Genomic DNA, 142,979 nt, shown 5'->3' with positions numbered 1-142,979 from the left:
ATTATTTCACCAACTGGCACGGGACCAGTGAGAGCGAGCCCTCGGTGTGGAGACACTCCCCGAGGAAGGCCAAGGCCTATGACAAGAAGCTGGCCCCAGAGGGAACCCCCATCCTGGATGCCAATTCCCTGGAATACATCTTTGCACAGGTTGGAGTTGTCTCTGATGCTGTATTCCCACAAAAAGATGGGATTCTGCTTTAAAAACCGCTTCTCAAACTCTTAAAATACACATAATGTATCCTGTGAGTATTGAAAGGGTTTTATTGGTGCCTCTGCCTGGTGGAGAGAAGAGAATTTGCTACATGAAGAAAAATGACTGATAGAAGGTGTAAAGGAACTCTCACAGTCCAAAAAGGGATGTATTTTTATAGATGGTTAATTATATTATGTTTTATTATAGAATTATTATTATTTATAATTATTAATTAATTATTATTATTTATAATTATAGAAGTGAATTATTTGTGTTTATAAACGCTGTCAGTCACCTTTTGTGAGACATTTTGTGAGCTGTGACATTCAGGGCTGGAGAGGAGCAGCAGCACAGGGAGATCTGGCAGGGCTGGGTCCTCTGAATGAGGTTTCTTTACTGGGTCATGTTAAAACATTGATAACCACTTACTGATAACCCCGTGGTGATAAAGATTGATAACCCCACTGCCTGCTCAGCTCCAGGTTTGCTCTCCTCTTGCACCTTCCAAAGGATTTTTCAAAGCAGAAGCTGCCTGGTTTCACAAAAAAAAAGGGAAAATTCAGGTTGATGAAAGAGCAAATTGAGTGTCCTGAGAAAAACTCACTTTTTGTTCATTCTGAGTAGAATTCCTGCAGGATTTTCACACTTGGAAATAGGACTTTGCCCTTCAGAAAAAGAGACAACATGCAGCTGCTCCAGCAAATCCTTGTTTAGTTGGGAAACCACAATGAAAGAGAATTCCAGGGAAACATTAAAGCAATGAGGCACAGAAATGTCTTTGCTCTTTGGTAGCCAAACACTTTTCAGGCTGTCCCAGAGCAGGACTTGGCTTAGGGATGAGTCCATGAGATTCATGGAGACTTGGATGGGAAGGGCAGAGATAAAGCAGAGACACAAAATTGTTTTGGTGGACCAGAAAAAAACCATTGAAGGTACTAAAAGGGGCCAGGGCTGGTGATTTCTGTAAGTAATTAAAAAAAAAGTGAATTTTTGGTGGGCTGATGTATAAAAGAAGGGGATGAGGTTCCAGCTTCTCTTTGCCCAAGGAGAGCCAAGGGATGAATTCCTGCTCAAAAACAAACTCTGGGAAAGACCAAATGGGTAATTTGGAGTTTTTTGTTCCTGTTAAGGGCCAGTATGACTTAGTGAAGGGCCTGGCACCCATCCGTGACCCCAAAAACGAGCAGGAGGTCCATGAGATTGAGAATGAGTGTCTGGGAATGGCTGTCCTGGCAATCTCCCACGATGCCATCAAGAAAAACGTGAAGCTGCCAGAGCTTCCCAAGGACATCAGGTGAGCTGGGCTAAATCCTCTGTCCCTACTGGCTCTGCTCCTCTCCCAGAGGAGGAATCGAATCCACAGCCTTGTTTTTCCTTCTAGTTACAAGCATTATATCCCTGAAACTTTGAACAAGACCATCAGGCAGAGGAATTTCTTAACCAGGATTCGGATCAATAACGTTTTCAAGCATTTCCTGAAGGAGTTCAACAACAAAACCATCTGCAACAACAGCGTCTCCCCACGGGATCTGAAGGTTAAATATTTATCCACCATGGAGATCCTGACCAAATATTACGGGGCAGAGATTTTTGAGACTTCGTTTTTGCTGATTTCTGCTGAGAATGAGATAAATAAATTTAATTGTGGAGACAATGAGAAGTATGAAGTGATGGTGACAGGAAACAATGGGATTCAGTGGAGGCTCAAGCCAAGTGTAAGTAGCCTATGAGAAATGGGAATTAGAGGATTTTTTGGGACATAACAGCTGTTAAAAAATAGTTGTGGTCTTCAGGCAGCTTTTTATTGGAGGGGCTTTTATGGGATTACAGGATTATCCAGGTTGGAAGAACCCCAGGAAGTTCCAGCCCTTTTTAGGCTTAGCTTTGAGATCAGACCAGGTTGCTCAGGGCTTTTATCTTGAAAGGTTCCAAGGATGGACACTGGACAGCCTGTGTGGGCAAGCCTTTTACCAGGAAAATGAAAGACTCTGCAAAAAACATTCCAGAATTCAGTAGCTTTATTCTGTATATTGCACTGCATTATATTCTATATTTTATATTATTATTCTGTAGTTACAGAATGGATTTTTGGTTTAGAGTAAAAACACTGTGCTAAAAATGTTTTAATTAAAGCTTTTGTCCCAAATACATTTGCAGCCTGTACAGACAGAGAAAGAGAAGAAGAAAAAATCCGATGGCAAAGCCAAAAAGGAGGAGGAAAAACACAAACTTCGGGAGACGTGGAACAACTTTTCCTATTTCCCTGAAATCACCCACATTGTCATCAAGGAGTCCACAGTCAGCATCAACAAGCAGGATAACAAAAGGATGGTGAGAACCAAACCTGGGATCATTTCCCTTCCATGGGGACCTGGGGTGGGCTTGGACAGAAGGTGACAACCTCCTGAGGGACATTTTGAGTGTAAAGAACACAAAATGTGCTGCCCTTGACACTGGGCAGAACAGAAATGGCTGTTAAAAGTGGGTGAGTGCAGTTGTGCCCACACTGGCACTAAAGTTTCCCTCACAGATCCCACGTGGAGTTGCAGACCTTGCGATGTTGGAGAACGGAGTGTGCAGCCAGGACAGAGGAGGGCAGGAATGGCCACTGCTGGCTCATCAAACACCAACATCCTGTAGCCAGAAGTAGCTGGATGTTCCAGCATTCCCAAGGTGTCGTGGCAGAGCTGTAAGGGCTCTTCCCTGTGTTTCGTGGCAGGAGTTGAAGCTGAGCTCCCACGCCGAGGCCCTGTCCTTCACCTCGCTGGTCGATGGCTACTTCAGGCTCACAGCAGATGCCCACCACTACCTGTGCACTGATGTGGCTCCTCCCCTCATCCAGCACAACATCAAGAACGGCTGCCACGGGCCCATCTGGTCAGTCACTTCTGCCTTTGGAGGGGTTTTTTGGATAATTCCTCTCATAGTGAATCTGCTGAGGAAATCCGGAGTTTGGATGGGTGGTTACCAAAGGGTTGGAAAAAACTTAATTTTGCTAAGGAAAAAATCAGTGTTTGTCTCTTTACTCATCTATAAACCCAGTGTTTCTGCAGTGAAGGAGTGTTTCAAGAGTTTCCTCCATGGACACATGGGAATATTTTAGGTAGAGAGTTGTCTCTACACTCACCCCAGGAGTCCTTGGATGGATGAACAGAGCCTTGGGTTTTTAAACCCTGAAGGAATTCTCTTCCCTCCACCCACCTTTGTGGTTTTTCCCTTTTATGTTTAAGCTGCAAACTGTAGAAATCCCAGATTTCACCTGCACAGTGCTGGATGCAGAATTCCCTTTAACAAATCCTTCCTCCCTTGCTCTGGGCAGCCCAAGGTGCACAGTGCACCCTTAAATCCTGTTTTAATAATAATATACATATTTCTAAGTTGCTGTTACACCCCAAATAGAGGCTTGCTCTCGTGTTCCTTCCCAAGAACAGATTTTTGGATGCTCCCTTGTTGGTTTTGTTCACTGTCCATTCCCTTCCAGCACGGAATATGCCATCAACAAGCTGAGGCAGGAGGGGAACGAGGTGGGGATGTACGTGCTGAGGTGGAGCTGCACAAACTTCAACCACATCCTCATGACTGTGACGTGTTTGGAAGGCTCAGAGGTACAGCCAGCTGTGGCATTCCCAGCAGGAATCTGCTCCCTGGAATCCCTGGGGATGTGATTTTGTCCTTAGGGCAGTCACCCTGATCTCTGTTGGAGGGAATTGGCTTTTTTCTCCACACCTTTGTGCTGTCTCTCCAAATAGGATTAATTAGATCCAGAACATTTCCATTCCTCCCAATCAAACTATGCAGGAATGTGATAAAAATTAAGTATTTTAAACTCATGACACGGAGAATTTGTCACTTCACCTTCCCTTGAGCCTTTTTGAGCGTGGATTTAATTCCCTGGATGGATTTTACTGCCACACTGGCCTCAGCTGGAAGCCTGCAGCTGACTTGGTGGTTTGGGAGAATATTTAAAGTGTTCATACAAGAATAATAATAAATTAATACTAATAATAATACTAATAATAAAATTATTATCTTAGGAAGAAATGGTCATGGAATCAGTGGTGAGTCAGGAAGGGATATTTGATCCTGGGGTTATCTCCTGTAGATATTTGCCAAAAAAAAAAGATGATCAGCTCTGTCTTTTAACAGTGAAACAAGAAAGGAATTTTCTCTTGGAAAAGAGGGAAGGGAGAGGTGACCCAAAACTGCAGAGGGGAGACCCTGAGAGCTCTTGAGATGGGGAAGTTCAGAAGTTCAGCCCTTCCCCAACACCTCTGAGCGAAACTGGAAGGTCTCAACACCAGCCTGAGATTTCGTTTCAGTGCTTGAACCATCTGGGGTTGCGAAGGGAGTTTCACTATTTTTAAGTTGAGATTTCAAAACCCTGCTCCAGATTCTGCAATTCTTGACCAAAGGAAGAAAAAATTCCTCCAGAAGAGGCAAAACTTCTGCATATTCTCAGGCTCTGCAAAAAGCCGTAATTTGGGCTTGTTGGGTGACTGCATCATCTTCATGATGCTGCTCTTCTGCTCTTTGAGCCTCCTGGGAGTGAAAATTCCAGGAATTTTAGGGTTTTTTCTGCTTTGTTGCAGTTTGATTAGAGGACCTTGGCTTAGGAGCAGGTGATGAGCTGGTCCTACGGGTGATGCCAAGGTTTTGAGAGGCTTTGATGGCTTTGCAAACATTCTTTCACTCCAATGATTCTGTTTGCTTTCTTTTTTTCCCTCTCCCCCCAATACCAGGTGATGAATAACTCAGGCCCCTACAAGAACTTCCAGATTGAGGTGAAGAAAGGGGGGTACTTCCTCCATGGCTCCAACAAATCCTTTGCATCCCTGAAGGACCTCATGGATCACTTGAAGGGACAAATCCTTCGGACAGACAACATCAGCTTCACCCTGAAGAGGTGCTGCCAGCCCAGACCCAGAGGTAGCCTGGCCCTGCAGGGCTTTGTTGTTGCAAGGGAGCAAACTCCAGGAACAGGAGGCTTCTTTAGGGTGTTTTTAGTGCTGTATCCTGCAGTGAAGCTCTTTAAAAAGAAGTAGTTTAAAGTTTTTTCCTTCTCTGGGGAGGAGGAGTTTTGTCAGAAGCAAAACAGGTGCCAGGAACAGGTTTGAGGAGGGGAAAGGAGAGTTGGAAGCTGCTGTGTTTGCTCTCACTGTGAGCTGGTGCTCAATAATTCATCTGCACGAGGCAGCAGGGAAGGGTTTTGGTCCCAGCTGATGTCCTGAAGAGGCTGGTGGCAGGAAATCGTCTGTGAGGTCCCATCTGAGGGACAATGGGGCAGTTGTTGAGTGATGGCAGCACTCTCTGGAGCTGTTTGCTATGAACTGCGAGCGTCTTGCAGCTGAATTTTGTGCGAGAGAGGAAGCACAGTGGGGTGGTTGTGCTGAGCTGATAATGGTTTCCTGTTAGAAGCAGGGGAATAACTGAGCCACATCAATTACCTGCTGCTCTGAGGCCTTGGGAGAGTCCCTGAGCTTCTCACACTCTGCACAAAGAACGTGGGTAATGGTCTGGAGCAGGAGGACATTGCACATTTGACGTTTTGGTTACGTTTTGATGGCTGGATTTGGGATAAAATAAAACAAAATGGGTCAGGGAGTTGATTGCCCACTTCAGCTTCTCCCCTGGCTTTAGTTCCAGCAGGATTCAGTGCATGTTCCCTGTTCTGTCTCTTTCCTGGTGGGTTTTTTTCCTTTTCTGAATATTTAATAGGTATTCAGGAAGAAGTTCAGGGGATGCAGGACTAAAGCAGTTTGGAGGGTGTGGTTATTCCTGGTGCTTTCCAGAGTTCCACCTTCTGCTCCCAGCAGGAGGAAGCCCAGATGGCCACACACATCCCAATCCATCCTCTCCCAATAAATAATGCCTGGAAGGCAGAATTCCTGTGCAAAACTTCTGGCTCTACCCCGCAGCAGTGGGGAGGAAGCTCTGGATTTTTGAGTCTTTTCCTTCTGCGCATTCCTCACTCCCCAGTTTCATTCCAGTGCCCTGGGAACACTGGTGGTGTTTCCCAGAGTACAGGGAATTTGGAAGGAGGTGAGGAGGAAATGAGACTCCCCCTTGCACACTGGAAAGGAGATGGATCTGCTGGCGGGAGGGAATGTGGGATATTTTATTCCATTTTATTCCGTGTACAGCAGGGGTATTTTCTCTTTCAAGCTTTGTGCAGAAAACTCTGTTCAGTTGCTCAGTATCACCCTGATCTGGCTGATGATAACTCTACTTAAAATACAAATATGAAACTGTGCTTTAGTGATTCTCCTGTTGAATGAGGAGCAGAGGTCAAGTCCAAGTTTCTTTTTTCCTCCCGATTTTTGGGGATTTAAAGGCAGGAGCATTTACATCCATGTTATTACTGGGAAGGGGGAGTGCAGTTTCTTTGGAAAGCTTTAAGGATATTTTCTTCCCCTGCCTTGCAGAAATCTCCAACTTGCTGGTGGCCACCAAGAAGGCCCAGGAATGGCAGCCAGTGTATCCCATGGGACAGCTGAGCTTCCATCGGATCCGCAAGGAGGAGATCGTGCAGGTGGGTGCTGAGCTGCCCTGCAGCCCACGAGTGTGGCTGTCCCTGCTCCCGGCCAGGGGACACCAATCACCCCCTGCTGGCTGCTCCTGCTGCTCCCACTTCCCCTCAGCAAACCTAACTTGGAGCTTTATTTGCATTTAAGCCTCTGATTCCAGAACCCCAATGTTTGTATGGCCTTGTGTGGATAAAGGAGAGCTGAGGAGAGGGATGCCTTTCACTGGAAATCAAATTGATTTTTAAGCAGTTTTCTAAAGGAAAAGAGGGGGTTTAAGGTCATTTCTGGGGAGCTGGTTTGTTGTGGTGTATTTTTTAAAGCCTGACTTATCAGAGAAACAGAGGTTTAAGACAATATCCTACAGTGAAAAAGGTGAAGTATTCAAAAGCTCTGAGCAGTCAGAATTCTGTGTTCGGAACCTCCCTAAATTTTCAAATTTCCCCATGTCTGTGTAGTTATTTATTCAGGTCACCTGAATAAACCTTAGCAAACACACAGGGGTTGGAATGCACTTAAATCAGATTTAATGTTTCTAAAAAGAGCTCTTAAATCAGGCACGTGGCTTCTTCTGTGGAATAAAAAGGTTTGGGGGGTTTTTAGTTGCATCACTGCAGACAGAGATTGGGTTTGGGTTGGTGTGTTTACAGTCAGCATCCAGGCTTCCTGCAAAAATATCCCAAGGCAGAATCCTCTGTTATTTTGGAGGAAATTGCTTCCCCAAACAAAGCCTTGCAGTAAATATTACTTCCTCTCACTTTTGGAAACACACTAAAGATCACCTCAGGAGCAGCTTCTTGTGAATAAGAGCCCAGCTGTTTATTCATTTGTTTAGTCTGGGAATGCTCAATCCCAGGGAACCTGCTGGATGTTAGTGGAGGTGTAATATCCAAGGAATTCACGTGGGGAGGATGCTCAGAGCTCACTGAAGCAAAAATAACTCCCTGTCACTGGGTTCTCGCTGGAATAAATTTAAATCTGCAACCACATCAACCAGAGACAGAAAAAAGCACAGATTCCAATAAATATTGGTGTAAACCTTGTGTTCTTCCTGTCTGACAAATCCCTGCTGTTGTGTCTCAGGGAGAACACCTGGGAAGAGGGACCAGGACCCAGATTTACTCAGGGATACTCAGCCTCAAGGATGATGAGAACGAAGGATATCAGAATGAAAAAGAGATCCGAGTCCTGCTCAAAGTCCTGGACCCCAGCCACAGAGACATTTCCTTGGCAAGTGTTTTCCTTGTGTGTGTTGTACACGGATAACTTTTAAAAAAGGGCTGGGAGTGGGGAAATGCTGAAGATGCAGCTCATCCCAGCTTTAGGCACCCCATGGGACACATCCCTCCCCTGCTGACCCTTCGTGTGACTAAACCCAGGGATTTTGATGTGTTGCTGTTCCGTGGTGCTCTGGATGTGGGAAACTCTTGGAATGCTGCCCCGGGAGCAGCAGTTGGATGTGATTTCTCTCCCTTTCCCCAGGCATTCTTTGAGACAGCCAGCATGATGAGGCAGGTGTCCCACAAGCACATCGTGCTCCTGCACGGCGTCTGCGTCCGGGACGTGGAGAGTGAGTCCAGGGAATGGCAGCTGGGAGGGACATGGGCAGCCTTGGAGCAGGGACAGGGCTGGCAGCTGCTGCCTCTGCAGCTTTCCAGGATGGAACTGGGACACCAAAGCAGCTGTAAAGGCCTTTCTCCCAATAAATTTCCCCTTCCAATGCTGTGTTTGAGTAAGAGTCTTCCAGGGTGAATGCCGGAAGGGCTGGGGCAATGTGGATACAAACCACCCGGTGGCAGCATTCCCTTGAAATGCTTCCAGCTTTAATGTTCATTTGCCACATGAAGCCCCTCAGCATTTTAATCTGGACTCTGAGCACTGAAATAAACCTTGGGCAAGGTGAAATAAAGACATTTTCCAACCATCTCGGCTGGGGGCACAGGGGGAGGTGGGAACACAAATTAAATGACTCCAAACAATTTCTTGCAGCACTGACTTTCTGCACCTGCCTTTGTAGATATCATGGTTGAAGAGTTTGTTGAATGTGGGCCTCTGGATCTGTTCATGCATAAGAAAAGTGAAGTTCTCACAACCCCATGGAAATTCAAAGTGGCCAAACAACTTGCAAGTGCCCTGAGCTACCTGGTAAGAGGCACCTTGGCCAAGGCACCTTGGCCTAGTGGGGAACCCATTCCCCCCCAGGAAGAGTGAAGTGGGAACACTCTGTTTCCCTACTCCTCCTTTTTCTCCAATTTCTTCCCAGCTGTAATTTTGGATTTCAGCTTGGAGTATTTTAGAGATCCCCTGTGGTGTGGATACCCTGGAGCACTTGCAGAGCATCCCACTCACTGTTCTTTCCCTGTTTATCTGTAGGAGGACAAGGATTTGGTGCATGGGAATGTGTGCACCAAGAACATCCTGCTGGCCAGAGAGGGAATTGATACTGAATATGGGCCTTTCATAAAGCTGAGTGACCCAGGAATCCCCATAACGGTGCTGTCCAGGCAAGGTATGTCCAGGGATCACATTCCCAGGGAAGGGGAAAGGGATGAATGTCATTTATAGCAGCCAGAACTGGCTCTGGAATAGAAGTAATCAGCTTTCACGGATCTGCAAATGCACAGTGGGTGTTCAGAGCATTCATTTCTCTTACAAAATGTTGTGTCCAGTGAGATAACACAGAAGGAATCTCAGTTTGTGGATGGCTCCAGGCACGAGCCTGTAAAAGCCACAGGAACATCCTTATGAAAACAGGGATTTGAGAATCAAGACTTCCCTGAAAGTGGACAGATTCTGCAGCTCCAGTTTATTTCAGACAAGAAACCAGCTAAAGGCTGGTTTTCCCTCCTGTGATATTCAGTGCCAATGTGTTTTATCCCAGAGCGCGTTGAGAGGATCCCCTGGATTGCACCTGAGTGTGTTGAGGATTCCAAAAACCTCAGCATTGCAGCAGACAAGTGGAGCTTTGGTACAACCCTGTGGGAAATCTGCTATAATGGAGAAATTCCACTGAAAGACAAGACCTTAGCAGAGGTAAAACTGTTACACAAACTTCACCTTGGATCCATCCTCTTGGGCCCTTCAGTTTTCCCCCTTCTCCCAAGTCCCCTGGAGCCCCTTTAGGCACTGGAAGAGGCTCTGAAGTCTCTTTGGAGCTTTCTCTTCTCCAGGCTGGACAATCCCAGTTCTCCCAGCCTTTTCTAACCCCTGTGTCCAGTTAGAAGCTGAGTGAGGTTCTCCCAAACAGCTCAGTGATTCTACTCTTGGGGTTTTTGGATTCCAAAGGGTCTCCCATGGACACTGCTGCTGCTCACTGCAATCTAAAGCATTGGAGTCAGTCTTCTTGTGCCCTTCCTGCCTGTGGCCACAGCTGGGACAGCCCTGCAGGGTTGGGAATGCCCATCCCAGCCTTGTCCCACCTGCCCCGGAGCTGTCAGGGCTGTGAGGAGCTCCAGGTGTGTCCTTGGCAAACATTTCCTGGTGCATAAATAACTGGGGAAACCTGGCAGGGAATGACTTCTGAAAGGGGAAACATTCAGCACCTTTTGAAAACTTGATGGGTATAAAGTGGCTGCTCCAGATTCAGCACAAAAGGAATTCTCTGTTGGTAGGAGATCAGAGTTCCAGCTGAAAAGGATTTCCTTGGCAAGGCTCACACTGAGATAAGGATTTAATGGTCACATCCTTTCATGTAGAATCACTGAATTGCTCAGGTTGGAAAAGACCTCAGGAGCTCCTCAAGTCCAGCCATTGCCCCAGTTCAGAACTGTGAGTCACAGAGTTAAAATCCCTGGAATTTCCATTTGTTCCCACAGAAGGAGAGGTTCTACGAGGGGCACTTTGTGCTGGCCACACCGTCCTGCAAGGAACTGGCAGATCTGATGAAGCAGTGCATGAACTACGACCCCCACCAGAGACCCTTCTTCAGGGCCATCATGAGGGACATCAACAAACTGGAGGAGCAGAGTAAGGCACAGGGGGCACCTGGAGGGAGGGATCATGGAATCCTGGGGTGGGAGGGCTTGGGAGGGACCTTGAAGAGCTTCTTGTTCCAACCTCATGGAAGCTGAGGAACTGCTATGGAGTGGGAAGTTCACCAAATCTGGGAGTGGGTCTGAAAGCAGATCCAGGCTGCAGGTGTGGATGGAGGATTCCCTGTCAGAAAGCAGGTGGGATCTAAGGAAGGAAAGATGTGACAGTGGGAATTGAGCAGGGATGCCTTGGAGTGTCGAGACCATACAGGAATCTGACCTGGGATGTTTTTCCCCTCCTAGATCCCGATATTGTCTCGGAGAAGAAACCCGTCACCGAGGTGGATCCCACTCTCTTTGAGAAGAGGTTCTTGAAAAGAATCCGGGATTTGGGTGAGGTAAGAGAAACGTCACCTACAGAACACAGAACACAGCCAGTGCTCCTGGCTGTCCCCACAGCCCGTGCTGTGCCACACAAACACCCAGATCAGTGCCTGGCTGTCCCCACAGCCCGTGCTGTGGCACACAAACACCCAGATCAGTGCCTGGCTGTCCCCACAGCCCGTGCTGTGGCACACAAACACCCAGATCAGTGCCTGGCTGTCCCCACAGCCCGTGCTGTGCCACACAAACACCCAGATCAGTGCCTGGCTGTCCCCACAGCCCGTGCTGTGGCACACAAACACCCAGATCAGTGCCTGGCTGTCCCCACAGCCCGTGCTGTGCCACACAAACACCCAGATCAGTGCCTGGGTGTCACTGTCAGAGCGTTATCCTCACGGATGCTCCTTTCTCTCCCACCCAGGGCCACTTTGGCAAGGTGGAGCTGTGCAGATATGACCCAGAAGGTGACAACACCGGGGAGCAGGTGGCAGTGAAATCCCTGAAGCCGGAGAGCGGAGGGAATCACATCGCTGACCTCAAGAAGGAAATCGAAATCCTGAGGAATCTTTATCATGACAACATCGTCAAATACAAGGGCATTTGCACAGAAGATGGTAAATCTTGCAGAATATAAAAAAGTCTATGGGTTTTCCTTTAGAATGTATAAATGTCCTGCCTGGAGCAGGTTTTCCTGTGGATTGGCTCAGGGGTGGATGATGGGAATGAGCCACGTGATGTTTAAAATGCTGCAGGTGCTCTGGGCTTGTACAAAAGCTGTTGGTGTTCCTGATGTGAGAAGGGTCTGCAAACTAAACATGCTCTGGTTTTTAGGAGGAAGTGGGATTAAACTCATCATGGAATTCCTTCCCTCTGGGAGCCTGAAGGAGTATCTCCCACGGAACAAGAACAAGATCAATCTCAAGCAGCTGCTCAGATACGCAGTTCAGATCTGCAAGGTGAGCTGGCCCCTGAGCCTGCAGCTCCTCTGTTCCAGCAGCAGGGTGAGGGGGCGTGGAAAACATCAGGAACAAGCCCGTTCTCCTTCTCTATCCCCATAAAGCAATCTCTCCCGTACTTTGGGTGCTACTGGCACAAAGAGCAGCAGGGGAATAATGAGGAGGTTCCCTTGCTGGAAAGTTGGCTGTGAAAAGTTGTTCCTGTGGGAGGATTTGGAGCTTTAGGAGGGATAGCAGCACTTGGAATGTGTGCTGGCAAGAGGGAAGGAGCAAGGTGCAGCTGTAAAGGGAGGAAGGGATGAAAGGGCAGAGCGTGGTCAGGCCATTGGAAGCATGAACTGGAGAAAAAGGCATTAAAGTATAGGAGAAATAAAAGGCTTCTTTTCTCCTCTCCTAGGGCATGGACTACCTGGGCTCCTGTCAGTACGTGCACCGTGACCTGGCAGCGAGAAATGTCCTTGTGGAGAGCGAGAACAGGGTGAAGATTGGGGACTTTGGGCTCACCAAGGCCATCGAGACGGACAAGGAGTATTACACCGTCAAGGACGACCGCGACAGCCCCGTCTTCTGGTACGGCCCCGGCACCAGGCTGCAGCCCAGGGACCTGGTGCTCCTGTACTCCCCAGGATTTTTTCTGTTTTTGTAAGAGGCCTAAGTAAAGATACACCATGACAGCAAGGAAAAGGCACCTGGTGGACTGTACTCCCCTCTTGTGCTGTTTATCTCTTCCTGAACTTGATCCATTTTCCCAGTTTTGGGTTCGATCTCCTTAGTTTCACAGTGCCTTGCTGTGGAACACACACTTTATTACTTTTTGCTCTTTACTTGGCATCCCACATTAATTTACCTGCAAGGACTCTATAAAGAGAGCGTGGGTCTCGAGTTGCAGGGCTGTGAGCTCTGGGTGTGACGCTGTCCCCTCGTGTCCCCAGGTACGCCCCGGAGTGTTTACTGCAGAGCAAGTTCTACATCGCCTCCGACGTGTGGTCCTTTGGGGTGACACTCTATGAACTCCTCACCTACTGTGACTCCGAGTCCAGCCCCATGGCAGTAAGTGGCTGGGAGAGAAACGGCTGCCAGAGCTCCTTAAATCCATCATTTTAAACATTTGGGGCAACAAGAAGAGCAATCAGAGAACCCCAGACTCACTTGGGGTGGGAGGGACCCTAATGCTCATCTGGTTCCACCCCTTCCATGGGGAGCACTTTCCTCCAGCCCCCTGGGTTTATCCTGGGAAACACCCTGGTGGTTGTCCTTGCAGTGGGGGGGAGGGATTCCCAGCTGATCCTGCTGTCCCCACAGGAATTCCTGAAGATGATCGGCCCCACACAGGGACAGATGACGGTGGCACGGCTCGTGCGGGTCCTGCAGGACGACAAGCGGCTGCCACGGCCACCCACCTGCCCCGAGGAGGTGAGGGAGGGATGGATGGATGGATGGGAGGGAGGGATGGATGGAGGGAGGGAGGGAGGGATAGGTAGATAGATGGAAGGAAGGAAGGATGGATGGATGGACAGATGGAAGGATGGGAGGGAGGGATGGATGGATAGGTAGGTAGATAGATAGATGGATGGATGGATGGATGGACAGATGGAAGGATGGGAGGGAGGGAGGGAGGGATGGATGGATGGATGGATGGATGGATGCTCCCTGTTTGGACACTGATTCAGCCCCAGAAGGGTCACACCTCCCTGGTTCCACAGGCCTGGCCACTCAGGTAGGAAAACCTTCAGGAGTGCTGGGAAAAGGCATTTCCAAGGTTTTCAAGCATTGTTTTAAGATGTTTTTTGATATTAACATTCCCAAGTCCGTAGTGTCCCTTCAGCTGGGTCAAGGACTTGCTGTAGCACCTGGATCCATGAAAATTCCTTGGGAATCCCTCTGATCTTGGCAGTTCTGGGCTGCAGCTCCCCAGGTGGAACTGCTGTGTTGGTTTAAACCTGAACTGCCACAATGGCCCTTGCCCAGCACCTGAGGTGTTTCTGTTCATTCAGGGAGACTCTGCTCCATCACCTTCACTGGAAAACCCAATGAAATGTTTCATTCCTTTAAAAACTCCCTGTTTCTGCTGGCAGGTGGATCAGCTGATGAGGAAGTGCTGGATCTACAAACACGATGAACGTACCACCTTCCACAACCTGATCCAAGGGTTTGAAACAATTATGAGTAAAATGTAATGAATTCTTTTTATACTGTCAGGACTTTAAATGCCTAGCAAACTATCTATGCCCAAGGCTATTCCTTTTTTTTTTTTTTACTCCTGTAATTTGTACTCTGGCTGGGCTGATGTGGTTATAAAGGATTCTTTTGCCAACAGATTGAAGAGTTGGATTAAAGGAATTTAAAGGTTTGGGCAAAATGAGCTTCAGCTCCCTTTGCTGCTGTTCTTGCAGGGCAGTTTTATCCTGCTCTGATTCTGGTTGTGCCACAATTGGAATTGCCCTGATGGATAATGTGAGCTGGGAAAATCCACTGCACTTCTCAGCTCAAAGCTGAGCCAGTGGATAGAAGAGGGCTCCATTAATAATTTTAAAGTTGGCTGACAAGATATCCTTCACATGCACTTAAATTCTAGTAACAAACGAAACAACTCTGGCATAAAAATACAGGGAAGGCAAAATTATCAACTCTTTTTAACCCACCAGGCCCCAGTCCTGAGCTCTTACAGGTATTTAAAAAGAAAGTGTTCAAAAATACCACCCCCAGAAGCGTGGAGGGGTGGTGGGCACAGAGAACCCCAGTTTTGGGATAAATAATTTGCTTTTCCTAACTCCACTCCCACATTCTACCCCCTGGAGCTCCCAGAGTGGATGTAGCCCTGGAGGGGGTGAATGTGCATCCCTGGTGCCGAGGGATGTGCAGGGAAGGAATGAATGGAGATGGAAAAGAACTCAATCCATGGCCAGAATCTGAGGGGATTATCCAAAAGGAAAGAGAGGCCTGAGCACCCAGGGGTGTCCCAGGGAATAGGAACTTTAAAGAACGTTTTGACTCACAGGCTCAGCCCATGAGTGGTTTTAACTGGAAGCTCCTGCTGCCCCAGCTCCTAAACTTGGGCCATCATTTTTCCTCCCACACCGGGAAGTTGGAAAATGCTCTCAAGAGATACTCAAGTTTTGGCAATAATAGGAAGAGGTCTATATATATATATATATATATATATATATATATAAAAATATATATAAAAAATTGTAATTATGAGCTCCAAGGAGGTCAGATTTATTTTTACAGTGTTACTGTTTCTGTATGTCACGTAGGAAGCTGAATTCAATCTGTAAGCACTTTGTTACTCTTTATACAAACAAATCTAATAAAGAAATTTTTTTTTTTTCTCCACGTGCCTCCCTTTTTAATCAGAAATTAAACAGAGGTTTTAAAATGGAACTTCCAAAACCTTTTCCTACCTTACCTGATTTAAGGAGTCCAGGGCTGTTTTCCTCCCACAAAAATCCACTTGAACTAAGTACCAACAATTTATTTTCATTGAAAAGTGTAACAAGTTGAGAAAGTTGCATATACAAACAGTTGAAACAAAATATTACAAGTGAATTTATCAATACATACAGGCAGAATCCCAGAAAAGCTCCTGGCTCCTGTTTGTGAAGCAGTTCCAGCAGCTGAGGAAGGAGGGATTTTGATTGGGATTTTTTAAGCTTTGTAAATGTGGATCCTGGTCACATCCCAAAGCTTGAAAGGCAAAGTTTAAGACTTTAATTTAAAAAAAAAAATCAGTATTGAAAAATGGCTTCAGGGTTCTCTAGCAAGGAAAAGGGAGGAGGTGGCTCCTGGCCTCGGTGAACCCAATCCAAATGGATTTGCAGCAGGATTCCAAGGGGGAAAGCCTTGGAATGAGGGCTGGCTCCTCATTTACCTGTCATAACAGTGATGGCAAAAGGAAGGACTGCTGATCTCCAGCTCCAAGGACTGATGGCAGAAGAGAACAACTTGAGCCAGAGCTGATAATAAGCTAAAAATACAAAAAGTCTTAAAAAAAAAAAAAGGGGAAAATACACTCAAAACTGGGAAATTATGTGGGGTGGCCCAGGAAGAGCTGTCCCACACCTGTGGAAGGAGGATGCTGCCTCACACTGCTGCAGCCACACACTGGGAATTGTGTCCTCCATGGAAAAGCTGTGGATTCTCAGCCTAAAAACAGACAAAGTTATTCCACTGTCCAAGGATCAGCTCTCCAGATCCCAGGGAATATTCCAAGGCAGCACAGGATAGCATCTCCCTTTGAACAGCCATTTATTGAGAACATCACCGAGGCTCTGGGAATACATTTGGTATCCCTCCATTCCAGGATTAAGAAGAAATACTAAAAATTGAAAGGCTGTAAATGCAGAACTCTTAATCCTGGAAAAAGGAAAGCTGGAAAAAAACCACCCACATTCTGAGTTAAAAAAATACAAAATAATTACTATCAAGACTTCCTCTTTTAACTTCCTCAGGCTGAGGACTGGAGAAAGGATCAGCTTTCCTTCCTCCGGGTTTTTATTGCTTTCAGCTGGAGCTGCCCCAGCTCCCCAAGTCCCTGTGCTCTGTCCCTCAGCCCACAGGTGACAAAGCCAACACTGTCCCCTCCTCTCCAAATCAAAGCAGCCACCACCTTCATCACACACGTCCTGTGTCCTTGGATGTGCTGGGACAGAGCTGGCTCCTCTTGGGACACTCACCCCACACAGAAAGAATTCCTTGTCTGAAGTTAAGGCAGCAATAAATACAGAGGGATTCCCACCTGCCTTCCCTCCCCTGGGCAGGGCTGGGAATGGAGCAATCCGTGGGAATGGATCAATACACGCGCTTCTTCTTGAGGGAGGATTCCGAGTAGCGCACGGCCCCGCCGGGAGCCGGGAATTCCACGGGGCCGGGCTCGGGGGAGGACATGAGGTACGAGGAGCTGCGCTTCGGGGCCACCTGCGGGCAGGACAGGACAAGTGACACTCCATCCACAACCACCACTGCCAATGAACAGCGCTCCAGCCTGGGAATTCCCACACCAGGAGCTGGAAGTGAGGCCAAAGGCCCGACTCCTTCGGCTTTGAGGTCCAGCTCACGAGTCCCAGCTCACGAGTCAGGGTTTGTGCCCTTTCCCTAAAAAAAAACCCCCCTGATAAAAGCAGCAGTGCCCCAGCACACGTGAGGTGCCTGGGCCACGCCGCCTCATTCCACAGCACGTGGATAAAATCCAGTGGGATAATGGCCACGGTGTCCTGCAGCTGCTCCAGATATCTCCAGCCTTTAGGATGAGGCACTTTTCATACCTCCTGGAGAGCTGAAGGGGTTGAACAGTCCTGGCCCAGCTCCGTGCCAAGCCAGGGGTGAAGGATGTGCTTTCCAGCCATGCCACGTCTGTGCAGGATCTCAGGCCCTGGCCCTGCCTTCACACAGGAGTGAGGGATGGAGGGAGCAGCAGTGGATCTCTAATCTGAATTTCAACTCCAAGGCCTCACTGTGACACACAGGCAGCCCTGAGGGGCACAGCTGCTCTAACGCTGCACCAAGGGCTCCCTGGCTTCACTTTCCCTTTGGAAAAACCTTTCCTAGCAGCTCTCCAAGCACCCTGTGCTAGGTCACAGTCACAAACTGCTCCTGCTCAGTCTGATTTCATCCTGGGGGGCACCTTCAGCAGAAACAGAAAATTGTTTTAGGAAAGACTTCAGTTTTCCCCCATCCTCTCTACTGCAGTTCTAAAAGCCACGGGGATGTCACCCATGTCCTGTAAGCCTCCACCACGTTCTGGCTCACTGATGCTTCACACAAACCCCCCTGACCCTGCTCCTCCTGAAACAGCAGGATTAAAAAAAGGCCAAAAAAAGCAGGATCCAAACAAGCTGCAGGGTCCCTGCAAGCACAGACACACGAGCACGCTCTGAACTGACCGAGCCTCCTGGGGAGCAGCCTCTTCACTGAGGTTTATCTGCAATTCCAGCAGTTTGGAAGCAAACTGTGCTGCTGTGTCTGTGCCAAGGGACTGACCCTGCTCCTCCTGCCTTTTATGGTTTCTGGCACTAACACCATCATCCCAGGGAGCTGTTCTTCATCACCCCAGGAACCTCTCTGGAGATAAACTGAGAGGTACTGCTTGGCTCAAACCCCACACTGTCTCCTGTTGCCATTCCATCATTTCCAGCCACATCAGAGCTGTTGGGAATCCAAAAACTCCATTTTTTGATGTCCCAGCCCACAGCCAGCTCTACCCTGGAGTCAGGAACTGCTGGAGTTAGAAGGAATGCACTGCCTTCTAAATCACCAAAAAAAAAAAGGGAATCTCATGCCCAGTCTAATGCCAGAACTGAACCCAAGGGATTTAATGCTGGGATGGAAGGGCCAGGCCCCTCAGCTCTCCCATCCACGAAAACAGGAGCAATGGGATTTACCTACAGCACAGGGACAGGAACTCCTCAGGAGTTCTAAATCCTAACCAGGCTCCATAAACTGGCCCTCACTCTCCCCAAAGCATTCCCACTCCTTTTACTGATGAAATTTAAGTGTCCACTGGAGCACCAGCCAAGGCAGCTTTGCTCAGTGAGTGTGGCTGAAGAAAGCTGCAGCTGACATCAGCTGTAAATCCAAACACAAGCCATTTTAAAATGGTTTTCCCCCAGGATCCAGTCAAGGGGCTGTTGTAACCTGGATGTTGCCCTGAGCTGCTCTCCCCTTCAGAGGTTCTATCCCAGTGCAACCCATCTGCAGCCCAGGCAAACACCCATTTAAATCCAGTGGGAACCTCCTCCTCCTCTCTTCACTCCCTACTTTATTTGCCTCCTTCCAGGCATTTCTGCACACTCACACCTCTCCAAGAAGCTCCCGAACAGCCAGCCTTGCTCTGCCTGTGGGTTTTGGGGCACTGATGGAGCTGATCCCCAGGGACTGGAGGGCTCTGCAGCACTCTGGGGCTGGCCCAACCGCTTCTCACATTCCTAGGAACCGTCTGGAGGCAGGGAGGCACTGGGAAAGCTCCACTCGGGGGCAGCACCAGACAGGGAAGCAGCGTCTGCAGCCACTGCTCCTTCTCTCCTCTCACCTTCTTTAAGGCGTTTGCTGCAGGAGGCTGCAAGCCCGGCTGGGATCCCTGGGCTCCACTCAAAAGGGCAGGTACCACCTGCAGGCAGGTGCTGTAGTCTGGGAAAGATCCACCTGGAGATTCCTGAATGGGATCCATGAAGTGGAAGGAAAAAAAGGTTTTAATAATGCCTTTTTTTTTCTATTGTGATGAGCTCTCAACAGGTATGGAAATACCTGAGTCACACTCAGTTGGTTACAAGAGGTGCAATTCACAGCAGCTCGGGCATGCAGCAATTCCTGGAGCAAAATGTGGGCTTTGGATGGTGGTTTAATTTGTGTAATTCCATTAAAAAGTGCCTTTCTCCTTAGCCACAGAAACCTCAGCTTGGGCACAGCACAGCCCTTCAATCCTGGGAAATTCAGCACTGGGAAATGCCATTAATGGTGTGCTGCTTCCTGGTGGGAATATTTTAATACACTCCTGAGCTTTCCAGGTGATTTTGGATGGTGGGATTTCAGACAGGGATATTTTGGGTACGAATCCCAGCAGCAGTGACCATGCAGTGCCCTCACCCCACGCTCTCCAGCCCCTCATTCCTGTGCCAACACACAAAGCAGGTGTCCTAAAGCTGATGGGAGGAACAGCCAGTGGAGACAGCAAGCAAATGAAATTCTTTCTCACCTCAGAGGCTTCATTTTCAAAGCCATCCACTCTGGCCTGGGTAGAGTGATGTGCCTGAGCATAATGTTGGTACCACTGCTGGACAGCCTCCTACAGAGGAGCAGAAATCCTCTCCCATGTCTGCCTACAGTTCTTAACAACCCAAAGCTCTCCAGGAAGCACCAGAACACCTTTAGCACCAATGACGAAGCTCAAATCAAACATTTACAATTATGATAAGTGCTAAAAAATACAGGAGGCACCACTGCCCTGGCAGTGAGGCTGGGACAACAATTCCTGTTATGGGAACACCTTCAGGGATGGGGCAGCCACAGCTGCTCTGGCCTCCCCACCCTCCCAGCCAGGAATTCCTTCCCAAGATCCCATCCAGCCCTGCCCTCTGGCACTGGGAAGCCATTCCCTGGGTCCTGTCCCTCCATGCCTTGTCCCCACAGTCCCTCTCCAGCTCTCCTGGAGCCCCTTTAGGCACCAGATCTGATCCAAGAGGTGTCAGGCCTCTGGCACAGCTCCCTGCTCTGTGCAGTGACCCTGTTCACCCCACCCCTCTGGCCAGGCTGGGACTCTCCCAATCCAAACCCTCTGCATCCTCCAGAGCCACCCGACTCCAGAGCTCAGAGATCTCCCTGGCAGCAGCCCAGCAGAGTCTCTGTCTCCCCACTGACAACCTGGGGAGGAGGCAGTTGTCAGATTTGATCTGTACACAGTTACAGTTTTATACAGACTCAGAATGGTTAATGAAAATATGTGAATGTTCTTTCTCAGTGTCCTGTGGAACTGGCTCTGAGCACTGCAACACTCTCCAGACCCTCCACCTCATGGCCACGCTCTGATCACCACATGGGGCAGATGGGGAGCACATCCTGTGCACTGAAACCAGCTGGCAAACATCCCCCAAGCTGTGCAGGAACTGGGAGGCAGAGCTGTCTTCCCTGGGATCCAGCCAAAGTTCAAGCCTTAAAAACTTCGGGGGAAGGCAAAGAGGAAAAACTGCCTAGTTCTGAAGGCAGACAAAAGCCAAGGCAGAGGTTGGGAGAAGGCATTTTTTAGCGAGTGCCCCAAGTTCAGGCTCTCAAGAAGCAATTTTTCAAGGGTTGTGATTTCAGCAGGGAATGTTCTTTGTGCTACATCTACTCTGAACACTGAAAGAGAGAAAGTGTCAGTGGAGAGGCTCAGCCCCAAGAGGAGGCAGGAGGAGCACCCAGAAAAAACAAGGAGCTCTGGGAGAATCCCAGAGGCTCCAAGGGACACCAGGCTGTGGAACTCCTACCTGTGGGTATTCCCCAGGCTGCTGAGAGTAACTGAAATAATTTTCCATTGCATGTTGTGATGCAGTTCCCTGAGACACAGCAGCATCCATGACATTGTTTGGAAGGCTGGTCTGCTGTGGAGGACTGGAGGCTTTGCTGGCAATTGCTGCTGGGAACACAAAGAACGCAGTTTGAATAAAACCTGGCTTGTAAAAAACATATAAATTAGGTTCTATTCCAGGATTAAAACTGAATTTTGCCTCTTCAGATTAGGCTGTGCCCCAAATTAATCAGTGCTACTAATAACTGAAAGGTTTCTAGAAGTTTGTGAGCTCATTACTTCTGAAAATGTACCCCTGTTTAACCATCAGGATAAATTACTTTGCAATTTCAAGACACACTACAAGATTTCCTTGAGGATTAATGCTGTGGTCACTGGATTTACCAGGCAAACAGAATAAATATTTGCCACACTGTGGCTGTGGAAATTTGCACTGAAATCCACGAAATGTTTGCTTACCTGGCAGACAGATGCCAGGCAAAACACTTGCCAAATTCAAGTAGGGGTTGGTGCTCAGCCGAATTTCTTTTGGGGGTTCCCCAAGCAGAGAAGTCTGTTTCTTCAAGGGAGTCTGAAAAATGGACAGGGCAGTTTGCATTAAATTCATATAAAATTGATCAGAAATAACCTTAAGTGGCCCAGCAGGGTCTTGGAAAAAGCTTAGTCCTATGAAAAAAAAAAACCTTTTGAAATAAAATGAAGCTTTTGAAGTCAATCCCAATCTGGACACATTGCCTGCACTTTTTTTTCTTCCAAATAGTTTTTGTAGGAATGTTTCTCTCCAGACTGAAAGTTCCTAAAGGGTATTACAAGACAAACAAACAAAAGAAAACCTTTTATATGCAAGTGAAGGAATAATAATCACTCTAACAATTCCAGATGCAGGGAGTGAAAACATTAAGTACATGGCCAAAGCAAAATCAACTCTTTTCACTTGGAGACACAAGGAAATAAAGGCCAAATGTTAGGAAAATAATGAATTAAGCACATGTTTCCCCATAAATGTCAAAGTATTTATCTATATTAAAAAAAAGGTAACTTTTTTTAATGGCAGAAAAAAACTCTGAAAGAATGAGACCACTTAAATCCCATCCCATCATTCTCTCACACCTCACCTTCAAGGGAATAAATAATATTTTAAAGAACTGATAATTTAAGAGTGGAAAATTTATATAGACACACACACAACCACCTGGAAACCCAAAGGCCTCCCCACACCAGCAGAACTGCTCCTGATTAATCATGAAATTCAACCACGAGTTCAATTTTCGGCCTTTAAAAGAGACATTGCCCCTGAGATTAATTTCATCATCAAACACTGTGAGGGCAAACACATGGAAAAAAGCCCTCCAGCACTGTGGAGATTCCTTTGTTCACTCAGCTGGACCACCAAAGAGCAGCATTGTTTTCTCCCTATTATTCATAGCTGCAATGACCTTAAGAAGTCTCAAGGATGCTCCTGGGATGCAGCAAATTTTACAGCGAAGACGCAGTCGAAGTTAAAATAACGAAGAGAAAGAAGAAGAAGAAAGAAGGCAAAGGCAGTATTTGTGCTGCATGCTCCTTACCCCCAGGTTTGAGTCGGAGTTTTTGAGCTGGCTGGGTGGTTTGGAGTGGCCAGCCCGCAGAGCTCCGGCGGGAAGGCTGGGCAGGGCCTGAGGGAAGGGCTGCGCTCCCGGCACGGCCTCGGCTGCGGCTTTGTCTGGAGCATTGTTTGGCCCGGGAAGAGCTTGTCCAACAATGTGCTGATTTGGGAAGAATGGCAGCATGCCCATCCCTGCTGCTGCTGCTGGAATGGGAGCTGGGTTAGATGCTGCAGCCAGCCATAAATGGAGAAACTTTGCTGTTAGATGGGATTTATCACAAAGGGTTTGCTTGTGGGGTTTACTGAGGGAGGAGGAAAACACTCCCAGAGCTACTTCACTGGTTTTTGTTCTTTTACCATCCCACAGGCAAACACCTCCATTTCAAGCTGATACAATAAAACTCTGACTTTTCTAAACATTCCCTGTGATAACTTAGTGCTTCCTGTCATTTTCAAAAAAACTGGGAACAACATCCTAGAGGATGCTGGATGGGACGCAGGGGGAAACCCCACCTCAACTGGCATTAGGAAGAATTCCTGAAACTGAAGAGCTGGAAAGTGTTCTCCAAAATGAAAATCTGGATATTCAGAGGAGCTTTCTGCCCTCCCCTGGCAACCCTTTCCTTGCTCCTGGTCACTGCCATGACTCAGAGGATTGCAGAACACAGGGATCAGTGGAAGAAACAAGATCAGAAAATCCTGGAATGGTCTGAGTTGCGAGGGATCTTAAAGATCATGCAGTCCCACCCCTGCCATGACACCTCCCACTGTCCCAGGCTGCTCCAAGCCCCATCCAACCTGGCCTTGGGCACCGCCAGGGATCCAGGGGCAGCCCCAGCTGCTCTGGGCACCCTGTGCCAGGGCCTGCCCACCCTCCCAGGGAACAATTCCTTCCCAATCTCCCATCCATCCCTGCCCTCTGGCAGTGGGAAGCCATTCCCTGGGTCCTGTCCTTCCATGCCTTGTCCCCAGTCCCTCTCCAGCTCTCCTGGAGCCCCTTTAGGCACTGGGAGGGCTCTAAGTTGTCTGTGGAGCCACCTCCTCTCCAGGCTGAAGCCCCAGTATCCAACTGATCTTTCCTCATAAATACTGAGGGCATCAGTGGCACAGAAATTTGCATTCTAACTGACATCTGTCACAAACTGGTTGTTAAAACAAAATGAAGGCAAAAAACCTATTTGTGGTGCCTCTCAAGCAACTCACATTTACCTGCTTTGAAAAACCCCACAAAACGTCACCCCTAACTAAAAGCATATTCCAAGTGTACGAAAAGAGGCAGTAACTGAGCAAGCAGAGTATTGAACCATCTGCTTTTGTTACACAGGGACAAAGTCAGGTGCATAATGTGAAGCTGGGCATTTCTACTCATTTGGGATGAAATAAAAAGTCATTTACACTTGAGAGCTTCTCCTCGTGTTGCCAGGCCTGAGCTCACTGCTGGCATCACCCCTATCCCCAGTACTGTCTGCAGGAGCATTGTTGGAGGTTCTCCCAGCAAACCTGGTTTCTAAAAGGAAGAAGAGAAAACTGTGTAAATGATTAAAATAATCTGTTCATAGCTATTCTTTATAACTTCCACGTTCTCAACCTTTTCAGCTCCACTCAACTGTTCAATTAGCACAGAAGCACAGAATGGCTGGGTTGGAAGGGACCTTAAAGATCATGGGCAGGGTTACCTGATGATAAAAATTACTTATTTTAGGAGTTGTAAGACTGTTCAAAGAGAGTCAAAGCTGTGGGGGTGGCCTTACACTGTTTGCCTGCATGTTTTCCATCTTCAGGAGCTGCTGCTGGGGCAGGGGCAGGTGAGCAGGGCTCTGCAGCAGCAGGTTGGAGGTGCTCCCCAGAATTGAGCTCTGAGAAAGGATTAAAACAAGGGTTAGTTGGCAGTCACAGAGAACAGAACATCCTTGAAACATTTTCACACGGTACTGCTTGATGAAATTTAAGATTCTGAGTTAAGACAGCAAGGGAAAATAACAATTTCCTCCACAGAACTAATTTTGCTTCAGAAAAATATCCCAATATGTTTCCCCCCACAACAATCAACATGAAATCCTACTCCAGAGCCATTAAAAGCTGACAAATCACAGTGCCTGCAGATTGGCAAGTCTATAAAATATCCACACTGTTCATTCAAAATATTCTGGATCAGTTTGCCACCAGAACTGAGCCACTTAATTAATAACTTGGGGGCACCACCTTCAGACTCTGTCACTGGTATATTCAGCATTATGAGCTCAGGCCAGCACTGAGGCTTAAAGTAAACTTTAAAAGACATCAAGGTTTATGCTACAGGCCTGGAACTGTCTGGCAGCATCATCTGCCAGGTAAAATAGAGGTTGTTCTATAGGTTGTTGTACAAATATAAATATACAGGACACTGTGATCATGCCAAGTACAGCCTTCATAATTTGGTGGGTTTTTTTGAGATCTCCTACATAGGAAAGACCACCTAAACCAGGGAATGAAGACTGCAAAGCACCTCCCAAATATTTCCAAGCCTAGGCTGTGTCTCTGGGTGGCACGGTTAAATTCCCTGGGGAAAAATTCCCTCTATGCCTAAAATATGATCTTCTGGACTCAAAAATGTGCCTTTTCAAATAAAGATGTGCCATATCTAGATTAGTTATGCATCTATTTTAATTGTCTCAGTGATTTCCAGGAGAAATTATCCAGGGCTGTTTATTGTCACCAGTGCCAGGGGCTGTTCCTTCCAAACTTGGCTACAGCAACAAAGCAAAGTGGTCCAGTTGCAAAACTTTCAGAAATAAAGAGAGTGGAAAAATCAGTTTGGTCAGAATTCTCAGAGGAAAGGCTCTGGATTTATAAAGACTTAATAAATCGCTGGATGACTGAGAAAAACATCCCTGAGAAAGCTGAAAATGCATTATTTTGGCACAGGATAATTTGTAACTAAGAGAAATTAAAAGCAACAAGTTGAAAATCAGGCTACCTCGAGTTGAAAGATTACTGGGTGAATAACCTTCAGATCCCCTCTGCTGAATCCCTTTTTAATAATTATTTTAAAATGTTTCATCTCATTATGTCACTTTACAAATCCCCAAATACAAAATACAAACCCAAGACATGCAGGGAGGTGAATCAGTGTGACTGGGGAGGTGTTTCAGTGACAACACCGAATTTCAAGACAATAAAAATAAAACAGAGAACCTGGTTCTCTGGCTTTAGAGAATGCTCCAAAATAAATCATCCAAGAAGAAAAAAATGTGCCTTATAGAAGAAACTGGGATCATCAAAGCCTTATAAAATTCAGGTTTGGAGCTCATTAAATGACAGAAAGCTCCCAGGAAGAGAATTTTAAGTCTCTGGACAGAGAAAACACTGAGTTGTTTGGCTGCAACTCTCCCAAGGCAAAAACCACTGGAAAAACCTTTGAATCATCATCAGTCCCACTGTTAATTGTGTAAAACATCCCTGGCTCCAGCTGTGAGCACCAAACACTCACACTGCCTTCCAAGGAAGCACAGGCTGAAGAGACAGCGGCAGGAACTTAAACAGACCAATTGAAAATGTCATTTAAATTAAAAAAAACAAAACAAAACAAAACAAAACAAAAACCAAAAAACGAAGAATGATGTATTTTTTTTATATGGACAAAAGTAACCCATTGGATGGGGCAAAATGAAGCAGCATTTATTCAAAATGAATATATTCACCTACCAGTTTTTAGAGAAAAACCAGAAAAGCTCAATATACTTAACAAAAGGAGTATTTCTGCATTTTAGTCGGGTCTTTTCTAAGATCTCTAAGTCTGTCTTTGCCAAAAGAACAGGAGAAATAACTGATGCTGAAGGAGATTTTATTTTTTACATGGAATTTCTGAAATAGCAGAAATAGTAAGGCCAAGTGATTGACCCCAGTCCCTTGCAGGTATTAGTGCAAATCCCTACCATGAATATTAAATTCAATTTTTGGCTCCTGGCAGAGCTGGAGGAATCCTTGAGAGAAGCTCAGCTCAAGGCACAAGGTTGTGGGTACATATTCTCATTCTCAATTTCCAGCACAAACTCATCCCAAAGATCCTTCCCATTATCTTTCAGGAATTCTGGTGTCCATTTGGAATTACAGGAGAACCCTGGGGGGTTTATGAGTAAGAAGCAACATCTGCAAGCCACTATTTTTTATGGCACATGCAGTACATTTGGGTCCCTGCAAGCTTTAAAATGAAGATAAAGGTGCTGAAATTGTTGGTTTGAACCAGATAAACCCATAAAGTCTCTGCAGGAGTGCGGATGAGCTGTTCCAAGAGAAAGGGACGTGGCAGGCTCCTTGAGAGCTCATTTGAAGAGGAGTTTTTCTGCCAGTAATGACAAGTTTTGTCTACAGTGGCAGGTTCTAAGTCAAAAGCTCAGTCTAGATAAAATAACTCGATTTTGGACAGTAAGCACTGCCTGCTCCCTCATCTCCTAACTTTCCTGACAGCTTTAACAAGAACACTTGATTTTAGCTGCAAATCCTTAAAACTTCAGGATTTCTCATGTTAAGATCTCCCCAAATACCTCTTTTGATGACAGTTCTTTTGTCACATACCTGATGAACTTTATTCAGCTGCAAAAAAGGTGAGCCCACTGCTGAATTTATGAGGTGAGGTAAACCTGCAGATGCTCCAAGAACTGTTATAGAAACACACAAAAAAATTACACGTTTTACAAACTAGGCAAGTAAAAATCTTTGGAATGATCCTAGGTTTTTAAATTTGCTTTCCAGGAAATGTTCAAGTGTACAAAGGTCAGTATGAGGGAATGACAGACTCCTTTAGCTTGGGAGAGGTTATGAAACATCTTAATACATCCAGCTTTGATATAAAATGACCAGCACAGGAGAGCTCAAAGGTCCCTCCAGGTGCTCCTCCACACCTGAGAGCTTCACTCCAAGATGCAGCAGCGCCTGAGCTGATTCCAGGCCACAGCTTTATCTGAAGTGCTTTAAATTCAGATAAAGCTCAAGTGTTTCTTCCCTGAAGTGGCCACTTCACACTCCATTTCTGTGTGTTTTTGTCACCACACTCTCAGCTCTCCCCCACTCCATCTCCTTATTACCTGGCTCCTGTTCTGAGCACTTTCACCATCTGAAACGGGATTTTTGGGATTTATGTTCATTCACATCCTAATGAGAGCAAGGAAATGTTTCTGGCTAATGCTGTGGCAGCAGCCAAGAGAATAAAGATTTACACTGGGCACAGGAGAAAGACTCAGGCTGCAAAATTCAGATCTAGAATCAGATCTAAACTTACCAAAGTCTTGCAAAAGACATTTCTTTCTAACCCCATTTCTTATATAAACATTCAGAGCCCACAGAGGGTATCTGTAGGAAACACTGAATTTTACCCAAACACAAGAGTGTAGCAGAGCACCTCTTGCTTTCGCCTTCGTAAAATGTAAATTTGTCTCCACAAACACACTGAAACAGTGCCTGCATGGACTGGAAAACTGTATTTCTACTTAATTACTTTGCAAAAGCCTTGCAGCACTAAGGACAGGGTTTAATTCTGAATTGTTTTAAAACAGCTTACCAGGTTTAACAGTGTGGCCACGCAACTGGGGCTGCAGCAGCATCTGCAGCATTGCTGGATTATTGAAACTCTTCATGATCTGCACTGGATTTGGCTCTGGAAGCAAGCCCTTCCTATTGTTCCTCATCTCCAATGAAGAGATACAAAGGTGTTAGAAGCAGGAGAAAACAAAGAATACATTTCAATCCCTCAAACTTGTGTGATGCCAAGGTACACATTGCATCTGACACAGAAAAGACCATTTCCTTCCCTGTTTCCTGCTCTTTTTCCCCTCAAATGAAACACCTAACAAACTATTCCAACAAAATTTCAAGCACGTTTCTTTTTTTTTCCCTTAAAGCCAGAGTTATCATTACAGGAGCATAAGAAAGGCACTGTTGCCATGAGCACTGCATCTTGTAATAGACTTCTTATCTCTTTTATAATGATGTGGTTTGAGCTGGCTGAAGTGAGGGAACTCTTCTACCTCTCCATTTAAAGCAGCTCCATGTAACACTTATCACATCCAATTTTCTAGGAAATAATTTGATAAGACGTGGGTGTAAAAAGCTTTCTTCTACCTCGAGCATGAAATGAAACTATTTCTCCTGCCTTGAAATTGATCTTAAAGCTGACAAATTCTTGCCTCTCTGTTTTAAACCAAGTCTTAGCTCATCAAATGACTCATTCCCAGTCACTTTTCTTTTGAGCTGGAATGATTTCTCTCACAGAAGATTACATTTACTAAAATCCAAGAGCTATGTGGGTGTAACTTTGTGGTATATTATGGATGTATTTTATCTTCTTCCTGGCCATCTTCACCTAGGAAGGAGCCTGAACTGGACTGATTATAGAGAATTCCAGAATGGTTTGGGTTGGTTAAAGCCCATCCAGTTCCACCCTTCGCCATGGGCAAGGAATCTTCCACTACCCCAGGTTGCTCCAAGCCCTGTCCAACCTGGCCTTGATAAACCCAAAATGCTTCCAGAAACTTGGCTCCTTTTCCTCACACAAAGCCCTAACTCAGGCGTATCAAGCTCATCCCTAAGAGGTTTCCAGGGATCTTACCATCCTTTGTGCTGCTATCAGAGCTGCCAAGGTGCTCCTGCCTGGTGCTCCAGGGGCACAGAAGGACACCTGCACCCTCTTGCCGTTGATGGTCACCCCATCCATGGCCCCTCGCACGCTCTCCGCCTGCTCCGCGGTCTCGTACTCCACCACGGCGAAGTCCCCGCTGCCGCCGTCCTCATCCTGGGCAAACTGCAACAACAACAGTTCCCAGCACTCCACAGAAACCTGGCAATGCCAGGAGCTGCCCTACAATGTTTTCACCTGTCCCTTGCAAGATCTTGCACAGCTGACACAACCCAAGGTTAGTATTTCCCCAAACCATGAGGTTTCTTTCTCGAAGTGCTGGAAAGAAGTTGGATATCACATCTTCATGTATTTGGCATTCATGCTTATCTATTCATGCTTATCTCTTCATTATTATCTACTCATTCCTCCTATTATCTCTTCCATTCCCACCTTCACTTCCACCTCACCTCATGGAGAACCTCAGCTGTGAAACACATTTAACACAAATTAAACAACAAAGGAGGAGTGAGAAGCAAACTGCAAATACAGCTGGATCTTACAAGCATTTTTATTTTGCAAGATAATTATAAAATCATTATTCTTCATGTTTTCAGCCTGCAATAATCAAAATGTCATTCATCAGGGTGCATGAGAGCTGCTGAAACATGCAACAATGCAAATTCCACCAGTATCTGGTGCCTTTTGGGAGCATGTGAAGTCTGTGGTCGTGTGGAATGCCAAGAGAAGATGCCAGACTGATCAATCAAGCAGACTGGAAAAGGGCTTACGTGGCAAACGCTGCTCTGGCCTTTGTGTGCAGAGTTTGAGAGAGAATGAGCAGATTTAAATCAAACAAAAAAACGGGGTGAGAAGGGAGGGATGAAGCTTAGGCAAAAATCTCCAGTCCTCAAATGAATGGGAATGATAAACTGATACCAGCTCTGGTGTGCAAGAGACAAAACCTCCTCCAGACTTCACTGGATAAAAACAACCTCAGCCCCACAAACTTACCCTGACAACTGAAATATAAATGTCAAAGAGTTGGAACAAAAGGAGCGTGGTCAGATCTTTAAAGGCACTGTTACAGCCTGGCCTCTGGGCAGAGCTCTGGAGAACACATATTTTCATATATAAATACACACATAGATGTGTATATGTCTATATTTTATATTTATTTTTTATTCTGATACCAGTTTAGGTGCACTGGTAAAGACCTGAGGGACTTGTAAAAAGAAGGGTTTGAAGCTATGGAACATCTGTATTTTAGTTTCAGCTAAACTGAAACACAATTAAAATCTCCCTTAACGTGTTCAAGTGCAGCTACCAATACTCTTGCAAAGGATTTAGGAATTTTTAAACTTCCCAAGTAAACAGGTACTGAAAAAAAGCTCTTTATCCCTATCCAAATTAGGCTGGAGTCCTTCTAGTGACAATTTCAAGTGACAGAAGAAAAGAATGAGGTTTTCTGGTCCATTTTGTTGAAATAAAGGACAAAACACGTTTTTCCTAATATCCATGGGTAAGTATCTGGCTTCAGCTCCTCCTGACAGAACATTTCTGTTGTCAGTAGAGGAGAAATCAAATTGACTTTCTAAAAAAAGGTAATTTTGGAACAAGATGAAATAACCCAGAGTTCATTTCATGAGTTCAGGTAAGAATTTTGGGCAAAGATTGTATTTACTGGATTAAATACTGCAGGAGCTCCAAGCAGAACTAAGCCATAGAAGCACCACAAGAGCTACACTGAAATTTTCCAGACACAAAACATTTCTCCCAGTCATTCTCTATTGAAATTCCCTCCACACTGAGGTTTCTGTTACCCTGACCTCTCCCAGTTTTTGTCTCTACCCACCCCATCACATCCCTCCTCTTCGCTTTTTACACCTTTTCTTGAGTCTTCCTCCTCCTTTCTTTGTCCTCAATTTTCAGGTCATCTCACTCATAAACCCATAATTAATTAGCACTGTTGTGATGAGAATTCATCCATTTTCTTCCCTTTCTCACCTCTCAAATCTGAACTATTTGTTTTCCTACCTCCACCCTCCCGTATTTTATAGGAACAGGCATATTTACTGACCTAATGCAGACACTCTCCTCACCCACACCAAGTGTGACCTAAGTTTTATTATTATTTTAAAAGGTAAAAGTCAATTTTTAAGTGCCTCTAACTGCACAGCAGACCCCTGTTAGTGAAACCCATCCTTCTCCAAGAAGTCTGTTATTCTTTGAAGCTCGGAGTTTTTAAAGGACGTTGAAAAATTGTTGGGAGAGCTGATAAGAGCCCCCAGATTACCCGACATCTGGAAAAAAAGCCCTGAAGGAAAAGACTTAAAAGGATCAATCTGTTTAGCTAATTAAACAAAGATTGAGCAGGAGACTTGATTACAGCATTTAATACCATCTTACAGGAAGAAAATAATGGGGAGCAAGATCTCCTTAATTTAGGCATGAGTGAGGTGAGGCTGAAGCCAGACACATTCCCAGGCACGAGTTCAAAATAGCAAGGAATGGGCATTTTCTGGGAAGAGTTCATTCCAATCTATTAATCTCCTGATATATTTGGATCAAGGATGTCTAAGGATTTACTCTGGCCAACTAGAAATTCCTGGGGCTGGAAAACAGCACTAGGGAGGATGAGAAGGCCTGCAGGTGGTCAGGCTGCACAGCCTGATGGACCTTCTGCTCCCCATGCTGGGAATCTCCGGGTGCTTATCCCTGGGGCTGATCCCTGAGCAGCCTTCCAAGAGACTTAAGGGAAAAAAAAACCAACACAAAAACAACCCTGCAACTGAAATCTGTGTGACTACAAGGAAAGCTTTCCTTCTACTGCCTGTTTATGGTGACCTGTCTGTGCCACAGCATTTATTTGTGGTCTCTTAGCTCACAGGCCACGAGGATGAGAAGGAAACCTTCGCACCACAAAGGCAAGGATCTACCTCTTCTGTACTTCCAAGCTTTCCAAAAGATGTGTCACTTCTATCCCTGGCAACACCCAAGAACCCAAGCCTGCATCTTCCTCTATTAGGGAAAAAACATGTTAAATATTAATATATGAGTTATATGAGGTATTTTACATGCTCTGAACTGTTGCACTTGTGGTATTCATAAACTCTGCCTTTCTTTACCAAGCAATGAAGCCATCAGCAATACTTCCTTTAAAAGCTCTCAAAAATACAATTATTTTCAGTAAATGACATAAGGGGATGTCTTACAAACATTTTGCTGGCATTTCACTGGAGTGGTATCCTGCAGAATTCCCAGACACCACGGACCAAGCACTGCACGCCCAGAGCAGTTAAGCATCACTACCCACATCACTGAGCAGATGCACAGCTGAGTGATTATAGGAAAAACAGAAGTGGAAGACAGCAAGAGTGAAGTGAGCCAATACTGCAATCCCAACCTTGGTTTTCCATAAGACAGAAATCCAACCTACCTGGCAGAAGACAGGTTTGTACTTCAGGGAGAAAGCCTGGATCAGTTCTTTCGAATCAGCGCAGTCTTTTTGTAATTTATCCACACAAAGGCACTTGGAGTGAATAAGGTTTGTGGTCAGCTGGTTCACATCCATCCACTGTGCAAACAGAGTGCTCTCCTCCAGCTGCTTGCCCAGGAGTTCCAGCCTGGCCTTGGCAGCAGAGTCCTTCTTCATGTATTCCACGAATCCATAGCCCTTGGAATGGCCGGTGAGCTCGCTGTAGACCAGGAAACACCTCTCCACGTTGCCATAGGCACGCACCAGTTCCTCAAACTCCTCTATCCTGAGGGAAAGGGGCAGGTTGGTGATGCACAGCAGAGCATCCGTTGGCTGGAGCTGCACGGAGATCTCCTTCCCACGGAGGGAATACTGGTGGAACTTCCGGATAGCGCTCTGGGCCTGCTCCCCGTTTAACAGGGTGACAAAAGCTGCAAGAGACCAGCAGTGGGGACATCACCTACCCTGGCTTACCTGCAGCCACACCTCTCCCTCCCCCTGAAACCACAGGTGAGAGCTGCAGGTTTACCCCAAAGATAAAACAGAGGAAGATATCTATTGTATATATAATATATATAATGTCTAGAATCTGGGATTATCAACTGAACACCATGAGCAATTAACTCAAAAAGTGACTGTGTTGTGATGCACACAACTTTACTCCTTGTAACCCAACCAAATTTTATATATGGGGAACTAAATTAATATTTATTTAAACTTATTAAATATTTAAACTAAATATTTAATTATTTACTAAATTAAATAGTCCACTGAAGTCAACACGTTATGGATTCTACCGAATCTCTTTGATGACAACATCCACAAGTTCTCACTTCGGGGTCAACAGAAAGTCTTTCTTTTCTGGGTTTTCACACAATCACACAGTCCCAGACTGAGTGAGGGTGGCAGGGACCTCCTGAGGGCCTCTTGTCTGACCTGCCCCTCAAGCAAGGTCACCCAGATGGGTTCCCTAGTATCCCAAGCAATGGAGATTCCACAACTTCTCTGGACAACCTGCAACAGTGCTGGGTGACCCTCACAGGGCAGAAGTGTTTCCTGACGTGAGCAAACTGCAAATGCATCTGAACTGGGTAGGATTTCCTCTCAGGCACGTGTGGTTTGTCCCAAGAGAGGCCTCAGGACCAGTTTTCCAAAGGGATTCAGCCAGCTGAGGTCTGCCTTGTCCCAGAGGGACACTCACTAAGGAATAGTCCTGAGAGAGAGCAGAAGGAACCAAAAAACTTCTGGTCAACACCAGAAAGTTTCCAACTTCCACTGGCTTCAGCAGAAGGTGACCGAAAAGGCACTGAGGGACACCAGACAAGCTGTGACAGTCCATGACTTCACACACAGCACATGATGTTCCTTACAGAATTGAAATATATGGAAGTTTTTAAGTTCTCACCTGTTCTTTTATTCCTGTCCACGTAACAATATTTGATTTCATAATCTTTAAACAAGTCGTGGATTTCCTGCAAGTGAAAAGTACAAGTCACATCACATTAAAAAGTCATCAAACCAAGCAAGTGTATAAATTCATCCTCTTTTCAAACAAAACCAAAAACTTCCCCAACAAACAGAAAATTTCACCATAGAAACACTATCAAATATTTGTTTTGAAAGGAGTTGGTTATACTGCTGCAGCAATGCTTTTCTCTCACATAAAAAACTGGCTTGCTGAATTTGATTAATGTACTTTTCATTCTCTGAGGTCACATAAACACAAAAGGGCGTCCTGTAACTGTCTTTTGATAAAGACAACATCACAGCTCATTAAATAGCAAAACCCTCTCCATTTCTCTGAAGTACAACTGGCAGAGCTAAAATACCACATGGACAAGGAATACTGGCAGCATCACATCACCAAACTTACTGAGGGCAGCAATGCTGCCCCAAAACCCAACAGTTGCTTCAGTTTCCTGCTCAAGTTCACTTTAATAGATTTTCACTCTTAAAAATGGCTATTCTTTCACCCAGCAGATAACTGCGGCCAGAGTACCCCCTGGAAAGTATCCTCTCTCAATTACTGCACAGATGCTCAACAGAGAATCAATCCCAAGAGTGTTATTTGCTCCTACTAATTAATGGGAAGAGAGGAGGGGTGGGTAAGAGCAAGTCTTAGAGGAGTTTGCTACAGCTATTCCCAGAAAACCAAGGTGCACATGCCCCAAAAAAACCCACAAATTATTGTTTTATGTGCTGAGAAAGGAGATGAACATTCATCACCCCAAGGAGAAACCAGGAGCAGTAACTTGGATATTTATATTATTTTAGCTGAATAAATCCCATACACAAGAGTGCAAAGTGATTTCAGCAAACAAAATAATCAACCAGCTTTGTCTGAAAGTTTAATTGCAGCCAATTTCCAGCAGCTGAGTGGAGTTGCCGGTTTGGTAATTCAATATATGGAGCCTAAAGGTTAATTGGGTTCTCTGTGAGTGGTATCAGGTGCACACCTTTTAGTCAAGAGAGCACCAATCTCTGGTTTCACTATTTAACAGCTGTCAAATACTGCATCAATAAAATATGGCAGCATTTCTCCAGCTCCCACACGTCCTCTAATAAGGTGTGATAAGGATGGGGTTTCTGAAATGCAAGATACGCCCAAAATTCAAGCCAGGAAGGGGATTTGAGTGTGGACACCTCTCAAACAAGAATTAGACGTTTCATTCTCAGACATGAGAGACTGAGAAAGAAACTTTCTGCACAGTTTTGGCATTTCACTTGTACTGTACCACTGAAGACGCCAAAGAAATTATACTCTGAAATAGTCTGAAATAATACTCTGAAAAAGAGGGACCTATCTGCCCTTTTGATTTCCTGTATTATTTTACAAGAGCAACACTGAAAGTTTTATATGATGATTAGGTAGCAGGAAATATTTTTTCAAACAGCTCTGAAGCCTCTTTTGAAAGTCATCTGTGTATCAGGTGATTCCACATGATTTCCCAGTAACAGTCTGAAACTTTGAGAGGAAAAACAGCCCCTAGTAAACAACTCTTTGGGGGATAATGATGTAAAATATGATGAACACATAAGGGAGATTTAAAATGAAAGCTTAATTTAAGCACAGAAATTCTGGTAAAGATTTTAACACCAGCTTCCACAGGTGGTTGCAAACACTGCCAGGTTTGTGCAAAGGGCTCTGCCAGGAAGGTTCTGGTTCTTGTGCTCTCCTGGGCTCTTGGCAGGGCTGAGGCCTTCACCTGTGGAACTGGGGTTGTGCAGTGTTTCAGTGAAAGCATTTCTCACATAAACACCGTTTGTGAGGATTTACAAAGATAAAACACACCCTGCCAACGCTAGGAAAATGTGTACTCCTTCAATTAAACAGCTGTAAATATCTGCGTGTTACACTGAGATTTCTCTGCTTGCTAAGCCAGCTTTAACTCAGGCACTTCTCTAAACTTCACCTCCAACATCTCCCAGCACTCAGGTCTGGTATAAAAGAGGGAACAGTGCTCCCATTGTGATGCCGTTTCCAGTTCCTACTCCCCACAGCTCAGGGCAGAAGTGTCAGCGACAGCAACGGGAACGACTCAGCACTGATCCCTGTGGTCCAAGCAGTTCCCCAGGATCGGGCCAGGAGGGAATGTTTACTCTGGGAGAAGAAGGGGGTCAGCCAAGTCAGGTATATCCTCTGCTGCGACCCTCTTAACTTGCAAGGAATGTAAGCAGAGGGATGTTTCCCTGAGAACGGCAGAAACAAACAGCCGCCGCTCGTTCCCAGTCCCGGCGTTCTCCCGGCTCTGCTCCACGGAGCTCCTGCACCCTCAGCCCGGCAGGCAGGGAGCAAACCCCGAGCATTGCCCTTAACTCTGAGGTGTAGCAAAGCAGGAGTAGTAAACTCAGTGTGGCACCACACCTGAGCAGCGGCGGCCAGCCCAGGTGCCACCCCCTTGTCCATGCTCCGATATCCGCATCCCAACATTCCGGTGACAAAACTGCTCCTCCTAAAGGGCTTTTTTCCCCTTTAATAAAGGAATTAATCTGCTAAACTACAAAACCTGGCTGACAACTACCACAGTAATCCTCATTTAACTGCATCCTACTAAGTCTAAACAACAGCAACATCTACCAACACGCTGAAGGCCCACACTGGACAAACTGTGTTTTGACAACAAAAATGTTCAGCAGTTCTTAAGCTTTCCGGTCCCTTCCAACCCAAATCATTCCAGGATTTTTTTATCTTGGAACAAAAATATAACCAATAATCCTTAGCTACTCTACAGCCCCTTAAACCCTTAAAAGCAGATAATCTTATCATCAATAAAAATTAAAATTGTAACTAAGAAATAATCAGTCATACATGGAAATTAGCAGAAAAAGCAACATCAAATGTAATAAAGGGAGTTTAAGAGAAATCATTCTTTTTCCTTTAAAAATTGGATTGTTTACTACTGTAAATGCGGTCTTGAAATACCTCAGTTCTTGCCCTGTCCTGTCTTGTCCTGGGTAGAAAAACAGGCAACCTGAGTTTTCAGCACTTATTACTGGTTTGAGACTTGCACCTCCGAGTCAGAAAGAATTCCTTAGAAAGAATCTTTGTGTTTAGTACCTGCATTGTTTGAAACATAAATGAGAAAGGGAGCCATTCACAGGGACATCTGCCCTGTTTATCAAATTAGTAAAGCTCAGTGGTTTATTTCTAATAAAAGCAGCTTTTCCTACCCAGGATCTCAGTGCAAGGGAAAAAATATCCAAGAAATTCTCAGTGCTCACCTGGAACAATACATAAAATATATACAATAATGTACATAGAGCCTACAGCACACCAAACCCAAGCACTTTTCTCTCTCTAGATGTAAAACAAGACTTCATATTAGATGCAGAAATTGTGCTATTCTGGCAACAAAATATTTAACAATTCTAAGGGTGCCCAGCCAGATTTCTGCAGTGAGTTTTAGGGAAGTTTCCAATATAAACACTCTCCAAGCCTGGTCTATAACTTGGCTCTCACTGAGCAGCTGAAGGCCTCAACTTCACATGCATATTCTGGAAATGGGAATCAATTAAGTTTAAAGTAGTTACTTGGCTAACCAAGACGTTTTAAATCATCTCACAGCTGAAAAAGGCTTTGTTTCCAGTTGTGCAGGCAGGGCAGGAAAAAGAGAACTCAGAAAAAAAGCTTCACATCTACAAATGATATAATGTGGTGTTCATTTAATTCAAATTTTAGACTGCTAAATACTTGAGTTCATGACATGACACATGGATTTCACTGCACATATTACATAAATAATAAGTAGTAAACAAGAGAATATTGACACAGTTTAAAGTAATAGAATGTAACTAAGGGGAAAACCCAGAGGCTCTGTCAGAGAACAAGTGGAGCACTCAGCAGCAACAAGAGGGTTAACAGAAAACCCAAAAGGACTGATGCAAAGTGCAATTTTAACCATCTCCTGACCACAGACGTAGGAGGGCCTCAAAATTTCATCAACTGCTGGATAAATCCCCCTGTGCTCCTAAGAAGCAACATTTCAGGCAAAGACTGAGCTCACCACACCTCTTCCTTCACAATTTCCAAGTGGTTTTCAGTGCTGGGATAAAGGAAGTTCTCAGAGGAGCAAAGGTGGAGGATCAAGTGGGAGATGTGGCAGATGCTGACCTGCCCAGGAACAGCGAGCACTGAGGTGTGTCCCAAGGCTCCTGCTCAGCACATTCCCTCTTCATTTCCACAGCCCAAACTAGGAAACCTGAAATGGATTCAAGCCTGTCACTCCAGGCCATAAACTGCTTTTGGGGCAAACCTTTGTGTTTGAGAACTGATTCTCACTTTTTTAAGATCATAGCCCTCAAAGATCTTTAGGGAAGTAATGTAAGAACAAGTGATGACAGCAAAACAGGAGTTTTTCAATGAAATGGAAAACCTTTTCCTCTGATCTTCCAGAGACTTTTGAGAGTGTTGGTAAGAGGATCTCTATGGGACTGGAAATTAATTCCACCATCCTGGGCATACTGGGCAGTGTGAGAGCTAAATAAAAGAGGGAAAAGACATAGAAAGAGGTAACTTGAGAGAGCAAGAGCTCAAAGCAAGAGAAAAGTAATAAAGAAAAATGTTAAATGTACATCTTAAGGCACGAGAGCTGCTCCCTCTCCACAATGTGCCTTTCATGTTCAGGCAGTGTGACAGAGGAGTAATGAAAACACAAAGGCCCTTCTACTTAAAGGTCTGGCATCCAACAGATTGGAGAGAACACTCCCTCAAATCATCACACCTCATTAAAGGCTCTCCATCAAAAAGGAACAAGGAAAAACTCTGGCTAATCCAGAGAGAAAGGGAAAGAAATGCTACAACCCCACCAGAGCAGCACCATGCTAAGCAGTGATTTGGCTTTTGATCAGGAACAGACACCAGTGAAAAGAACTGAATGGGTCCACCAGGTCCCAGACCAGCAAATGAATCCCTATCCCAGGTGCACTGTACCAGTTTTGTACCAACACCTCAGTGTTTCACTGTTCTCTGGATTCTGCATGCCTCAGGAGAACCACGGGGTGTTAAAATAATTAACCAGCCCTACTTTGCTGCGTGCCCTACATTAAAGCAGAGCGTCCCCTCCATCGGATTTGTTCTGTAGAACTGTAACATGGTGGCATTTAGGGATAATCAACCCTAAAATGGTTGGGAGCGAGTGCATCTCCCACAGCATCTTATCTTATCTGTACAGAGGGGAAGCAAAAAGCCAACAGCCCTCGCTGGGCAGCTGATCTTGGCACAGAACACTGTAGATTTGGCTACAAATCTCAGTAATGATGAGCAAAAAAAATAAATAACCCAAGATCTAATCTTCCCAGCAGGAACCCCATGGGATAGGAACTGGTATCCCATATCAGAGTCTGCTGATTGTGTCCCAGTGATGAGCCACTGTCCCTATGGAAGTTCATCAGCCATAAATATGGAGCCACTAACAGTGAAAAAACAATAAATTGGGGGAAACCAAAATCAATTATTGTAATCCATTGGGGTAATTACAGAAAAAATCCAAAAGAAACAGAAGTTGACACCAATGTCCTGGTTTGGGATGGGACAGAATTAATTTTGTTCTTACTGGTTCAGTGCTGTGGTTTGACTTTAGGATGAGACTAATGTTCATAACAGGAGGATGTTTCAGTTGTTGCTAAGCGGAGCTTACTCTGAGCCAAAGACTCTCCAGTTTCCCATGCACAGGTGCATGGAATGCCAGGAGGGAGCAGAGCCAGGATAGCCAAAGGGATATTCCACACCACAGAATGTCAGTATATAAACTGGGAGCAGCTGGCATCAGTCAATGGGTGCTGAGCAACTCTGCTGGGCATCACTTGTTCCTCTTGGGTTTAATTCCTCTCTTGCTCCTTTTTATTACAATTAATATTAGTATTATTAGTCATATTAATTTTAGAAATGTTTTATTTTGCTTCAATAATTAAACTATTCTTAACTCCCAAGCTTTACTTTTCCCCTGATTCTCCTCAGCACCAGAGCAGTGAAGAAATGAAAAAGTGGCTGTGTGGTGCTTATTTGCTGACTGGGGTAAAATCAATACAAACTCCTTTTTAGTGAGGTACAACTTCACTTCCATTCTGCTCATCCCGAAGTTCCCGGCATCTCTTTATCAGAAAAGGAGAGAGGAAGGTGTTATTTCCTTCCCTCCCTCTGCTCAGAGCAGTCCTCCTGCCTCCAGAGCACTGGGAGCAGTTTTAGGATAGTTCCAAGGCCCTTCTGGTTGCAATTTCTGCTCTTACAGCATCCCATGGGACCATGTTCCTTGTGCTGGAATGGATGATTGATCAGGGCTGGTGGCTCAGGGAGATGCACACACAACAAGGCAATGCAAGAGACCTCCAGCCATGAGATCCCTGATCCATTGCCAAGCACTGATTACAATAAAAGGCATCACTACAACCACGCTCACTTTTAAGTCTCTTGGCAAAGATTCTTCCTCCAAACATCAGTCTTACCACAACACCACATCAGAGGCCATTCATGCTAACAAGAACAGACTCGCTATCTGATATTCTTCAAAAGGACTGACACCAAGGGGACAATCTTACTGCAGAATATCCCATATCACTGCCCTGCCCTAACGAAGCCACAAAATGACTGCTCTGCTAAGAGCACACAGCACTTCCCCACTCCTGCAAGAAGAACTGGAACTGGAGGAGTGTGATCTGGCAAGGCTGCAGGAGGAGAGTGGATCACTGCTCTGAGCACGCATCCCAGAGAAGCTCCATGGAGAAACAGGGAAGCCTCTTGTGACCCTCCACACAGCCTGCTCCACTCTCAGCACTGAATTCTGCTTTTTAATACACAGTCACTGCTACAGATGTCAAAGATCTGAAGATTTGGAGAGATCAGCAATAGCCCATGGCCATTTCTAGGTCATTATCACACCACACATTTGATACTGTGTTGGAGGAATCCCATGAGGATGAATTTGGGGAATTACCTGGCAACTCTGGAAGAGTTCAACATTGATCAACTTGCCAACTGAGCAGCAAATGGAGACTCTGCCTTCAAGAACAGTGAAGATGTAAAGATGTTTACCACAGATCTGCCACAACAACCCCTTTCTCCATGGCTGTAGTGAGAGAATTGCCTGAAAAAACATCGACCCTGCAGGTTTCTATTTGTAGGTTGAGCTCTGTTTGGTTTCTAAGACTGCAAACCTGTTTCTGGTTCAGAAACCTCATGGCTAAGAGACATTTCTTCTGTGGCCTCAAGAGTAATTTATTTTTTTAATTTAACACAGGTGGGGCTCCAAAGGTAATCGAAGATTACAAGTACAGTAATAAAGTTAATATGTAGCTACAACTGGCAGAGGAATTATATTCGTTATATAACTTCATATTAAAAAAAAAGGTTTTTTCTTACTTTTCTGACAAAACTGAGTATCTCCACCAAACTCTATCAGCAGAACAGTCGTTTTTCACTTCAAAACTATTTTGGTAAATCTTGGCCTCACTCTTCACTTAACAACAAATGGCAGCAAAGCCAACACCCCAACGCTCAGAGATGAACAGTTACATTTATGAAAACCTATTCTGGGAGACTTGGCTGCATTTCAGTGATGTTCATCTCCCTCTTGACAGAGAATAAACTGGCCAGGTCAGAAATAGTTTATCTGATTTTACTCGGCTCACCCATTACTTCAAGGAGAAAACAGAAGACAGACCCGTGTTTGCCACGGGTGTTAACTGGCAACAAGAAATGTTAAATTCCACAGTAATTTTGGAAATATACAACAGCCAAATACAAAGGTAAGATTTAACATGCCTGACCACAAACACACTTCTTTCCAAAACTGCTCCAGGACAGAAACTTTCTATAGCACAATTCTTCTGCCTTTATTACCAACACCAGTAGCTCAACAACGTTAAAAACTAAAATGACAACTTGTGCATTTCAGGATCTGTACATGGTATACAGAGCAACATTAGAACCTGACATATAAAAAAAAGGCATCTAAGTGCTGCCTTTAAGCCATCAAAACAAAAAGGCAAACTTCCAGAAAACTCCATGGCTGCCGAATTTGACCTTAATGTTGGTATTTCCCTGTAGCACACTCCGGCTGAGCAAGCAACGCCAAACTCAACAGGTTCCATACAGGTGAATTCCCACCTGGGAATTCATGGAGGACCTGCAGTGGGATCAAGGGACACAACTGGAGTGCCAGGGAGTGCTCCTGTCCTGGCCATCCACAGCAAGCATCTGGCGACACACCAGCAAAGCCCTCTCTGTCAACACTGTCACTTCATGAAGAGACGCCGAAGATTAGCAGCGTTCACCAAGCTGTGAGTTTGCTATTGATCAGCTCATCAGGCTCCTATAAATAGAGGTGCCTAAAGCACCCTAACAAAGCTGTCATCTCTAAACTTTTAACCATCCCCGACCCCACTAGGGCAGGGCCAGACACACGGCGAGGCACGGCGTATGCGAGAACAAAACAGCCAGAAGTGCGGCGGCCAGCTGGGTGCTGCGGGTCGGATTACAGCGAGCGCTGAAAGAGCCTCTCCAAAATGAATAGTCCCTTTTTCTGCCGGAGTTATGCAGAAACTGAGAGTCTGCACGTGCTGCTCTTACCCGCAGGTAGTAAAACCACCTGTGCTTTACAGAGGGGGGAGGCAGACGAGGAGCAGAGCAGAACAAAAGCCGCAGTCACTTTTTTTTTTTTTAATATACTTGTGCATCAAGTTGTGTGTTTGGAGCTGGTGAAGTGACTGTGCAGCTAAATCACCTCAGCATCTGACTCACAGTACTCGGTTGAAGAGTTCAGCGATCATCTCCTACCAAGAGCAGCAATTTGAGCGGAATTTTCCTAAACCACCGTCAGACTGCGGAAAACCGCTTTCCCTCGCTACGTCTGGCTCACCTCACAATAAAAGAAAAGCCAGTCTGGAAGCTTTTTAGCTCCGACTTCGCACCGAAAGCGGCTGTGCTGCAGTGCCCTACCTGTGCGCACACAGGTGCCGCCTCGCCGGCGGCGCTCCCGTTACCCGTTCACCCACACCGAGCCCCCGCCGAGCTCCCTCACGCCCCGGGCCGCGACCCCGGCTCCCCCCGGCGAGTGGTGCCCGGCCAGCCCGGCGTGGCCCCCGGTGAGGGCGCGGACGGGCGAGCCGGAGCCGCTCTCCGCAGGTAACAAAGCCGCCCCACGCAACCGATGCCGTGCGGGGCAGCGCTTGGGGGGAGGCAGCGCCCCGCGGCCGCCGAGCCTCGCGGGGGACCCGGGGCTGCCCCGCGCCTCCCTCCCCACCGCCGGCCCCTGCCTGAGGCGCGGGCGGGAGCGCGCCACGCCGCCGGGCGGCTGCGGGCAGCGCTGGCGGCCCTACCTGGCTGCTGCTCTCGGCCGGCAGGTTCCGCAGCAGGATCTTGCGGCGGTTGCCCAGCTCGCGGCGGGTGCTCGCCAGCCGCCTCGCCACCTCCTCGGCGCTCAGCGGCGGCGGCTCCGCGGGCAGCGCCGCGCCGCGCTCGGCTCCCGCCGCCATCTTGCAGCGCGCCGGGGACCGCGGGGGGAGCGCGACGCTGGGGCCGCCCCCGCCCTGCCCCGCCCGGGGGCAGCCTGAGGGAGCCCCCGGGCCCGGCCCCTCGCGGCCGCCAGACCCCGGCCCCCGGAGCCTCGGAGGGATGGGGGGCAGCGGAGCAGGCTCGGCGCTGCTCGTAACGGAGCTCCAGGGGGTGTGTGGGATGAACGGGAACGCAGCGGCAATTTCACAAAACGGGCTAGGTTGGAAGGGACCACAGAGGGGCATCTGGTCCAAGGTCTCTGCTCCTGCAGGGTCATCCCAGAGCACATGGCACAGGATTGAGTCCAGACGGGGCTGGGATATCCCTGGTGAGGAGACTACACCCTCCCTGGACAATCTATCACCCGCACGGTGAAGAAGTTCTGCCTCCTGTGCAGGGCAATTCCTGGGCTCAGGCCCTGCCCGTGGCTCTGGGGCCGCTGCCGGGCCCCGGAGCAGAGCCCGGGCCCTGCCCTGAGCCCTCCCTGCAGCCAGGGACACCCAGGGCTGAGGGCCCCTCTCAGCTGGGGCTCCTCTCGAGGCTGAGCAGCCCCGGCTCCCTCAGCCTGTGCTGGGCACGGGGATGCTCCAGGCCCTTCCTCAGCTGCGCAGCCTCCGCCGGCCCCGCTCCAGGAGCTCCCTGGCCCTGCTGGGCTGAGGAGCCAGAGCTGGGCACGGCACCCCAGAGGTGCCCCCAGGGCTGGGCACAGGGGCAGGATCCCTCCCTGCCCTGCTGGGAATGCTCTTCTGAAGATCCCGTTGGCCTCTTGTCCCCCAGGACACTGTTCTGGCTCAGGGACAGCTTGTTGTCCACGAGCACTCTCAAGCCCTTCTCACTTCATCCCCACAGTAATGCATCTCCAGAGAGATTTTTGGGAAGGATTTGAGTGCTCTGGAGGAGAGCTGTGGCTCTGTTGTGAGGGGAATTGCCCCAGGATCCACCCTGACGGAGGCCATGGCCAGGGCACGGTCCCTCTCCCTCACTGGGAGAGGGTCACCTCCCGCAGCAGGAATCATTCCCCAAATCCCCATCATTGCCACCTTCCCTGGATACAGATCCACCCGGAGAGACCGAAATACAGAACAGCAACAAAATAAAGCAAATTCCACAGATTGAATTAGGCTGGAAAAGACCTCTGAGATCAAGTCCAACTTTAGCCCCAAGTGGACCCAAGAACTCCACTGGAGGTCAGCAGGCACAATGCCCCAGGATGATCTTGTCCTAATTTTATTCCTCATCAGAAATGTGGCAAACTAATCAAAATCCATGAAAATAGGTAAAACAGCACCTGGGTGCTGCACTGGTGACATGGGGGATGGGCACAGGGCTGTGACCTGCCATAAAAAAGAGCCCAACCTCACAACAGAAGGACAATATTCCAGGGGATCAATATAAAATACATTTCCACTTCCATGAAGCCTCTGTCCATAAAAACATTTCACTCTGTTAGTCAGCACCCACTTTAAAAAATAAAATAGGTTGTCCTCTCGGAAAATCCATTTCTCCTCTAGCATAGTTCCTTGCAATGTCATTTACAACACAGTAAATTTAGCTCTTAACGTTGTCATCATTGCTATAAATGAGTGAAGAATAATTTAAATATTTGTAGCCATTTTTAGACACAAGGCCAACCACAAAGAACAGGCAAAAGAAAACCCAGACGTGAAACATAATAATCTTTAAAAGGAAATTCGAAGAACGCTTGGAGTTAAATTGGGTGTATGTGATTAAATTCTTATCAGGAAAATCTAATTCTGATGGATAATTCTTGACTAGGTTTAAGGTACCTTTTTAATTATCAGTTACAGATTAAAAAACTCCACCAAATAAATGATTTTAGATATTGCTTTAGCCCAAACTAAAACAAGTTAAGAGTACAAAGTATCTTGGACTTTCGTTACTTCTAAAATTAATTTTAAAACTACAATAATCAAAGTACTTTGTCATTTATTATTTTAAAAATTGACAGCTGACAAGCTTCTGTTCAAGGGCTTCCTTTTCCCTAATGTTTTATCAAAGAGGTAACGTTCCTCCTTTTTCAATATTTGCACTATTTTTAATAAATAAAATAATTGGAAATGAGAGGTGTGAAGGGTTCATCGACTATGGGATGTAAATTATTCTGGGATCATGAAAAAGGAACACTTTTCTCCTAGGAATACTGAACACATAATATCTCCTCAAAAATAATCACCAGATTAAGCAATTACAGATGACATTATGGATCTGCTCAAACATCATAAAATTTAGTGATGCTCATGAAGGAATTCAAGCAGAGTAATTAACTTTACCATTAATTTTCCAGTCTGAAGGTGGACACTACTTCACCTGTAACCACTGCTCATTAATCCTACCTACTGCCCTTACCTCCTCAAAAATTGCCTTTTTTGGGTCTTTTCTGATGGGCTGCAGGTGTCCTGAATTTAAGTCATTTAAATTTAAAGTGCACTGCTGAAAGAATTAGTTCAGAAAGGAGCAGTTTGATATTAATGGCACAAACAAAATTCCTGCAGTAAATAGTTCCAGAGAAGCTCCAGAAAATAGGAATATATTTAGAGAAAATATAAAATATCAGAGAAATAGGAAGTTTTTTCTTGGTTAGGGATAGATATTTAAAAGATTGTATTTTGTAGGTCAAAGTGTTCATCTTTTCCCCCCTCAGTGTTCATGTCCAGGTGCTAACAGTCTCCCAAAAAAAGAGCTGTCCTAGGAGGAAGAGGATGCTGAGGCAAGGCATAAAGGTATTTCCTTAAGGAATTTCCTCCTGTTGAGTGCAGTCCATCTTTCTTCATGAAATATTTGTATGACTTTACCCAGACTCCTTTTCTGGAGCTTCCAAACCAAACCCCTCCACGTTTATGCTTTGATCTAAGCATTCTCCAGTTTTCTAAAACACTTTCACTGGGTTTCAATATTCCTGCAAAAGCAAAAAGCATTATTAAAAAAATAATAGAAAAATAATAGAACAGTCCAGTGTAACCTCAAGTGGAACTTCAGTTGTGCTGCTGCCCTGATGCTGCTACACTGATAAACCACCTTGTACTAATTTAATTTAGTTCACTGAACTCCTTGCTAATTAAAGAGTAATGTACCCAACCACAGCAGTTGCATTTGCAGCTCTCCTAAAAAGATTAATTTCCCTGTGCTTCTGCAGCTTTGAAGTCATACCAGCAATATATATTTTATAATTTTTATGGAATGAGTGTGAATTAGAATTGTGTCACAAACATTCTTTTGGAATTACAGGTGCAGTCAGGTGTAATTGTCCCGGCTGGGAGGGTGGAGGGTGTCAAAACTCCCTTCCAACCCAAACCAGTCCAGGATTCTGGGATTTCCTGTGATTCTACATTCAAAAGTACAAACAAGTTCGGGTCTGTGCAGATAAAATGAAAGCCAAGAACTGAGAACATCTGCTGGATGCAAGACCCACCTGATATTCCCAGGTATTTGAGACATTGGGAATGTATCTGTGAGCTCTTTAGGTAAGTGATTGCTTAATGAAAGAGAAATTAAACAAATGCTTCCTGCAGGGGGGATGTGGAACCCATCAGCTGCTGCATATTCCATAAAATCACAGATTCCCATCACCACTCTATGTCAACACATAAACAGTACCATTCCCTTTTGTCCCTGCTGTTCTCACTGTTCCTGCTCCAGCTGCTCCTTTTGTTTCATCAAGACACTGAGGTTTTGAATCCAAAAGATGCAGATTTAGTTTTCAACACCAATAATTAGTTTGGTGATGATCACCTCACAAATACACATTGCATCCAAAATACACCACAGGTGCCAAAAGGAGTTCCTTTATCCTGTTTTTTCCTACAAATTCCTATCCTTTTGGCATTCTCCATGCACCATTCCATGACATGCCCAAACCTGGGATGTTTCTTTACTCCTGTTCTTCCACCCAGGCACAAAAACTCTTCGCCAAACATTTTAAGTGGAACCTGCTGGCTGTGAATTTGCTGTAACCCTGCTCCTGAGTTTAGGAATGATGGATTATCTCAGGATCAGCCTGGTTAGCAGCTTCTCCCTGGTTCCACTCTTTAACTCAGTGGCCTGCAAATAAATAGCAAAAAGGTGGGAGAGTTCAGAGCTATAACTTCCACAGTGAGTAACTCCTCCAAGGAAATCGTTACTGGGCTGTGCTGTAATGGGCTATTTTGGGACCTGTGGTCTCTGCAGTAGAATTTAAAACCTTTGTTGCCCCATGCATCATTAGATCTGTGTGGTTGTGTTTAAAAGCAGTAAAAAAAAAAGGAGTAAATATTAAAACACCACAAAGCAAAGCCAAGTTCTTGAATAATAACTGAGAACAAAGGGAAATAAGATCAAGCAACTACAATTCTCCTCAATAAATGGCCCAGATATTCACAGGGGAACCCCTGCAACACCTCCTGAATCAATGCCCTCCCTGCTTTAAATCACCATTCTTCCCACACAGGCTTTAGTTTTCCTCATTCAGCTTCAAATTTAGTCATTACTTATTGGCACCAAGTGCATTTTGGCAATTTTAGTATTAAAAAACATCCAAATGTTCCTTGGATTCCTGGCAAAAGCAGATCCAGCCCCACATTCCTACCAGGAGTATTTTTATTGGCCAGCCCATGAATGTGCTGCAAATGGGAATTCCAAATCATTCTGTCTCAAGATTCCCTAAAAAGACCAATTTTCTAGGAAGTGGAAACTGATAGTGATAATTCACAGGGAATTATAAAATCATTTCCCACCAAAAAATAGGGAAATCATAATGCTGGGTATAAAAGCATTCCATAGGGTAAATCCATACATCTCCATTACTGCTCCTTGGATCCCACGAATTATAAACCAGGAGGAAATCTGCTGGGATTAACTGAGGAGCTGGGATGTTCTGGGAGGGTGCAGGCATGGGACCAGCAATTTGTTTGGATAAGATAAACCAGTCCATGATTTCTCCCTGCCAGCAGAGGCTGGAATTTCCAACACTCGCACAATATTTTGTTCTTAAAAACGCTGTAACTTGTTACACATGGAAAAAACTTGTTCAATATGGAAAAGTGGCCTAAAGGAGGGAAGGCAAGAGAAACATTCCCAAGAAGTTTATGAGGCTTTCAAATGTTCTGCCATTCAGTTATAAAGAGGTTTCCATAGGAACTGTCACCCAACGTGCTGTGCCTGACTTCTCCATGTTCATGGAGAGTGAAAAAAATCCATCCCCTTCCTGTTTTCCAGGTTTCTTGGCTGAGGTTTTTTGCTTTGTTTATGGAGAACTTGGTCCAGCTGCAATAGAAATAAACCCATTATTAAGGAGTTTGTTACTATTATTTTGCAGCCATTAGATCATGTTACTCAACCTTTAATCTTGCATGTGATTTGCATACATTATACCAAGAGAATGGATATTGGGAGCAACTTTATGGAAGTGTCAGAACGTTGGAGAAGTGAAAAGAAGGATATTAAACTCTCTGACTGCATTCCCAGTTTCCTGTTGCTGGTGCCAGCCCATCTTGGGGTGTCTGCCCAACTTCATTACCTCCAAGTGCAGTGGAAGGGTTTTAAAACTGGAAGAATCCATCAGTGTTGGCTGAAGTGGAAATCCCTGGCAGTCTGATGGATCGACTGGATTTAAGGAAAGCCACCAGTTTTGTCAGGACCTTGGCTGCCAACACCTTCCTGCACATTTTCCCTGCAAAATGCCTGTGAAAAATGCTGACTTGGCAGTTTGGGAGGCTGTTCCCTTTATCCATGGAGTTGTTCCAGTGCCAGGTGAAGGTGGGGTGGAAAGATTCCTTTCTGCCCTGTGCCTTTGGCCAAGAGATTCCCTTCCCTGCTGTCCCTGCTGTTGTCCCAAGAGAGGCAATCCCAGCAGAGGGCACTTGCTCAGGCAGTGCTGAACCGGTGGATTTGCCAGTGCCAGCTCCAAAACCAACAAATGAGAGCAAACCAGGATTGCTCCTTCCCAGGGCAGCCCCAGCCACTGCTCCCAGCATGGAAACCAGCCCAGGGATCATTTTTTCCACAGGATTTAGAAGAGGCCTCTGTGTGAGCTGAAGAAAACCTGCAGATCCAAGACATGTTCTGCCTCTGCCATCACATCCCCGCTCCTCTGCTCACAGCGTTGCTGTTCCAAGGGGATATTGACGATCCCATGGGACCTTCTCCCGAGGAGGAACCAGCAGTTCTTCTGAGCAAGGGCTGGCACTCACCCCAGCTGTGTCTGGCACCTCACTAACAAGGCAGGGCTTGGAGAACTTCACTCTTGGACTGGAGTGTCCAAATTCCACTGCAGCCTTGGCTCCAGGAACGCTGGCCCTTCTAGGCCAAGGTCCTTCCGTGCACAGCTCAGAGCACAAAGCACAAAATCATCACCTCTCATCAGCCCCAGAGCTGCCAGTCAGGAATATGAAATATTCCATAGCACTGAAGTTCCTTTTTCCCACTTAGGCTCCCTGGCACAGGGGGGTTTGTACAGCAGAACAATCCAATGGTTCCCGAGTTGACTGCTGCAGGAATTAATATTCCAAACATCACTGACAGCCCAGTGCAGGCTCCTTTGAAAATCCCAGCCATAGCTGGGAATCTCTTTTACAAACAACTGAAATGGGCAGCCAAGAGCTGGAACGCTGCAAATTAATCTTGGAACTCACTAACAGCCTTTTGGATTACCTGCACTCTCTCAGATCCAGGACTTTTGCATCCTATTTTTTATTCCCTTTTCCATATTTGCTGCCAGCTTACTCCCAGAGTTTTTCCTCTGACAAATCCACTTTCTGTCCCCTTGCCCATTTCTGGGTCACTTCACAGAATAAAGCCTTTGAGAGATCTCCCTTTGCCCAGTTATAGTCACAAGTCCTGCTGTATGTGAACGTCTCCTGAATTCCCATCCATCCTCTCTGCCCTTGCCAAGGGCAAGGATAAAGATAATATTTCATGGCCGAAGTGGCCTTATAAAAATGTTCATGGGCAAATTGTACCAGACTTGTCTTTGCAAATCACACTTTTTAGCCAGGCAATAGCATAAATAAATTTTTAAAAATAATCTTAATGCATTTTCAATCAATATATTCTACCCATAGAAACGCTTCTCCACGGTTCCTTGGATACAGGAAAAATCCATACACTTGGCAGATCCCAAATACTCCAAGCATCGAGTCAATTTAACATTACTGAACACAAACTAAAGGCAATGCTCATTTTCATTTTCGAACAACCTTTTTTTGTTGGGAGAACGAAAGAAAACCTGCAGGAAATTAATACAACTATGATGCAAAAATGAAAGAAGAGGAAAATTAATGGCCATAAAGTCTTATCAGTTTAGGGAAGGAGGATCCAGGGTATAACTGCTCCTTTTATGATCTTGCTGCTCAGTCAACACAGTAAAACGATGATGGGGAGGGAAGGCCATGGCAGTACACAGGCAGTAAAAATGAAGAGCTCTCATGCAGCTCCTTATAAACCCCAATCACATCCATTATCAGCAGCTTTCCCAGCATCCCATTTATTCCTGCTGGGACAAGGTCAGTGTCAGTGCTGGAAGCTGGGATTTGGCACACCTGCAAATCAGAGGGTTTTTTCTGTAATTACTTTTTACCAGCAAGTGCTCGGGCTCTTGCCATCACTTCAAGTTAAGCAGGGCTATCCTGACCCCTCAAATCAAGAACAGTTTGTATGTCCCAGAAAAAAAATGATGAAGCAGCAGCGAGGAGAAGCTCTTGAAAAGCTTTTAAGGCAAAAGCAAAAAGGGTTTGATTGCTGGGACTTCCAAGAGCTGTTCCAAGGTTCTGGAAGCTGCTGTGCTCCTGGCGGAGCTGCAACAGAACCCTGCAAGCACCTTCTGCTGGCATGGAAGGTGAAGAACCACCAAAAAACCTCTCCCCTGAAATAACATTGTAGCTCAAGTAATCAACATGATGACATTTTCCAATGTATATGGTTATTAGTGATATTTCTGATACATTTTATCAAAAATGGTTTGTCCCAGGGTATCCAAGCACCAGCATAACTTTGGATTCCAAACTGGAAATGAATCAAGGCTGATACCCAGGGCATCAGCTGCAGAGCTCTGAGAGCACAAAGCAGAGGCTCAGTGGATTCCTGCAGTGCCTCGTCAGCAAAAAGCCTCCACCTAATCCTGCTCAAACACAGCACAACAGCAAGTCCAGAGCCACTGAGGTTTCAGGAGAGGATCAGGAGAATAAAACCCTGAAATTACTGGATTTGGTGACTCCAAGCAGTGGTTGACCACTTCCAGAAATGTCATTTCCCAAATAATGACCAACAAGCTAAAAAAAGGCCTTAGAACTTCTATCAATACTGTCATTTACATTTAAGTTTACATCTCTCAAGGCTGTTGATAAAACCGTAGGAACTGGAGTGAATTTTCAGTCCTGTTCAGCCAGAGAAGCAAACTGAGGCAGAATCTTTTCAGTGCAGCCACTTCCCCACAGATCTATACTTATATACAGTTTATTTCACTAGAGATTTGAATTTTATACATAGTATAAAGGGGTATCCTGGTATCACACATATAGTTATTTTACTGTACTGTTTAAGAACCAATTTTTTACATAATACAGTATTAAGTACCATATTAATTAAAACAAGTGATTTTTTTTTTAAAAAAAACCCTACATCTAAATGGATGTTTATCATATGCACAGTGCAAGAACGGCTTGATACCATTGTAATCACAAAATGTGAATCTAAAATACAACACTGTGATTTAAAACTAATTGATAATTATGATGCCCTGCATTGTAGACATTGATTAATCTTTGTTTGAGTTATCAAGCAAGGTTAAAATTCCAGACAAACAGCAGCAGCTTCTCATTATGGTTTCAAGGTTTCTTCCACAGTAACCCAAGTTTTACAAAACACTGGTTTATCCCTACTTGTGGTCTAAGGAAACAGAAGAATGGCACAGATTCCATCTGGGATTATCTGGTCACTAATGCTAAAGAAATTCTTTATTACTTCCACACAGGAATCCTTTAAGGATGAGCGAAGAGATGAAGATGGAGAGGCTTCTGGGCAGAATTTTAGTAACAGAGTACAGGATTTCTCCTCTGCAAATAGGAACACAATACTGGAATAGAAATCAGGCTGTAATATTTACAGGAAACAAGGTGGAAAAGAAAGCAATCCTAATGTAAACACCGAGGCAGAGAGGGCTTCTTCATTTTCCCTTTGCAGAGTGGGGCACTGGATGAAGCTCAGCTCCTAAGGAACAGCTGTTTTCCCAGGAAGAACCACTTCCCAGCACAGAATGCACGTGGTACTCGTTGAGAATTGCTAACAGGTTTTCTCCCCTCCCTCCCCCCAAAGTTTCAAGTTCAATAAATAGTAGAAAAATAATCCTTTACTTAAAAATCTTGAGATGCATTGTCCCAGGTCCCGCACAGCATTGTGGGAGCAGGGAGCTTTCCACCTGCAGAGAAGCCAGCAGCCTTCCCCTGCTCTGGCTGGCACTTCTGGACTCTCCAGCTGCAGATTCCTGCTCTTCCAGTTAAGGAAACCAAATCATCTCTGGCTCTTTATGCTCTCTCCCTCCTCTTGGCTCAGCACAACAGGGCTCCAAACTCCAGCTGCTGGATAAACTCCCATCCCTGTTCCTGGAGGTCTAACGTGCCTTCTGCTCCATCTGTCTCCATGTTTTGGCAGGTCCATTCATCAAGCACGTTTCCAGGCCAGAGCCAACCTTACATCTGTAAAAATGCAAAGCTCTGATGCCTCAGTTTGGTGGGGAAGCCCGTGAGGTTGTCCCTGGGGAGCAGCATAGTCCCCGTTGCTCCAGAGTGGTGGCTGTGGTGTCCTCAGTGCCACAACCTGCAGGTGGTGGCCGTGATGTCCTCAGCACTCAGCATCCACAGTGTGCATGGTGACAGAGGCCTGCAGGTGACGGCTGTGCTGTCCTCAGTACCAGCAGTGCCCAGGTGGTGGCTGTGGTGTCCTCAGCACTCAGTGCCACAGCCTGCAGGTGGTGGCTGTGCTGTCCTCAGTGCCAGCAGCCTGCAGGTGGTGGCTGTGCTGTCCTCAGCACTCAGTGCCACAGCCTGCAGGTGGTGGCTGTGCTGTCCTCAGTGCCAGCAGCCTGCAGGTGGTGGCTGTGGTGTCCTCAGCACTCAGCATCCACGGTGTGCACGGTGACAGCAGCCTGCAGGTGGTGGCTGTGGTGCAGGGTGGGGTGGTGCAGCCGGTAGTGGTGGAACTTGTGGCTCAGCAGCGCGGCCGTCTGCGGCGGCGTGTCCAGCTCCAGGTCCTCGTCGTGGGTGCCCACGTCCACGCCGGCCGAGAGCGGGTCGTTATTGCATGGGGGGTTCTCGCTGTCCTCCTGAGGGCTCATGGTGCTGTAGCCTGGGGAATAAACAGCAGCAGTGAGGCTGGATGCTCGGAATTCCCAGGGCTGGCTGGGCACCCTTCATGGAATCACACATAGGGTGCTTCGAGAGAGTGTAGAACAATTTTCTTTAATTAACAGAGTAAAAACCCAACAAACTCATCCTCTCCTGGACATCCGTAACGGATCCTTTTCCCTGCCACCACCCCTGGGGACCTGTAGTTTGTGCCTCCCCAAGGAGTAACAACATCCACGTGTTCAACAGTTTGTAACAACGGAATTGCTGGCACTGATTTCAAACCAAAACATGAAGAATACCACCCCCAAAAAATCTGTTAAGATATAAACCTGGATTTTTAGACAGTAAATAGGTGGGATCCACTTCTGGTACCTCTATTCCTACCACCTACATCTTTCTGGGAAGGATTCCCAGTTATTGTATCTAGAAGCAGCAAAATTTCTTCACAATCATCATGCTGTATTTTATTTTTCAAAGGATGAGAGCACTTGTCACCTGTTTGCAAAACCCAAGCATGTGTATTTAATGCTGGTGAGCTTCCCACAGTTAACAAAATCCATGGGACGCACCTGGGAAGGGTTTCACACAGCAGCTCCATTTACCAGAGGGTACTGACACTTCCAGCTGAGCTCACACACATGGAGCAATTAGCTCAAGGCTCTCTTTTGGCTGAAATATCTGCTAGTGGAGTCTGAGGAGTTAAAATCCAGATCAGGAGTGATGAGACATCACGTTCCCTGGGATATCCTACAGAAATGGTGTCACTGGGAAGCCAGCTAGCAGCCCTTGCTTTCCAGCAAGGAATCCATCTCCTAACAGATCCCTTGGAGATGTTTTGTCCCTTGCCTTGGAAGCAGGTGCTCCGGTTCCTGGGACATTTGGATTTATCCAAACCAGCTGTTCCCACTCAGACCAGGCTGCAGGGCAAACAACTCCACCTCAGCATTCTAAATGCCAAACCAAATGAAATGTAAAAGGAAAAAGATCTTGCTTTAATTGGAAAATAAATCCTTCTCAAAAAACAAGGCCTAAAGGCTGAGGAAGCACTGGTGCTCCTGAGCATCTCGGTCAGGTTTTCAGCTGGAGACACCTAAAAGGAGGGTGGTAAAAATAGCAGCTGAGTCCCCAGAGCTGCCTCCCATTTCCCATGCTCTGAGTCATGGCTTGGAGCTGGCACGGAGGAATTGGGGAAGAAGCCTGGGCAGCCCTTTGAAGAAGATGGAATTACAGAAACTAAAAATAGCAGTGCACATTCCAGATGGAGGTAGACATCTCCCCTGCTAACCCAGGATGACTAAAAGATGGGAAGGATTTGCTGGGACTGCAAGAAAAGGAGCAGAGGGAGCATTAATCTGGCAAATCTGCCTCAGCACAGGTAATCTCACCCCAAATCCAGGGTAATTCCTCCTAGAGCAAGATTGTCTAGGAGACATCTGTTCATCCACATTCCAAGGGTTTGGCCTTTGTGTTTCCTGTCCCAATTCCATTAGTGCAACCAGTGCCTTAGTGCTGGGCCAGGTCTGCTGTAAGGTCCCCGGCCTTGCAGAGCTAACAGCTTGCAGACTGCCTTGTCTAGCCCTCCTCCTCTTCATTTCCTAATAAATTAAGCCTCCTCATGAGTCAACAGCATTACACCCTTCTAGCAGCTTTCCAGATTTAAGGAGATTTAGTCTCAGGGCAGGGGAGACACATCCCAACCCCCTGAGCCTAATGGTGACCAGCATTTGCTTAAAGGTGCTGGAAGATCACAGAATCCCACAATGGCTTGGGTTGGAAGGGACATTAAAGATGATTCCATTCCACTCCTGCCATAGGCAGGGACACCTCCCACTGTCCCAGGCTGCTCCCAGCCCCAGTGTCCAGCCTGGCCTGGGACACTGCCAGGGATCCAGGGGCAGCCCCAGCTGCTCTGGGCACCCTGTGCCAGGGCCTGCCCACCCTCACAGAGAATTTCTTTCTAATATTTAATCTATCCTACTCCCTTTCAGTGTGAAGCTATTCCCCTGTCACTCCAGTATTCTCTGGGGGAAGAACTTTTTCCTGGTCTCCAGCCCACCCCTCCCCAGCTGCAGCCATTCCCTGGATGCTGTCCCTGTCACAGGGAGCAGAGATCAGCGCTGCCCCTCGGGATGATGTTGAGGCCCCCAGCAAGGTCTCCCCTCAGAACAAACCAAGTCAGAACTATCCAACAGCAAAGCAAGAAGGGCCAAAGCTTTTTGTTTGGCTTTAGTTCTGGCCACCTTATCTACAAGGAGCCAGATTCCTGTAGGAAAACGAGTCCCCCAGTCCTCACAGGGACCGCAGGGCCCAGGACTCACCGTGGTCGCTCTCGGTGCCGGAGCGGCCCCAGTAGCGGCGCCGGCGCTCGGGGCTGTGCGCGTGCCGCTCGATCACCGCCGCGATGAACCGCGTGTTGCTGACTGCGAGACACAAAACCAACCTCAGAGCAGCGCCTCACTGACCCCACGGCAGCAGGAGCAGCCTCCTGCAGCTCAGCCAACACCTCTGCTTCAAAGGGCACTGCCCAGCCACAGAGGAGGAGCAGAGCTGTGCCAGTGCCGAGGATCCCACGGCAGCACTGCAAGCTGACTCCGAAGGGAACAAAAAGGGACATGGGGAAGCAGTAGATGCAAGCCATGAAGCTCAGCTATGCTTTTTCTCCATCTCTCAGTGCTGATACAGCTTGAAATCTTGAGTATTGTATTAGTGAGGCCCCAGGGACCTGGTCTGACTCTGGAGCTCCCCTGGAGTCTGGGTGCACCAGCTCAACGTACAGCACACCAGGATCATGCAAAGTGCCATTTTTATTGTATGGCAAAGAACTAAAGGCATCCCAAATCCATGCAAAGAAGATTTACTGCCATGTTTGCTGACCATACTTGCCAGTCTTGGCTTCTGCTTTCCAAGGCTGAACAAGGGGAAGAGTTTTCCATACCCTGTGCTGTCCCAGTGGCCATTTTTAAGCTGATCAGAGCTATTTCTGGAAGTGCTCATGACAGGGGTTGTGAGGGACAAAACTCCTCCACATCTAATGGAGAATTATCTTTTAAAAGTGAAAAATATCATTTTTCAGCATGAGACTGAAGGTGCACTGGATGTTTGAACTAAAACATTGCTCTGTCATCTTCTACAGCTAATCAGCACAGGGCCTCCTCACATATTCAAATCTAGGGTATTAAAAACCAAATGGCTGATTTAATCTCAAGAGTTTTTCACAGCACAGTGGTTTGGTACTTACTGATTCCTCTGTCTTCATGGCTGTCATCGTCCCTCTCGTCCCGATCGTTTTCCAGGTTGGACATACGCACTGACATTTCTACGCAGCGTTACAAACAGAAAAACACAGCTGGTGAGAGAAGTTCTGCATCACCTTACTGCCAGCTGTCACCCCAGTAACAGAGTGGAAGCACTTTGTCTTACTGGTCTGAGCTAGGGCTGCTCTTCTTCCAACATGTTGGGGGCTGGGATACCAGGAAAATGCCTCATCCCACCTCTCCCTGAAAGGGACTCACTTTAAAGTTCTGAAGGAACTGATTTAAAACAGAGCTGGGGGATGATCAAATACAGAGGTAATTAGCTCTGATCACACTTAAATTCACAGAATTAATTAATTGGGGTTGGAGAGGGCCTTAAAGCCCATCTTGTTCCACCCTTGCCATGGGCAGGGACACCTTGCACTATCCCAGGTTGCTCCAACCTGGCCTGGAACACTTCCAGGGAGGTGTTCTCACCTCTGGATCTTTATCTTTCTACCAGTATCCCTTCTCCCAGCACAGTTTTGCCTCTCAGGCTTCAGTGGTTTCATCCCTCTGTGCACAGACATTCCATGAACATCACACGGACCAGAACCAGGAAACACAAGTGAAAAAAGCCACATCCCAAACCCAAAGGGGGTGAAAAGTGTGTCACTCCCAGCAGCTGCACAAAATAAACACATGATGGATCTGCTGGGCCGAGCTGCAGAAAGCTGGGATTAGTGGCTGAGCTCTGGCAAAGCTTAGTTTATCTCCCTCTGGGTCTGGGCAGGCTCCCTGGGCAGCAGCAGCTCTGGCTGTACCCAGGAGAGGGCAGCAAGACACAGCCCCTGCGCCAGGCCCGGCTCCCCACAGCTCCAAACCGGAATAAAACCGGGGAAGCGCTGCCACAAAACCGAGGGGAGAGCTTTGGGATTGCTTTTTCTTTGGGTTTTGTTGGGTTTTTTCATCCCCACCCTGTTGTTCAGCCCCTGAGCTGAGCTCACCCTGCGCGGCCAGCGGGGACATGTGCTGGTGGCTGCGGCGGTGGATCTGGTGCCGGTACGCGTACACGGCCAGCACCAGCACCATGATGCAGCCCATGATGCCTCCAGCCACGGGGCCCACCGGGGCACTCTTGATCATGTTCAGGGTGATCACTTCATCTCCTAAGGCAAAAGGGATAAAGCAGAGGGAGAACAACACCGTAAATGCTCTGCAGGAAGGGTTAAATCAACATGGAACATGGAGAGGCTCTGCAAGGATTTCTGGATGCTATACTGTGCTCACTGGGAATAGGAGAAGGAATTCAGAGAGGGTGCGTCTTAAAAGACAGGAATGTGGAGTTACACTCAGCTCCACATCAGGGTTTTCCAACAGGTAACGTTCACCACCTCCTTCCTGCCTGGCGCACTCCTTACGCTGATTTAGCACCAGGCTAAGAGGTAAACATTATGTGCAGAACCTCCTGCATGTTCAGGAACACAAGCAGCCAAAGCAGCACCTGCTCAGAAAGGCTGAGTTACCTATTGCTCCCAAGTCATCCACATAGGGACTCTTGGCTCCCACGATGCCACCAAAACATTCCTTCTGAGGGGCACAGTAGGACTTGTCCAGGTGGGTCTTCCCATCGCTGTCCACCATGCACCACTCGCAGTCCAGCACTCCGAAGCAATCCCTGCACAGGAGGATCCAAAGAAGACACGGTTACTTTCCAGTTCAACAGCTCTCCTTTGCAAAGCTCAGTCTGCTTTAGAACCATGAGACAGAGTGAGGCCAAAATCATCTGTAAACCCTCAAGTACATGAGTTTAGCCAGAAAAAATTCCATGGAAGTGCTCAAGTACCACAAGGGAAATTATACAGGGAAGCTGCATTTCCAGCATCCATTTTCCAACTCTGTCTGTTTTGGTTTTTTCCTGAATCACTGAGCCTGAGCAAAGGGAGAATCCTACTTGTAACTCCTCCAACAAGGCATTTCCCAGTGTGGTGAAGTCTGGCTGCAGTTCCAGCCTTTCTCTGCAGCTTTTGGAAGACGGAAGAAAGGATTTGGGAAGTCTGGTCAGAATGGAGACTGCTCATTACGAGCAAAAATGAGCCCTCCATGCCAGGAGCAGAACCTCATTCTGGCATTATACTTTTTTCCCCCTAATTTTTTTCCTTTAAAACACGTAAGAAAGAACTATTTCCATTGGATTATTTCCACAAGAGTGTATTCTGAGGGCTGGGGAAGGCCACCTTACCCACTCTCTGTCCTCTGGTTGCACTGGGTGTTGATGCACTGTGGGAGTGCATCCTGCAGGCTGGGATCGATGGCCGTGAAAGTCATCGGCTCCTGATGCACCTCACAGCTCGGATTCCTGCATCGCAGCAAAGAGTAAAGCCGTGTGTTACACAAGCACCCAAAGCACAATCAATTACAATAATCTTCACCTATTGCACGTCATCTGTTTAATTGTACTAAAAATTCTGCCTATTGGATCCCCTGCAGCTCAGCAGGACAAACAGGGATTTATTTGTTCCTGCAGTGTCCTGCCTCTCACCTGCTCTCGGCGTTGGTCAGGTTCCCAGTGCATTCGTTCACCTCCAGTGGGCACTCACAGGGACACTCACACTCGTTCTGTTCCATCCTGCAGGCAGGAAACACAGGGAAAACCCTTCAGACACTACCATATTTTAACTGGAGCAGCAGTTGCCATGGAAAAGGCTGTCCGGAGACTCTGCTCCTTCCCTAGGAACAGGGAGTGCTCTGTCCTGCACCAGGACTGAGGGTGACATCATGACAGAGCCTCTGTTACCCATCCCTGGAATTCCAAAAGCAGGCAATCCCTCAGATCTAGATGTAAGGATCCTTCCTGGCAGTGCCACAAACACGTCAGGATGGTGTGGGCAAAACCTCCTGGATCCCCTCAATGAAAAATCACCAATCCATGGCAAACCATGGGAATTTATATGCCAGAAGAAAGGGGCTCACTCACAGGTAACTGCCCCTGAGACACTGAATCGCTCAGTGTCTTCCAGCATTATCCACCCAAACTCCCCTGGGTTAAACACTGACAACCCAGCCGACACCCCAAGCCCCTGCACCTCTCACAGGGAGCACAGGCAGAGCAACCCTTTGATTCTCCCTGATTTTGCGCTGAATTACCTCAAGAACTGATTTTGTTCTGATAAAGCCCAAACCAAGGAAGAGGGAGGGCGTATGCCAGCCCACCCCAGCCTGTCACCTGTGGCAGTTGAGGCACAGCCTGTCCACCATGCTGCAGGCACAGAAGGCCAGCGAGTCGCACGTCTCGTTGACGATTCCCACGAAGGCGTTGGTGCCCGGGATCCTCGTCAGCCTGTACTTGGAGCAGTGACTGCCGTGCACGAGGTTGGTCAGGTCACCCTGGGGAAAAACAAGGTGTCAGTGGTGTAAAGTGTTGTTTTAGGGAGCTGAAGACTCTTCCCCTTCCAAGGGATCCTACAGAGCTGTGGGGACAGCAATTCACAGGAGTGCTGCCCTCACAAAACTGAGGCTGATTAAGGGGTGGGTGAGTTTTGCTTCCAGGACACTTGTGGGTGAAAAGACTTTGCTGAAGACAGAAAGGAATAGGCTTAGCTTGTGAAAATGAGGACATGTGGCAGCAGAGGTGACATTTCACTCCTTCCCATCGCTCACTGACCCGTCCCCACTGTGCCAGCCCTCAGTGACCTCCACAGAGGCTCTGATGGGAGCCACTGCCACGGGCTGGAAACTTCCTGAGCCTTGAAAAAAGCCACCACAGCAATGCCCAGCTCCTGCAGACTCCTTCCTGATTCCTTTTTACAAGTTTCTGCTCCGTCCTACACAATTTCCTTCCCAGTATCACACTTCCCACTTGGCATTCCAAGTGTGAGGAAAATGTTTAAGCCAACCTGACATAAATCAATGTATTCTGATGTGACTTGCAAATATTTTTGAATTATTTCCCACCTTCTCCTCCTAGTAATAATTGAAAAGTAGTATTTCAAGAGCAGCTTCTCCCACAGAGTGTAACAGCTTTGGAATCATTCTGGAGGGACTTGGCCAGGATGGATCTGTGGCTCTGTGAGGGACGACAGCTCCTGGTTTAGACTCCTCACAAGAGGGAGCTCCCACAGGATCCATGGGGGGGCACAGAGTGTGCAGGACCCCAGAGATTTCAGTCTCACAAATGGGAATGCTCACCAGTAAATGGATTTATTGGGACACCTAAAGGTAAGTTATCAGAGGCCTCACAGGAGGACGTGACGCTGGTCAGAGCTGGAGCCAGAGGTCAGCCCAGATCCAAAGCAACACATCCCAACCATGGCTGGAAAATCCTCACCCAGCAACAGCAAACTGCCCTTCTTTCCCTGACGCTGGCTGGGACCCTGCAGACAGCTGCCATGCTTGGCCAGGGATCACAGCCATAACCCCTGGCTGTCAGGGGACTCTGTTTGTGCAGCCTGGTTTGTGTCTGGAGAGGGGATCGGAGGCCAATCCCCACGGAAGGCTGGCTCCCAGCCCCGGCTGCTGAGCCTGGCAGGGACTTGTGCTTCCACCAAAAGAAACCCAGCTCAACCAAAGTACATTCAAAAGCAGAATTGGATAGAAACACCCGCTCACCACTAAGCTGGTGTTGAATTTATAGAAGCGCTGCACGGTCCTGTCGCTGAAGCTGTTGCAGAGGTTTTTCTTGACGAAGTTTGGGTGGTTCAGGATGTCGTTTGCCACCAGAGGCTCCTAAGGGGGAAAGGCAGGAGTTGGTGCCTTTGGAATCGGCCACAAACAGCAGCTCAGGAATTAGAGATTATGGAAATAAGGCAAGGGAAAGCAGGCAGACCTTGTGTGTGATGTGCTGCTGCTCCACGGGCGCGTGGCCCTTGGGGTCGATGAGGGTTGGATGTGCCACCAGGTACCCCCTGTCCTCCATGATGAAGCACCTGCCCCCAAAAACACAGCAAGAGCCTCCTGTTAGACCTCCTTGGGCTTCAGGGGAACAGGGGGAAATAAAACACGGTCCTAAAGGGCTTTTAAAGGTTTCCATTTAACAGGGCCATGAAACAAATTCCCTGCAAAATGTCCTTAAAGAAGGTATCAGGTATTTCCATGAAGCTTTTCCAGCTGCTCCTGCTCCAGAGAGCCGGGGCCATCGAGGAGCTGAAAACAGAGCTGATTAAAACCAGAAAGGAAAAGCCATCAGTGCATTGTCTGATTGGGGAAGAGCCAGAAATGAACAGAGCCTAATGAACTTGGATAGCTTTAATCGTTTATTAATTTACTATGTGACTAATTAATTAGAGAGATTTCACACTCTCCTTTAATGCCCTCCCCCTTCAGAATTCGATTTTAGGGGGGGATAAATCACTCCAGTTGCACTCTCAGCCCTCCTAAGCTTTCCTCTCCCTTTTCAGCTCTCCCCATGTCGGATCTGTGTCCCCAGCCAGAATCCAGGGAGTTCAATCCATCCCATTTTCCCCCTCTCCCGTTTCCATGGCCACAGACGGCGGCACTGGGGAAGGCGCAGGAGCCCCGGCTCAGGGTGGCACCGACATCAGGGACTCGGCGGCCACAGAGGGGACACGGGGGAGGTTAAAACCCCACTTGATGTTCCCAAAAGCTCAGCAGGGTGGCAGCCACAGCCTGGGCACAGCAGGAATCCGGCTGGATCTGAGTGGGATTCCCATGGGATGTGTCACACAGCCACAGCAGCTCCGGAGGGAGCAGAGAGCAGGGAAAGCCTCTGTGCTCTGTAAGGGTACAAAGGAGGCAGGAAAACTTGGACTTGGGATTTTTTTGGGGGGGTTTTCCATTAGAAATACACATAGGGATGTGGTGTTTGCTCTTCTTTGTGACAGAAAATCCTTAAGACAGATACACTAAAAAAACCCCAGAACCTGCATTTATGCAAAGACTGGAAACATTGGATCCAATTTCTACATCGGAACGGTCCAACACTGAACAATATCCTCAAAACTCCTCATTTAGGGATTGCAGGAACAGAATAAAGCATCTGACCTTGCTGATTTTTAACCAGGAGGGAGCAATGCCATACCAGAAATCCTGATTTGTTTTTTTTTATACACCACAAAATAGATAGAAAAATACCCAAACCAGGAAAGAACTGGGAGGATGACAGAAAACCACTTCCCTTCCCAAATTTAAGGTTTAAAAACAAACAAGGAACCAAGAGCAATGCCCAAACCATGTTATCAAGTTACTCCAGATCCAAACCAGAATTTATCCCACCCCCACAGGACTTTCCAAGAAAGGAACAATTAAGATACCCAGGGGTCTGACTGAAATTGGATACTCCAGATGAAATCTGAATTCTTCTGCCCAGGCTGTGCTATGGATTTCTGAGAAAAACATCCCAAAAGTGTCTTTTAATAATTGGAGTTAAAATAACTGAGGCTCTGTATCATTCTTACATGCTCACAGGGACTAAACAGGTAAAATTAAAACAAACAGAAGAACTGGGAAGTGTGGTCATTTAATAAAGAGTGGTTGTTTTACCCAGAATTTCAAAGAAGTCTAAATACAACCAAAAAAATCAAATCAAATCTGTTCTCTTCTGCTTTTGTAATCCTGCAGATTGCTTATTTAGCTGATGGCAGTTTGATCTGGAATAACAATAACATCCACATAATCTTTATGAGAAGGACAAGCTCACTGGAAATCAGAGAACACGCACTGAAAGTAACAGAATCCTTGGATAAATGAAGCTGGGAACGACCTCTGGCTCATCTGGTTAAAGAAAATAAATAAATTATTTACTTTGTGCCTGGCAGGAGCAGCTTTACCTGATTTTGTTGCCCCCGTCTTGGTTACAAACTGGCAGCAGGTCCATGAGGACTTTGTAGAAATATCTGAGGGTGAAGTCGATGCCCATCACGGCCACGGAGTGTCCTGAGGACATCTGAGCACTGCAGAGAGGGGGCAAGGGAAAAGCTTTCAGGGCTGGAATAATAATAATAATTTCATATTTTAGTCTGCCTCTTCTACCATCAGCACAGGAGACAGCCCAGGAGTGGATCCCACCCTACACACACCCCCACCACCTACAGACATTTAATCCTGAGCGACAGAAATGAGGATTAAAAGTTCCCCACCCACCCAAACAAACAGAGGATGCAGCTCCTGCTTTTCCAGCATCCCAACCCCCCCCAGCTGGAAGGAGTTACCTGCACCCCTCCTCTGCTCAGCCCCCAGCAGGAGGAATGAATATGAAGGTGCCAGACTTTGAGCTAAATCCCTAAAACTCCAGAGTGTGGGAGAGATTATGAATGGCAGGCAGAAAATTAGAAGAAAAGAACATTTCTTAGGGTGGGTTATGAAAAGGACCCTGTGATGTGGTGTGCAGCAGCCTGAGGCTGCACTTTGTCCTTCCTCCATTCCTAACACCCCAGTTCTCCCAGTTTGATCCCAGTCTGCTCCCTGCAGCACTGAGAGGGCACAGCCAGAGCAGTCCCCTCTCAGCCCTGCAGGACCCACGAGGATCAGCTCGAGTCGCAGCATGTGGGATTTGCACCCCTGTGGACCTTACACCTCTGACTCACTGCTCTTCAAAATCCACTTTTCTACATAATTTTATCTCCAAAGACAGGAATAAAAATCTTCAGGACAAGAAGATGCTGCAAGGCACAGCTGGACTGTACAAACAGAGCTCTGGCCACCCCTTCTCCATGGAAACCCAGCTCTGTTTACTGGGCTGAGGTTTGTTTGCTTTGAAAGAGGTGCAGTGGAGACGTAGTCAAATCTCATTTGTAGACAGATAAATATAAATTCTAAAAACCTGCATTTAATTTACTGTTCACATTTCCTGGAGGAGGAATGGAAGGATGGCAGTGAAGCAGCACAGCCACATTTCATGTGTGACAAGGCATCAGGCTCTGAAGTTCTGCTCTGTCCTAACAGACATAAAGCCATTAGAAGACTGTAAATATTTTAGCTTCATTTTTTAAGCATTAAATCCTTCTGCTTTGCTGATGCCAACTGCATTAAACCACATCAGGCATAAATCTTCTCTTCCCAGCCTCCAAAAGAAGAAATAAGATACACATAAAATGGGAATGAGAGGTGTCAGCTCTGGCTACACTGATGTGGGTGTTTAAACCCTCCCAGCGGTCCCTAATGCCAGAATTCCTGTTAACTCCACGGATTCCTCCCCACCCCTCTGGATTTTGAGCTCAGGCCTCTTTGGGGATTATAACCACATGTGACTATGAGCTTCAGAGGTCATATTTACCCAGGAATCACACTCACATCTGCCAAACTTTGTTTAACTGTTCTTTAATCATGTTCTAATAACCCACAGGAGCTTTAAGTTCTTAGAGCTGAGTAAACCATCCCCTGCTAGATAAAAATCCCAATTCTGATTAATTGCACTTCTCTCCTTACACAAGTGCTCACTTCCCCTCAGTCAGTTCCCCTGTGAGCAGCACCACGCAGGGGCTGGGGCTGAAAACGCTCCTGCCAAAACACACAGGCAGAGCTCCTGTGCTGGGAAATCCCACACAAAGCAGGGCAATCTCTGGAAGAGTGGAGGAGCCATGTCCCGTTCCCTGCGGGCTTTGGGATCTCTGTTTCCCAGTACAACACTGGAAGTTACCTTTGTACTGGTGGGCTGTTGGGTAGGGAGCTTGGAGGAAACTCCATGTAAAAACCAGGACAGGTAACTGCTATTATGGGAATCTGGGAGAGCTTATGACAGCAAGGTTTGGTCCATGTTTTATAAACTGGGCTCCTTTAAACATCCTGCATCCCAAATCCTGGCCTCAGGCTGGGGCCTGGCCAGGAGGGAGCTGGAACAACAACAGTCTGGTCCTCCAGGAAAAAGTCATTTCATGGAATCATGGAATATCCTGAGCTGGAAGGGACCCACAGGGATCATCCAGTCCAACTCCTGGCCCTGCTGTTCCCAGCAATCCTGGAAGAACACTTGGAGATTCACAGGCTTTGCCTCACAACCTCCCTCCTCCTGGAAGCCCCTGTGCAGAAGTGCTGGATTCACCAGCCCAGGAGAGGAGCTCCCCAGTCTCTGGAGTGTGGCCTGGCCCCTCTGGCCTTGGATCAGCTTCCAATTCCCTTCCAAACACCTCCCTGCTCCTTACAACTCCACCAGTGCAGGTGTGGGGAACTTGAGGAAATTTGGAGCTTAGCAGCCCTGATGGAGAAGGATTTAACTTCCAGCAGAGAGGGAATATCCCAAAGTGCCTCAGGAAAGCAATCCCTCTCCTCCTCCCCTGGCCATCCCATCTCGTGTTCATCAGGAGCACACTCCCACCAACCAATCCTTTTTTTTAATATGCTGTTATTACCCCTGTACCAATTAAGGCACAGAGCTCACATAATCCTATAAAATGCATTTCTCCCAGTGTTTCAATGCCCCATTTCCACAAGGTCGGATGACATTTCACCTAAAGCACTTTAAAACCAGCTTTGGCTTTCAGTTCTTGAGCACACAGAGTCACCCAGCTTTGATCATTTAGAGTCTTCTTGCCTGCCCCAAAGCTCCAGACTCCCTCACCTGGAGGAATGGACAGTGTGGCTGATGGTCACCACGTATCCAGCCCCTCCCACATCCAGGTAGGGCCCAGTAAAGGTGATCAGGCCGGGATTAGCCACTGCATGCAGGTACCTAAGGGAAGCCAAAGGAAATGTTCATAATTAGTGCCAAATTCTGTAACTTTAAGACAGAATCCTTGACTTGCCCAAAACAACAAACACTGAATTCTGCACACTGTGAACAACAGGCCACCAAATTAATGGTTTTTAATAACAAACAAGTACCTAAACACGACCGGGACTCTGACCTAACCCAGACTGGCCCAATACATGGTCCCCCAGTACATCCAGCTGCGTGAAAAATGCTCTGTTTACTTCTGCAGAGAACACATTTAATGTAATTTCAGACATTTTCCCCCAGAACAACACAGGACTTGGTGCCAGCAGTGTCTCAAACTCAAGGCAAACCCTGGCAAAATGATTATACTGCAAACTGTGGAGAAAAGACAGAACTGAGGCAAGAAAATGGAGAAATATCAGTGATTATAAATTATAACCTCTCAAAACTTCCTTCAGCATAAAATGAGCCACAGTCATGTCAAATACCTTCCCACTGCCATAGAAAAGCTTATAAAGCTTTTGAAAACACTTTTCTGTAAGAAAAAGTGATCACTTTGCTTCTCCCTACCCAGAGCAACAGCCCCTGAGCAACTTAACCCACTCCTGCTTTATTCCCAGGGTTTTATTTGCACATTCTTCCCATAACACTACAAATTTCAGGGAAAACATGGGTCAGGAGAACTGCCAGGAGCACTGCAGAGCCAGAGCGTTGGGATGTGTGCTTTTCCCAGTGTCCCAGCACCTGGGCTGGCTCCTTCCCACAGATCCCACCCTTTGGAACACACTCAGAGCCTGCTCAGGTCTCAGGCTCCCATCTGGAATGTCCCCAGCTCTATGCCCAAATCAGATGCTGTTGCATCATTAATCCCTCCTTGAAAGCAGTGAGAAAAGCCACTGTAAACAAACAAAAAGGCTCCAATATTAACAACCAAAAAGGGCCCGAGGAGCTCAAACACTCCCGAATTAGCTAATCCCTGAAGGGGATGCTCATTTTCTGAATATTTATGTTCCCATCTGCCATAGCTGGGCTATGAAACACCAACTACCCCAGCAACTAAAAAGGCCTGAAATTAGAACCAATGAATGAAATTAGAAATTAGAACCAATAAATGAAATTAGAAATTAGAACCAATAAATGAAATTAGAAATTAGAACCAATAAACGTTTGAGCTGGCTGCATTTAAGCTCTGAGCCTTCTCCCCACGACGAAAATGTTTTTAACTAAATTAAAAAATAAAAAAACCCTCAGGCTACGAAATCAACTCTAAATATTTTCCTTCTTGCCCTCGGAGATGATTCAAAGCTTTGCTGAAGGGACCCTCAAACCTCACCATTGTCTCCTGGTGGGATCAAATGCTTTGTCCATGAGGGAGCCGGGGTAGATGCGGAGCACCCCATTGGGGGTTGCTATGTAACGCCTGACAATGTAACTGTTGAGGCCACTGATTTCCATCTGGGTCATCCATTCATCCGTGCCGTGACTGGTTGCCATTACTTCATTCCTGACAGAGAACTGCAAAACAAAGGCAGAGCTGGCAGGGTTCCTGCAGCACTTGCATGGCAAGATGATAAAAGCTTCCCCGAGAGCCATCGGGGATCATCTCGACTCAATTACTTGGTTCAAGGCTTCTCACACCAGACATTCCAAGCAGATTATTGGAATGAAATATTGGTGGTGTTATCTCTGCGGCTTTTAGTTTGTTGGTTTTTTTCTTTAACTTGGAGTAAATATAAATAATGTGCTGCTTGCACAGAAAATAGAGATTTCTATTTTATATGCCTAAAAACACAAAGGTATTTCTGCTAAGAATTTACTGTGGCTTTAACTTCTCTAGTGTTTGTTTCAACAGCTGCTTATAAAGTTCTGCCCCCCTCCTCTCTCCACTCTTTAGATCAGATGTTGGGAAGGAATTCCTGGCTGGGAGGGTGAGGTTGCCCAGAGCAGCTGGGGCTGCCCCTGGATGTCTGGAAGTGTCCAAGGCCAGGTTGGAGCAGCTTGGGACAATGGAAGGTGTCCCAGCCATTTGTCAATGGTTTGTGGTGTGAGCCTTATCTCCACAAGCAATAATTATTCATTATATGGATGATGTGCTCATTGCAGCGTCCACACAACAAGAGCTACAAGAAGCTCGTGACGGTGTGATTACAGAAGTCCAAAAAGCCAGATTGGAAAGCTCCACTTCAAAAATTCAAGAAAATTCACCATGGAGATATTTAGGATGGAGACTTACAGAGCAAGCAATAAGACCACAGAAGATGCAGGTCAGAACTCAAGTTAAAAATCTGCGAGATCTACAGCAGCTTTTGGGAGAGATCAACTGGATCAGACCAATCTTGGGAATCACAAATTATGAACTTGCACTACTTTTTAATCTCTTGAGGGGAGACTGTAATATCAATTCACCTAGAATCCTCTCCCCTGAAGCTCAAGCTCTTGGAAAGATTACTGAAGCTCTTCAAGAGAGACAAGCACATCGTTTTATACTGAGCCAACCGTTTTTCCTTGCAGTGTTAGGAGAGAATATGCAACTGTGTGGTCTCATATGTCAATGGCACTCGTCACAGTGAGATCCTTTATTAATATTAGGGTGGATTTTTCTGCCCTACAGATCCCCTAAAACAATTTTCACTACTTTAGAAATGACAGCTCAAATTATAATCAGAGCTAGAGCGAGGTTACTCACAATGGCAGGCAAGGATTTCACAACAATCTATCTGCCTTTGAAAAAGAAATATTTCTACTGGGCAATGCAAAAACCAGATGATTTGCAGGTTGCATTGTCAGCTTATTCAAGCATTTGCTCAATTCATTTTCCAAGCCACAAACTGCTGCAAGCAAAAGTAAGCTTTAGAGAAAAACCCATGGTAAGTGAAGTGCCATTAGACACAATAACGTCATTTACTGATGGCTCAGGGAAAACACACAGGTCATGGCAGGGGTGCCACTGCACGGGCTTTAAGGTCCTTCCAACCCAAACCAGTGTGTGACTGTGAGGAGGAGTGGGACAGGAGGATGTCCCAGAGTGTCCTGGGGTGCTGAGGGCCCACCTTGAGGCCGGGGTTGGCGATGAGCCGGGTGTTGTCACTCAGGTAGGCCGTGTAGTGCTCCACCATCCGCTTGGTCTCGGGCTGGCTCAGGTGCTCGTAGGGAGAGGAGAAGCTGCCTGCAGACAGCATCACCGTGGGGCTCTCTGCAAACACCAAGACACCAGGAATTTCAGGATCATGAACTGCACGTGTTGCACAGGGAGGACATTTGCACCACGGGAAGGTCCTTGACGTGGTGTCCGTGTGGCAGGAACGGCTCTGCTGCTCTCCCCTCTCCCCCACACCTCAGCACACAAAACTCCTGCAGGACACTCTGGACTGAGAGGGAGGGCAGGAAACATCCATTTTTCCACCCAACCTGGAGCACTTCCCAGCACAGTTTCTCCCTAACCTCAGGCTGCACATGAACTCCCCTTCTCGCTTCCAAACACAGAAGTCAGCCCACCTGCTCTGATCTCTGTGTGCCATTTGGTACTTGATGCCCTTGTTCCCAAAGTCTGAATCATTTCTGAATTACTACTTTTTGTGAGATAACAGAAGCTGTTTTCCCTTAAGAAAAGATTATGGGCTAAAGAAGAAATTAAGTATCCCTGTTTAGGTTGGATATCCCAGAGGAAAATGAAAATGAGCATTTTCAGTTCCAGAGAATGAACATCTGGAAAATTCCAAGTGCAGAATAATAAATAATCCCAATAAAAGTGCAGCTGCCTGATTTTCAGAACAAACTAGAAAGTGAACTTTCATCATGCAAAATCTGCAAAACCAGACAGCTTTTTCTTTTTAAAAAGAGAAATGATTTTGATGATGTAGGGCTGAGGGTTGAGAAGATCTCTGAGGATGTGACCCATGGAACCTGAATTCCCTGTGTGGAATGGTGCCCAGAGGAAAAACTGCAGTGCAGCATGTGAAGTGTTCTGCTTTTAGTCACATTCCTCTAAAACACATCCCCACACATGTGCTGCAGTCCCCACTTCCAAACTTCCACTCCAGGCCTTCATCTGCTTCCCAGGCCAAATATTCTGATTTTGCTTTGGTGAAGTTTTTCCACTTGACAGCTCAGCACTGCATTTTTGGGATATTTTCCATTTATATCTTTCTGGATATAAGATAACCAAGATTAGGCACCACATTAAAGAAAGAAAAAACCCTGAGTTTTAAGCAACTGGCAAAGCAATTTCCATAGGTTTGTCAGGTCCCTCCTCCAGTTTGATCTCACTGGGTTAAATTGCAGGGCCACGAAGAGCTGAGAAAAATCTCACAACTGTGCCACTGATGCACCTTGAGAGCTTCAAACCCTGCTAAAACCAGAAGTATTTAGTTCAGAACTTCCTGTAACACAGATTTTAGGGACCTCCCACCATTATACCTAAATAGGACAGCTTGCAGGGTAGGATGTTTATGTAAAACCCCTCTGTTCTTGGGATACTCCTGGCTTTTAAGTTCTCCATCCTTCCCAGACACTGGAACTGCCATGGAGACTCTCCCTTTTTCCCATCAATGTTTGGAATTAGTCAGAAGAGCAGAACCACTTCAGCTTATCAAAACCTGAGAATTTTTAAGCAGGTGAGGAGGGTCTGGAAACCATCAGAGCACTGCAGTTCTCGTTCTCCCCCACAGGCTTAGCTTCTGACTCTGATGGTATTCAATGCTTCTGGCAGGGAAAAACTTCCATAAATCCAAAGCAAAAGAGCAGCAGAGTCCTGCACACCTGGCTGGGACTTCATCCTACTCTGTTACTGGTCAGGGAGGTGCTTTGCAGCCAGAAGAGGACTTGGTTTAAGCTTGGTGAGACACCTCTGCTCCTCTCACTGCACTGCCAGGGACCCCGCTGGACCCACAGTGCATTCATCCCCTACTCACTCTGTGAGCAGCCCCACTCATCCGTCCTGCAAGAAGTCAATCTGCTGGTAACAGAGTTATGGATTCAATCCCTGCATGAACCCTTCACTCAAGAGCTGGGTTTGATGATCCCTGTGGGATCCAGCCCAGACTCTGCTGTGATTCCGTGGAAGTGCTCAGCACTGAGCAGGTCACTGTGACCATGAAGAGCTGGGAGAAGGGAAGAGCTGATTAGAAAATCAGCCTTGGAAGTAAAAGCTTCTCAAGGGAAGAGCATTGCCCATGTTTTTACTTTGTGCTGCCACACTCTACAGAAACACACCAGCTGTGACTGTGCCAGGGGAGGCTCAGGGTGGACATCAGCAGGAATTTCCCCATGGAAAGGGTGCTCAGGCCTTGGGGCTGTGCAGGGAGGTTTGGAGTGCCCATCCCTGGAGGTGCCCAAGCAATTCCTGGCCGTGCCACTCAGTGCTCTGGGCTGAGGACAAGGTGGGGATTGGGCACAGCTTGGACTCGATCCTGGAGGTTTTTTCCAAGCTGGATGCCCCTGTGTCTCTGAGGTGGCCAGGACAGGCTGGCAGGGCCCTTACCCAGGGTGGCCAACTGCTTGAAGTGCAGGCAGGCATTGGGCTGGCCCAGCAGGTCCAGCCGGTGGTAGAGCAGCTTACTGCTGGGCACCGTGTTCAGGTTCTTCAGCTGCTTCACAGGAACTTCTGGCTGGATCACCACCACACACAGGATGAAGGATGTGTCCTGCACCTGCAGAGCACCAGCCAGTCACCAAACAGAACCAGAATGTGCAGGATGTACAGAATTTCTGTGTATCGGAGCCACTGAGCTGTACAAAAACCACTTTTCCATACTTAACACAGAAAATAAAAATATTGTGATCTTTTTTCCCTGAAAACCAAGTGAGACTTTCATTTTATTGCTCAGTCAGCAATAATTTCTAACACTGTTAGGAATTCTCACACTGTTCCATGGGGATTTTTTGTCATTAACAGAGGAGAGGCTGCAGGTTCCCGTGGCTGGACACACACTGGTGTTCCCTTTATGGAGAGTACAAACAAATTGACTCCCAAATACCAGATTTTATTATTTCCACTCTTAATTGGGTGCTGCATGTGCCACATGTTTTACTGGTTTTGGGTATTTTAAGGACTCTAAATTACAGCAGCCCAGAAAACCCTGGAGTGTCCCAGCTGCTCTGCAAAGGGAGTTTGATATTAAATGCAGCATTACAATATTAGAAAATCAGCTCCAGACACCTTCCTGTGTGAAAACAATGACAGATTTAATCTCTTAAAACTGCTCAGCTTAATCCTTTAGGTTAGATTTAACTTAATACTGTGAAATGATCCACAGGTACCTTCTTGAGTTTGTTGGCACAAAGTGACCCATCATTACTGGCATCAGTGGATTCATCTGGATTATGTTTAACCTTAGATTCCACCTTAATCCCTGGATTGAGATTAGTGCTCAGATACTTCCAAACTGAAGGAAGGAGAGTAGCAGAGCCATGAGCTCCCTCTGTGCCATCCCACACTTGTTTTCCTTACCATTTTCCAGGCATAGCTGACATTGTAGGCTTCTTTCCCAATCTCCCTCAGCTTGTTGACGTGCCAGGACAGCGAGGAGTTCACAGGAACTGTGATGATCTGGCTGCCCAAGGGAATGCTGCAGTGGCAGATAAAACATCCAGCACTTTATTCAACCCTGGGCAAAACTGTTAGGATTTAAGCAAAATCTTTCTGCTGTGCATTTGTGTAATTATCATAAGAATTGCAGGAATTAACTGTTATTTGTGCTTGGGGAAGGAAAGTGTGTGTATGCTGAAAATGTACTTGTGTACCCCCACATTTTGAGCTTAGGAATTCTCAGATTAGGCACAGGATAAAGGAAAACCATGACCAAACAGTGGGAAATCTTCCTGACAGGGAAGACAGAGATTAGAAGGAATATTCCCCAGATCAGCTGGGAAACATTACGTAACAGATGAAGAAAGTTGGAGGAAAAACCAAACCAGGGGAAAAAAATTCATCCAAGTACCCAGATATTGTAGGAAAAGGAATTTTACCTTATATCCTCTTAAAATTCCTCTAGAAATACTTCCAGTGCTGCACATTTGGGAGCTGCATCCCAATCCTTACCTGAGGATGTTCTGGCGCACCAGCTCAAATTTGGGAATGTTCTCGTAGTGGATGATGTCTGTGTGGAGAGGAGGCTCAGACAGCAGGTAGGGCCTGGTCAGGGAGGGGTGCATCAGAGTGTATCCTAAAAACCAAACACACAGCCCCAAATGTGGAATGCATTAAAACACTGAGCCCAAGACGGGTATTTGTAGGGGAAAAAAGAATATACAGTCATTGTATATAATTTTGGCAAAGATGGCAGTGACCAAACAATCTTGTCACCAAAGGGTTGCAAATGAAAACCAGCTTGAAAAAATAAGCAATAAAACAAGCTGGATCAGAGGAAAAGAGCTGGGGACACACATTTACACCAGTTTTCCCTCTTTCCTAGAAAACCTTGGATGTCACAGATGTAGGAAATCCCCACAGCAAGTTTCCAAATCAGAACTCCAGGACAGAAGTTTCAAGTCATGAATCCACCTAAAATCTCCAGCAACTCTCAGGCAAAGCTAACCAACAACATGCAACTAAACTTGTAATAAATATTATCATTCAGCACTTGGAGACTGCTCAGAGACATGAGAATTCAAAACTGGTGGTTCATGAGCTCAGTGGGACTAGAGGAGATTATTTGATAACATTACCTTTATTATCAATGAGGAAGGTGTAGGATCCCAAGGAGTCCTGGTAATAGGTGACATCTTCCAGGATATAGGCAAGATTGACATCTACTCCAACAATTCCCAGCAGGAGGTTCCCAAAGTAGCAGGGTTTACTGACAGTCATGATCAGGCCTTGGAAGGAGACAACCACCATAAAACCATCAGCAATATTATCTGGTTCATTATTTTTAGAGGAAACAGAGCCTTTTGAAACGTTACACAGTTAAATTTTATATATATTCCATGCTGGAATATGGCCAGGGAGGCTCAGCAGGGTTTCTGTCGGGTCTGGCTGTTGTCAGCCACTCTCCCTAAATAGTTAATTTGTGTTTCTGACAGTGACCTAAAGTATATTACTCAATTTATTAGAACACACACCACAACTGATGGTTGGGGGGCTGTCAGTGATTCCTTATAGGTAAGAAATAAATTTGTACAGGAAGCCAGCAGAGTATTTTGTTCCTTTAACAGAATTTAAGGCAGCTTAAAAAATAGGATGGAAGAGGAAGGAAGTGACTTTGTCCTTGTAAAGCAACAGTTGAGATGAATTATTGCTCATCTAATTGCATAACAACAATATTAAACCTCCTCTGCTTAACTAAATCCCAGTATTGCCCCTGTGCTGGGAATCACAGCCATAATTACCCAACAGTTTGGGATGCATCTCATGCCTGAGGTGAGAACTCTGCAACACCTTCTTACTCCTATTTTCTCCACTGTTTGCAAACTCAGCAGCTCTTCCCTCAACCCAATATAAAATCCATTTGCATGTACAAGCCTTTAAGTACACTCTGAAATCTGTGCAAGACAAACTTCTCTTGCACCACTCCCAACCCTTTGGTTGCTCACGTTTTCCATGGTGCTTGGATATAGCTTTGGGAGAGAGCAACAACAGAGCTTAATCACCGAGGGAGGGAATGCAGGAAGGAGCAAAAGCTCTTATTCAGATTTGCTCAGAACAGCCTTAAACTTGCTTGGGGTCTCAGAACAGTCTGGGTGTGCTGCAGCCACGGAGGGCTGAGGGTGGCCAGCTTGGGACAATAATTTATTATCTCTCCTTGTGCCATTTGCAAGGCTGGTTCCATCCTGCTCTGACACAGGGCTGCCATGGATGGCACTCCAACCTGTTTCCCTCCAGTACCAAGAACTTCTCCCCTCAGATTAAGTGATGAGTGCTGTGTACGTACTCGTACACAGGAACAAATGTCACCCTGAGAATCCAAACTAAATGTGTCGACTCCTTGTCTTGCTCCCACTTTTTTCACAACCAGACCTTGTGCAGATGAAAATGCTACAGGCAAAAAGGCTTGGAAACACACCTAAACCCCAAATCTTGTAGGATTCCAGTGTATCTGGGGATATGTAAGCACAGAGACCCTGCTCTCTGATGCTTTTACACCTGAACCCAAGGTCAGCACTCACCATCCCCCATCTCATCCGAGAAGGGCAGGCTGAACACGGCCTCATCAATCATCCTGTTGGGCAGGTTTGTGTAGAACCTGCCCACGGTGGTCTCCAGGTTGCTCAGCTGGTTCAGGACCATCATGCTGCCCTTGGTGACAGGGAGCGCGCTCCGGTCGGGCACCCCGTACTTGGCCGAGTTCTGCTCGGCCAGGTCCCGCAGGAAGGCCAGTTCCTTCAGCCCTGTCACCCCCTCTGCCACACAGCAGGGGCACAAAACACAAGCAAACAGGTCAAACAAGCTTCATTTCCATCCAGGCTTCTGCATCCCTCTCCCAAGGATTGGAAATAAAAGCAGAATGATCCATACTCTGTACTGCAGGGCTGAAAATTCTATATTCTTATTGAAGTGATAAAGTGCTTCAAGATTGGTTTGAGGAAAATTAATTACCTAACACAAAATTTAATGAGGTTGCCTCTCTCTGTTGCACAGTGCAGAAATCTGCCATGCTGTTCACATCCCCACTTTAAACAAGGGCCTTGGAACAAAGATTTGTGTGCCCCATAAATCCACAGGACAGCTCTTTGTTCTCCACCGGTGGCTCACCCACAGGCAGGACCAGGAGCGAATCCTCTGCCCTGGGAGATAACAGGCTTTGTTCCCCAGCTTCAACATTCCAGTTCCACACTTTGCACAAGTCCCAGGCTCAACTCCTGCCAACAAATCAAAGCCTTTTGCACGCCCCAGTCTCAAACGAGTGTTTAAATTTACAACCAAATCATCCCTTAGGTTAAGCATTCATTTCCTTGCCTGTTTTCAGTAATACAACAAACTGCTCTTGTGCTGAAAATGCTTTTTTGGAAAATGGGTGGGTGATCTTCGTGTTTAACTTCACTGTCAGTTGGTTCCCAGGTTACCAAAGCATTTCAGATTAGGTTTGATCTCCCATTCACCCTCCCTGGCTGATGAAATCACACTTGCTCCCAGTTTGCTGCCCCAGGAAGTCCCCAGGAAGGTTTGCAGTTGCAATAATTACCAAATTTAACTCAGTCTGGACAATCCAGGCCACAACACTTTATATCCCTGCAGCTGCACTGGGCTACACAAAGATATAGTGGCACACTTATAAATACCAGTTTATAAACACAGTCATAAAGGTAGCAACATCTGGATGCAGCTTCTGGATTAAATGTGCCAAAATCCATTAACAAACTGCTTCCAGCAAAGCCTGGAATTATTCTTGAATGAGCTTAATTAACGAGTTGTGCTGTGTCAAGAAGGGGAATTTCATGGCCTGGAAATGACAGGTGTCTCTCACCGTTCATGAGGGCATAAGTGAGGATCATCACTGAGTTATTGAGGAAGCTGTTCTCTTCGTTGATGACACGCAGAGTGACTTTTTTATCATCTTCAGAGGAATCTTTTGATGTGATCCCAGCCGAGAGATAAATGATGACCATATCAGTATCTAAAACAGAATCACACACACAGCACAAAGTGCATCAGATTTTTAACTTGGGCGAGCCTTGTGCTGAGAGCCCTGAAATCTGCTCACAGCAGCTTCATCCAGGGATCCACAGGCACCTCCAAGGGATGAACACACTCTGCAGCCTCATGGGTTACAGCCTTTGGTATTCAAGTTTCACTCTTGGCACTTATCAAACTTCTGCTTGGTTCAGTGCCTATTGGCCACCCAGGGGCACCAGGGCTTGTTCTCCTGAGCAAACCCCACAGGCACCTTCTGGCTTTGGAGTCATGGAATGGTTTGGGTTAGGAGGGACCTTAAAGCCCATCCAGTGCCACCCCTGCCATGGCAGGAACACCTTCCACTATCCCAGGCTGCTCCAGCCTGGCCTTGGGCACTGCCAGGGATCCAGGGGCAGCCCCAGCTGCTCTGGGCACCCTGTGCCAGGGCCTGCCCACCCTCCCAGGGAACGATTCCTTCCCAATCTCCCATCCATCCCTGCCCTCTGGCAGTGGGAAGCCATTCCCCCTTCTCCTGCAACTCCATCCCTTGTCCAAAGTCCCTCTCCAGCTCTCTTGGACCCCTTTAGGCACTAAGGTCTCCCTGGATCCTTCTTCAGGCTGAAGAGCTTGGCTGCCTCCAGGCAGGAGCACACGGGTCCAGCACCTGGAGCAGCTGCTCCAGCTCCATGGAAAAGGCTCCACAAAGGTAAAAACCCTGCAGTTTTCATCTCCTGCCCCTCTGTTCTCCTCCCATCCTGCAATCCTAAAGCATGCAGCTGCACAGGATGCCCTCCTATGGAATAGGGCAGAGCAGAAAGCTTGGGAATGTGACCTGGCCCCCTCACACTTTCCCTGGAACACGTTTTTCAGGCTGAGGATGTTCTTGGCCAAAGTCCTGCCCCAAAGCCTTTGAACACAACAATTCACAGCCCTGTGCTTACCCCCCCCAACCTGTTCCATCACATTTATCTCAGTACTAAAAGTGGTTTGTGTTTGTAGTGAAGACACAGATCGGGATCATCCACAGGCAACCCAGAGCACTGGGCTCAGGTGGTCACATCCCAGCTTTCTTGTTTCACCTGGATTTTTGGTGGATTTGCTGTGCTGGCTTTATTAAATAGGTATCATTGCTTTGACTTGCACATTTTGTCCTCATGACTCAAACAGAATTTCAGCCAGAACCAGATTTTGACACAAAGAGGAGGTGCTGTTAATTTGGGGGAATTTCTACCTCAGTTTTTTGTAAGGGATAAAAGTAGGAAAAAAACAAAGCCAGGTATTAAAGCAGCTTTGGGTGGAGTTTCAGGAAAATTGTTGCTGTGTTTCCTAGGCTACAGTACAGAGATTCTATCTGCAGCCAGGCATGGTGCTGCAGCCTAAAAGGAGTAACAAGAGCCAGTCCTAAACCTGCATTAGGGACCAGAGCAAGCAGCTTTTGGAGCATTTTGTCACCGTTTGGGATGAGGATCTGCTGAGCAGGACTGCATCAGGAACTGGCATCAGGCACAAATCCAGACCTGTTTAACAGCACAGCTGTCCCATCTCACACCAGCAGCTCCCCTCTGGCTTTGCCAGTGTGAATTTGGGGCTGAGGCTGTATCTCAGCAGCTTCCCTGACACACCCACACATTGTTCTCTGGGAACAGGATGTTAGAAAATTAACAGTGGAATGAAGGATTTTTTTTTTTTGGTGGGTTTGTCTTTCTGTTTTAAAAAGATGAAAAGATTATTTTCAAGAAAATGAGACATGTTTTATAAACATCCTCTTCTCAAACCTATTGTCTCACCCCAGGAATCCTGAAATTCGTTGTAAACACATTAGATCTTCACAATCTTCCACATGGAGAGAAAACCTAAATCCAAGGCATTTGCATTTTAACTTTCTGTGCTTGTGCCCCAAAACAGCTGTTTGATATGAAACCCAGTGAAGTATGAATATGCCAAAACTTCTAATCCTAATATAAAACAGTGCCAAACATAAAATCATAGAATCCCAGAATGGTCTGGGTTGGAAGGAACCTTAAGGCCCATCTCATTCCACTCCTGCCATGGGCAGGGACACCTCCCACTATCCCAGGCTGCTCCAAGCCCTGTCCAAACTGGCCTTGGGCACTTTCAGGAACGGGGAATATGCAGGAGGATGCTGCAAGACTCCTCAGCTGATGTTCTTGGAATAAGTCCTGATGACAAATGCATCCTATCCCAGCCAGCTGCAGCAGCACTGCGTTGTTTATTTTTCATTTGATGGAGTTGCTGCCCTTTCCTCATTTTGCCAGAGGATGGTAAAATCCGGCCCTTGCCAACCTTATCCTCTGTCCAGTCACACAAAGTCTCCCTGTATCAAGGCCTGAAGCTCAGGAACTGGCTGAGCCTTTGGTAGCAAAAGCACCATTCCATAAACCCAAGGAAAGTCACGTGGAATGCGAGGGTATTTCCTCATTCTCTCCAAAGTGCTTTAATTCCTGGTCTTTTCGTCTCTCTCTGGCTCTGCACAGCCTCTGAGCTGGTACCCTTTGGGACACTGATGGAGCTGCACTCACTGGAGCAGGCACAGGGCCAAGGTGTGGGAATTGTGTTACATAATCAGAGTATCCCCATGGAGATGGGCTGTTCCCTCCACCCTGCCATGGCACTGCCACTGTCACGCAAACCCAGGGAGCACTCAGAGCACAGAATTTGCCTTCCACAGATTCCTGGCAAGCAAATCTGCCACTCAATTTCACATCCATCTTTCCCATGTCTTTCATCATATCCTCATTACAAAAAACACCCAGAAAATCCCCAGTCTTGGGAACGGGAAAGCTCACAATGAGTATGGAAAATTCAGGGGGGTATTCTGAGATGCAGGATTTAGCCAGGACAGCTTTGTGCTCCATAAAATATCACCCATAATTGGTACTCTCAAAAAAACCATTCCTTGAGAAGCAAGGGCCACTTCCCCAGGATTCCAGTAAGGCACATCATCCATATGCAAATGTGCCAGCAGTAATTAAATGAACCTGCAGAAGCTGCAATTTTCCTTGGAAATCCTCCTTTCCCCCCACCACAGATTGGGGAAATAACTCAGCTATCAGACAGTTCAATCCTGCAATTTCCTCTTTCCTTCAAAAGAAAGGCGAGGCAGCAAGTGACACAAACAAGAAGGGAATGGCCACATCCAACAGTCCCTCGTGTGGATTCCAGCCCAAGGAAACGCTCCTTAAAATAAAAAGAGGGGAGGGAGCACATTTTTGTTAATATTCAACACACTGCACTCCCTTGGCCTGTGCCAGAGTGAGAATGTGAAGTAAGAAAACATTGGCAAGGCCCAGCAAGAGCCAGGCTTGCACAAGCAGAGGCTGCCTTACTTCCTTGGAGCCTGGTGCCATTGTTGGTGTTCCGGAGGAGCTGGAAAGCCTTCTGGAAGCCCAGGGCGTGCTGCGTGGAGCTGTCGGACGCCTTGATGCTGCTGACAAAGGTGGACATCTTCCTCTTGGTCTCACTGGTGGCAGGGGACAGGAAGGTCTTGTAGCACTGGTCCAGGGAGCACGTCCGCACTGCATCCGCCACCGTCAGCACCGAGATCTGCCCGGGGAACAGAGTCCATGGCATCACCTTCCCAGGAGGGGGCTTTACACACCCACACACAACACACTGAGAGGCCAACTGAAGGGATTCCGTGGGTTTAGAAGTTGATCGTTGCAAAAGAAATGCTTGGGGGGTAAATCTGTCCAATTTCAAAAGGATTATGGGGAGTTTAAGGGAAAGAGACTTCGGTCTTTGTTTCTCAGCAGAGTCAGCTTCGCTCTGCTCTCATACAATGGTTAATGTACTGCCCTGGGAAGGGAGAACTCACAGGGAAATTTTCAGGAGCATTTTCAGGAAAGCCTGGAGAGCCCAGAGAAAAGTGGAGTGCACAGAGAAATTAAAAAAAAAAACAAAACCAAACAACCCCTCTAAGGACTGCTCCCAGCAAAGCTTTTTGTTGTTTCAGTCAGAGCACGGCGACTCTGACATCAGCTTTTCCTGTAAATAAGTTAATGCAAGTGTTACCACCATGCCTTAATGACATCTAACACACCAGGCTCATTAACTGAGTGACAAACTTCATTAGGGAGCATGGCTGAGGCAAGACAGTCACAGAATTAAGCAGTAATTAGATACCTGTGTAGCAGGTTCTATAACCAAGGAATATGTGTTTTAAATTTATTCTCTATATTAACATCAACCCTTCTGACACTTAAATTTAAGTGCTCTTAATTCTGCTGAACTGTAAGATTGCTTTACCATATTAAATCTCTCTAAAAGCACAAAGCTACAAGTGGTTTTCCCACACTACTCATGAGAAAAGGCAAAGATTATCATCAGCTGTTCTTCAATTTGATTTAGCTGAAACTCTTCCTACTCACAAAAGAAAACCAAAAGAGAAAGATTGATCAAGGTCCCATCAGTAGAGAGTTACTAAAAGCAAAGACCAAACTGGAGACTTCTTAAAGAAGCATCTTAGGGTCCCTGGTTGTCTGTACTGAAAACAATCACAGGTTAAGTGACTTTCTCACTGTCAAGTGAGTACCAGTGACAGAGCAAGAAATCAAACCCAGATTTCTCAGCCCTTTGCTGGTACCGTAATTATCTGTGGACACTTCCAAACACTAATTACACTTCAGCTTACCCGAGTACTGCAGGAGAATAAATAATTCCCACTTTCACAGAGAAAAAGAGAGGCTCAGAGATAAAATGAGTTGCTCAAAGCAGTCTAGGATGTGAGAAGGTGTCATGCTTGGAGCGTGGTTCTTCTTCCTGCTGGCCATCACCGAAGCCTCTGCTGAGATGGAGGAGCCTTTCAACATTGCTCAGGTTCAAGATTTTGCCTTAGATCAGTGGGATTTCACTTTTTCCCAGCCTGAAGATCCCCAAATGTTTCCCCTGCAGCAGAAAGGCTCCAGGAACGAGCTCAAGGCTCTGCCACCCCTCGCAGGCAGCTCCCAGATCCACAGGAATCCATGGACTGAAAACACCACTTTGGGTGAGAACCAAAAACCAAGGGAAAGCTGCTCCTTGCCTGGAGAAACCTCACCTTGTCGTGCTCATCTATGGAGCTGAGGATCACCTGGGCAGCATCCTTGGCAATCTGGAGCTGTGTCTCTGTGACAGAGGCTCCGTGGTCCACGATGACCACGATGTGCTTGGACTGAGGGCGAACGGTCGAGACGTAGACGGGCCTGAGGAGGAACAAGAGCCAAACCACCCTCATCAGGCACCCTGTCATCCCCACTGAAATGCTCACAAGGGAAAAGAGGCAGGAATTAAACAACCCAAGCAAACAACCACGAAGAAACAATGAATTACAACAGGAATTTTTGCCCTAATGAAAACCTGTACCAGGAAAGGCCACCTGAGAAGGTGAATATGCAGAAATGCCCCTCACTTTCTGGATTTTTTACCCTAAACTCAGTTCTTCTCTCTGTGTCACAGCACATGCTTTCAGGAATAAACCCCTCTGCTTACAGAGCAGCAGTGTTTGGGATCACTTTGCAGCAGCTCCCACCAAGGTGTGAATGAAGCTCTGACAAGCAAGAAATGCATCCTGGTAAACCCTGGCTGCGGGGAACTTCACCCACACGAGAACTGAGCACAGTAATGGGGGATGTGCTGGTGCCACGACAAGTAAAGGCCTGAGCAGCTGCAGGGAGCTGATCAGCCCAGGGTGTTTGGGTTGTTGTAAGAAGGCTTCTGGCCAAGGCAGGGCTTTCCCTCGGTGCCCTGGAATGACTCTCACCCGGGTCATGCTCCACAAGCCCTTGGATCTGCCCAGTTTTACATCCCAAAGTGAGCTACCACCAGTGAGGACTCTCGGTGCTGCCATGTGTCTGTGCTAACACCAAAAAACTTCTTTTCAGGGAAGTGTTTTCAGATCCAGCCCAATACTGAGAGATGTGTGAAAGAGTTCACAGGCTCTCACTGAGGTTTCAGCCTGGAATAAATTAGGAAGATCCTCAGCACGGAGGAAGGATTAAAAATAAAATGGCAAGTTTCTCTTTCCTCTTTAGCCCAGACACAAAACTAGTCACAGTCAAGTGAGAGTTTTGGGATCTAAATTTTATTGTATCAAAGGCAGCCACAGAAATCTTATTAAGAGGAAAGAAAATGCAGAAGATTTGAGACAAGGCACTGCAGTAAACAACTGGCACAGATCAGGTCTTAACTGTAAAACACCCTACAGCTCTACCCTGGATTAATACCTGCAACTGAAATAGGGCCTTTGATCTTCAAAGCACTGAAGCATTAATTAATTAATTCACCCAACCTACCCTCTGAAGTAAATATTACCAAAAAGAGATCCCTTATTTAGCCACGGAGGAACTATGACCCAGACTAAGTGATTTGGATAAAATCATTGATGCTTTTAGTGCCAAAGTTCTGAGCAGGACTGGGGCAGCCCAGCTCTCACCTCTTCACACCACACCTTCCCAAGGGCCCAGAAAACTCAGCTGAGCTCAGGACTTTGTGCTTTGATGACACACCAAAGATACCATCAGTAAACTTTTGACTGCTCAACCCTGACAGGAAACCAAACCTTCCTTAGTGTCCCCAAAAGGTTCCTGGGTATGCTGCTGCTTCCCCTGCACAGACTGATTAACTGGTACAATTAATTAATGTGTGACCAGAGATACTAAAGCCACTGCACCTTCCCACCTACACCAATCCCATGGTACTGAAAGAAAAAACATGGAAAAATACTGCACGTCACATTCTTGGCTTCATGTCCAGAGAACAGAAATCCCTGTGCAGGAAACCCTGCCATCAGCTGATCCTTAATTTTTCCTTTCTTATTTTAGTGGAAGGAAATTTTCACTGCTGCTTCCCTACTATCCATAATGTGCCACCCAAACCTGGGGAAAAATGCTCCTTTCCAGTCTTTCATCCTTCCCCTCCCTCCCCAAAGTGATGCACCTGCCAAAGCAGTAGGATATGTGTCCACTGCTTTGTTAACAGGGGTCAAGTATGAGTCAAATTGAAGTCAGATTCTGCCTGCAGGCTGACCAACAATTTCCAAGTGACTGCTATTTATAAGTGATTTAATTCGGGAGAGGTGAGGAACCTGTATGGAATTTTAGTCTCGTTTCTTAGAAGTGAACCTGTGCTTTAAAAAAACGACCCTAAGAAAACCCAAGGGACTCCATTAGAAGTTACTCGTGAATGTTGTCAGCTCGGCAAAGCACAAGACTGAATGAAATCAGGGCTTGAGGAATCCAATGTTAATGCTTTTCCCAGGAATCTGGAAGGAGGCAAATCCTACCTGCTGCGGTGTTCGTAGCTGCCTTTGCACCGGAACTTGTGGGCTGGGAACACGGTGAAAATCCCCTCTTCTGAGCTGAAATATTGCCACTTAATTCCTGGGTTAGACTTCAGGTTATCAGCCAGGACTGCAGGGTGGAGAGGGAAAATGAAGCAGAGTTACAAAGGCAGCCCAGACTCGGACATTTCATCACTCATGGCCTCGCTCGTGGTGTTTGGAGGAGAACAACCAGGGCCCAATGTGAAACACAAACTGCTCTGCTTAGGATGGGTAAAACTCACTGGTCAAACCCCACTGACTTGCAAATAGTTCAAGTCTTTTGGAAACTCAGCACTGGATTTGACAGACTTTGTTTAAAGTGTGATGACACTTCCGGAATCTCTGAAGTACACCCAGGTCCCGGGAAGGCAAGGCTGGAGCAAGGAAGGAAGAGATTAAGGCAATTATATATGATATATATACACCCCTACATCTACCTGTAACAATAAACACATGGTCAACATCCTTTCCATAAAGGAAAAAAAACTTCATGTTAAAAGATCCTGCTCTTTTTGGTGGAGTAACACCAAAATATTAAACAGGTCTGGTGCTCACAGCTCCAACCTGTTGCCATCACCTATTCTGATTTCTGTTTAAAAATCTCTGCATGAACATCTAGCAAAAGTAGTTTTCCATGAAAATGCGAGTTAAGGACAAACTCACGGTGCAGAAATAGATGAGAAGGTTAAAAAAATAGGGAGAATCTTTTTTTTTTTCAGGGAAAACACAGCACACTCCCTCTAAGGGTCATGCAGTGGCCACACTCTCCAAGTGCCAAGTGGTGGCTCCATGCTGGTCCCACCCTTCCTCACCCTGAGCATCTCCATCACTTTCTTGTTTTCAAAATCATGGAATCACAGGATCATTGAGGTTGGAAAAGACCTTCAAGTCCAGTCTGTGACTGATTCCCACCTTGTCCCCAGCCCAGAGCACCGAATGCCACGGCCAGGCCTTCCTTGGACACCCCCAGGGACGGGGACTCCAAACCTCCCTTGGGCAGCCCCTGCCAAGGCCTGAGCACCCTTTCCATGGGGAAATTCCTCCTGATAAGCTCATAAAATTCAGAGGGAAGGGTAATAACAGCTCTTAGCAGCGATACTGCAACTTCCCTCCAAGTCCCTCAGGACGCTGAGGAGTGATCATTAATTACTCATTGCATGGACAAAAAGGTACAACAAAGAAGGTCAGTGACATGCTCCCAAGCTCTGCAGTCCAGCAGGAGCTGAGCTCAGGATACAACCACGGTGCAGAGCTCAAACCCTCCTGGAGTTCACAGGCCACACTCATTATCTTTAAAATGTGGTACTTTCTTATTAAAATAATCTCTAGGGAAGCACCAATTAACACGAGCAATGAAAGCTACTAAAAAACTACAGCTTGGCAATATGACCAACACTGACTGATTGACTGGTAAAAACCCTGGTAAAAGCACAAAACATCCCAAATCCAAAGAAGTGTTTAATGCACCGAGGGAAACCAACGGAATGTTCGGACATTGTGGAAATCTGGAGCATTCTGGGACAGCTGTGTTTGAGTCACCTGAGGCAGAGGTGGCACAGAATCCCTGAATGGTTTGGGTTGGAAAGGACCTTAAAGATCATCCTGTTCCAACCTCCTGCTGTGGGCAGGGAACAGATCCCAAGAGCATAGGGAAGGGAACAGATCCATTGGGCATTGGGAAGGGAACAGATCCCACGGGCACTGGGAAGGGAACAGATCCATTGGGCATTGGGAAGGGAACAGATCCCACGGGCACTGGGAAGGGAACAGATCCCACGGGCACTGGGAAGGGAACAGATCCATTGGGCATTGGGAAGGGAACAGATCCTATGGGCACTGGGAAGGGAACAGATCCCACGGGCACTGGGAAGGGAACAGATCCTATGGGCACTGGGAAGGGAACAGATCCCGCAGGCATTGGGAAGGGAACAGATCCCACGGGCACTGGGAAGGGAACAGATCCCACGGGCACTGGGAAGGGAACAGATCCCACGGGCACTGGGAAGGGAACAGATCCATTGGGCATTGGGAAGGGAACAGATCCTGTAGGCATTGGGAGGGAACAGATCCTATGGGCACTGGGAAGGGAACAGATCCATTGGGCACTGGGAAGGGAACAGATCCTATGGGCACTGGGAAGGGAACAGATCCTATGGGCACTGGGAAGGGAACAGATCCCACGGGCACTGGGAAGGGAACAGATCCTGTAGGCACTGGGAAGGGAACAGATCCTGTGGGCACTGGGAAGGGAACAGATCCCACGGGCACTGGGAAGGGAACAGATCCCACGGGCACTGGGAAGGGAACAGATCCCACGGGCACTGGGAAGGGAACAGATCCCACGGGCACTGGGAAGGGAACAGATCCATTGGGCATTGGGAAGGGAACAGATCCCACGGGCACTGGGAAGGGAACAGATCCCACGGGCACTGGGAAGGGAACAGATCCTGTGGGCACTGGGAAGGGAACAGATCCCACGGGCACTGGGAAGGGAACAGATCCAGTGGGCACTGGGAAGGGAACAGATCCCGCAGGCATTGGGATTTCTGCCTCATAGTGCAGTGGGAATGTCCCACGGACCTTGTCTGCTCTCCCTCCAGCCTGGAGAGATGAAGGGATTGATGTCCATCCCATGGAACCACCAACTTTGCCACACCAGTGATCTAAGTCCCTTAAAACAGAAGGAAAATGCTCCCAGGAGAGAGGGAATGGGAGGTCATTAGCATGGGAAGCACAAACCCCTCAGCACCACAGCATTAACAGGATTATTCTCCACTCAGGGCAGAACATCCTCTCTACTTGCAGCAGACTGAAAATAAAATCTGGCTGTTTGGTATCTTTAGTTCTTACCTAGCAAATAAAGGGGATCACATCAGCTTAAAATGCACAAAAAAGGGAAGACATTTCCTTGCCATTTCTCTTTTCAGGTTCTTTGACTGCACAACTCGGAGAACTGCAGAGGGGGGCTCTGATTTCCAGTGCTTCACCTTTTGCTCAGCATTTCCCTTCAGCACTCCCTCAGGACTGGCACTGAAAATAGCCCAGTTTCACCTCCTGCATCTCCTCCATTATCAAATATGCCAATATTTGGGTTGGAAAGGACTGCAGGGCACATTCAAACCGTAGCCAGACACTCTACAACCAAATACCCACACTGAGGATAGTCTGAGTTCCACATCCTCCACACTTTAGCACTTACTCAAGTTTCCCAGACTGGCTGTGGCCACGATGTTCTCTCCACACTCGGCTCAGAGTAATTACCCTGCAAAAACCACTATCCCGGGCTTTCCCCACTCCTCTTTGCCACAGTATTTTACACTTCCCACAGTGCCTACAAATCCCACTGGGATCCCAGGCTGGGACTGCTGAGTTCTGTGCAAAAATGCAGCTTCTCATGAGAAGAATTCCCTGCCTTGATGGAGCAAGGACTACCAGAGATTCCTTTCCTCATCCCCCTCCAAAATCAAGTTTTTCTCTAAACTGCTGCTTCCTCCTGCAAGCAGAAGGGCCATGGGACCATAAAACATTTAAATCCTTCTTTTTATGTCCAGTCACCAGGATTTAATCGTTCTGGGGGTGAAGTTGTTTTGTATAAAGAGGCTGAAATTCTGGTATTGAAGTTTTTGTTGTGAGTTCCAGAACTTGAAAAATGTCATTTCAAAGTGGACATGTGAACACTCAGTTAAAGCCTGGATGAAATAACTTGCCCAGTCTCATTTTACCAAAAACATTACAATAAAGGAGTTCATCATTTAAAGGGTTTGGCTTTTTTTAATCCCTGCTATATTAAAGATAAACTTCTCATTCCTGCAAGGCCATGAGCTGTATTTATTTCCCCACGAGAGTATGTGGATTTAAAAGTGCTCATTTTCCCCATAAAACAATTGGTTTTGAAACTCAAGCTCTGCTGTTCTCCTCTTCACACAGTTGTGCTCATGTTTCCTCCAGCGAGTGTTAGTTCAGTAACACCCTCCCCAGGGACCACCAATTTTATCCTAACTCTGCTTTTTCCCCCCTTTTTTTTTCTTTTTCCTATGGCCATAGCAGACAATCTCCCTGCAGATAAGCCATGGCTGAAAAATCCAGACTTCTTCTCTTTAAGCACGTTCTTATTTTCCATCCACTCAAGCTCTAAGAATGCCCTGCAGATACTTCCTCAAGTCTTGGTCCTTGCCAGGACACACAGTAGATGAATTTTTTTCAGCCTAAACCTCACCTACCCCAAACTTTCTACGCCCTCAGTGCCTGTAGTTTATTCCCACCTCCTCCTCCCAGAAAACCTGCCCTTGGAAAGGTTATTCCATCAGAGGACCCCAGTAAAAAGCTGATTGTGAGATGAGCTGCCTGCCCAGCCCAAAGCTAAAGGTTAAATCTGTCAGAAAACCTCAGAGCCCCTGGCAGGGCCTGAAGGGGCTCCAGGAGAGCTGCAGAGGGACTGGGGACAAGGCATGGAGGGACAGGACACAGGGAATGGCTTCCCAGTGCCAGAGGGGAGGGATAGGTGGGATTTTGGGAAGGAATTGTTCCCTGGGAGGGTGGGCAGGCCCTGGCACAGGGTGCCCAGAGCAGCTGGGGCTGCCCCTGGATCCCTGGCAGTGCCCAAGGCCAGGCTGGACATTGGGACTTGGAGCAGGCCTGGCACAGTGGGAGGTGTCCCTGCCCATGGAACAGGGGTGGCACTGGGTGGGCTTTGAGGTTCCTCCCAACCCAAACCATCCTGGGATTCTGTGATTATGATCCTCTGCATTAATGAGTGGATGGAATGATTCTGCTTTTCTAAAGTGAGCATCACCACTAAACAAAGACCCAGCCTTGATCCCACACTTCATGGAAGAAGCAAAGAACCCCAGAAATCTTTGTGGAATCCCTTAATTCCGGACACAGATTGGGAATAAAAGTGGCCAACTGCCCACAAACTGGCATTGCCAGGTCACTCCAAAACTATCTGACCCCAAATCCTGCTGCAGACTGGAAAAGTTGGAAAGCATGGACATGACAGCATTTGAAATGCTCATTGTCTCTAATTATAAATATCTCACAAGGCAAAAAGGACTTTTAGGAAGAAAGCCCTGTGTGACAGAGTTTATAAAACTTCAAAGGGAATGCGATATGATAACACTTAGCACTTCTAGATACCACTTTACATCTTCAAAGCACAGCCAAACCATTAACTAATTAATCTTCAAAGAACAGCACAAACAGGCAGGGGGAAAAAAAAAGGAACTACTGAACATTGCTCATTATAAAAGGGTTTCTTACAGCCCTCCTCTTTAGCATTACACTTGCCAAGCTGCCGACCTCGGATCTCATCCCACAAAAGCCAGGGAAGTTTAATTTTCAGTTCTCCTCTGACAAGTCCCTCCATTAAAAACCTTCATGGTGAAGAAACAGCACAAAGAAATGTGTTTACTGCACAAGTGAAGACATCTTCTAACTCTCCAGACAGATTTGATCCAGGATTTTCCAAGTCAAACTTGCAGCTCCTGTGTTGTCACCAGAAAGAAAAGCTCTGCAGCTCAACCACAATTAACATTCTGCTGGTGGCATGAGCCAGGACAGAGCTCTGCTCAATCCTTAGGACTCTGAAGGGAAAAGAAGTAAAAAACTCATTCATTTTAAGGAATGGGACCAGATTCCTCAATTAAAAGGATTTGGAAGGAGGGGAATTAACTCTTCTGCTCAAAATACCTCCCAACCATTTAAACTCAGCCAAAAATCAGTTTAAAATACAGCAATTTAAGGAACATGACCAAGGCATTCCACATTCTGGACTCAATGATCCCTTCCAACCCTGGGTATTTTATGATTCTAATATTTTAAATGATCAACACCTCGAATAAAACAGACAAAATTTATTGGGCAACTTGGTGCCATCTCTGCATATTTCTGGGGAGGAGCACTCTGCCAGAGCTGCCTGACTTGGAACAGACATTTCAGCACTTCGAAGGATGAGAAGGAGAAAGATTTACTGGTTCCCTGTTTATCCAAAAGGAAAAAAACCTCCAGACGAACCTGATAACATAATGCATTGGCTCTGGGGAAGATTTAATAAATGAAACACTGTTCAGAGTGGTGAGGACAGATCTCTTCATCTAACTACCCAAAGCCTCTGCCTCCATCTGGAGAATAAAGACTTTCTCCTTATCTATTTTGTACTAATGGCTAAAAGTAATCCAGATGCAAAACTCCAACCAAGATAAAACAGAATCTTTTTAAAAACTTAAAAAACATTGAAAAAGCTACCTAGTATCAAGAAAAAACAGTGGTAAAAGCATTCTTTTTAAAAGGCTCAGAAGAGACACATCCATCTCTTTCTCCCTCCCCTAAGATTAATGTTTATTTTAATAAAAAACCCAGTAATACTGGAAAAAACCAGATTTGAATGTTCCAGGAGCTCCATCACCCTTCTGAACACCCTGCTCAGGGTGGAATTTGGGCTTGCTGTCCACACCAAGGGCTCTCCCAGGCTCTGCTCCCGTGGGTTTGCCAGAGCCTGCGGTGCAAATTCCATTCCCTTCCAACACCTCCAACTTCACCACTCCAATCCCACTTTTTATACTGAGCATGGAGCAGGCCAAGATTAACATTTCCAGAACTGAGAGCGAGGTCGAAAAGAGCAGAGCTGAAATTAATGTTTTGCCAGGAGCTTTTTATAGGCAGGATGATTTAAACTGCAGAACTCACATGGGAAAAGAGGGATACTCATGGGAATTCTGCCTTTGATGTTCAGAATGAAATGATCGACCCATTCAGGAAGACAACGATGAGAACACCCACATTTGTGTATCCACAATTTTTGGGGCTTTTAAAGCATAAAAATAAGTGAGGCAGAGGTAGAACTTAAACCCAAAGTGCAACAGATACTCCTCAGCAGCTCTGCATGAGGACACTTATGAGAGAAGAAAGAAAATGATGGGATTAGGGGAAATTATTTCCTATTTGATCCTTGTCTTCTTTCAGAGGTGGTTTTAGTTTAATGTGAGTATTGATAGATTTATTGAGAATTGGCTCCTCTGCAGAGCAAGGGCTCTGCCCTGAGTACCCTCAAAGGTAAGTGGTCCCAAAGAAAGATACAAGAGTTTCAAGCCACAGATGACACTTTTACGCCCCATTTCTAGGCTGACAGCGTGTTCCCAGCTGGGGGGATGCTGGGGCACTGAGAGCACTCCATTCCTCTAACCAAAACTGCTTTTCAAGACATTAAAAACCATTTAATGCCCCACTCCATTTCTATCCCAGCCTATCCTAAGCCAATTCTTGTCCCAACCCATGAATTCCTTTGGGAATCCAGGGCTGCCACTGGATGGGCTTTAAGGTCCTTCCAACCCAACCCCACCTGTGATGATCTCCCAGACTCAAACACAAGGACCAAGGACATTCCTTGGACCTCACCTACACAAAACTTCTCTCTTCACAAGGTGTACACCCAGCACCAACTTCTGTTTCTCAAATTAACCATTTCCATCCCTGCCTCAATCCTCTCTTTCCATCCCAATTCTCTCTTACAGACATTTCCTCCCTAATCAAACCTCCCCCAAGGCTGTTTTTGTAACAGGAGAGCCAGAGGAGAGTCTGCTGTCAATAAATCCCTGTTCTTACTCTCCCTCCAATTCCCTCTCCTCTCCTGCTGCCCTTTCCTGCCAATGCCATGTTTTGAAGGTTCTCCTTTCATCAGGAATCTTTCAAGCCAGAGGCAAGGGAAGAGGAGGCACTTGAGCCTCACTGCTGAGCCAGGACAGCAGGAACCTTGAACACCCACTCACACTGTTTTTGTGGGAATTCAAACCAGAAATTTAAATCATGTTTACAAGAAACTGCAACTTATTTGCTTTTCATCACTCAAAAATAAGGAACATTTCTTGAATACTTTTTTTAACCTCCAACTTCTGCAGTAGAAAAAGATTTAAATTCAATTTAAATAAAAACCATGAAGTGATTCATTCAATGCCTTGCTCTCACAATAGTGACTGTAAGCTTGCTTTCAAAAATTATTTTGATTAATTAACAACTGCATGCGATTTTAAACATTATTTTAATGAGCTGTTTGGGTTTGGTTTTTTGTAATAAAGAGATGAGTAAAACAAAGCTCAGCAAATCATAATGAGTGAACAAAGAGTGCCTGGCTTTAGGATGGAAAACACCACACAAATCACGGCATGTCAAGAAATCAGCCTGGCCAGCACCTGCATCCAAGATGTGGGATACAATGGATGGGATGGAAAAGAATCTATGGGGACTGTTCACTTTCCTTTTATATTTCATTAGAAATCCAGAAAGCAGAGCTATAAGAAGAGAAACAGTAAGGGAATTCATAAAAATTTGGGGTTCTTTCTCCCATTTGTTGCAAGATGGTGAGGGTGGAATGACAGGTCTGCCACTTCATCAGTCAAGTTAATAAAATAAATCAGACTTTTCTTCCACAAGAGCTCTGAAAATTAAAATAAAATAAATCCCAAGTCTGCTTTATTCCCCCTGAAGAATTAACAAACAACCCTCGCCCCAAAATGAAATCCACAACCAAAGTCTATTAATGGTCCCTAATTTACAACACCGAGCACCATAAAAAGTTGAAAAGTCAGATGGAACAGCTGGGCCAAAGTCTGACTGAACCCAACTGAAATCCCTGTATTAATCCACACTGATCAGGATGAAAAAAAAAAAAAAAAAAAAAAGAAAAGAAAGCCTTGCTGCACCAGAGGCCCAAAAGCTGAATTTTTCAGGGATAAGTCACGTGTATTTTGGTTCTAAGCATATTTCTAAGTCCTTAAACGTGTCGAGAAAATGCCCTGACAAGACAAAGAAAGGAAATATTTTAAGATGCCCTCATATTTGGTAGCTTTTGCATATCACTGCAAAGGCAGCCTCACATGAGCTGAACTCAGCTAAGAAGATCAGAGGAACTTCCCTGTGCGGCCCCTCCAGCAGCTGACACTGCTGATGCCAAAGCAGACAGGCCAGGAAGGAGAGTGCCTCAGAAAAAGAACTAAAAAGAAAGAAATAAAAAGTGCAGGAACCACAACAAAATTATCCATGGTAGGCTGGAATAAAATCTTCATGACATTTCTATAAAGTACTTAGACTAAGGGCATTACTTTAGGTATCAGCTTTCAATCATGAAGTCTCAAATTAAGAGCAGGGTGACAGTTGCAAGGAGAAATAAAAGCTTGTTGCTATGGCAATCAATGCAAATTCCCTGTGCCAAGGAAATGTTCGAGTCTAATGGGGAAAAAAACCCTACAAGAGAAGGAAAAAAACCCCCAAAGTAGAACTGTGCTGCTCACCAGAATTTAAGTCACGTCCAGGATTGAAGGCTCTGCTGTTGACAGTGGTCGAGAGTCTATCGCAGCTGATGGTTCTGGAAACGTTGGTGTTGAAATTCCCATCAAATCTGGAAAAATAACAAGAGGATCAGCAATCAAACTTGATTTATTAAACCTACATTTACAATGAAAACACAGCTTTTTCATATTTCAATGTAAATTGTTATTTGTAATAACACAGTGGTGTTGAAACTCCCATCAAATCTGGAAAAACAACAAGAGGATCAGTAATCAAACTTTACTTATTAAACCTGCATTTACAATGAAAACACAGATTCTTTATGTTTCAGTGTAAATAACTATTAATATTAAGACATTGGTGTTGAAATTCCCATCAAATCTGGAAAGATGACGACAGGATCAGCAATCAAATGTTACTTATTAAACCTACCTTTGCAATGGAAATTTAATTCTGCAATGTAAATAATTATCTGGGAAAATCCAACTTTATCTATCCTTTTTAAGAGGCATGGGGAAATTGTGGAACCCAAGCCTAGGGGGGATAAGCTCATTTGCTTCTGCTCTCTGCACTCATCTGTTGCATTTTCCCCCACAATAATCCTTGAAAGGTGGGACCATGAGAGTGGTGCTCGTTCAAGTAGATTTGAACAGCAGAGATTCCAGCTGGGGAACGTGCTCAGCATTCCAGTGCCACTGGAATCTGTTTCCCAACATTGGTTTCCTGTTGTGAAACCAATCCTTTTCTCACCAGAATCTTTCAGCAGTACCAGGAGCTCTTCTTTCTCTTTTGAAAAATGGCCTTGTGTGCAGAGGAATTTCTCTTTATGCCTTTATGAAAATCATCTGATCGAGATCCAGTTGCCCAAATGTGGCTGCCCCTGGATCCCTGGCACTGCTCAAGGCCAGGCTGGACATTGGGGCTTGGAGCAGCCTGGGACAGTGGGAGGTGTCCCTGCCATGGCAGGGGTGGCACTGGATGAGCTTTAAAATCCCTTCCAACCCAAACCATTCCATGATCCTGGGATTCCATGACAACAGAACAATTTTAAACCAATTTTCTGTACCAAAATTTGAGGATTTACACTCCAAACAGCAGAAGGAATCTGACAGTCTGAAGTTTTGTTGTATTTTGATTAGGTTGAATAATTCAAACACATTCATGACTCTAACACAAAAAGTATTCCAGTGCATAGTTCTAATAATAAAATTATAAAATAGCATTAAACCAATGCCTTGAAATTTAAATACAAAATATTTTAAAGGGTTGTAAATAACTGTGAACATTTCTGCAGCTTTTGAGGACCTAAATGCAGTTTTGTATCATTTACACAGGTCAATTTTATTGGATAAAATTTTTGTGACCTTGATTATTCAGGTGACATTTGACAGTGTGATTACTCTTGTAATTAAAAACCTATTTACTTCCTATCAAAGAGTTTTCCTACCACCAACCTATTCCTAAGAAATGATAAACCCAGGAAGTTCCAGCTCCTTAAACCAACATGGTGCCTGGTAGGGCTGGAAAACACTGATTTTCTGCTCCCATGTTTGCTGTAAGGGCTGGTTTAGAGTCACAGACAATAAAACAATTCCCTTCCAAACCATCCCCTTGAAACAACAATTAGCAGCAACAAACCCCACATGCAGCTGGAACCTGTTACCACGAGGAAATTTCAACTTATGACCACAGGAAGAGAGGCTTTTTTAAGCAAACTAAACCTCTCCTAATTCAATAGAGTTTCTTTGAGCCCAGCTCAAAATAATTTCATTCTGCAGGGATGCAGATGCAGCATGGGCTGAGATTTGTGAGGTCCTTGGAAAACTTTACAACTTACAAGTGAAAAAAACCTAAGAAAAAAAAGAATATCTATTAGTAGGCTCAAGATCAGAATCTCTGTAGGTGATTGGATCCAATACCAGAAATTTTAGCCTTACAAATCCAGGCAGAGCCTCCTCACAAGCTTAGAAATTTGGCTTTTAACTATAAAATCCACTTCCTGAGAAGTCCCTATTAAATTCCTTAATGATTTTCTGCATTACAAATAAGTAAAATTATCTTTCATGAGAACTCCTAACCACACCTCAGCCACTGAATCCTTTGGTCTTAACATCAGATTAAATTTTCTGATTCTTGTAGAGTCACAGAAGTCTCATTTTGCACAGTCAGAGCCCATCAGACTGGGAGCTCCACTTGTAAGAAGCTCTCATCAAACTGAATTCTGGAATATGCAGAATGTGACCATTATTTCTCATCCACCCCTTAGTTTTAATATCATCACTGCCACACAGAAATATCAATAAAAACAAAGCCTCCTTAAACTGGCAGGCTTGAAAATTAGTTTAACTTATATCCATAAACACTGTGGGCATCTTAAACTGTGTTTTTCCTAAAGAAGATAAATGAAACTATCAGTGAACAGTTAATTACTGAGAAATCAGCATTTTTTGATCCCTTGTCAAACCAAGATTTAAGGAAAAGTTAAGGAAAAAAAAAGAAAAAAACCCACGTTTATTTGGAAGTAATTATTTGCTCTCCATCCACTTTCAAAATTACACAGAATAAATGCAGAGTTTAAACCTGCTCAACCCATTTTCATCAATATTTTAATATAAATATTGGGGAAAAATCTATTTCTAAGTTGCAAACCTTCTACCATAGAGATACAAATGTAAATGGAGAGTGCAAGTTTTGGCATCAGAGATTCCCAGAGCAGCCTGTCCACAAATTCCCTCTCTCATCCTTGGATAAATTTCCCACAGCTCAGCCTTGTGCCACAGTTGGGTTTCCCTACATGAACACAAATGTTGAACTCCTTTTGCCCTCCACCTCACATACACAATTAAGAACTTGCTCATCACTGGAAAAATACCACAGAATTGTGAGAAACACCCAATAATTGTGGCAACTGCTCCATTTTTGCTCGACGAAAGCACTGGGGGCTCCTTGGAGGACACGGATGTTTGGTGCTTTTGGTATTTTAGCCCAAACAACACAATCACAGCACTCCATCAGCTGGGGTTTTGATTCTGGAGTCAGAGAGGGGGAAAGATGATTATGGAATCACAGAAGGGCTGGCACTGTAAAGCTCATTCCATGGGCATGGGCAGGGACACCTCCCATTGTCCCAGGCTGCTCCAGCCCCAATGTCCAGCCTGGCCTTGGGCACTGCCAGGGATCCAGGGGCAGCCCCAGCTGCTCTGGGCACCCTGTGCCAGGGCCTGCCCACCCTCCCAGGGAACAATTCCTGCCCAATCTCCCATCCAGCCCTGCCCTCCTTTGCCTTAAAGCCATCCTGCCCCTGTCCTGTCACTGCACATCCTTGTGCCAAGGCCCTTTGATCTCCTGCATTATCCTTGCTCTCCACAGTCAGGAAGAGAGGGACGGACAGACGGACACACAGGTCTCCTGTCCTCGTGCTCAGCCCCAGGCTGCAAGATCAGGCTGGCTCTGTCAGACACCCAAAGCAGCCAGACCCGGAGCCCTGCACAGGCTCATCCCCTCTGCTGGAGCTGTTTGTTGACACTACTGGCAACCTGCTCCCAGAGAACTTCCCAAGCCCTCTCCATCGAGGAAAAGACATTTCCCAGGAATGCAGCTCTTGGATGGAGGCTGTGGCTTTTCTTATCACGGTTAAAATGTAACCACTTCAAAAAAAACACAGCTCTTTCCAAGAGAGCAGAACTGTTGTTGATTTTTTGTTGGCTGAAGGATTTCCAGCCTAAGATTGATTGATAACGGATGGGTTCCACAAAAATTGTGTTTATCTTGGGGCAAACCCAAAAAACTGCACATTAAACATCTCCATCCTAAAGAAATATTTCCGAGCAATGCTAAACAACAACCCCACAGTGAAAAATAATGACTTTGCAGGATGTAAACTAATTGTCCCAGAGCTCCCATCAAAATCTATTAGTGATGGCAACAGGATACCTTGTTAGCAACGAACATTATTCATTTATTGCATTAAAATGCTTCAACATGCTCCAAAAATCATCCAAGGCCTCAGCTTTTTTCAGGAAGCCAGTGTTAGCTACCCACCAGGAAGATGGATTCGTGCATGCCTAAATAATCTGCAGCAGAGCTAGAGAAGGGAGCAAAACAAATTCCTGCAGCCCAATCCCATCCCTCCTTCTTACAGCACACAAGTAGCAAAATGGAAATACAGTTAATGGGGGAAAAAGTAGAAATAAAAGATGAAGAATTGTTTTAAATCCCATCAGTTAAAGACCAGACCTGCCAGCCTTGAGCAAGGGCTGGCCCAGACTGGGCTAGGTGGGATGTCTGCCTCAAATCTCTTTTCAGGTGCTGTTTGTCTTAAAATTGACTTTTTGCACCTTGCAATGGAGTTTTTGGTTCCCACGGCACAAGGAGACCTGGAAAATAGAGCAGCTCCCATGACCAGTAAAAACCAGCACCAGGAACTGGGCAGAGGCAGCATTGTGGCAAATCCACACTGCAATATTTGTGATCTTTTTAATGACTCTGGAGAATTTTCCACATACTTCTAAGTCGGTTTAGTTCAGAATGCATTATTCATATATTTGAGCATCTTCCCCACTAAAGCCACAATTAAAACCAAAGCCTTGGCACTGCCAAGTGGCCTTTCCAAGCAATGTTTATATTCTCAGCTGTAACTCCTGCTTTTACCTTTCCTACCATAATTATACCTCATACATTTTCCACTCAGCTTTCAAACTGCAGACCTTCCCATCACTCGCTTCAGAAGAAGTTAAAATTCCAAAAATATTTGTATTTTAGTATTTGAAAACAAGCACTGATCAGCACCTTTTCTCTACACAGAGGAGCCAATTCTTACCAATGCCTCCTTTTATTTTTACCAGTGCCTCCTTTTATTTTTACCAGTGTCTCCCTGAATTTTTACCAGTTCCTTCCTTACATTTTTACCAGAGCCTCCCCTAATTTTTATCAGTGTCTTCCTGAATTCTTACCTGTGTCTCCCTAACTTTTTACCAGTGTTTCCTCTAATTTTTACCAACGCCTCCCTTAATTTTGACCTGTCTCCTTTAACTTATACCAGAGCCTCCCTTTTTACCAGCATCTCCTTTAATTCTTATCTGTATCTCCCTTAAGTTTTACCAGTGCCTCTTTTAATTTTCACCAGTATCTTCCTTAAATTTTCACCAGTATCTCCCTTAAATTTTCACCAGTATCTCCCTTAAATTTTCACTAGTGTTCCCTTCAGTTTTAACCAGTGTTCCCTTCAGTTTTAGCCAATGTTCCCTTCAGTTTTCACCAGTGTTCTCTTCAATTTTCACCAGTGTTCTCTTCAATTTTTACCAGTATCTCCCTTCAATTTTTACCAGTATCTCCCTTCAATTTCTACCAGTATCTCCCTTCAATTTCTACCAGTATCTCCCTTCAATTTCTACCAGTATCTCCCTTCAATTTTCACCAGTGTTCCCTTCAATTTTTACCAGTATCTCCCTTCAATTTTTACCAGTGTTCCCTTCAATTCTTACCAGTATCTCCCTTCAATTTTTACCAGTGCCTCCCTTGATCTTCACCAGTGCCTCCCACTTTTTCCAGGACCACGACTACAAGGCGGATAAAAACTTCTCTTGAGAGTTGACCCAAAATGTACCAGGTGACGACATCACAACCAACACTTGGGAAGTCCTCCAGAATCCTTATCAAAAACCCCACACCAAAATTCTTTAGATATAATTTGGTGTGGTTTTTTTTTTTACTTCTTTAAAGCCAGCAAAAGACATTGGCTGAGATTCCCTTCCAAGACAGGCCCCTTCACCCCATCCCCCTTTTCGCTGCCTCTCTCTCTTCCTTCTGGATTCCCTTTAATGAAGAAGGGATGGAAGCTGCATCCCGAGGGAGCAAACAGAGCCACGACTCCCACTTTGATCTGGTCCCCACGGAGCTCCACGCTCCCTGCCTGCCTTCCCAGATCTTCCCTTGATTGACGTTGGCTCTGATGTACAAACTGCTTTGAACTTCACACATGAAATTCCCATCAGGCCGCACTCATTTTTATTCTCCTTCAACAGGATTTACGAGCGGGAGATCAGCGAGTGGAGGAGATAAAATGAATTTGCAAGAGCTTTGAATCTCACATCAAAACGGCGCTCGAGTGAGCTCCAATTGGATTTTGCTCGGCCTGAATTTACAGTGTAAATCAACTTCTTTTGTGCATTTGGAGTTTAGGGAAAAACGAGGGAGCTGTGGATAAAAATGGCACTTGAGCAGCTGCTCAGGGCTTCATATTGTTTTAATACTCATTTTTTCCCTTCCTCTCTGTTCATGCAAATTCAAGCTGACATGAATATGCAAATGAAATTACATAAGTTCACTCAAAATTCAGCGTTTCCTTTGAAATTCCCAACCAGGCCTTGTTTGCTTGATTGCAAGGCAAGATTTTAACTTATATTTTACATAAATACTTAAATATAGGGTGCCCACTGCATCTAAACAGAATGCTGGAAAACAATGTTTTTATGAATAAATTCGGGAAAAAAAAAAAAAAGCTACTGATGTTACAGCTACACAATTTCTTCTGGCAAGGCACCAAAGTTGCTCCAATTATTTCACGTAGTCTTGAAAAAGTCCAAGTGCAGCTGCTCTCAGACGTAAAGAGAATGTACTGTTGGAAGGAGGTTTCAACCCAGGAACACAAACTATCCCCATCCTCTCTTTTTCATGAGGAATTTCTATTCCAAACCCCACATCTTCTTGAGGAATTTGGCCACATTAGAAATAAAAGCAAGAGGCCGGGAGAGAGATTTCCTGAATACCTGCTGCACTTTATGGACAAAAGCTGCCAAAGCCCAGGGCTGTGCACACTCCCTACATCTCTGTGCTTTACTGCAGCCTGAAACTCAGTCAGAACAGCAAATACATCTTAAATTTCATTTATTGTGGCCCCCCCACTCCTCCTCTGGAAGTGCAGCTCTTCAGCTATTGCAGCAACCCAAGGAACTGAATGGGATTCCCGTTATCTCCCACTTAACTGCTCCGGAGAGGGAAGATAAACACAGAAAGAGCTGTGATAAAACTGAACTGCATTAGCAAATATTTAACCATCTGCTTAAAAAAAAAAAAAAAAGCAAAAACCAGACCACTTCTGAAGGCAGTATCACAGTCAGGGAGTAAATGATTTTCAAACAGAGGTTCGTAAACTCCCTTATTCAAACAGCTCTACTAATGTTTGCAATGCAGCACTGCCAAGTAGGGTGTTTTACCAACAAATATTTCTCCACTCCAGCTCCTTCCACAAATTTGGGTAAATGCATTCCCTAAGCTCTTATCAGCATAGTTAAATGAAGAGCAAAAATAGATTTCCAGCTGCCTGGAAAGGCGGTGTCAAGCAGCCAAAGTGGGAGCATTAATGAACACCAGTGCCCCTGAACAGATGGATTTGGAGACCTGGGGCACCTTCCCATAAAAACCCAGCAGTGAAATTCATTTGTGGCCCCGGGGTGGAAGCAGGGAGGAAGGGGGATGATTCCAGCAGCACACGTGAGCCATGTCCAACAAGGAGGTGCAGTGAGGGACACTCGGGGCAGCTTCCTGCAGCTGCCACTTCTCTTCTTGCTCAGATCCCAAGGAAACTGGAATTCCCTTCTCTCCCTGACCTGAGGACATGAAATGCTGAAGCCCATCAGAGTGATGGGTCTTAAAACCGGGCAGAGAGGAGGATCAAGATCAGGTTTTGAGTCCCTTTAAAAGCATCATCTGGTTTTCTTGTTGGAAAAGCTGCAGGAACAGCTGCATTTCCTCACAAATGCATCTGAATAATTTGGTTTTTTTCCTGGAAGGTGATCCTATGCAGCCATTGCTGTGTTGAGAAACCACTGGCAGGTGCTCTATGGCCCCTAACACAACCAACTTCCCTGGCAAACTGGAACTATGGAAAGCTACTTCTGGAAGCCTCCCACATGAGAGCATCAATCACAAATCCAGAAAAAGGCATTTTTTACAATGAGTAGAAGACAAACACTCAAACATTATCCACTTGTTCTTAGAGTGGAAGGAGTTTGATTTCCTTTCATCGGCAAATATTCAATATAAACCCCTTCTTTATCTGCCTGGTGCCATCCAGGCCAGCACCATCTCTATGAGGAAAGTTATTCCAGTCGTCACTCACAAGTCACACCATGCAGACCTGCAAAGGTAGAACCCCCTAATGCTTCCAAAGCTGCATCCCAAAACTCATTTCTTAAATCCCTGTTTAGACATTTCTCACAGCTGACACATATTCCATAAGCTTCCATTGCAGCTACTCAGGATGTTTGATAAATAAGTTCTGTTTATTCTTTCCCTCCCCTCTTGCTGCCCCATCTGCCCATTCCAGACCCAAGATTTCCTCAATACCTGCCGAGGGCTTCCAGGCAGGAAAACCAGGACACAAACGTATTTATCCTCTTCAGGAGAAAGACACTTTAATTCAAACACTGTCTGGTAAATAACCACCCAATTCAATCACGATAGGGAATGTCTGGAGACAGCATGAAATCCATTTCTCATGGCTTCTTCCGCAGCCTTTGTTGGTGAGGAAACACAAAGGCTCATTTTTCCAGCACGGATTTCTTCCAGGATTAGAAGAGGCATGTCACCTGACATCCATTTCCTTATCTCCCATCAGCTTGCTAAGAGCCCGGAGCACTTTATCCATATGAACTCTGCCTGCTTTGGAGCAGCCTCTGGTGCTTGGGAAAAGGAGCTGGTCCCCAGGCTCTGAGCCCAGGGACACAAACGCAGCCTGGATGGCTGCGCAGGGAGCAATTTCCACACCAACCATGTGGGAGCTCGGAAAGCTCCGCTCCCTGCCTGCCCTGCTCTCCTCCTGTGCCATTCCCAAACCCTGATGAGGTAGAGCTGAAAATGCCAACAGAGATAACTGGAAGAAGGATCAGCAAAAACTAAAGGGGAACACGAGTCCCTGCCCTGCTCACCCTTCCTCAGCAGTCCCTGCACATGTATTTAGGTGTGGGATTTTTTCCTTGAGTCCAAGCACACATTTAGAGCCTTTGGTAAAGCAGCTGAGTGTAATTTTATCAGGAAATGTTTGTTGAATTAAGGCCTAGGAAGGGTCCCTTGCCAAAACCACTCAATAGCCACCAACAGTGCTGCCTCATCCAGCTGGGTTTGCATATTCCAATTTATTTATTTTCACCACTTCCCAAACCAAGGTGGTTCCATTGCACAACCCTGCCTTGGAGGGGGCACAAACACACAACTGCTGCTCTTACACCAGTGAAACCAGAATATGTTGGGTACAAAACAGCAACCAAAAGCACAACCAGGCTGGGAATTTTAATCCAGACTGGAATCACATGGAAACTCATTCATTTGGGCTCTTCACTGCAAGAGCCGAATAACAATAAAATAAATATTGCTTTCCCTGTCATATCCCACTACTCACTAAATGAGCAATTTAAATGCCAGGTTCATTTTCTAACCCAGTTTGTACTTTGTTAGGTCCTATTTTCTATCATTTACAGTCATCAGGTGTGGAAATCCCACAGTTTATCCCAAGCAACATGACAAACCAATGCTCGGATTTTCAGGATAAATAAAAGCAAACTCAGGGATAATTTTGTTAATGGTAACAACGAATACAAATTGAAGTCAGCAAGCCATTAAAAGAAACTCAAAATAAAAATCCTTTCACTGCAGAATAGTACATCCAAGTTAATTTTCCCCAAAGCAATCCAAACTTGCAGCATTCCCAACACAATGTCAATAAGCTGGACAATAAGAGGTTGAACACCATGTGACAAACAGCCTTAAACACCGTGGGAAAAACCTTCAAATCTACCTTAAAAATACACCCTGAGGATAATGCACTCCTGACACTGTTCTTGCCCCAAATGTTTGCTCAAATAAAGAGGCTACATGAGGAAACAGCCAGAAAAAGAACACACAGAGTTCAGGAGTTGTAACACAAACATTTCACAACCCTCCGGAACAAAAACCACAGCCCCGGGGACACAGACATGGCCAAGGCACAGTCTAAGGCAAAGGATCTCGTGGAAAAAGCAATTTTCACAGACAAATCTGGCTCTTTTTTCATGTGACCTCTTCTGCAGCAGCAGTTCATAAACGTTTTAACCAAAATATTATCATTACTGTTGCTTTAACACCAACATTAAACACTTTAAACACCCAGGATAAGCTGTTAGCAGCAGCAGCACATCCAATTTCACTTCCTACAAGTGCAGGCCCAACTGCAGCTGGAGTTAGTCCATGAATTAAACATGGAAGAATTCAAAATATGGTCACAATATCCAGGTGAATCAGCTTCTTTCCCGATATTTTAACCCAAATGGGAAATCTCCCAGAAAGGCAATGCCACAGGGAAGGAAAATGAAAGGAAGAGCAGCGGATGGGAGAGGCAGAAAGGGGAGAAAAACTGAAATGATGGCAGAGGCATTTAGACAAATCAGGCAGTTAACAAAGCATGGAGCTAAAATTCTGAAGTTTCAAACAGAAAATACATTTTTACATTCTTTTTTTTGACTTGCAGATGATTTCCTACAGACAGTACTGGGTCCAGTGGTCAGATAAGCCTCAACCAAGGTGCTGTCCAGAACATCCTGCAGCTGATAGACTGGTCTGGGAACCATTTAATTGTTGATCCAAGCAACTAAATAACGAGAATCAGATCGTAGAGCCTGAATGAGGAGCTGTGCAAACAGCAAATTCACCTGCTTTGCCAGCCGTCTGTGTTTTAAACCACTTACTGGGAATGATTCTTATGCAAGTCCACCACAGCTGAAGAAATTTCTAAAGGACTTCCAAGCTACATCATTTTGGAGGACAAAGTGAAAGGGAATTCACTAATGTTTCCAGACTAAAAGCAGACTTCTTTTTATAATGAAAAATTAGGCCACACTGACAAGGAGGTGGATAAATCTCTTTTCTCCTTCCCCTCAACCCTTGCTTGGAAGGTGTTCCTGCTGCCTGGTGATTCCTGCATGATCAGAGGGCAGACAGGTTTTCATCCCCAAAGAATTCCTGACCCTTTTGTCCACACTGCCACCAGCCTGGATGTGCCAGCATTTTCCATAGGCACCTTGTCCAGCAGGAACTGCACAGAGACCTCCAAACCTGTGCCCTTGGAGTCACCCGATGACCCAAATTGCCTTCCTCCCTCTCAAATGTTTTTAAATCAGACTGACATAAACAGTGAAAATCAGTCTGTAATCAAGGTTTGCATAAACAGAAGGTTACTCTTGTTCTTTTCAAGCCCACATGGAAGTAAATGTTTAATATGTTCAGCGTTTCAAGAAAATTACTCCTCTTTCATTGGAAAAATCAGAGTTTCTACCATACATCTCTACAGTTAGGAAACCCAAGAAAGTTTCTGCAAATATGAAGCATAATAGAAATTATTAAAGACAACCAACTGCCCAGATTTAGCCTACCCAAAACCCCTGTATTTAAAACCAAACCAAACTGAACATGAACAAATCCAGTTTCCAAGCAATGGACTCGATTTCATTAAACCTCTGCTATCAAACAGCAGCATGTCAACCTGATTAAACTGGAACACAGTGCTTTTAGCATGTGATGGACTGACCAACTCGTGATTCTGGTTACTTCAAAGGAGAGAAAAAGGTCTCATGACCAGCCTGAGGAGAGTTATTCAGGGCAAGCAGTGTCTCAGTGCAAAAACAGTGTCTTGGAGCTAGACAGACTCTTTCAGGATGGAACACTATGAACAAACTTTCTTCCTTTTATTGCTTCCAGCTGATTCCCAGTTCTTGTTTAAAGCCCATCATTAAGCACTGGTGTGGGAGAAATGGAAAAGAAGATGAGGACAAGATAAGAGGCACCTTCGGAGATCTGCCTTCTTCGTTTTTATCCAAAGCAGCAGCAAACACAAAGAAACCCTCATTTTCTTCACAGATTAAATAAATGACAGCACGAGGAATTCCAGAATTTCATACTCACTCCATCATGGACGGTGGGATAGTACAGCAGTCCTGGATGGCAGTCAGGGGTGAGGTGAGGTGAGCAGTGTATGAGGCTTCCACTACCTGCTTGTTCCGATTCACGACGTCCAAGTAACGGTTGAATTTCTCACGGATTTTTTTTGCCAACTGAAAAAAGAGAAGAAAGCTTAAAATTAAGCCAGTTTCTCTGTATTACCCCATTCCTTAAGAACCAAGTCAAAGCTGAGTATGCTAAAGATAACAGTTGTCCAGTTTGCTCACTGTACTTTTATTTTGGTGGTTTAAGCACTGTAAAGTCAAGTAATCAATACTGGCCACAGGAAGGAGACCATACAAGAAGATGAAATACATTTCTCATCTAGCAATGGGTGCTTCAACAGAGTTTTGCATGTGTGAAAAGTGTGACTTCCATCATATCAAGCTTCCCTTTCATTAAGAACTGACAGCTGGATGTGACACTGAGGTGCTCCAAGGCCTGACATGGATGGAGACTAAAGCAGGCCACAAGTCAATTTAATGAGATTCTGTACATGGACACTTCAGGAAAGCCCAAATAATGGTGTTAGAGAAGCTTTCACCTACACAGAACTTCTACTGCTCCAGCAGCAAAGAGCCAGCAGCAAATCTTCCACTGATGGGAGCAACCTCAGCATCCAAGGAACCCCAAAGAACCCCAAATACTGCCATGAATATTTCTCTGTTCCTCAGCAGCCTCCTCAGTCAGGTGGATCTGTGCAGAAATATCTCAGCACTTCCTTCACGTAGATTTGGGCAAAATAAGCCATCCCAGACTTTGCTTTTCCGCTGTGTTCCCTGCTGCTTTCCTGGGAGGCTCCACAGGCTGAGCACTGCCTGAGTGACTTTCCTCATCGATCTAAAGCTCACTGTGCCTACTCACAGCCTACAACAGCTTCAGCTACACACTGAAAAATCTCTAATTGATGTTGTAATATAGCAAGAAGAAAATAATGACAGAAGTCTCACACCGGTGAAATTCCTCCTGAAGCCTTTTATTGCCAGAGGCTCCTCTAAGGAAGGCAGTCCTTTTAAACCAGGACAAGGTTTAGAGGTTACACTATTCCTTGTAAGAGGCAATTTCTCTCCTTTCAGAAAGTGAAAACAAACACATTGTGGCCCCTCCCACACAATTCTCAGACCATTAAAAAAAAAAAAAATCAGAGCGCCTCGCTTTGGAAATATCAAATTGGGTACTTCAGCCCTTCTTTTTAAATGCTTCTGAAAAAAATTAAAATAAAAGTAAAAATAATGAAGTCAAATTTTTGCCAGCAAGCACTTCCAAGCTGGTGGTGCCTGTGGCACCTCTGCCCTCTCTCCATGCCAGGCAGAGTCCCGGCACTGGGAAGGGTGCTGGTGCTGGCCAGGGCTGAGCCTGCTGGGACACATCCCAGGCTGCTGGAGTGACTGTGCTGCCACAGAAGAGCTCGCCTGTGTCCTTCATTAGGCACTTCACAACGAGCCTGACTAATGACTGCTGGGGAAAACGGGAAGGGGACAATCTGCGGCTGCTCTTGGAGTAACAGTAACCACAGTAAACACAGTTACCAGGAGGCATCAGGTTTTACAAGGAGCATTTACTGAGGCTTTCACTCCTCATCTTTCATCAAAGGAAGGAATTAACAAAATGGATCAGGCTTTTTTTTTTGCTCTGCACATTCTGCATCCCTTTCACACCAACCAATTATATATTTAATCGTCAGCCAGACACATCTCAAACGAAAGAATCGTCTCTAAGCAATAGACTGAGGTGTTGAATACTCAGAAATACTGGTTTGCATTTCTGCAAACTTCTCCAGAGCTAAATCAGCTCCTTAATCCACAGCACTCCTCTCCCCTGCTCCCTGCACACCCCAAACTCTACAGGGATGATTTAACGGTGCTGCTGGTTTTGTGTGCTGGGAAACACCCCTGGATTTTCCAGATCCCCTGGACTAACAAATGTCTCTCCTAACTCTTACCAACAGGCCATTTTGTCACGATTTCCTTGGTTATGTGAGGAACGAGGCCTCGCTGATAGCAGCACTGCTCGGCCCCCCTTGTTCCCAGGGAATGCTGCGGCTCCGTGACAGGTCTCCAAGGAGCACAGGTTTTAATAGCACCTCACTCAAATGACTTGCAGAATTATACCTAATTAGTTCTGTGGAATGATTTATTGCCAAGGCACCAGAGGACTGCTAATGGGCTCCTCCATGTTAGACATGCAGCACTATTAAATTGCTCCCAGTTGTTACGATAATAAGCTGTTGGGGAGATCCTTTTCTGTTTCCCAGTAAACTTTCTTTTTGTCTGGCTGTTCCCCTCAAATGTGTTCTTTAGAAGTGAATTCTTCTGTGAGAATCCAGAATTCTTCTGGAGGGGCTCAAACAAACACAAACCAAATTTCCTAAATCAAAGCAGTCAGGTTTGGTGGGTACAAAGTTCTCTGCTCAGTTTGGGCAAATGAAATTCCAAGGTAAACCAGATACCTGAGCGTGAGATTTCTCTCTTGGTTTCCCTACCTGAAATCAGGAAGAGGGGAGAGAGCTGAAGTTTGCTGAGCATCATTAGCAGTCACAAAACTCTCACAGGCCCCAGAACAAAAGGCCTCTCTCTGGTTTGGAATCGGGGCTGCTCTCTGATAAATGAATGCTGTACAAGCCGAGGGCTCGGTGTTGATGAGTTTTCACCTTCTAGGTTGAACAATAAAAGCGCCCCACAGCCTTTGAATTTCACCCTGCTGTGCTGAGTCTAAAGATCTGACAAATCTGTTTTTCAGAAGATCCTGTACTTCAGAAGCTGACAAAAAGCAAATGCTTTGTTCCCAAACTGCGTCTCCCATGGAAAAACCTCGGAATGGCTCAAAGTCATTCCGTTATTTTTATGGAACGGGATCCAGCGCTTCGGTCGGGGCAGGGAGTCAAGTGCATGTCAGCAACGAGGGATATGAAGCCTCCCAGAGCTCCAGACACCATTCCCTGCCCACAGTTGGAAGAACTGACTTTGTCTAATCTAAAGAACTCTAAAAATATTGCCCTCTGATAGCAAGACAATGCTCCCAACAATCCAAACCACTTCAAAACCAGGGAACTCAAAGTCACCAAGGGCAAGATGATCCAAAAATAATTTTCCGTTGAACATTTCTTCAAATGAATAAATGTTAAGAAACTGAGGGTAACACACCAATCAAGTACTAGAAACAAATGGTTCTAATTCATCAAATTGAGAAGTATCACCCAGATGAAGCCTAACAAAACAAACTTTTTCTGCCATAGCTGGGCTTCACCGGAGCACAAAAATCCACAGCAGTGAGCAGGAATTCCAGCTCCCAGTGATTAAACCAACAGCAAGGAATAATCCTCCTTCCCAAGCCCTCAGCACTGCCTGGTGTGCCCATGCCCTGTGCACACTCACATCATTCCCCTCAAACTTTATTCCCTTTGCATGGTGATGCACTCGGCTGTGGAGCCTGTCACAGTAAAAGCTGCAGGCTTAAATCACCTTCTCCTCTTTCTAAATAAAAACCTGAAGTTTTTATCCAACACATATCCTGCTTTTTTTAACCTGCCTGGAGCTGGAGAGCTGCTGGATGCTGATGGATGCCAGACCCACACTGGTTGCAAAACCTCCAAAGTAGAGAAAGAATGAGAGATAACAAATAATGAAAGGACAGAACACTGAACTATGAAACCATCCTTACATAACTGTTAAGGCACTTTTAAGGCAAAATGGAAAACTGTGCCCCCAATCAGGCACAGAAAAGGGGCAGTGGGTACCAAGTGTGACAGACATTCCTGCTCCAACTCACCCATTTTAATGAAGACTGAAATAAATCTGGATACCTTGAGATTGACATAAAGTATTATTATCCCCAGGTCCATGCACAAAGTGCTCTTCACCTCATCTCAAAAACAACAGCAGGGGGAAGCCTCCTTGGGCATTTTTCAGATTTCTGTGTTTTCCCCTTCATTTTAATAAACAAAACAATAAGCAGTGAGTGCTCTCTGTGAACAATGCAGCCATTAGCCCTGTTTTCCCTGGATTTCCTCTGGCAGCTGACACGCAGCCAAAGCCCTTGGGTTTGCAGACAGGTTGGACTGTAACACCTGTTTCTATTACTGCAGCACCCCTGGGTAATTCACTTCAATTGTCACCATCTCCACTGACAACCTTTCATCACAACATCACTGAGCTCCTCTAATTTTCCCAGAGACATTTCCCTCATTTGCATCGTTCCCTTGAGCTTTTTTTAAAGCTTCTTCCCCCTCAAAGCTCCACAGCTCTGAAGTCTCCCCTTTGCAGGGAGCTCGGAGGGAAAGCAGAGCTCCAAGGTTAGGTTTTATTTCTGGCTGTAGCTTGAAAGCCAAGGTATTTTTTTTATGTTTCCAAGCCTGTATATAAAATATGCATCAGTGGGGTTGACAGGCAGGGATGCCAGGACGGACTCACAGCCAGGGATTTAACACTGTCAAGCTCCTTGGAAAGGATTGCTTACATATGGAAGAGCTGAGTTGTAATTTTGAGGTTTAAATTCCCTCTGTAAACCAGAAAAACCTGGAAAAAACTACCTCTCTCCAACATCCACCAGGCATTCATCCTGCTGCTGTACCACAGCTGTGCATCCACAGAGTCCTATTCTAGAAAACTTTTAATGTTATTTATTTTTCATCTACGTGGCTCGAAGAAACCACGTGGTCCTGCATCAACCCTGAAGAGCACAGAGATGAGCAGGGACATGGCTCAAGGAAGGATCATAGAATCACCTCCAGCTCCATCCCACATCTCCCATTTAATGGATTCTAACCATTTGTGGACTCCTGGAATGCTTTGGGTTGGGAGGGACCTTAAAGCTCCTCCAGTGCCACCCCTGCCATGGGCAGGGACACCTTCCACTGTCCCAGGCTGCTCCAGCCTGGCCTTGGGCACTGCCAGGGATCCAGCGGCAGCCACAGCTGCTCTGGGCAACCTCTGCCAGGGCCTCCCCACCCTCACAGGGAAGGATTTCTCCCTAATATCCCATCTAAACCTCCCCTCCTTCAACTTAAGTCCGTTCTCCCTTGTGGAAAGTTCCCATTCCTTCTTCTCTGGGTGACACTGAAAATACATTCTATTATTGCAGTCAGGATGCAGGAAACCACTTTCCAATGTGCATTTCGTCAAGGAAACCAGCGCTCATTTGAGGTTTTCTACTGGCCAGTACCTTTGGCAAAGCCTCGCAAGATTTATTCCAAGAAAGATGTTAAACAGGGTGCACAACAAAACCCAGAGAAAGGGCCACAATTCCTGAATCATTCTGGAAGTACATTAAACACACAATAATTGCTTTTTATTGTGAGGCTCACAATTCATCAACGTGTGTGAACACACCACTTTTCGCAGCCAGGGAACGTGTTGTGCTCGACAGCCAAATGTCATTTTTTCAGCATATTTCAGATCTATTTCCTCTCCAAAGACCTCTTTGCCCAGTCCAAAACCAACCAAACAAAAAATCCAACCCAACAGCAGCATGGTCTGAGCTTTTCAAGACTTCTCTCCTCAAAGCTGGTAAATCTCCTCCTGCTCAAGAGCATTTCACCCTCTCTCCTTCCTCTGTGGAGCCCAGATCCCTTCTCTCCACATCACAGAAAGCAGATGTCTGGCAGGATACTGAACACACACTGACTTCCTTGAAATCAGCTAATGCAGATTTTCCTCTCATAAAACTCCTCCTCTCCCACTTTATTTACATCACTAACTCACGCCACTGCATTCTCATATCCTACGGGAGTTCTCTGATATTGAAATAACTCACAGGGAAGGAATCCAAGTTATTTTTGGCCATTGCCAGCCAATTTTTAATAAATGATTCAAAGTAGAACAGGTTTTGTCTGTCAGGTACAACAGTAATTCTATAACTGCAGACCTTAAAAGTGCAACCAGTTTGATGCTGAGAGGTAAAACTGCTCCTTGTGTGGCACAGAGAAAGCCAAAGGTATTGAACAGTTAGGCCTGAAGGCCAACAGCTGGAATTTTTCCACTTTTTCAATAAACTGAGAGCCATTATTTACATGGTTTGGTACAAAAAAACCCACGACCCCCACAGCAATTCAGTGCTCTGCCAGAAAAAAATCCCAGCTGACATAAAACCCTCATTAATTGCCTTTGGATATCAGTTGCTAAGAAAATGTTAATGAATGACCAAAGCAGGAATGAGATTTCTCTGGCAGGGGATTTAATTTGCTTACATCTGTTTGCCTTTGCTCAAGATGATCCCACTGAATGTACTACTCTTACAAAATTCAGGTTCTATTGCTGGGGATTCATGAAGGCTAAAAGAACTGGTTATTAATGAAACAGAAGTGCTCAACTGTTCTTCCATCCACTTCACTGTAGAGCTTTTAACCACAGTAATTACACTTTAGCAGAGCCCCGTTTTCTCCCCTGACAGCTCCAAATCCATCACCCCACCTCCAGTGTTTGGACAGCTCTTTATATCCACTTGGGATGAACACAGACATCTGCTCTGGGAAACAAGGACTGTCTTTTCCTCAGCGGAGAATCCATAGTCAGGACTTCTTTGAAGTTTTAATCCAGTTTCTTGGTTTCCCAAAAACACTTTTGCCTTTTAAAAGCCATCTGATCTGTCTGATCCAGCCCACATGGCCCTTCTGTGGTGCACAGACCACCCAGGAATACTCCTGGAAATGCTGCCCTACACGACACAGAGCCAGAGAACCCGTCCTGAGGGATGTCAGGATGGTTTGGGATTGAAATTTTCAAAGTCAGGTGACAATTATACACTCTAATGGTCCCTTTGCTTGCAAGCACCCACCTGGGCATGCCTACAGGGAAGGGAAAGCCTCTGGAGAGCAACGGAGCTGGGAAGGGGCTGGAGCCCCAGGAGAGGCTGACGGAGCTGGGAAGGGGCTGGAGTCCCAGGAGAGGCTGAGGGAGCTGGGAAGGGGCTGGAGCCCCAGGAGAATTCCTGAGGGAGCTGGGAAAGGGGCTGGAGCCCCAGGAGAGGCTGAGGGAGCTGGGAAGGGGCTGGAGAATTCCTGAGGGAGCTGGGAAAGGGGCTCAGGCTGGAGCAAAGGAGGCTCAGGGGGGACCTTGTGGCTCTGCACAAGTCCCTGACAGGAGGGGGCAGCCGGGGAGATCGGGCTCTGCTGCCAGGGAACAGGGACAGGTTAGGAAAGGGGCCACAAATCCAGACAGAACTGAATTCCCTGAGCTCACTCTGCCAGTGGAGGTGGGAAGGGGTTTTGGACTCACCTGTTGAACTTCACTTTCTCCATTCGATATTTTCTCTGTGTACACGAAGGAGTTGAATATCCTCTGCAAGAAAAACCAGAAAGGATGTGTGAGAGGCTTTTTTGTCATAAGTGTCCCATGAAAGCAGCTCCAAAAAGTGGATGGGTGAGGAAATGGGGTCAGAGAAGGACCTGGGGAGTCTCCCAGTGCCAGGCTTCCCAAGGGGAATCATGTCTCCATGTGAGGATCTGCATGGAGAGGCTGACTTTGGGAAGTAAAGGCACAACAGGGCTTTTTTCCAAACATCTGTTTATTTACCAAACTACCAGAAGGTGCTAAAAATAGTTCCACGTGCAAACTATGACCCTTCTCTTGCTAAACATTTAACCCAACATAACTACTTTTAAAAGTACTTGTTTCCAACTAAAACACAACAGGCTGGGAGCAAAATTTAAACAAATGTAGTATGTGGAAAACAGACAAGTGAGACCCAAGTTTGAACACATCCAGATCAACCTCATTAATGGCAAAAAAACCAACAAAAAAAAAAAAGTGTCAGAAGATAGGAGTGAGAGCTGTGTCCTCCCCTGGGAAAGCTTCCCACCAGTTCCCAGGGGGACAGGTGACAGCCACACTGCCATCCCTGTTACACACACAGAGGAAAAACCACTCAGCACCTCGTTAATATTCTGCTTCCAGACTGAAAAAGAAGATGGGAAGGATTTGGGGTTACACCAACAGCATCCCTAAAAAGTTTGCCTGATCACCTAAGTTTCTCTTCCCAGATTTCTCATTTCCAAGGGCAGCTTTCCCCTTGGGAACAGTGGGGCCGTCCCCACTGGAAAATGTCCAATATCCCTAAAATATTCCTTTGCTCTCTTAATCGATACCACAACAAGTGGTGTCAATAGCTGTAATGGTAATAAATGGAGGTTATTCAGGCTGTTCAGACATTTCTCCAGGGGAGCTGGGATTTCACTGAGGGAATGGATCCCACATCTATCAGGGCTGAGTAGCACACATGACTGCATGTGGCAAAGGACAGCGATTCCTAAAGACCCTGGATTGTATTATTAGCAATAACGATTGCAATTACTAAAAAGTCTAAATTTCATCCAAATCCTCTGCAGCCCACAGCTCCAAGAGTTTCTTTGGTGCAGGTTCAGCTGATTCCCTCCCAGCACAGCTACAAGGCAGCTATGACTGGCAAAACCAGCCTGGAAAATCCTTTGGTGTGCTCACCATCATCACTTCCCCTTATCCCTCTCCCTCCTGAGGACTTGAAGAATTTCAAAAATGTGAACTCTTCATTCTGAAGAAGCATTTGGAAGGGCAGCAATAAATCTCCTCGGTTTACAAGGCTCAGACAGCCAAGAAGGGGGGGCAGGGGAGGGGAAAAAAAGGCATCTACCCTTAAAGGCTGCCTGTACATCGAGACTTCCTCTTCATCCAGACCTTTGTTTAAAGTTCTGCTTGGGTACTTTAACTCCAAACATGTTGGCTTATTTTTTTCCCTCTCTCATGAGATGAAAAGATAATTTAAACATCAGAAGAAAATACATTAAAGCATGTCATTTTGATGCAAAATGTTTTAAACGAATTGAATTTTTCTGTCCACGCAGCATTTAGTGTGCAGACATCAAAAGGAATGAGGAGGAAATAGACTGTCAGCTCCTGAAAATGGAGCTTTCTGTCCCTAACACAAAGCTGACCCTCTTTCCACCCTTTTCACACGTAGCCTGTTTATGAACTTGCAAAATAATGCCAGAGAACATCATCTATGGTTATGTAAGAGTCACAGTGCCAGCAGGAATTTATTTGGCTTGGTTTTTAACCTATTTTTACTTGATTTTGAATTAACTGATTTTTTTAAAATGCTCTGGTATATTCTGTTGTTTTAATTAACAGCACTGCCATGGCAGAGAGGGTGGAGCAGGAGTTTCTCGGTCAAACTAAGCACAGATAATGAGTAAACCAACAGTAAAAATCGAGTAAGGATGGAGAATCCAACCCCGAGGCTACACGTGAACTGCTCAGCCCCTGCCTGGGTCTGGTCCCTACTCGGGATATCTGCTCCCCCTACTCAAGAATTCCTGTGCACAATTCCACCCCAGGGCAAAAACATCCTTAAGCTATTTTCACTAACTTAAAAAGTGACCTAACTTAAAGCAGCAAATCAGAGCTAAGTGGCAACCTCAAATGAAGCTGAGGGAGCTTCACGGCGCAGAGAGAAAGTCAGCCCCATACACAACCCCAGAAAAACAGTCTCAATATTTAGGAGAACTTGCCCTGCAGTGTACACAGCCCATTAGCATCTGTACTTTATTCTTCCCACCCCTCTGGTTTAATTGGATCTGTGGAGCAGATGGCAGCAGGCTCAGCTCCCTGCACAGAACAATCACACACGTGTTTAATGAGATGCTTGCCCGGGATTATTTGCCGTAACCCATCACCACTCGCTCTCCCAATGTGGGAAGGCTGTGCTGGCTCAGCATCCAGCCCTTCCCCAGCTCAGCATCCAGCCTTTCCTCTGGCTCAGCATCCAGCCCTTCCCCAGCTCAGCATCCAGCCTTTCCTCTGGCTCAGCATCCAGCCTTTCCCCAGCTCATCATCCAGCCTTTCCTCTGGCTCAGCATCCAGCCTTTCCTCTGGCTCAGCATCCAGCCCTTCCCCGGCTCATCATCCAGCCTTTCCCCAGCTCAGCATCCAGCCTTTCCTCTGGCTCAGCATCCAGCCCTTCCCCGGCTCAGCATCCAGCCTTTCCTCTGGCTCAGCATCCAGCCCTTCCCCGGCTCAGCATCCAGCCTTTCCTCTGGCTCAGCATCCAGCCCTTCCCCGGCTCATCATCCAGCCCTTCCCCGGCTCAGCATCCAGCCTTTTCCCTTGAGCTGCTCCTCCACCAGACACAGAATATCTCCATCCCCACCATCACTCCCAACATCTCATCCCACACCGCCCCAAACCCTCAAACACTATCTTATTTTCCTTCATTTGCCCTTGTATGCAGTAATTAACTGGGAAAAAACCCTTTTATTTTCACATCCAGGTGGAACTGTCCCAGTACTGTGATTGAAGCAATCCCTACTTTCCAACACTAAACAAACAGTGTTGGAGAGTTTGATTTATCCTGACACTCCCACAGCAGCGAGAGGACAAGTGGAAACGGCCTTAAGATGAGACAGGAGATTAAGATCAGATACTAGAACACTGGTTTTGGTTGCTCAGGGAGGTGATGGAGTCCCCATCCCTGGAGGTGTTCTGGATCTGGGAGATGGGGTTTCATGGTACCAGTAGTGGTACCACAGCTGGCCTTGACGACCTTAAAGGTCTCTTCCGAGCCTGACGATTCTCTAATTCTAACATTTTAAAGGTTATAATAATCTTTCTAAAGATTCTTTTGGAATTATTCAAACTTTGAAGAGCAAAGCACTTGCTTGGCTGTACCTGCAGCTCTCTGCTCAGGTTTAGCCTCAGTGCTGCTGCCAGGGGCTGAGCACAAAGCCCTGAGCCATTCCTGGGACCTCCAGCAACACCCGAATTCCAGGCACAGCATTCCTGCTCCTGCTCCTCCCCAGCCCTCCTGTTTGGCTACACAAACACCAGCCTAGGCAGAGAAAATCGTGGTATCTGCAGGGAGCACCGCAGGATTCCTGGTGACCCACGACAGCTCCTCAGGAAAGCTGGGAGATGTGTCCCTGTGAGCCTGCAGGGGATGCCCTGGATGGAGTCCTGAGGAAGCTTGGCTTGTTTTCCAAACACACATTTCCAAAGCATCAGACTCTTGCTTCCCTAAGCTCTTTAAGTACCTGGCTGGGTCAAAGCACTTGCAACTTCCTAGGAAATTCTTCCAAGGTACCTCCATATATCCTTTAATGACTTCCAACTGCCTGGCTTTTAGCTCTGACTCACAGGACAAATATTTGATAAGAGAGGTAAATCAGGAAGCAATGAGAGGATCCAGGAGCAGGGGGCTGGGACAGGGAAGATTTGGGCCTGGCACAGGTGGGGTCTGACAGTGATGGATGGGCCCAGCATCCAAACCACATGTCGGGGTAGGATGGAGTCAGGTTTCCCACCAACCCAGAGATAAGCTTGAGTTTAGCTTTGCTGTGTCCCCAAAAAAAAAAAGGCTTAAGAGACTTTTATTCATTTCAAACTGAAGGCAACTCAGTTTTAAAACTGGGAGAAAACTTTAAGCCAAGCACAGCATAAAATGTAAAATATTAACTGGCTTGTTCCCTCAGTTCCTCGAGATTAAAATGTGCTGCAGGGAGAAAAACACTTCCAAAAGCCCAGTCTGACTGCCAGCACAGCATCAAAACAAGCAGAAAAAGCCACCACCCCCAAATCTCCAAGGTCCCCAACCAAACATGAGCACCAACTGCTCTGCAGAGCACTCAGCCATTTACACATCACTTTATTTGCCAGACAAGACATGAATCCATCTCCCTGACAACAAAAATAACATTTTTGAGACAAAGAGAATGAGGGAAAACAAACACAAGATTAGTAAAATAGCCACTAAGCTGTAAATATATTGAAGCTGCTTTACCATGTATACTACAAGCCATTTAAAACAGAAAAAAAAAACATCTTTCAGCAGGTTTAGGGCATGGATTGCTGTTACCTGTCATATTTGGGTAAGGAATCAATGACAAAAATCAGTAATATTTAAAAAGTTACATAGAACAATAAAATGTAGGCGTGTAAAAATACAGACAGATTTAGCTCAGCAGGGCTGTGATACTTTTTAAACTTCAAGCAGCCACTAACCAGGGTCTGGTTCCTACTTGAAAGGTTAATGTTTTAAAAAGTGGTGAGCAAACAAATATCCATCAAATCCCTTTTCTGGTGGAACTCACCAGTGAGGTTGTTTTCAGGGAAACCTGTGGCTTCTGCCTGGCGTTTATTTTTGCAGCGTCTGAAGCCATCTCGTGTTCTGTTTTGTTACCATTTTCTAAAACCAAGGAACATTAAATAGAGGCTTCCCAGGAGATCAGGGACATGCTCCGTGTTTTCCTCCAAGAATTCACAATAAGGCATGGAAGGAGCTGAAGTAAATTGGAGGAAAACACAGGGAAAGGCAAATCCAGTGGCATGGGAGCACTGATGGCAGCAGCTACAGATGTGAAAGGAATATCCCAACACTACACTACAAACGCCTCTCTCTTCCTGTGGGCTCAAAAAAACCCCCATGTTTTCAGAAGGGATTTAATTAATTAATGCTCTTTCTCATTACAGCATTTGTGGAGCAGCAACAGACACCTGAATCAGAGAGAAAAGCGATGCTGAGCTCAGGTCAGTCAGTGCTTTGCAGGCTGCTGGAAATGATATCACTTTCCTAACTCATTTTTCCAGTTAATGCCTTTAATTCACTTTTCTAATCAATTGTTTTAATTAATCATAAGCAGTGTGATTTCCACTTTATGCTGTATGGGATTTCCAGCATGTAGCTTTCTTCTCAGACTGATATTATTGGAATTTGATTGGAAAATAGCTGAAATTTGAAGTTTTGCTGAACTAAGCCTGATGAGCTTCAATGACCCTGAAACCTGGGCACCTAAAATGCAGATTTTATACCCCTTCAAGGAACTGCTGCAGAAAGCAGAAGGTAAATAAGAGCCTAACAAAGAAAACACAGCATATGCTGGAAACTCCCTGTCTGGGAAAAAGATATTAAAAAGACTGAAAAATGGTGACTAATTAGCATGAGAACTGAGAAATCAATAACCAGTAGAGGAGAGAATACTAATTAATAAAGAGAATGATGTAAGTTACAACCAATGAACATTGCAGGCTCATAACACATCTTTTGGGTGCACAAATCCCCCAATATTTAAGGTTTTAAGTGGGAAAACATCATCTCCCTTCCCATTTTTTCTCTTAATGAAGATTGCTCACCAAGTCCCTATTTAAGACTCAAGCTACCACTGCCTTCTGCCAGGTGCCCATCACATTTCTGCAGCACTGGAATATATTCTGGGCAACACAGGAGAACTGGGATTCAAATTTCATCTTAACTTGACAGCAAAAAGCATCTCAGCTAACATTTATATATCAGCTGCGGGCGGTAAAATCCCATGGGATCATTTCAGCCTCAGAGGGGAGATGGGGAATAGGCACAACACTGAAAAGGAGCAAAGGAGAGCACAATTCTTAAAAATTTGTTTCCTTGGGAAACTCCAGGCATTTGCAAGGAGAGAGAACTATGGAAAATGGAGTAAGTGCCAAAAAATGCAATCAGGAACCAGCAGGTTTTTTTTGTCTTCTTTTTCAAGGGACCAGAGAAGAGGAAGGGAAAAAGAGCAAGAGGGGAAAATATCCCAAGAAAATGAGTTCCACATGTTCAAGAGATTATTGATTTAGCCATTGTAACTTGACTAAGGTTATTCTCCTGACAATGTGTATGGCAGAAAAAAAGAAAGTCATGCTACCCAACCCTAAAACACAAAGCAGATGGGCTTCTCAATGGCATTGGATTTTTTATTCCTCATTCCAGCCTCTAGGATGGAAAACTTACAGTATTTCTGTGGGTTTTTTCAGGTCAAGAACATTTTGATCAGTGAACTGTTTTCACCTTGCTGCATTTTGTTGGTCCTTTTCCCTTTAAGAGAACCTAAAATTGAGCATTTAACAGGAGCAAAATTGACCTGAGCCTTCATTCTGTTGGGAGAACTCTGGGTTTCAGTTTTCCGGTTTGCTTTCAAACTCATGTCAAAATGACTAAAAATTGGGAAAAAATTTAAGCAGCAGCCCAAGACTTGTAAATAGTTGCAATCCTAGAGCCAGAAGGGCTTGATACCACTTTAGTGTAATCATTGTGCTTGTCCAATTTGGTCATGAATTCAATGTACAGCAAGTATGGAGAAAAAACATGGATCAATTGATGTAACATTCCAGCCAGGATTGTGTAATTTTACAGTAAAGTCAGGAAAAAAATCCCAAAGCACAAAGGGACAGACACACACCAAGAGATGTAATTTTGTTTCCTGATCACTTTTACATAATTAAGGCAGAGGCTGATGGGTTTTGCTTGGAGAAATGCTGCAGCACAGGAACACTACTTGAATCAGACAACAACAATACCCAAGCAGACAACCTTAAATCCAAGGATTTAAAGACCATAAATCACGGCACTGAACTTGTGTGCATGAAATAAATGGGCTGATGGCAACCTAATTACAGAGCTGTTTGCTTTAAGTGTCCAGGAGTATCATTTTTCAGGATCTCTCAGCAGGAACCATCAGCATCCACAGGATAAATATCCCAAAAGCCTTCCCTACAACCTCTCTGGAACGGGAGCTGCCTCCCAGTGCCTGCACTTGGAGAGACACCCACATTTAAAGGTTTAACACACACTGCAGTCCATGCGCAGGTGCTTGCACCAAAACGCCCACACTTTTGTCAAGAGATAAATAAAGGGTGAGTAGGATCCTGAAGAGGACTGGCAGGACATAATTACCTTCCTGTGAGTCAGTGTTTGGAATAAAAACTACAAGGTTGCTCTCATTTATAGTATTAGTTGTATTAATAAGTACAGAAGTTTTAAGGTCATCTGTTTAAATATCTCATCTGCATCATTTTTATACGATGATTTGTATGTTGTTTATATTTGGTATGATCCCCACCCTTCCTTTTCTAAGCAGAAAGGAGTGGGAGCAAATCTGTGCAACTTTAAATTCTTAGGTTTAATCTCTCACTTGAAATTTAAAAGAACTTCAGAAAATACCTCCAGAAGATAAACACCTTGCATTATTTATATTAATGATTCCCTCAAACCTGGAGGTGAAGTTATTTTCAAATAACTGTTACATTTCAAAGTGACTCCAGACACAACAGGAGGGTGGCCTTGCCAAGCAGGACCTCAGGAGGTCTTGTCCCACCTCAGCTGTTCTGCAGTTCCCTGGGGACACAAGGCCAGTCCCAGGGCTGTGACCCCACATTTAAAAGGGGGGGGTCAGTCACCAAACACTTCCAGAAGCAGAGGAGAGGCCATTTAAACTGCACTCATCTGACCTTGGGATTTGAAATCCCCTGGGAGTCTCTGTGGGCTTCAGGAAACACCATTTTGCCACACTTCAGTGCTAATGAAAAGAGCATTACTCATCCACCAGCACTGGAAATGGATATTTTCCCCTCTGCTCCCAAAACAGGGCTGGAATGAACTCAAACAGTGAGCACAGTGATGGATCTGACAGCTTGGTATTCCATGAGCCAGAATTCCACCTGGAACCACCAACATCCTAAAACACAGCAGCAGCAAACTCTGTCCTGCAGCCCCAAAAGTAACAGACAGGTGCAAAGTAGCAACTAATTCCTGGGTAAATACAGCAAAGAAGGTAATCCCTGGAAGAAAGTGCTCAACCACTTCTCCAAGGAGCTGAGCTGTCCCACGGCATCCAGAGGTGCCCACAGCCACTAGGACTGTTCTTCCCTCGTTTTTTCAGGGAGCTGTGGGCCAGCCAAGTACCAAAACCTTGGGAATGCTCGCTGGGAGCTGGCTGATTAACGTCTCCCTCGTGCTGAACTCGTTATCTCGGGACACAGGAGGAGGCAGAGCAGCCCGCAGAAAACAAATGTAATCTTCTGGAAAGAGCACAGCCATTAGATGTTATCAGTTTGCAAAAAAAATTAAAGATTGAGACTGGAGGAAGCTCATGATTTGAATTCTTACAGCACTTCAAAGCAATTTGTGCATGAATGCGAGCATTTAGTCTTCTAATTAAAAAAGGGAAAAAGCAAGCAAAATAGTAAGACATCATTTACATGAAAGAGGGGGGAGTAAAAAAAACCAAAAAACAACCAACAACCAAAACTCAAACAAAACCTCCAGTGTTAATCAAGCACAGAGTGGATTCCAACCCAGAAAAGGGAGAGAAAGCTCCAGATTTAATGAGGGAAGGCGTTGGAGAGGAGCAGAACTCGCCTCAGTGCTTTCTGCAGCACTCCTGCCAAGCCATCCCACAGGAATTTCTACATCCAGCCTTTGGGAGCAAAAACTCATCAGATGTTGTGCAAAGCAGGGCCCTTTATTCCTGCCCCCTCACTGTTTTCCAAACAAGCCAAGGGTTGGGGCTCCGGGGTCCTGGCTCTGGGTCCCAGGGGATGGGATGGTCCCACCACAGCAGGGATGGAGAGAATTTTTCTGAAATATCGTTTACCCTAAAAAAAGATAATGATCCCAGCCTTCTAAAAATGAGCTGTCCTGAAATGATTATAAATAAATTTACCTTTCAAACACTGAGCAGCAAGAAGTTACACTCAACTCCAGCTTCAAAATCAGACTGTGCTCTTCTGAGGAGCTGTGATTAACAACCCTGAATGATTTCTGTGTCTGAAAATCGATGCCTCAAATTAGCAGCTGAAATTTGTAAGAACTGCACCTCCCCAAAATCTCCCTAAAGGCATTTCACCTGTGCAAACACAACCCCTCAGGTTACAATGCAGGACTTTTTCAGTTTCCACTCGGGCATCTCCTCCTTAGCCAGGGGAGGAGCTTTTTGCAGCTATTTCAATGCCAGGGATGCTCCTGGCTCCACATTCCCGTGAATTCAAGCCATGCATCCTTGGAGTCACTGCAGGAGGAGAGTTCTGCTGGGTTATCCCAGACTTCCCACTGCTTATCCTCAAGATACAGGAAAACGTGGGAGAAAAAACACAATGCAAAAGAGCTGCAGAGCAGAGAGAACAGAGGAAAAAGAAACCAGCTTTCAGGATGTTTAGAAACAGCCTGGGTTCTTTTGGAAGATTGTTTTTTCCTCTATTCTGAGTTGTTTTTACCTCCCCAGTGCAACCTTCCAAGTCCAGGAACAGACTGGACTGCAAACTGCACAATCCCAACTGTGGAGGATGGAATTGATACCTCAAATTGGTATTAGATTCATGTTTTGCAAACCTAAATCACACCAGATCTTGCTACAGGCACAGCCCTGGGACCCTGCCCATCCACACAGTAAATTGTCATTTCTGGCCAACAGAGCAAAACATCACGAGGACAGACAACAGAATGTGGGAGCAGATTTCCACTGTAAAAAGGGAATTTAAACTGGAGGGAACCAGCTTTTCAGAAAAAAAAAACAACCCAGGAAGTTGACAGTGGTAGCATTAATTCCTTTCCTGATGTGATGTCATTGCCAGTTGGGTTGTTCCTATTAAAAAGATCAAAAAGGCCTCATGTGCACACACATTGTTAAAATTCAAGCAGTGACAGAGGCAATTACTATTTTTCATTCCCTCTATAAATATTATTACAAGCTGCTTTTTCACAAAACATTTACAAACCACGAAGCAAATCCAGTGCTCCCGGTAAATGAACACAATTAAACCAATTTCTCTTTCAAAACATGAGAGAATTACTTGACCTCTCTTTTAATCTCGAGTCATGCTTAACTTTGTCTAAATAAAATATTTTGGAATCTCTGGAGAAAAGGCTGCTCATTTACTCCAAACAAATCTCTGCTGTGATTTCCTTCAGTGGTCTTCTTTGAGAAGCACTTGTGCTGATCATGGGTAGTGTCATCTTCATTAAAGATAATCAAGAATCCCTAGGCAGATATTTGCACTTGAAATTAGATGTTTCATAACATTTCAATATTTCCTAACATCCGTTCATATTTAATTCTTGAGGATGCTTCAGTGCACAGGAAATACGGATCAGTCCAAGCAGTTTTCCAACTAGAAATCGTTTGGAGCAAGAGGCCAACAGGACTGAGTGGCAAACCTGAAATTGAATTAAGGATTTAAGGCTGGATAGAGACCACCTCCAGCTCAGCAACTAAATAAATTCCCTTTCTTTTGCCTTTCTGTGCAATTATCTGTGTGTTGCACATCTGTCTGAACACGCAGGAACGACACCATAATCCACTTTGGGCTCGGGATTAGCGAGTTCAGGCTCCAAGGAGAAATAAAGGCATTAACACTACTTTGAATGGAGAATGGAAGTAGATTAATGCTACTCAGGGAATGAATATTCCTGTTGTCTCACAGTTACTCCTACAGTGGTAGCAGGATTTGACTGGTAGGAAGTGAAGGGGGGAAAATAAGATTTAATGGGCTGAAAAATTTTCATTACGCTGATAGTGATAATTTATCGTCACAAATTAATGAATAAATTTCAACTTTAATAAATTGCTGATACACAGGAATTAACTTCAGCTCTCTGTTTCAGCATGGAATCTGTATTTTAATTTCCAAAAGCTTTCCATGTGTGTTTTCACAAGGCAGTTTTTGCACTGGGAACTGACAGACACTGGAACAGCCCGAAACTCCTGTCTCACCTCCCCAGCTGGACTTTTATTCTGTTTTTTTCACTCCTAACAAGGACACAAACACAAGGTTCCAAAATCAAAAGCATCAGGCAGTATAAAAGTTCAAAACATTCCAAAAACTGATGTCCATCCCCAAACACAGAGGACAAAAATGAAGTAAGGGTGCGAATTTCTGGGTTAGAACGAATTCACCGAATACTGAATTTCTTAAAATGAGACATTAAGTTATGAAAATTCTGAGAGCTGTGAGAGGCAAAATCCTTTCTCCAGTGTCTCATAACACATTAAATCAGGGTTATAAATTATGGGATGCGCTCCTGTTTCTCACTTGCAAACAAATGAAGAATAAGTGGCAATATGAAGCAGCTGCCCGGATCTCACTGTGTGTAAGTGGTAAGAATTTAAGCCAAATTTGAAGTAAAAATGACCAAGTAACCATTACCACCAATTCCCACTGTCTTTCCCACATTTCCTGGCTCTGCAGCCCCTCATCCCCACGTACCAGACTTGGCTCCCTCCTCCATGTGCTCCCACTTTCATCCACAAAACGTTTCCAGTCTGAGCATTATCTCACGGAAACGTAAATTTTCCAGGCAGAAAAGGTCCCACGGTGTGTTTGGGTTTACTCTGCTCCACATGTTCAGAATTACGAGCAGGTGACCTCTGCATCAACCTAAAAAACATGGAATGCCAACCAAATCCTCCCCAAACACCAAGTCAGGGATTAATAAATGATAATTACTGAATTTTAGGACAGTTTAGGAGTGCATTCTGATTGATAAACACAGCGATCACTAATTGCTTGTGTTAATTGGATATTTTTAAATGTATTTGCATCCAATTTCCACCATTATTAACCACAAGCTACTATTGCTATAAAAGTCATTGGATCCTCTCATTTAAATAACCAAAAACTCCCACAATGAAGCTATAAAATGCATAAAGTATAGAAGAAGTGGGGAAATGAGGTTCCTGAATTAATTTTGATGTGCTCCTTGTGGAGGGAGGGGATAAAATGAGACAAACAGTTTCTACACTGTCAATGCCATTTTAAGTTCACAAGTTGCAAAATGAGTTTTGCTTTCAGAGTTTGACATATCCTGATCAAGCACTAAAAGTGCCCTGAAAGGCAACAACAAAAACAAACCCAGACAAAACAACAAAACCCAACCTGTAAGATTCAACTGCTGACAAAGCCCTAATGAAAACACAGATATTGGTTTAAAAAAAAACCCCAAAGCTGCATTTAACACACCCCCCCCTATTAATCAGCTATTGTTCCACCTGTTCTGAAGATTCATTTTACATTGATTTTACACCCCTGCATTAAAAAAACCCAATGCTTTCTTTGATATTCATAGAACCCCAGCATGGTTTGGGGTGGAACAGACCTTCAAGCTCATCCAGTTCCACCCCATGCCTTGGGCAGGGACAGCTTCCACCAGTCCAGGTTGCTCCAAGCCCCGTATTCAGGAGGTAAAACCCAGACTATTTCACTCAGTTTGAAGTATGAAGATGAAATATTCTGCATGGAAACTTCAAGAGGAGAAATCAACGCATGGGAATAGGGCTGAGCAGCTGGAAACACTTCCAGGACCAACAGAGAGCTCACAAGTTCTGCATTTTAGACTTTTCCTACAACTTTCCCATCCAGGTATTCAAAACTTCACAGAAAAGCCAAGGAATCCCACACAAAGTGACAAGAAACGCATCAGACAAAGCCCTGTGACACCCCCAGGTGCTGCAGGAGGAGCAACCACCACCACTTGACTCAGAAACTGCAGCCTCAGCAGTCACAGCTCATTCCAGAACTCAGCTTCACAGGATTCCTTCAGGATTTATCCCTCGAATCAAGAACAGACTTGAGATTCACACCATTTTTTAACAAAAGGTCCTCATGCCAAGTATTTCGCTCTATTTTAACTATTTATCCCCTTTGCCATGCCTTGGAAGATTGCTGGTCACCACAGGGGTTACAGGGAGGTTAACACCCTACCAGAAGGGGCTCCTCAGGTTTAAATTTATCCACCAAAAAGAGAAATTCCTACCTTCTCCTTCTCCACAGGGGCATTTTTAACATACATTTGTAGAGGAGGAGCCACAGCCACGGTCAGATGTGAGGAGTCCACGAGCTGCAGCTCATCTGAGAGCAGACGAGCTGAAAACAGCCTCCAACCACTCATTTTTTTGGAGTAGAAATTTACTGACCAAAGGAAAAACACAAAAAGAAGGCCAAATTGCCATTTTCTTGCCTAGACAGAACCAAAACCCAGCACCACATCTCACAGAACAAGAGGTTCTGCTCAGATTTTATAATCCCATTATTTATTACCACATTTGTTCCAGCAGATTTTTATTTTAAAAACAAGATCCACCCCCCCCCCCCCCGCCAAGCCACATTTAGGCTTTCAAAGACTCTTAATTTTCCTTTCAGTGAGGTATTACTGTATTTCCTTGCCCTTGGAGAGTTTTATCTGGGATTATACACATGTACCAAAACACAGCTGTTCCACTTCTTGGCTCCTTTATTTATTTCCCAGAGAAAAACCTGCCTCTATCAGGCACCCAATTAGCTGCTCACTATCAAAAGGCTGCTTGGGCCTTTCATCTGCTTGAAAACTGGATTCAAGTGAGAGGGTGTCATGGAAACTGTGGCTAGGGTCATTTCCTGTTGCAATTTTTCAGTCACCAAAAATAAAATAGCAATAACAATAATAGAGGGGTTTTTTCTGATTTAAAAAAAAGAGTATTTGTTATCCCAAACAAATAGCAGCTGTGTGAAAAGGAAAATTATATTGTTTTTCATGAGAAATCTTCATGTGACAAAGCAGAAACTGATTTCTATTCAATGTTCAACTCTCTCCTAAAAAACTGAAGATCACACATGCAGAACACAAAACTTTCAGCAAATATGCAGTGAAATTAATGAAGAATTTAAAATTAAAAGCCCAGCTCACTGTACTACCACAGAGTGTGTGTTTCTCTAAATATTTCACTGAGCAAGTAGGATAGAAAATTATAGATAATTATACAGGAGATTCTAGCTAATGAGCTAAGGACAGTACTCCAAATTAAAAAAAAAAAAATAAAAATGGGAAAGTTCATGAACTAGGGAGCTTTTTATCCTTCAGATGAGTCATAAATAGAGGTAATCAAAAATTTAAAAAAATAAGAATACCTTAGTCCTTTGCCAGATTTTGTTGTGTTTTGATTAAAAAGATAAGGGAGAGGAGAAAACAATACCATAAATTTGCACCTGTTCCCAGGTAACGGAGTTTTTTAAACACAGAGTTAAGTGAGGGGATAACAGGGAAATGCAAATAACTCCTCTTAGAGAGGAATTGAATCAAGGATCTGACTTCTGCGAGAGCTTTTCTCTGGTGAGAGGAGATTGAGGAATACCTGGAACACATCCTTTTATGAGCACACCTGGAAAGGTCCTCATTTGGTTTATCCAGAAAATGCTCCAAGTTCACTTGGCAAAAAGGCCTTGAGTGCTTTGTCTCCAAAAGCTTCTTCCAATTATTCCAATGGAATTCTCACTCAGCTCAATGACATCAATGCAGAACATCTTGGTTGATCCTGAGACAAGAAGTGCTTTCCAGTCCCAGAAGAACAGAGCCCAGCCCACTGCCTTTCACCCCGTTCCCATTCACCGCGGCCATGCACGTTCCTCTGGCAGCATTTTCCAACTGAATTCCCTTCCAAGCCCTTTGAAGGCACCTGGGTGTAGCCCAGCCCTTGGCTTTTGCCCTCAGCCACCATACAACCAACAGCTCTGCCCTTGGAGAAGCTGCAGACGCTCAACTCCAGCCAGACAGAACAACTTTGGCTCTCTCTTGGCATGACAGAGTCTCCAGCGTGGCCACACACGGATCAGATGGAGACAGGCAGCTGGTGCCCAAGGCAAGGAGCAAGGTGAGGTTCACCACAGGCATTGCTGGGATCCACACACATCTGGCTGGAGCTACCCAAGCACAGGCAGCCCCCAGCTCGTCCTCACCCGGATGTTTTCTCGGGAACACGTGAGCAGTGTTTGCGCACCAACAGGGGACACCAACCTTTCCCGCCAGGGACACACCACAGGAGGCTCAGGGTGGTCATCAGCAGGAATTTCTTCCTGGAAAGGCTGGTCAAGCATTGGAACTGCCCAGGGAGGTTTGGAGTGCCCATCTCTGGCGGTGCCCAAGGAACTCCTGGATGTGCCTGGGGACAAGGTGGGGATCAGGCACAGCTTGGACGTGATGGGCTGGGAGGGATTTTCCAACCTTAATTATTCTGGGATCTGACCAAACTAGAAACCCTACTCCAATCACATCTATCCAATTTCTAATTTAATTAAATGTGTGGATTTGCTTGTGTATGTTCCCCCACCCCTTTTTTTTTTCCTTTTTTTTTGGTTAATAATCTTCTTTTCCTTCACCTTTATTCAGCCATTTCCAAACCAGAATAGATTTCCCAAGGTTCTCCCAGGAGCTGAAGCTCTCTCTGCTTGCAACCTCACAGAGCACCACGTGAATGAGTAACAATGCAAAAGGAGACATCTTTATCAGACAACTCCAAGACTTTTTTTCCTGAAGTTTCGCTCTTTTTGTTAATAGAAAGTTAAATATATATCCACTAAATTCTTGTTCTTGTGAAGATTATTGCCAGGTCAAACTGAACATATCCATGACCTTGAAGCCTTATGTTTTGAGGAAGAAAGGTAAGGTTAGAAAAGTTTTTTAAGACCCACAGACAGGAAACAAAATGTAGCTGAGAGATTAAACAGAAGATGAAAGACAACATCAAATCTCAGTTCAAAAAAATAATAAACACATCAAATGCTGTTGTGGTAAGTGGCCATTACAGACAAACCTGACATAAAGGAACTGAGAAAAGTTGTCCCAGTGTCCCCAGGTGTGGACGCTGCTGTTGCTGCCACAATCCCGGCTGAGCTTCCCGGGAAGGCCGAGGTCATTGGGAATGCAAAGCCCCAGCTGGGGTAGGAGGAACTGGAGTGTTCAGTGCCCCCCAGCCAGAGCCCTCCCCCACTCCCATCCTGCTCCCCATTATTCTCCAGTCAAGCTGAAAGCCACAAGGGCTTTTCCTCGGCCGCTCCGTGTCAGCCAGACTTGGGAAGCTCCGCAGGAATTGCTGAGGGATCCAGGAAGGCACAAAAGCCTCCTGCCACAAAGAGCCCTTTCATGTGGCCGTGTGTCCATTAAACACGTCCTGGTAATGTGCATATGTTCTATAAAGTGATTATAAAGTGAAGGCTCAGTCACTAACTCAGCTGCACAATAAGATTTTTAAGTCTGTCACTGGAAAACCAGGATTTGAAGTGAGGAGCTGGCAATGCTGCACAGCTCCTCTGAGTAACACTCAGATAGGCCTGGTACCCACTACAACCGCTGAATGTGGATTTTCCATGTCTTAATGCTTTCATTTCTTTATTTGGTGACACTCAGGCACCTCACACTGTTCAGGAAAACATGGAAAGGAGGATTCAAGCCCTGACAGTGTTCCTGCACCAAACACGATGCTCTCAGGACACTGGAATCGCTGCTCTGGCAGGTTGGAAACAGAAAGTTAATAAATAAACAAACAATAGAAATAATAGATCAGATCTTGCTGTTACACCATGGATCAGGATGAACTGGTGAGCTGCCACTCCTGCTCTTATCAACACCAAAGCAGTACACAGCCACTTCATCCTCTTCCTCCATCTTTTCCCTCCCTTTCCTTTTCCCACAGGGGCTCAGCATTTCCCAAGATTTTGGATAACTAAGATAGGTAAAGACTCCTGCCAGCTCTGTGGGAAAGCACGTTATCTTCTGTCCACCAAAAGGAAAAAAAAGTTTTTAAAAAGTAATTTTAAAAAAAAAATCTTTTTTCTTTCTACATCATCAAAGCAAACCAGAAGTTGGGAACACTCCCCAGTGTGGGTGTGGCTGTGGGCCAGCTCTGCATTCCGGCCTGTGCAAACCACAGCCTTGCTATAGCAAGGTTTCCATATTTTAAATATATTTTTAGACTTAGGGCCTGATGCTGACACTGGCTCTAACTTCATTTCTGAGCAAGGATCCCAAACAGGCTGTGAATCTATTTTCAGGATTAAAAGGAAATGTTGTCAACCAGCAGCAGCAAAACTCCAGTCCAGCTCCTCATGGGACATGGAGGAAGAGCGGGTGGTTGCAGAACTGCTGGGGTTTGTCATGCAAACCATTATCAGGTGAGCACTTCACCCATCCAGATTCCTTCCAGGAATAGAGAATTCCAGACTGGTTTGGGTTGAAAGGTCCTTAAAGGTCATCTCATTCCACTCTCTGCCATGGGCAGGGACACCTTCCACTGTCCCAGGCTGCTCCAAGCCCCAATGTCCAGCCTGGCCTTGGGCACTGCCAGGGATCCAGGGGCAGCCACAGCTGCTCTGGGCACCCTGTGCCAGGGCCTGCCCGGTGTGCCAGGGAACAATTCCTGCCCAATATCCCATCTAACCCTGCTCTCTTTCAGCTTCAAGCCATTCCCCCTTCTCCTGTCCTCCATGCCCACATCAAAAGTCCCTCATGGATATCTTCCATCAAGCACAAAATCCCAGGGGACCTGTTGCCATCACATTCTTTATTCCCTGTACCATTGGAGAGGTCCTTGCCACACCAGAGCTGCCATCAGGCCACCTCAGCTCCATTGTGCAGAGGGGGGCAAAGTCCTTGCCTGGTGCCACGGGCAGGGAAGTGGCCTCCAGCATTCCAATGGCACTGGGAAGCAAGGAGACAGGGAATGGCAAACAGGGAATGACAAAAATGACACAAAACAAGCGAAGTAGAGGGCAGGAAATGGTGGAGTGACACAGGAAAGCAGCAGAAATCCAGCCCTGCTGCTCCTTCCCCCTGCACAGGAGTTTGAGGTACAAACTCCATAGAAACCCCCTGTGCTTCCCAAGGAGCCACAGTTTGGGATCAAAGGCTTTGAACAAGCAGGGACATTTTTTGTATTGAAGTTGCAAGAAGATGTGGATTAATAAAAAATAGGGAGGAGCCTGGATTGAGCCTGACCCACAGGGTGTGTACCTACACTATAGGCACATCAAGAACAGCAGCTTTCTTTACAATTCCAAAGAATCCCAAATGAACACATTCCTTCACTAAATATTTTAATCACTATCATCCCTTTCGAGCTGCTTATTTTTCCTCCTCTTTATCCTGCCTTTTCAGGCTCCATGAAGCCATCCAGACAACACACACGGAGCAGGGAACGCGCTCAGCAGGTCTGACGTTTCAAACGAGCCTGCCCAGAGCAGCTCTGCATTCATTTCATCCCCACTCCACATCTTCCCTCCCCAAAATAGCTGCTGCACCTTTGCTCCTCAAGGAGAAATCCACCATTCCAAGCACTGAAAACCATGGCAATGGATGTTGGGTATCATTTATTTTTGGAGGCTGAGCTTCTATTCTTGGAAATGTAGGAAAAAGCAGTGTTTCAAAGTCTGAGGTTGCAATTACCAGAACATATTTTTTTTAAAATGTATTTCTAGACTTTCAGCCAACCACTTGCTGAATAAATACATAAATATGAAGGGGGAGGCAAAATTCTATTTATGTGACATCACAGTGAATCGATACATTAAAATTCACGAGACTGCATTTCTTACCAAATAGAAATAAACAACTTGTTTAATAGAAATAGAAATGACCAGTTATCTCCTATCATGGCTATGCTGGGGTTATTTTAATTTTGGCTTTGCATCCAGTAGTTTTAATGGAAATACAGCATCATCAGTATGTCAATATTTAAAATTTCAGAAACCAAACGCAACTTTTGGAATAAAATTCCGTGTTCCCAGTGGTGAGCTCAGCACAGCAGGGGTTCCTCTGCCAAGAACAGCTGGATCATCAGCAAACTGAATTTAACAACTTCAAGACCGACAAGCACATCCATCAAAGCAGCTGCTGAAATGATCTAAGGATTGTAAAATATAACAGCAGCAGAATTCAAAAGGAAGAGTCAGAATATGATAATTCATAATTACAGTTTCATTTCGGTCAAAAATAAAAAACTAAAAGTAAGACTTCTTGTTTTCCCCAATTGCACTAATAAGCAGTAATTCACAAGAGAAGGTTGGCTACTTAAGTGCCATTAGGTTTGTATTTGCAACCTCCACCTTGGTGAAGCTCATCTAAAGCTAAAAAATTCTGACAAGTTTGCAGTTTCCATGCTCTTCCTACAATATATGTGAATATTAACTTTCTTCCATTTTTTTAATCACAACCTCCTTCAAGGAAGACTCAAGAGGCTGTGTACCCAGGAATAACATTTTCTAATTTTAATCAAACAGATCAAAGACTGAAATTTACTGTTTAAAAACAGCTGCCTGACCACAGCTGCATAATGTGATAGACAAGCATCCTCAGTGCTTATTCCTGCCTTCCTGCCTGCACCAGAAAGTGCAGTTTTCCCTGCAAACTCCACCAAGCCAGACCAAGGGAATAAATCCCACATCACACCTGGCAGTCCTGGAGAGCCACTGGCAAAAGGAATGAAAGACAACTACAAAATTCGTATTCCAGACAATTCATTGCGAAAACAGTGTGCCCAAGGAAGTCAAACTACCTACAGCTGTAACTTATTTAAACTAAATATCCTTTCATTGTTAAAACTGCTAAGTGTATTAGAAACCCTTCTATTTTTATCCTTCAATGCCTTCCATACCACACAAAAATCCTATCCCCAGAATGTTGGTTTGGCCCCTCTGGAATACACCTGTCCATGAGGGCTCCACCAGACTGCTGCCAGCTTGAAACTGAACCTGCAGCTCATGCAGCAGCTTCAGCCTCCAGTAACAAAACAGGAACTGCAATTCAGGATCCACAGAGTGGAATTGGCTTTTCCTCCTCGTTTCACACTCCTTGCAACGATGGGAGATTCTGCCTCCCTCTTATCCTCCAAATAGTGTTTAGCAAAAGTCAGAAATCCCACATGATTCCAATATTGGAGAAAAGAGGAAAAACAATCTGCTAATTTTTCAATTGACCATGAACAAGGCAAGAAAAATATCCTGGATGTGACCTCCTTCTGTACCAATTTTCCATCAGCAGCTGCACCTGTGCTGGTTTGCAATGGACAGGCAGCCACTGCAAGCAGATACTTCAGAAAAACTTACTTTTGCTCCCCCAAAATGCACAATTCCATAGCCACACCATGGAGTCCATTGTAAGGTACTCCCAAAAAGCTCTCCTGGCCTCCAGCACATCCAACAGCTCAGCAGCTCCTGCAGCCCAAAAAGCCTCACAGCACTCGTTTTTCTCTTCCCAGCAGAAGTCAAACGCAACCAGTCTGAGCTGAGGACTGGAGCTCCCTCCTGTTCCCAGGGTTTGGGAAGCACCAGGAGCTGAGCCATCCCACGCTGGAGCAATCCCACCTGACACACAGCACCAGGAACGGCCCCGAGCAGGAGCAGCTCTGCTGTCACCCCACAGCTCTCCTGCAGCTGCAGCACTGCTTGACCAGCTCCCAGTTTCCCATCTGTGTCACATGGAGGGGGAAGGACAAGGAATAATCACTGGCAGGGCGGATCCCACAGCTGATCCCTGTGCTCACATGGCTTCTGGGAAAGGACTGGGGGAAAAGTGCTCTGATTTGGATAAATCCCAGACTTCGTGCTAACTCACCATCCATTCCAGTGTCAAATGCTGCTCTGACACTCCTGCTCCACACAGTTTGGGGTTCCTTTCTTTTCCAACAAATAAAAGGCAAAGAGCTCTCCTGGCTCTCCGTGTGGTCTTCCCAAGGTCTGGGAAGCCTTTTCCAACCTTGGCTCAGAGTCTGCTCCAGGCAAACAGGCTCCCACTACAGCTATTTTTGGGAGTCTGTCCCCTCTCCCCCAGCCCATCACCACAAACACCTCCTCAGATTTTGTTTGATTTAACTTCTGAAGTGAAAGTATGGCCCAAGAGGAAATGTTTCTACTTCTTCCTTTGCTGAAAGGGGCAGAAGCAGGGACTGAGCAGGGCCAGGGAGGTCATGGGAGCACCTCAGCCCTTTGGTGTGGTACCATCACATCATCTCTGTCAAGCTGAACTTATCACCACATGCAATTTGGTGTGAAATCCCCAAAAATCAGCACAAAAATAACCCTACCAGGGCAAACACACAAGATATTCCACTTAAGGTGTTCCAGCTCCTAGAAACTTTTATGGCAACTTCCAGATGTGTCTATTTTAAATCTTTTTTCTTCCCCCCCAGCCTCATTCCCACCTGTGACAATCCTAGGTATAGCCAGAAATTCCTACAGCATGGCAGGGATACGTGCAAAAGAAGGTCAAAACTGGACAGGGAGCACTGGCCAGAGAGTTCTGCAGACATGCTGGAAGGAAAATTACATTGTTTTATTCAAAAGGTGAAGGGGGTTCAAATCACACAGTCCAAGTTGTGCAAATCCATGAGCTCAGAGGCCAGCAGCACTGCTTTTATCAGCTGCTCCTGGCTGGGAAGCTGCTAAAGGGAGATGTAATAGTTTGCTTTTACTAATTATTGTAAGTGTGCAAATATACTTTTGGAAAAATCACTTGGGAGACACTCCAGAGTCCTTCGAGGCAGTTGATAAAGCAATACTATTAACACTTTTCCTGAGATTGGAAATGAGTGTTCCTGATTTGTGGCATCAGGATTATTTCAAAAGTCAACTCAGATTTTCACTGCTAAACCACACATATAATTTCATCCAGATTTCTGCACAGGGAAGAACACACAGAGCACAGGATTCAAGCAATAACTTGGCTTATATTTTATATCAGAAAAGGCAATTCTCCACAACAGGCATTGCATAAGCACTAATGCTTTTATACTCTGTTTTCCATGGAAAAGAGAACACAAGGATATCCTTTCAGATTTCATTAACACTGCATGTTATTGAACAACAATAAGCTACAGGAAAGTGATGATTGAGGAATGCTGGCTCTATATTTTTACACTTTATTCTGCATTAAACCACCAATACAAGAGCTATTAATCAAAACCTCATTTGACATACAAAACAAAGGGTGATACATCAGATAAGTTACTTAAACTTCAATTATTAACTTATATTGTTCATGTACAGAAAAAAAATTTTAAAGAAAAAAATTTCATCTTTTCCTATTCAACTGCATCAAAATAAATCATTCCTGGGCCATTACCCAACCTTTAGTGAAATTCCCTGATCCATGAAGCATTGCCATTTCCAGGCTTCACAGGGAGCCAGGCTCAGGTAGCCCCGAATCCCAGTTCCATCTATGGAGTGCCCTGACAACAGAAATAACAAAATTTGGGGTACTTCCTTAGAGCTGGGCACTTCCACACAGGAGGGCACTGAACTGACAAGGCTCCAAGCATTTCTCAGCCAATTTTTTCCCAATAATTGACAAACAAACAAAAAAAAACCCTGTTTGTACTTAATGCTCCCTTTTAATACACAACTATAAAAGAATAACTGGGAAACACACACAAAAAAACTTAGTCTTTTTTTCCAATTCAAACACAGCTTACCTCTCTGAAAGAAAAGAATTTCTTGATGTTTTCTGACAACAAAAATTAGGGTTTTTTTCTCCCCAGTGCCTGGCCAGGCTACAGCAGCAGAGCAGCCTCTCAGGAACCAACCACTCCAAGAAAAAGTGGGATAACACGGCTGCATTTCCTCGTGTGCCTTCCTTCTGTTATCAGCCCTGCCACAGCTGAGACTCCCAATCACCTCCCAGGATATCTGAATTCCTGCTGTCCCATGCCGGGACAGCTCATTATCTGCCAGCCCACCTTGCTGCTCCACACTCCCAACTTTTATCTGGCCGGGCCAGCTGCATTCCCGGTGTTTGAAGTGGAATGTCAGCCTTTGCTTGTGCCACATCACTAAGGACGGCCCGAGCCTTTGAAGAGACAACTCAAAGCCTAATTAAAAATTCAGATTCGGTCTCCCCCACGCAGCCATTCCTGCTGCCCTTCCACCAGGACCTCTCGCTGTCTTTTTGAAATGTTTCATGTCGGGGGGAAAAAAAGGAATGTGTGTGGAAAAGGATGAAAAACTTGGGCTGTCAGAGAGCCTCGAGTGAAGCTGCTGTAGATGGATGCAAACTAAGACAATCATGTAAAACAGATGAGGTTTTGCTCCACTGGTTTCTACTCTGTAATTATTACCACAGCACACACTACTGCCAAGTAATATTAAAATAACCCAAAAAGGTATAATCAAACACTTAACAGCCTTCCCTACTTATGTTTTTTTTTTTTATTTCAGCTTCACAAGCTAAAAATAATAGGAGAAAAAAAAAAAGACAGTTTTTTGTGCTGTCATTTGGCTGAGGGTGCACAAGGTCCAGGTTTCAGAGCTGGAGGATGTGGTGTTTTACACCACTTGCTATGCAAGTACCTCACAGTCATCACAGATTTATTCATAAAGATCCAGCAAAAGAAGTGGAGAAATGTGTGAAACTCCTGATTTCAGAGATGGAGAATCACAGTTCTGGAATTTCAATTGGTCTGCAGGACAGCTCAAAATGAGATTTATCTCTTCTAAGTAGTAAATCCATTAGCCAGAAGACAACCCCATTGGAAAAAATAAATACTGCATTCTGTCAGTGCTCATTTTCAAAAGGATTAAATAAACAGACAGTTCTAGTGACTCCAACTCTTTGCCATCACCCAGAAATCCTCAAAGAATGTGGATTTTTCAGCCCATATAAGCCCCTGGACATCTCCCCGTTTCTGTGTCGTGCTTGTCTGAGCACAATCTGTTCTTCTAGAAAAACATATGGCCAGACAAGCTATTAGGAAGATAAATAAATAATATGCTTGCCAATCAACCAGCAGAAGCCTGTACTAAGCTGTTATTTTACACTGCATCACCTGATGTATCAAGATATTATAGCATGCACAGTATTAACATTAAAAACGAACAGGAAAAAAATGACCAGCAAACTGGCTTTTTTTCCAGGTTCAACATGCATGGTTTTGATTCCAGCCCCCAAGATCAGTAACAGACAATGAGAAAGGGCTGTGCTTCCTTCACGGAGTAAGAGTTAAGGATTAAGATGGCAGAGCTGCCTTCACAAATATTCAAGGCCCTCTGGGCCTACAACTTTTGTTACTGTCTGGCTGGAAACATCAACATGCATTTTGAGAGCTATAGATGCATTTAATGCTTTTCATCTTCAAAGCATTTCTTACTCCTTTCAACTCTGGCTGCAAGTAGTATATCCCTGTTTTGGAGATGGAAACATTACCTTGCCCCACACTATCAAAAAATATCCCTCACCTCACCCAGAGCAGATTTAGAGAGTTAAACCTCGCCAAAACCAAACCAAACACTCACAAAAGTTCTGATTTATTCTTTTCCTGCCTTCACCTCCCAACTAAAGAATTTCAGTTGTTCCAACCAACAACCTACCCTGTAATTTCAGCCAGGTCAGAGAAGCCGGGATCAGACGAGCCAGGTAACAGGGATGGTGAAACTCCACCCAACACATCAGGTCATGCCACAACCACCAATTCAGTTACAATTTTAGTCTTTTTAAAAGGGCTCTTAACTTTGAATTAGTGCAGAGTGTCAGCTCTGCCCAGGAGAATATATTACAGGACTGTCACACAAGTAGTCATTGACCGAGCTGCAGCCCTTGGCAAGCGATGCCATGGGATATTTAGGATGCAGTTCGCTGAGGAATGACAAGGAATGCAGCAGGGCTCGCAGAGCTGGGATCGCACACTGCCTCCCAAGGATGTAGCCTGCTGCCCAAAGGTGGTCCCTGGAATGACAGGGATGCTGGCAACATGTGCTCTGGCTATGGAAAAAAACGAGGGAGCAGTTCCAGGCGACTGGTACAGCACGACCCAGAATCCAGCAGCTTCTCCAGCACCCTCCGTCCCACAGGAGGGAGAGGGAAGATGAGAGATTGTGGTGAGGCTGTTTCTGGTTGATTTGGGAAATCCCTCTGGGCAGAACCATAAACAGATCACCTCTTCTGCTGAGGGCAAAAATCCATGTAAGGATGTATATGTACACACCACTCATACCCCAATATGTGAAAGGGAATACACAGGATATTATAACATAGCAACATCATTAACCAGGGGTTTGGCAGAACTGTAACACAGAGGGGGAACAATAATTAATCAGAGCAACAGAGAAAAATCAGACAACTGATGAACTTTCTGTATTTAACCGCTCCTGGAGAAACAGCACACAGGCAGACACCCAGGAACCCACACACACTGCAGAGCCCAGCACGTGTTCTCACTAAGGGAATCCTTGGTATGGTACAAATACGTATATTCTAATTGGAAATTTAAATAAGAATTTATGAAGCTGCTGTTCAACACATTCAGCAAATGATGCAACTCACGAGTTGTCACCTACACTACATGATCCTCAGCAGCTCTAGGCAGTACCATTCAAGGAATAAATTTATAAATGAAACCAGAGCACTTGCATGGGCGAGGAAACAAAGCACTGCCCAAAGGTAAGTCAGACACTGCCCTCGTGCAAGTCTCTGTAAATAGACAGCAGTGGTGTGAGTGCCAAAATCAATTGTCAGACTGGTGCTGCCACCAGACACCTCTCTCATCCTCAGTCTGCCTCTAGCTTCAGCCTCTATTCCAGAGGTACCTCACTCTTCTCAACAATGCAAAAATAACGGGATTTCATGAGAAACAGTCCTCACTGCTGTTGGACCAGCACCATGAAGTGCAGGTAGAAGGAGAAGGTGTCACAGGAAGGACACGCCGCACAGAGGAGACAGAGCTCGTTTAGAGCACTGCCAGTGCTCCCGCAGAGATCTGATTTATTTCCTATCTCACAGCTTCCACGTTCATTACTCCCTGCCCCTTCTCACAGGCATTTAATGCTCACACATTCCATGGCTCTCCTCTTACCTCTTCCACTTGCTCCTCTGGTGGCTGCTCTAGAGACTCCACCTCATCCTGCCTTCCTGCACTTCTGGAGGCTCCGTCTACACTTTCCTCTTTTCCCAGACCCAAAACACACCCAACCAACCTCTCACCTTCACTCTACTGAAGCATTTCCACCTGCTCCTGCACTCATTGGATGCTTCCTCCCCACCTCCAGCTCAGACCTACCCTTCCTGCAAAGCCCTCTGGTGACACCACCTCCTGCCTATTGCCAGGATGTGCAGATGTGGGAGCCACAGCTGGCACGGACCAGAGCATGGGGAGAGCACGCAAGGGAAGCATTAAATCCTGCCACTTCCTCCTCTCTCGTTTATGAAGCAAAATAAAACCGCAGCTCGCTAACGGCTGGATATCAACCCTTCCTGATGCTACCACAGCTTCCCCTCACTAGTCCTGATTTGGGGCCGGCCTCCATGTCACCCTCTAAACCAAGGACAACACCCTTGGGATTTGTATCCAGTTAAAGCTAAGTGTTCTCACTCTCCTTTCAAAATCCCACACCTCTTTTCTGCCAACACAACCTGTTTGCACCAGCCCAAGCATCCCCACTGTGCTGGCAGCCCTCACGTGGCACCAGGTGCCCATCACCACTCACCAACAGCCCTGAACAAGCAGGGAAAAAAGGGAATTCTGTGCCAGCTACACCCAGCCCCGCCTGAGCAGGCTTTGGAAATTTCAGCCCTAAAATCAAGTGAGAAGCACGGGCTGCAGTGACACATGTCATAACATTTTTTGTTCTACTGTAGGAGGTCAGCAGAGAAGCTTCTAAAATCAGGGGAGGTTCGTTCCCACCGGTTTTTAATCTTAAACAGCTGTAATAATGTTCCAAGGGGGAGCAAAGGACAGGCTGGGCATTAGCGTGATGGGAGTTGAGACAGCCAAAATATGAAGCATATAAAAATAGAGCTCAGTATGAAAAGGGTTTCAGTTTAACTACCAGTTTCACCACATTAAATTACTTCAGGGCCTTAAATATCCAACTAATAGTAAACAGAGTTTTAACATTATTTGCATCCCCGTGCACTGGCATCCGGATTGTTCCCGAGCTTGGATCATCAGTACAATTCTCGGAAAGAAAAGCTGGCTCATCCTATAGTTAACTTCTGTAACAATGTATATTTTTATGAGCCCTTTTTTTAAATACAATACACGTTGAGGTGATCGCATTACAATTTTTTTTAACGCCAGAAACGGATTTAGCAATGCAATTATACTGACTTCATTTGCATTAACAGAGACTCCACCAAAGCAAAGGATTATGCTTATATCTTTTGAGGGGAAATACATACATGCGTACGCACGGCAGAAGGAAAAAAAAAGTGACTTCCTTGAATTCAGTACATCAATAATGTACCTTGTTAAGTGAAGTCATTTAAATCCGCGTCTTCTTAGCATCAAGGACAAGAGACAGCTCAGTGTTTGCCCGGACAAAACAAGCCCTAGGAGGCCGCCCAGCACAATGATGGTCCAGAGGTGAGAGAATGCAGCCAGTTTAGAGAAGATAAAAAGCCATTTGGGTAGAGACCCCCGCTGATCCTATGAAAGTGTCTCCTTTTCAATTTGGGAGGCTTTTAAAACTGCATTTGCTACTGACCATACCTTGCCCTGAAAGCCGCCTGGGATCCGATTTCACTTTTTCCCCCCCCGGAGAGGGTCGGCAGCCGCCCGGCTGTACCGCAGGTACCAGCGCTGCCTGCAAGTCCCACCAGCCCCTCGCAGAACACCCCGCAAACAACACAGAACTCCCGGCAGTGAGAATAACCTTCCTCCGAGCCCCGCCGTGAACCCAGCATCTGAATAAACTCCTCCGGCCGCACTCTGGGGCCGGGAAGCATCACTTCCCCCGAACGCAGCGCTCTCGGGCTGCCCGCAGCTCCTGCCCGCGGGATGCTCGGGCGGGACCGGCTCAGCCCCGAGTCCTCAGCCCGGAGCTACCCCGGGGCACGGCAGGCTCAGCTCCGAGCCCGGGCTCGGACCCCTCCGCAGCTCCGGGAGGCGGCTTTGGCTGCTTCTATTGTGTAAATTACAAATAAACCAAGAAACTGCCCGCGCCCCGCCGCTACGGCCCCGCTCCCCCTTCAGGCGGGGGAAGCGGGGCCGGGGAGAACGGGGGCCGAGGGAAGCCGGAGCTGAAGAGAGCCGGGCCAGGGGAAGCCGGGGCTGAAGAGAGCCGGGGCTGAGGGAGCGGGGCCGGGGGAAGCCGGGGCTGAGGGGAGCCGGGGCTGAGGGAGCGGGGCCGGGGGAAGCCGGGGCTGAGGGGAGCCGGGGCTGAGGGAGCGGGGCCGGGGGAAGCCGGGGCTGAGGGGAGCCGGGGCTGAGGGAGCGGGGCCGGGGGAAGCCGGGGCTGAGGGAGCCGGGGCTGAGGGAGCGGGGCCGGGGGAAGCCGGGGCTGAGGGGAGCCGGGGCTGAGGGGAGCCGGGGCTGAGGGGAGCCGGGGCTGAGGGGAGCCGGGGCTGAGGGGAGCCGGGGCTGAGGGGAGCCGGGGCTGAGGGGAGCCGGGGCTGAGGGGAGCCGGGGCTGAGGGGAGCCGGGGCTGAGGGGAGCCGGGGCTGAGGGGAGCCGGGGCTGAGGGGAGCCGGGGCTGAGGGGAGCCGGGGCTGAGGGGAGCCGGGGCTGAGCGGAGCCGGGGCTGAGGGGAGCCGGGGCTGAGGGGAGCCGGGGCTGAGGGGAGCCGGGGCTGAGGGGAGCCGGGGCTGAGGGAGCCGGGGCTGAGCGGAGCCGGGGCCGAGGGGAGCCGGGCAGCCCACGCAGAGGGGAGGGAAAGTTTGAGAAGAAGAAAAGAACCAAGGGAGGGAGGGAGGGGGGAAGAAAGAAAGAAAGGAATGGAGAGAGAAAGGGCAAGGCAGGAATCGAGAAGAGCGTGTGGAAGAGGGAGGGAAGGAAGGAAAGAAGGAAGGAGGGAAAACCAGGCGAGGCGCGGGCCGGGCCGGGCCGTACCTGCATGGTGACGACCCTCAGCTCCTCGGTGGCGAGTTTCCTCATCTGGCTGGCCAGGACTTGCGCCTCGTCCAGGATGGAGAACTCCGCCTCGGCGGCGCCCAGCGCGCACAGCAGCGCCAGGCACAGGAGGCCGAGCGGCCCCCGGCCCCCCCGGGCAGGGGCAGCGGCGGCGCGGGGCTGCAGCCGCCCGCCGCCCCGCGCCATGCTGGGGGAGCGCCGCGGGCACCGCCTGCCCCGCTCAGCGCCGCGGGCCGCCCGCCATGCAGGGGACGGCGGCGGGCGCTGCCCCGCGCCCGGCTCCGCGCTCACGGCGCTCCGCGGGCCCCGCGCTCCGCGGCCCCGGCGCTGGCGGCGAGCGGCGGCGGCGGAGAGACGCAAACTGCGGCGCGGAGGAGGAGCGGGAGCGGCGGGGCCGAGCGGAGGCGCCGCGGGCAGGGGGAGGCGTCTGGGGCCGCCGCGCTGCGGGCGGGGGCCGGGCCGGGCCCCCCGCGCCAGCCCCGCCCCGGAGGCCGCCGTGCCCCCGGAGCGGGCGGGGGGAGCGGGGACACGGAGCGGGGGACACGGACTGGGGAGGGTTGTATCGGCCGTGAGTGTGTTCCAAAAGCCAGCGCTCTGTCTCTTTTTATTTTTTAAAATCTTTTTTAAACTCTTTTAAAACTTTTTTTTTCCCCCGTTTATTTTATTTATTTTATCAGTGTTCAACGTCTCCTTTCGC

The 142,979-nt window shown here is 45.9% G+C and overlaps 3 protein-coding genes across 4 annotated transcripts in view; 1 reads left to right on the top strand and 2 right to left on the bottom strand.

The window, feature by feature from the left end:
- JAK1 (Janus kinase 1) overlaps positions 1–15,363 on the top strand; it is a 45,026-nt gene extending 29,663 nt beyond the window's left edge. Inside the window, exons 5-25 of the mRNA XM_048313397.1 lie at positions 1–149; positions 1,326–1,489; positions 1,577–1,910; positions 2,353–2,526; positions 2,915–3,072; positions 3,677–3,800; positions 4,935–5,121; positions 6,618–6,724; positions 7,800–7,946; positions 8,199–8,286; positions 8,734–8,861; positions 9,090–9,225; positions 9,598–9,749; positions 10,532–10,682; positions 10,991–11,085; positions 11,493–11,685; positions 11,903–12,027; positions 12,425–12,597; positions 12,960–13,077; positions 13,330–13,440; positions 14,103–15,363. The exon at positions 1–149 is cut by the window's left edge and continues 2 nt beyond it. Of these exons, the coding sequence (XP_048169354.1) occupies positions 1–149; positions 1,326–1,489; positions 1,577–1,910; positions 2,353–2,526; positions 2,915–3,072; positions 3,677–3,800; positions 4,935–5,121; positions 6,618–6,724; positions 7,800–7,946; positions 8,199–8,286; positions 8,734–8,861; positions 9,090–9,225; positions 9,598–9,749; positions 10,532–10,682; positions 10,991–11,085; positions 11,493–11,685; positions 11,903–12,027; positions 12,425–12,597; positions 12,960–13,077; positions 13,330–13,440; positions 14,103–14,204 (3,116 nt within the window). The 3' untranslated portion in view covers positions 14,205–15,363. The remainder of the gene's footprint in view (positions 150–1,325; positions 1,490–1,576; positions 1,911–2,352; positions 2,527–2,914; positions 3,073–3,676; positions 3,801–4,934; positions 5,122–6,617; positions 6,725–7,799; positions 7,947–8,198; positions 8,287–8,733; positions 8,862–9,089; positions 9,226–9,597; positions 9,750–10,531; positions 10,683–10,990; positions 11,086–11,492; positions 11,686–11,902; positions 12,028–12,424; positions 12,598–12,959; positions 13,078–13,329; positions 13,441–14,102) is intronic.
- Positions 15,364–15,487: 124 nt separating this feature from the next.
- RAVER2 (ribonucleoprotein, PTB binding 2) lies at positions 15,488–43,645 on the bottom strand. The gene is made up of 14 exons (XM_048312155.1): positions 43,490–43,645; positions 34,083–34,149; positions 32,639–33,108; positions 29,194–29,385; positions 28,147–28,273; positions 27,165–27,247; positions 24,362–24,466; positions 24,006–24,117; positions 22,594–22,814; positions 21,485–21,596; positions 20,985–21,133; positions 19,718–19,807; positions 19,055–19,177; positions 15,488–16,944 (listed from the first exon to the last, which is right to left on the bottom strand). The coding sequence occupies exons 1-14, from the start codon at positions 43,643–43,645 to the stop codon at positions 16,819–16,821; spliced, it is 2,133 nt and encodes a 710-aa protein (XP_048168112.1). The 3' UTR covers positions 15,488–16,818.
- Positions 43,646–52,093: 8,448 nt separating this feature from the next.
- Positions 52,094–142,483, bottom strand: CACHD1 (cache domain containing 1). 2 transcript variants are annotated; one of them, XM_048312284.1, is made up of 28 exons: positions 134,648–134,671; positions 113,166–113,228; positions 105,919–106,067; positions 93,990–94,096; positions 84,670–84,796; positions 82,447–82,591; positions 80,738–80,954; positions 77,242–77,391; positions 75,944–76,177; positions 74,504–74,653; positions 73,878–74,001; positions 73,287–73,404; positions 72,318–72,486; positions 69,889–70,031; positions 68,172–68,353; positions 66,743–66,853; positions 64,017–64,139; positions 62,057–62,156; positions 61,840–61,956; positions 60,458–60,618; positions 59,774–59,860; positions 59,474–59,590; positions 58,758–58,909; positions 58,239–58,400; positions 57,237–57,314; positions 56,317–56,418; positions 53,757–53,996; positions 52,094–53,674 (listed from the first exon to the last, which is right to left on the bottom strand). In XM_048312284.1, exons 3-27 carry the CDS (start codon positions 105,924–105,926, stop codon positions 53,758–53,760), a joined length of 3,423 nt encoding a protein of 1,140 aa, XP_048168241.1. In that variant the 5' UTR covers positions 105,927–106,067; positions 113,166–113,228; positions 134,648–134,671; the 3' UTR covers positions 52,094–53,674; position 53,757. The 2 variants fall into 2 exon arrangements, with proteins under 2 accessions (XP_048168241.1, XP_048168242.1); XM_048312285.1 differs by lacking the exon at positions 134,648–134,671 and adding an exon at positions 142,262–142,483 and having other exon boundaries at positions 52,094–53,996.
- Positions 142,484–142,979: the final 496 nt, after the last annotated feature.

This window comes from Corvus hawaiiensis, chromosome 9 (assembly GCF_020740725.1).
Source record: "Corvus hawaiiensis isolate bCorHaw1 chromosome 9, bCorHaw1.pri.cur, whole genome shotgun sequence".
In the NCBI taxonomy this organism is placed as follows: Eukaryota; Metazoa; Chordata; class Aves; order Passeriformes; family Corvidae; genus Corvus; species Corvus hawaiiensis.
This window is presented reverse-complemented; position numbering and strand designations above follow the sequence as displayed.

Bases quoted from the DNA above. Each gene is read 5' to 3' on its own strand.
- RAVER2 (XM_048312155.1), bottom strand. From the start codon at position 43,645: ATGGCGGCGGGAGCCGAGCGCGGCGCGGCGCTGCCCGCGGAGCCGCCG. The intron at 21,134-21,484 runs GTAAGCAAACAT...TTGTGTTCCCAG, and splicing joins GCCTGGCATCTGTCTGCCAG to CAGCAATTGCCAGCAAAGCC. The intron at 16,945-19,054 runs GTGAGAGGAGAG...TCCTGCCCGCAG, and splicing joins CAGCAAACGCCTTAAAGAAG to GTGGCCCCGAAGCGCAGCTC.
- CACHD1 (XM_048312285.1), bottom strand. From the start codon at position 142,468: ATGGCGCGGGGCGGCGGGCGGCTGCAGCCCCGCGCCGCCGCTGCCCCT. The intron at 74,002-74,503 runs GTAATGTTATCA...TTTGGTTTTTAG, and splicing joins CTTCCTCATTGATAATAAAG to GATACACTCTGATGCACCCC. The intron at 53,997-56,316 runs GTGAGTCCTGGG...TTTATTCCCCAG, and splicing joins CGGCACCGAGAGCGACCACG to GCTACAGCACCATGAGCCCT.